At 36.1% G+C, this 132540-nt stretch overlaps 14 protein-coding genes and 2 long non-coding RNA genes across 30 annotated transcripts; 7 read left to right on the top strand and 9 right to left on the bottom strand.

Moving 5' to 3' along the window:
• The first annotated feature begins 20291 nt into the window (after nt 1–20291).
• On the top strand, nt 20292–25566 carry LOC113742974 (uncharacterized). Of its 2 annotated transcripts, none has more exons than XM_027271014.2 (4): nt 20292–23855; nt 24444–24515; nt 24851–24939; nt 25070–25566. In XM_027271014.2, the coding sequence occupies exon 1, from the start codon at nt 20566–20568 to the stop codon at nt 23671–23673; it is 3108 nt and encodes a 1035-aa protein (XP_027126815.2). In that variant the 5' UTR covers nt 20292–20565; the 3' UTR covers nt 23674–23855; nt 24444–24515; nt 24851–24939; nt 25070–25566. The 2 variants fall into 2 exon arrangements, with proteins under 2 accessions (XP_027126815.2, XP_027126816.2); XM_027271015.2 differs by having other exon boundaries at nt 25067–25566.
• A 478-nt stretch (nt 25567–26044) lies between these two features.
• Nucleotides 26045–35966, bottom strand: LOC113739686 (ADP-ribosylation factor GTPase-activating protein AGD3-like). Of its 4 annotated transcripts, XM_072047285.1 has the most exons (19): nt 35306–35953; nt 34613–34689; nt 33558–33658; nt 32976–33046; nt 32692–32754; nt 32168–32212; nt 31304–31369; nt 31137–31184; nt 30934–31029; nt 30808–30849; nt 29794–30009; nt 29538–29669; nt 29223–29456; nt 28994–29080; nt 28601–28915; nt 28198–28343; nt 28029–28119; nt 26981–27459; nt 26045–26609 (listed from the first exon to the last, which is right to left on the bottom strand). In XM_072047285.1, the coding sequence occupies exons 1-19, from the start codon at nt 35363–35365 to the stop codon at nt 26495–26497; spliced, it is 2484 nt and encodes an 827-aa protein (XP_071903386.1). In that variant the 5' UTR covers nt 35366–35953; the 3' UTR covers nt 26045–26494. The 4 variants fall into 4 exon arrangements, with proteins under 4 accessions (XP_071903386.1, XP_071903387.1, XP_071903388.1 ...); XM_072047286.1 differs by lacking the exon at nt 34613–34689 and having other exon boundaries at nt 35306–35954; XM_072047287.1 differs by lacking the exon at nt 35306–35953 and having other exon boundaries at nt 32976–33084; nt 34613–34628.
• Nucleotides 35967–36976: 1010 nt separating this feature from the next.
• LOC113739684 (uncharacterized) lies at nt 36977–40945 on the top strand. 3 transcript variants are annotated; one of them, XM_027266979.2, is made up of 2 exons: nt 36977–37267; nt 38514–40945. In XM_027266979.2, exon 2 carries the CDS (start codon nt 38557–38559, stop codon nt 40681–40683), a length of 2127 nt encoding a protein of 708 aa, XP_027122780.1. In that variant the 5' UTR covers nt 36977–37267; nt 38514–38556; the 3' UTR covers nt 40684–40945. The 3 variants fall into 3 exon arrangements, with proteins under 3 accessions (XP_027122780.1, XP_027122778.1, XP_027122779.1); XM_027266977.2 differs by having other exon boundaries at nt 36977–37385; XM_027266978.2 differs by lacking the exon at nt 36977–37267 and adding an exon at nt 37395–38166.
• A 107-nt stretch (nt 40946–41052) lies between these two features.
• LOC113740108 (uncharacterized) lies at nt 41053–48274 on the bottom strand. Of its 3 annotated transcripts, XM_072047281.1 has the most exons (13): nt 47988–48274; nt 47841–47907; nt 47462–47572; nt 47089–47284; nt 45662–45747; nt 45353–45548; nt 45076–45187; nt 44030–44157; nt 43680–43886; nt 43456–43565; nt 43039–43168; nt 42713–42862; nt 41053–41541 (listed from the first exon to the last, which is right to left on the bottom strand). In XM_072047281.1, exons 1-13 carry the CDS (start codon nt 48076–48078, stop codon nt 41323–41325), a joined length of 1803 nt encoding a protein of 600 aa, XP_071903382.1. In that variant the 5' UTR covers nt 48079–48274; the 3' UTR covers nt 41053–41322. The 3 variants fall into 3 exon arrangements, with proteins under 3 accessions (XP_071903382.1, XP_071903384.1, XP_071903383.1); XM_072047283.1 differs by lacking the exons at nt 47841–47907; nt 47988–48274 and having other exon boundaries at nt 47089–47258; nt 47462–47479; XM_072047282.1 differs by lacking the exons at nt 47462–47572; nt 47841–47907; nt 47988–48274 and adding an exon at nt 47413–47429.
• A 355-nt stretch (nt 48275–48629) lies between these two features.
• LOC140003781 (uncharacterized) lies at nt 48630–53113 on the bottom strand. Of its 4 annotated transcripts, none has more exons than XM_072047278.1 (4): nt 50476–53113; nt 49866–50020; nt 49637–49740; nt 48630–49461 (listed from the first exon to the last, which is right to left on the bottom strand). In XM_072047278.1, exon 1 carries the CDS (start codon nt 53024–53026, stop codon nt 50591–50593), a length of 2436 nt encoding a protein of 811 aa, XP_071903379.1. In that variant the 5' UTR covers nt 53027–53113; the 3' UTR covers nt 48630–49461; nt 49637–49740; nt 49866–50020; nt 50476–50590. The 4 variants fall into 4 exon arrangements, with proteins under 4 accessions (XP_071903379.1, XP_071903380.1, XP_071903381.1 ...); XM_072047279.1 differs by having other exon boundaries at nt 48630–49504; nt 49907–50020; XM_072047280.1 differs by having other exon boundaries at nt 48630–49474; nt 49907–50020.
• Nucleotides 53114–53632: 519 nt separating this feature from the next.
• Nucleotides 53633–64373, bottom strand: LOC113739679 (probable alpha-mannosidase At5g13980). Its single transcript, XM_027266969.2, has 31 exons — nt 64027–64373; nt 63667–63930; nt 63460–63543; nt 63259–63347; nt 62875–63049; nt 62503–62622; nt 62324–62407; nt 62170–62241; nt 61670–61783; nt 61402–61502; nt 61208–61301; nt 60940–61107; nt 60768–60842; nt 59967–60032; nt 59798–59854; nt 58727–58946; nt 58472–58611; nt 58122–58202; nt 57869–57928; nt 57699–57770; nt 57362–57409; nt 57136–57255; nt 56902–56967; nt 55580–55692; nt 55343–55427; nt 54927–55037; nt 54752–54847; nt 54599–54646; nt 54403–54471; nt 54086–54312; nt 53633–53996 (listed from the first exon to the last, which is right to left on the bottom strand). The coding sequence occupies exons 2-30, from the start codon at nt 63862–63864 to the stop codon at nt 54097–54099; spliced, it is 3042 nt and encodes a 1013-aa protein (XP_027122770.2). The 5' UTR covers nt 63865–63930; nt 64027–64373; the 3' UTR covers nt 53633–53996; nt 54086–54096.
• Nucleotides 64374–68362: 3989 nt separating this feature from the next.
• Nucleotides 68363–70581, top strand: LOC113742755 (magnesium protoporphyrin IX methyltransferase, chloroplastic-like). Its single transcript, XM_072047276.1, has 3 exons — nt 68363–69031; nt 69694–70114; nt 70439–70581. Exons 1-2 carry the CDS (start codon nt 68474–68476, stop codon nt 70099–70101), a joined length of 966 nt encoding a protein of 321 aa, XP_071903377.1. The 5' UTR covers nt 68363–68473; the 3' UTR covers nt 70102–70114; nt 70439–70581.
• A 187-nt stretch (nt 70582–70768) lies between these two features.
• On the bottom strand, nt 70769–71978 carry LOC140005827 (trihelix transcription factor ASR3-like). Its single transcript, XM_072046789.1, has 2 exons — nt 71636–71978; nt 70769–71055 (listed from the first exon to the last, which is right to left on the bottom strand). The coding sequence occupies exons 1-2, from the start codon at nt 71976–71978 to the stop codon at nt 70769–70771; spliced, it is 630 nt and encodes a 209-aa protein (XP_071902890.1).
• A 2093-nt stretch (nt 71979–74071) lies between these two features.
• On the top strand, nt 74072–76823 carry LOC113741260 (protein MHF1 homolog). The gene is made up of 4 exons (XM_072046717.1): nt 74072–74300; nt 74378–74449; nt 75852–75932; nt 76506–76823. Exons 1-4 carry the CDS (start codon nt 74183–74185, stop codon nt 76652–76654), a joined length of 420 nt encoding a protein of 139 aa, XP_071902818.1. The 5' UTR covers nt 74072–74182; the 3' UTR covers nt 76655–76823.
• A 1668-nt stretch (nt 76824–78491) lies between these two features.
• On the top strand, nt 78492–85273 carry LOC113742482 (uncharacterized). The gene is made up of 7 exons (XM_072047275.1): nt 78492–78741; nt 79624–80152; nt 80307–80463; nt 81794–81838; nt 82009–82174; nt 83882–84252; nt 84772–85273. The coding sequence occupies exons 1-7, from the start codon at nt 78517–78519 to the stop codon at nt 85088–85090; spliced, it is 1812 nt and encodes a 603-aa protein (XP_071903376.1). The 5' UTR covers nt 78492–78516; the 3' UTR covers nt 85091–85273.
• A 6587-nt stretch (nt 85274–91860) lies between these two features.
• On the top strand, nt 91861–101497 carry LOC113742481 (protein BONZAI 1-like). 2 transcript variants are annotated; one of them, XM_072047272.1, is made up of 16 exons: nt 91866–92174; nt 93450–93497; nt 95081–95229; nt 95317–95365; nt 96774–96830; nt 97242–97430; nt 97518–97652; nt 98371–98432; nt 98521–98623; nt 98699–98813; nt 99837–99913; nt 100003–100140; nt 100255–100419; nt 100742–100855; nt 101025–101118; nt 101328–101497. In XM_072047272.1, the coding sequence occupies exons 1-16, from the start codon at nt 92025–92027 to the stop codon at nt 101420–101422; spliced, it is 1740 nt and encodes a 579-aa protein (XP_071903373.1). In that variant the 5' UTR covers nt 91866–92024; the 3' UTR covers nt 101423–101497. The 2 variants fall into 2 exon arrangements, with proteins under 2 accessions (XP_071903374.1, XP_071903373.1); XM_072047273.1 differs by lacking the exon at nt 98699–98813 and having other exon boundaries at nt 91861–92174; nt 98544–98623.
• A 110-nt stretch (nt 101498–101607) lies between these two features.
• Nucleotides 101608–102975, bottom strand: LOC140005934 (uncharacterized). Its single transcript, XR_011813469.1, has 2 exons — nt 102357–102975; nt 101608–102115 (listed from the first exon to the last, which is right to left on the bottom strand). It is a non-coding gene; the product is annotated as an uncharacterized lncRNA (long non-coding RNA).
• A 2002-nt stretch (nt 102976–104977) lies between these two features.
• Nucleotides 104978–106833, top strand: LOC140005932 (ethylene-responsive transcription factor ERF114-like). The gene is made up of 2 exons (XM_072047271.1): nt 104978–105517; nt 106076–106833. Exons 1-2 carry the CDS (start codon nt 105376–105378, stop codon nt 106657–106659), a joined length of 726 nt encoding a protein of 241 aa, XP_071903372.1. The 5' UTR covers nt 104978–105375; the 3' UTR covers nt 106660–106833.
• Nucleotides 106834–107656: 823 nt separating this feature from the next.
• On the bottom strand, nt 107657–110280 carry LOC140005933 (uncharacterized). The gene is made up of 2 exons (XR_011813468.1): nt 109770–110280; nt 107657–107972 (listed from the first exon to the last, which is right to left on the bottom strand). It is a non-coding gene; the product is annotated as an uncharacterized lncRNA (long non-coding RNA).
• A 549-nt stretch (nt 110281–110829) lies between these two features.
• LOC140005931 (uncharacterized) lies at nt 110830–123435 on the bottom strand. Its single transcript, XM_072047268.1, has 5 exons — nt 121755–123435; nt 115954–117155; nt 114267–115650; nt 111624–111679; nt 110830–111052 (listed from the first exon to the last, which is right to left on the bottom strand). The coding sequence occupies exons 2-3, from the start codon at nt 117140–117142 to the stop codon at nt 115601–115603; spliced, it is 1239 nt and encodes a 412-aa protein (XP_071903369.1). The 5' UTR covers nt 117143–117155; nt 121755–123435; the 3' UTR covers nt 110830–111052; nt 111624–111679; nt 114267–115600.
• On the bottom strand, nt 118318–130468 carry LOC113742647 (uncharacterized). Of its 3 annotated transcripts, XM_072047269.1 has the most exons (5): nt 129240–130468; nt 126597–126652; nt 123442–124643; nt 119112–119167; nt 118318–118540 (listed from the first exon to the last, which is right to left on the bottom strand). In XM_072047269.1, exons 3-4 carry the CDS (start codon nt 124628–124630, stop codon nt 119124–119126), a joined length of 1233 nt encoding a protein of 410 aa, XP_071903370.1. In that variant the 5' UTR covers nt 124631–124643; nt 126597–126652; nt 129240–130468; the 3' UTR covers nt 118318–118540; nt 119112–119123. The 3 variants fall into 3 exon arrangements, 2 of the variants coding, with proteins under 2 accessions (XP_071903370.1, XP_071903371.1); XM_072047270.1 differs by lacking the exon at nt 119112–119167; XR_011813467.1 differs by lacking the exons at nt 118318–118540; nt 119112–119167; nt 123442–124643 and adding an exon at nt 125803–126025 and having other exon boundaries at nt 129240–130020.
• Nucleotides 130469–132540: the final 2072 nt, after the last annotated feature.

Raw genomic sequence — 132540 nt, 5'->3', positions numbered from 1 at the left:
TTAGAAATTTAGCAACTTCCATGAAAGTTCGTAGCCAAGAAATATCAACAAACCTTCAGACTCATGGTATATATATACTAAAAAATGTACATTTCTAAATAAAATGTTATTTTTCTTACTTCAGAAATGGAATGGGCATTTTACATTACTATCGCGCGAAGCGCGTTATTGCCTCCTAGTATGGGGGAAGTGGGGTTGTCGTGGTAGTAACGGGCAGGGTATAATGGGGGTGTGAAGGTTAAGTTAGGCGCCCCCATGTTAACCATGGTTACTTTTGTAGTTTTTAATTTGTTTGATTTTTGGAGGTCCTTTGAATCCTTTTGCTTTCGTGCGCCCGGATGGCGTGACACCATACGGTCCGTGCCACTGCCTCATTAATTTACCACCACCAGAATTCTAGCTAGCAAGGATTCATCTCGCCCGATTTCGTCGTCTCGTTTTCCATTTTCTCGTTTCACTTGAGATTCATCTCGCCCGGATGGGCTGGTACTGGTAGTAGGTAAATTGTGTGATTGCAGATTTGAATAGGACCCAGGGATAATACAGCGGGTCACAGTAATTAGTCCTTTTACTGGGCCACAAGAAATTCCTTTTTGATTGGATGATAGAGATTATTTCTCAAAATTCATTTACTTGTATTGTTAACATAATTTTTAATTATTTTTTATCTCACATATATCGTATCAAATAAAATATTACAATATTTTTTTTCAAAAATTATTCCAAATAAATATTATACTTTTACCATGTCTGTGTATTGTGCTCAAGTAATTTTTGAAAACTTTCATTGTACATGTTTTATTTCAAGGTTTTTTTCGTCATCTTTAGTTGCCTAGCTTTATCCTCACAATCAATTAATTATACCTCCACATTGCCAACCAACATAACCATAATTAACTTTCACCCCAAATATCTAAATGCATATTATCTGCTTAATTACCGACAAATATTATTATTGTTAATTACAATTCTATTCCAAAAAACTATTCCATATAAAAGAATGTTCCTCAATTACACACACATCAGGTGTGCCCTTACCACTAGCATTGATTATTGATTAAGAAACAAAAAAAAAAAAAAGTTATACTACCACAGTAGAATTTGATTTTCTGCTAAAGAATGTAAGAGCTTACCAGACAAATGTTCTGTTCTTGTGGTAAACTCAGAAACATTTATTCGATGCAAATTATTTTCCATGTCCCAAATTTTTTTATTTGTCTAAGTTATGGTTGGAAATAAATCTTGAGAACACATTTTTGTTGGACTGAGTTTCGGGGGAAAAGGAATTATAGAACGCGTGTAACTTTAAAGGATGAAGTAGTGTAATTTTCTTGAAAAGAAAAGCAAACGGATTGATTTTTTTACCAGAATTAGGCGTACAGGATGTAGCGTGTGGCATGTATTGGTTATTTTTTATGGCAAGTTGAGAAAGATAAATTTCCTGTAGACAAATTTAAGTGACTGAAAGTAATTTGTCACCTTACCATGATACAAAGCATAAAATTAATTGAATCTTTACGAGCAAATGCTTCAAAAACAGCAAGTCAAGCTTTTCAAGGAAATCAATAACCGGTGAAATCAGGAAAGATTTGTGGCTCAACGCGTAGTTTTAATAAATGGTCCAACTTATCAAATCTGTGACATGTCACTCGAATTTCGACCATATTTATATAAACGCATATTGAGATGGAAACACTCCAAAAAACGACCTTATGAAACGTAACAAAGAAATGGTCATCACTTCCGTGCATAATTTCCTATAAAATCAAAGAAAATACGATCTTGTTTAGATGAGAATGAAGCACCAACAAACGTGTCAGCTAAAAACAAGAATACAAGAAAACGATGCTCGAGAAAACAATTGTGACTCATCATATCGTTATGAGTTCAATATCACTCTATGGAGCCAAGACTCGAGAGTTGGGGGGTTTAATTTTCGACGCTGCATCAAATGTGATCATAGTAATTTACAATTAAAAGTCACTTACACGTTAAATATACTTTTTCTGTTATGTCCGTTATATTTTGACATCTAAGTTATATGATAATGTAGTGGTAGTTCAGAAACGTCAAAAGAGTTTTTTTTTTAATTTATTAAGGGAGGCAAATGGAAATAAGAAAGAGACATTAAAAGAGTTTAGAGGGACCAATATAGATAAGAAAAGAAATTTCAAAATTCTATCGAAGATGTTTAAAAATTCTATGCCCAAAATAAAATTTTATCGAAGATGGGGGTCAATTGCCCACGCTCATCTTCATTTGGCTCCGCCGCTGACTCCGTCCTCTGAAAAACAAAAGCAACAGAATTAGGAATCTAATGCAATTTCTAAAAGAATATACCATCATTGACCTAGGGTACACAATGTGGCGCACGTGACAAAATTGAGGCAATGGAAAGAGGGCATACGCTTAATTTGTAGTATGAATTGGCATATAAATTACCTACTTAAACTCGTGCTTCGACAAATTCTAACCAACCAAGGTACCGACTTTTTTTTTTTTGTTTGTTTTTTGTTTAGGGGTATCTCAATTTTTCGACCAGACTAATCTCTTAAAATTGTGTAGAGTCTTATCGAAGAATATATAACGAGACAGTACATGAAAATCGATCAAGCAATCTGCTAGTAAAGACCAGATTACTGACCAGTCAAACTACCTGCGAGCTAACATATAACCAACTTTAATGATGGAATTATTGATCCATTTCACACTGCCCAGATGCTTGCAAACCTAAAATCTTTCAGAAGCAAGTGTTCATGTGAGTTGAAAAAAAAAAAATAGAGTAGTAGTAAGTACTTTCTTTCTTCTTCTTTTTTGCAATAAACTTGTGGTTAAAACTATTTTATACTTTCAAAATATGTTAAGAAGACATTGGACCAAAATAAAGTTACCTTTTTATTTATGACAGTTATAAATACGATTAAATACTAGCAGTCCTACTATTATGAGCCACAAGATACAGCCGCCTATGCTATATAAGTCTATACCTCCCAAGAAGAAAATAAGAACAACAAAAAATAAAAAGGGCGAATCTGTCATTCCATTCCTTGTGCGGTTTACTGATATTTGATACCTCAAGCTAATCTTTTTTCACAGTACGTGCCTATTGTGTAACAGATCTTATCATCAGTTATCATAAATCTGCATAAACAGGTGACCGGCTCTTCGGATGGATCAGTTTTCATGTACTCGCGAGAGGATCAAAACAAGAAGTGACGTCTCATCCACTTTCTGTTTTTTTCACCAAGATGTTAAAATTTTCCTCCATGTATGCTTGTCCATTTTAGGCTCTGCTTTTCTTTCCACTGTGATCTTGTTTGTATTGCTATTTTTGTCTTCTAAACTTTTTGTATTTTTTGTGAACATCATTTTTAATTATCCTTTTATTTTGCATGTACCAAATCGTTACGATACGGAGGAAGCTGACTCCCCTTAACCACTTTACATGTCATATATGCCATCGGCCTTGAAGCACATTTAGACCCTCAAAAATAAAAGGGCAGGGTTTTTCCATAATTTCAATTATATTATAAACATATTTTTTAATTAATTTTTATCATTTAAATTATATTTTTTTTAAAATTTTACATACGTCACATTTTCGAAACTATTGTAGTTTATTTCAAAAAAATTTCCAAATAATTTGATTTGCTTGCAAAGTACATTCATTTGATTTGTCATTTCCATTTAAGGTTTTGCAAATTGAGAAAGAAAGGTGTTGGTTAAGTAAAACTGTAGTCTGACCCCAAAAAAAAAAAAAGGAAGGGGGCGGGGGGTTGTAAAACTGTAAAAGAATGAGCGGTAAATATCACGAGATAATTTGAATTGGCAATCACGTGGTGGAAATTGGGAAGGGATAGGGTGTAGGAGAGTGTAGAGACGGAGATAAGGTCCATCGTCTTCCAAGGGACCCAACTGAGTTGTGTGTGGTGTAAAAGCAGGAAATGTGAGGAATCTTTGTGCGGAAAAAAGCTTTAATCGGAGGGGCGATTTGCGTCTCTATCCCTCCATCGTCTTTAGTGCAAAACTGTAGTTTCGGTCCGAACACAAGCAAAGCACCAAATCAATTGAAAAAGCCAATGGACTCTTTTTGGTGCTACAAAAAATTTAGGGACTGAAAAAGGCAACGGACTCTTTTGGTGCCACACATTCAGTTTCTCTCCAAGGTTAAAAAGGTAAAGAGGCACTAAATTCACAGCCCTCTTATATATTAATTCACACTCCACCTTTGATGTATAAGGCCCGTTTGAATTGCTATTTTTAGAAATTTTTTATTTTTAAAATAAAAAATATTGTAACGATTTGACGTATGTGAAACAAAAATATATTCATAGAAAATGTAAAAATTTTTCAATATCCAGAGGTGTGAAGTTGGTACTCGAAAATGGTGGTAGTTTTAGTTGTATTTGAGTATTTGCGTGACAAATGGTGATGAATTTTCTGCATTGCATTGCTAAATTGGACAAGGACTATTTAATTTTTGATAAAAAAAAAAGTTGTGAATTTTTAGCACTTCTTTTGCGCAAATAGTCCAGAAGTTTTTGGCAAACATGGATTTCCGGACTCTAATTTGAAAATCCGGGACTTTCTTTTTCCAATAATAATCTTATAATTACAAAGCGACCTATTAAACATTAATAGGAACTCATATAAGCCACTTTTAGATAAAGGAAAAAAAAAATAAACTAAATATTAAAGAATCAGAAAGAGACCCCTACGTGGGATTTTGCATTTGGAAGATAGGCTAGTAGTCTTCTCATTTGGAAAGAAAAATAAAAAATAGGAAAAAAAGTGGGAAATGGGATTTTTGTTTCACTCGTTTTTTTTTTTTTTTTCATTTGCTTTTGTATTCTCTCAACTTTTTTGCTATGGAAAAAGCAAAAAGGCCCTACACCAAGGTACATAAATACTGTCACTTTCTCATTTTCCAGAACCAAAGGACACGTATATGACCTGTTCAACAGCCAGGCAAAGTTTGTTCCAACCCGAATTCTTCACAATCAATTCGTCAATGGCTCGGGAGTCTGGCAGAAGGGCATGTGCCCTCATAAGGAAAGGAAGGAATCGTGACAATGGCCTACGTACAATAATACTGCAACTCCTTCACCACAATGGACATTATTTCATTATTTGCAAGTGAATTACCAAGAAAAAGAGAAAATCGCGAAAAAAAAAAAAAAAAAACCAAAACCATACACCGACTTGGGATAAAGTAGGGGTGTCAATGCTTGTGAGCATGTGACGATAAAAGGAGGAATCCATGGAAGGACAAAATTTTCAATCTTGAAAATCAAGTAAGATTAACTAACTTCAATCAATCAAAGAGAAAGCTAAGGGCGCTGGGAATTTCACGTAAAGATCAAGTAGACCTGCCCATGGATGGTCAAGTTATGCCCACCTAAAACGAAAATGTTGGTACACAACATGTGATGAACCTACATCATGGCGAGAGAAAACTTGCAAGGGTTTGTGTAAACTGCCAACCATCATCAACTTGCTTGGTGGGGAGAATGATCCAGAATGCTAAAAACATTCTGCAAAAAAAGTGAGTAAAATGTGCGTTATTCAGCTGTCACTGATCAAATCCCATGTTACCCATGATAGTACTGCATAAGAGAGGTAATCTGCCCCTGCGTAGGACGAAGATGTTAAAGTTTAGAGTGCACAAATTTGGTCATTGATGTGCCCCACTAAACCAGGACCGTAATGTTTGAGATCTTGAATCCTACTCACCACCACCCAATCCATCCCTCCCTCCCTCCCTCCCTCTGCAAATAATTCCAAAGAATTGATTCAATGACATTGGCCGGCGGAAAATCTATTAAAGTTTCATGCTTATTGTGTAACAAGAAAAAGTTGCTAAGCAGGAATTAAGTGCTGGATTGGATGGAATTATATCATGCATTATAGGACGAGGGTCTAAATGCGCAAAGGATCTTCTGTCCTGTACCATTTTTTATATTATTTTTTTATTATATTACTGTTTCTCATTCGTCAACAACAATACGAATGTTGATTGAGTTTCAAGAACTGGATAGATCTACTAAAAAACTCTGCAAATTAAACTAGCCTTAATAATTTAATAAATTATTTGAAGCACAAATTAAAGGGCATGAGAATCTTGAAGGAAACTTTGGAGAGTGAGTGGAGACCAGATAGAATGGTGGGCTGCTGAGGTGGTAAAGGTGGTTAGTTCATTTCTGTTTTGATAAATTTAAAGTTGGTTAGCTCATGCTCCCATGGTGTTGGTTTCCATGTGAATGGTAATGGCCATGCACGCAATACTCATGGTTCTCTAAAATTAGTAAAACTGCATGCATCCTAACCAACCCCTTTATCTTCCAGTAGCGGAGCCCCGTTCTTTGTCTTTATTCATCTTTGATTGATTTTTTTTTTTTTTTTTTTTTTGGATTGATACACAAAGTCTTCTTTGAGATCAAATTATATAGCATTGTAAAATGTTCGTCATAAAAAAAAGGGAGCCAAGCAAATTGGTGCGAAGGAGAAAGAGAGAAACAAGAAGACATGTGAAAAGACAACTCCAGAAAAAAAAAAAACACTATTATGATGAAAGATCAAAAAGTAAATATGTGAGGAAAACGCATAGATACCAAAATTAATCTAAGATATCTCAAGTAGAGAGAGGAATCAATTTAGACGGTGTGGATTGCTTATTTTGTTGTGTGAGACAATAAATTTGCAGAAAGTTTGACTAAAATTGAATGCAGCATTTGAATTTGAACTAAGTTTTTGTAGAAAAATATATTGAAACGATTTGATGTGTGTAAAATAAAATTATAAAAAAAATAAAAAAAAATTTGCTTTTCAATCAAGGCTAAATAACTAAAAATATCTTATTCAAGTCCTAGTATCACTCAGTTGAAGGTGTCAACACTTTTGAGGATAGAGATTGGCTATTACCAATACTCAGTAGTGTCATCTTATAGTCCTTATACTTGAACATTTTAATAGAAGCTTCTTTCTGGTCAATTATTTCAGAATTTTCTAAAATCCATATTATGTTCTCTCATCATCGTGTCAATTTATTCACATGTGTCAACTCGATACACGTTTTCTACAAGAATATTTGGAACCAAAATTGACAGAAGTTGAAATGAATAAAAAGCTAAAACTTTATTAATTATTACTATGTTTACGTGGCAAAATGTTGTGGACTTGAAAAAGACGAAATTGACACACATGATGAAACGTCAAATATGTAAATTCTTGGTTTAAAATTTTGTTTAAAAAAAAAGAAAAAGAAAAAGAACCCAAATACTTAAATAAATGGTGCAGTGGCGGCTGGGCAGCGGCCAATGAGCGATTCGGCATCAACGTCGGTGGGTGGTTGAGGTGTTGCAGTGGAAAAAAGAAAATGAAGAAAAAGGAGAAAGGAGAAGGAATTGGTTGGGTTGAGTTTGACCGCGAAAATACCCGTAAACGCTATTTTTTTTCTACAGCCTACAGGAGGGGTATGGACCCCACAAAATGTCTGCATTAGAGCGGACAAGAGACGAAGGTTGTGGGGTCACGCTTCCTCTGCCCCCTCTGCCCTAAGCAAATTCGACAATCTCTTAATATCTTTCCTTGACCCCTAACCTACAGACCAAAAGCATGTTTCTCTCTCTCTCTCTCTCTATCTGCCTCTAATTAATCCCACCATCTTCTTACATTTATTTCTTAATCCCCCCCCCCCTCCCCGGAACATAGCTTTTCTAATACCAACTCTATCTTTTTACCCTGTGAACTATAGATTCTACCATGGAATTAAAACCGTTTGAATTGCTATTTTTTATAAAAATATATATTATAATAATTTGATGTATAAAGCGTGTTATAAAAAAGTTATTGAAAAAATATATTTACAAAACGTGTAATTTTTTTTTTGGAGAAAAGTTACAATCCAAACAAGGCTGTTCCATTATATTGATGCGTGAAATGTTTATGGTAGTAATTATTAGTGAGAAGAAGATGAAAAGAAAAACAAGGGGAAAATGATTATTTTAACACCAGCAATTAATTCAAATCTTCTGTAAAATTAAAGAAGGACACCTTATGAGCCATGGCCTTAGTTCTTTCGAAACTAATTACTGAAGCTCTAATACTCACCTTTGATCACTTTTATACAGGAAAATGACCCATTGCTCATATATTGCTTCGCTGTTACTCAAGCTTTCCGTCACTTGCCTTGTCATGTTTCTGGTGAAGAAAGTAACTGATTCTTTTTACCTTAGTTCTTGTTTAGAGAATAAGTAACTGTTTTAACTTTATATGTTATCCAACCATCTTTTTTTTTTGTTTGTTTGTTCAGATTGCACATTATTTACACTTTACTTTATACATACCGACTTACTTGCACATTATTTACACCTTACTTTTTTTGTGTTACATATAAAAAAAATATTATTATATTTTTTCAAATAATTTCTTATCCGCTTGTTTCCAATTTCCTTTTGATGTATTGGTAAAAATTGTTTAGCTTGAGAATGAAGATATTTAGTTACCGGAAACAAAAAAAGTCAAAAATGTTGCCCACTGATATTAAAACACGAATAAAATGACATTAGGCATGAGTGTCACCAAAATGTTGCCCACTGATATTAAAACACGAATAAAATGACATTAGGCATGAGCGTCACCAAATGGAGAGCTTATTCCCAATTCTTATTGAATAAATTGAATTAACTGATCGACGCGCTATTGGATATTTGTTTTGAATTCGATAATTTATTTTCGCAAAAAATTTGACATATTTTCTTTATTAATTATTATGAAAATAAATCCTACTACTTCTGTTTCTGGGGTTTCCACACTTTAAAAAAAAAAACATGGGACGTATTGTCCAAATCATCGGCCCGGTACTAGATGTAGCCTTTCCGGCGGGCAAGATGCCGAATATTCGTTCGAAGCTAGGAAAATAAAACAAACACTTGAGAAGTTAAAAAGAATAGGAAATAGAAATGGATAATTGTGATTTTGATGGACATTTTGCAACCTCAAATCCTATGATGATCAGCTTGAATCGAGTTCAGATTTGCACAGCATACTTTTAAATTAATTTTATAAACTTGTAAATTGATTCGAGCTTATCTGAATTAGTATAAAAGTAAGATTTACATGCAAAAAAAAATTAAATTATTCGAATTCAATAAACTCGCTTAGTAAATAAATAAATCAAGTTTAAACACAATATTTAAATTAGGATGCCGTTTATCCCTATTCGGACATCCCCTTAAGCTTTTACCATGGCTATGACGTCATCATCCTGTTTAGTTCCGTCACCTTCACCGGAGCCCACAGCCTTAACTTTTCCATTCACTGTTTTAACTATTCGCACGATATCCAATAAGAGCTAACCACCTCCAATCTTGTCGTCACTGTTCCATGGCCCTGTGGACCAACAGTTACGGACTTGAAACGGGGTTTCATTCCGGCATAATCCGGACTCCACTCAACCACTCAATTTCATTTCATTTTATTCAGGAAACCAAAAAAATATATAAAATGTTAAACCCCAAAAAAAAAAAGAAAAAAGAAAACACGGGTAATGAAATCCCTTTACAGCCGGCAATCGATACTTGCCACGTGTCCAGCCCTACTTTGCTGACACGTGGAAAAATCTGATGGCGATGAGACATTAGCGTACGGCTTGTAACATTTTCTGATTAGATTACGTCTCGTCCCGGGCCTGCGTGACCACGATTAGGTGGGAGGTCGGGTGACGTCAGGCACGGCGGTGATGACGCATTCTTGTTAGCGTTATTTACTTGTTGCAAGAAAATTTAACGCTGGTAGGGGTTAATTAATGGTGATTAATGATAAAAGTTTTTAAATTAATTAATGACTAATGAATGATAATTAAGGTGGTGACAGCTTGTTTTTAAGGTAAAGTGGGCAGAATAATTGGTTGGGTTCTAGGGGGTGTTGGGCGTGATGGGGACTGGGGCGCACAGAGAATGATGGCGGATAATATTACTAATTGTTTAAATTTTAGTTTCAACATCTTTTTATATTGAATTTTTTTGGGTTGTCGTAAAGAGGACAAAGGACAAGCGGGTGTGCAGTGCCCCCTATGCCATCTCCTGTCTACATTAGTATCATAATTAATCATAACATATAGTCTTTTTTATCAGCTCAGGATGAGGATAAACTCATGATTTCTGGACAAGGCTCACACGTTTGGTGATAAAAGCATACTAGGATCATAATTAGAGAAGTCCCACTAAAAGTGAGCAAATACAAAAGATAAGGTTTGAATTAGGATTGTGAACGGGTCGAATCGAGTGGACATTTTATCTAATCAAGTTGAGGCTCTATTTAATTTTATCAAACTTAAACTTGAGTTCAATCTTAACGACCTAAAGCAAACTAGTCGAATCAAGTCGATTTTTTATTTAATCGAGTTAAAAATCGACCTAATTTTACTTAACTTGAACTTAAATTTAAGTTGATTGAGTTTTGATTCGAATTGCTTACTGCTCACGATCAACTCGACTCGTATGCAACCTTAATTTGAATTGCTATTTTTTTGAAATTTTTATAAAAAATACTCCCTCCGTCCCGAAATGAATGTCGCACTTCGGGTCTTGAGCTTCTTTTCAACAGTGTCGCATTTTGGTCTAAATTCCAGCGCTACCCCTTCCGTGCATTACTCCATTGAGTGGCAGAAAGAAAAAGCAAGGATGACAAGATGTGTGGGACCCATACTTTACAAATGTGTCCAGCCATTTTTTTTAGAAAGTAGCTTGCACGGCCATTGTTTGCATTTGCGGTGAGACTCACGCATATTAGAGCAACTCTTGTAGTTTTATGGGACCCATCAAAAACTTAAAAAAAATCTGGTATATTTAAGGGCATGAGATGGAAATGAGGGAAAGTTTTATTGCCAATTATAGTAAGTGACATTAATTTTGGGACAGACCAAAAAGGAAAGCATGACACTTTCAATGGGACGGAGGGAGTATACTATAGCAACGATTTGATATATGTAAAATAAAAGATAATTTAAAAATATATTCATCAAAAATATTTTAAAAAAATTTTGAAAAAATTGCTATCCAAACAAGGACCAATTGTTTTGCTAACTTAACATTTTCTACTTGGTGGTTTTTAGATAGTTTATTTTCGTATTCGTATTGCCTTTGCAGCCTAGAGGCAAACGAACAAATAATTGGTGCCAAGATTTTTTTTTTCGTGGGTTGTCCACCTATTTTTCTTTAAGCTTTTCAAAAATTAAGATTAATATTCCAATAGAGGAGAGAATGAAGCGCACGACTAATTAGTGATTACACGGGGAGAGCCCAGTCGTACCCTCAAGTTGATGGCGAATGGTCACGCAACCAGGTTGCTAAGGAGGTAACTATTATTCAAGAGGTTTGGCTAACGACGCTCATTAAGAGCGTTAAATTTTATAAAAAGTGAAGTCAATTTAGAAAAGTATTTAATGAAGAGAGTACCAATAAAGTCATTATGTACATTTACACAATCAGTGAGACATAATTTACTTGTGCTGAGGAGAGAGATCCACTAGAAAATCCCTATTAAATTAAAGTTGTCTCCTTTTTCTTTTAAATAAAAAGTTTAGATGGATTCAATTTCGTTTGTTATCATGAATTAGAGCATGTCTTCAAGATCATAAATCATTTACATGAATTCTTATAGATCCTTCATCAATACAATAATATTCACATCGACAGCAAGATTTAAACATACAATAATCTTTTGTGAAAAAAAATGATCCGTTCTTATGAATCGAACAAACTTGTACCGGTGGTATAAAAGTTTAGCCCAAGATTGTGGAGCTTATGTTTACGGGAAAAAAAAATATTAATTTGGAAACTTCAGATTGCTTCTACTGTGAGGAAAGACTGCTGTTCCCAATCAGATTGACAGACAAGAACCAATTAAAATAAGGGTTCCAGCAGCCATGTGGAAGCAGGTGGCTGTCTGACTTGGTTGATATTATGATGTTTGTGAGCAGCCGCTACTAAGTTCCCGTGTTTTAGGGGCTAATCTGAATGATAAGGCGTGATACTCGTGCGATACTATAACTTGTCTTGCTAATAGCGACTTCTTAACTCGAATGTTTACATGGTCATGTCCAGATTGTTGACTCTTTGTTTCTCCAACAATTAAAGTCGTGATCTGGGAAAGGTCGGCTTTGATCATCTGCATTCTTTTAGAAAGAACATTTTGACCACTCAATACATTGCATGTCATTGGAGGATGACTGTTTGATTAGAAACTATAATGAGATCCGCTAATTAATTAAATAAACCGAGATAACTTGAGTTAAATTCTTCCCTTCTCTTCTATTGATTTTTTCCCCCCATACATACTTTTTTTGGGTCAAAGATGGATGAATAAGGTCGAACACCAAACATATCCCATGACGAAATATTGCTCTCAAATGGCTTGATTCATTGCATTGAAAATTTTGGAAAACAAGTTGTGCAAATGTACACTTTTTTTAAAAATAAAAAAAAAAATTTGGTTTCACATGGACGTGCATATCAAAATTGACTTTGTATCATTAATCTTGCTAGGATGAAATTTGGACAAGCTGATGAGGGATTTAATCATTTATTGTACGAATAATTTTAGAAAGTGATAGAGTGTAAAATATGGAGGAAAGAAGAAAACACAGAGAAGTGGCGATGCTATTTGCATTATATAAACTACCACAACGCTGTTGGATTAAGGAATTTTGCAGCACTTTTCACTAAACTATTGAAAAGAAAGCTGATCACCTAAGAATAAGAATCTCTGGTGAAACTTTTCATCTAGCCCAGCACAAATAATTTGCTGAAGTTTTTCTTTTTCTTATATTCTTGTAAAGAGCATAATACTATGAAGGTAAGAATCACAGAATATTCCTCATCTCCACCTCCACCTCTTAATTAAACAAATACTACTCCTATTAGTGAAGACCTAAAACAACTCGAATGCCATCATGCATGATCATCAAAAAAAAAAAAAAAAATGAAGTGATATGGTTCGTTCCCTTTTTTTTTGTTGGTTTCTTTTAATTTCTCATACACGACCAAGATGTATGTATATACATTGAACATGTGCAGTTTGAATGGACAATCAACCTCGCAATTCTTGTCTTCTTTTTCAAACTCCAACATTTACTTTGTTGTACAGCAAGAAACTTGCAAATTTTTTTTTTAATAGATTAAGCACTTATTTAATTACTTCTGATTGAGCTATTCCTGTTAGTTTAGTTGGCTCTGTTTAAATCAAAGTCGTAATCATATCCTTGACTGCGAATTATTTCATACTTAATTACCGCCCTCCAGAGTTGGTGTTATCCTCTTCACTAGCCCGCCCTTTGTTCAAGAAAATTAATGGAAACCAACTTAGTTAAGCTAATTACGCAAGGCCACATGCCAATCCTTGGCACCGCATGTTTCTCCATCTCTAGTGATGCAATATCTCTCAAGTTATAGGAACTTTCCCAGTTTGACATTATACTAATTAGCTAGGCTTATCATTCTTGATACCATTAACGTTTGACATACATTTTCATATGATGATGCTGAGATGCTTTTGGTGAGAGACATACAAAACTTTGCTTTGTCGGAACATAATTAATTAATGAACCAAGAAGCATTGAATATTTTTCATTTGGTAATTTGCCGGTAAATTTGCGTTACTCTTTAACAAAAATAATTAGCAAACGCGATTTGTGTAACCTCATTTGGATGCTTGCTTGTTTCATATTAGGGCTTATGATATATGCGCAGAAAAATGGAGCATAGATATCAATCTTCTTCTGGATAAATATAAACTGAAAAAGGAAAACAAAAAAGAAGCATATAAATTGTGAATGAGGAGAGGAGAGTTATAATTAGCTAGGGTTTCTGGCCGTGTATAATAGGTTGGACGTAAAATCACGTTACTTGTAAAAGAAGACCATCTGATCATGCTATATTAAATAAACTAAAGTAAAAGAAGATGATGAGTGATAAAAAGGTTGGCATCAGGTAATGGAACTTCCTATTTTCTGATTTGAGGAACACAAGTGTCGATTGTCAAGCGGAAATGAGATTTGTTCAAAGGAGTTGACTTGCCATTTAGGAATACCCGAAATCATCAGCAAGGACTTAGATTTATTCGGCCATGGGTTTGGAGACAGGCAGGCAAGTATGCGAATGAGGAATGGTCAACCACTTTATCATCGTGTCAAAACTCGTTTTAGTGAGATTCGAAACAGTCTTGAAGAAAAGTTGCACATATGCTTGTGCTTGAGGTTGAGAATCAGTACGTACACTTTTTTTTTTTTTTTTTCATCATTAAACAAATAAAAAAAAAGGAATAGAAACCACTACTAAGGTTGACGGTGAATATATATATATATATATATATATAATCGAAGGATTTCTCAATACTAAATCCAAGTATATATAGGAAAGCCCAAGACAGAAGTAGAATTTAAGCTACCTAAAACAACAAAAAGTGAAATTCAATCGTTTGAACCCGGCTGGAAACTTGAAGAATTTTCCCTTGTTTTTCCTCCATATAATGAATGGTCAAAACCCAGAATTTTCCCCCATCCTCTTGGCCATCAAAGTCAGAAGTCGACCATCAAATCCAATGCATCATCCAACAAGTGTCACATTTTGCATATGTTTTTATTATGCACGTAATTTTTTTAAAAAAAATTTAATTGCGATAAGGTGGTTTACCTGTTCGGAGATAATATGTCAATCCATCGTAATAATTGCTTATAAAACCAGAAAATCAGGCAACTCAATCGATCATGGACCCAATGACCACTAGCTCCTGGCAAGATAACCTTAAATATGACGGAAAAATATGCATAGGTCAATTTTTTGTAGTTTTAATAGATTAAAGCCCATGTTTACGTGTCTAAACTTTTGTGTTCATCTGATTTATTATGGCCAACCATTACTTGTTCATATGGCCCTGTTTCACCGACTATGAACATTTTAAACAATTTTTTAGGCTGATGATTAAACAGGTTGATATTAGTTTGCCATCCTGAAAAGATGACCCTAGAAATTTTCTCCTGGACCGTGAAATGAGGCTGACAGAAATACTGCTGTGCTGGTGATAAGATTGCTTCATTCGACCGGTGTCCATTCCAATATTCCATCCGGTTACTGGTTCAACGGTCAATTCGCGCTGTACGATAGCTTTGATCAGCTGTGCATGGCATATAGTGATATGGATAGAAGAAAATATCAACAGTAAAAGATTTAAATAAAAAAGAAAAGAAATTTATCACTAGAAGAACATAAAATTTTTTTTATTGCTTTTCTTTTTTCAGGATTGCTCTGGGACATGATTTTTGAGAGGTAGGAGCGTTAATTCAAGTAGCGACGTGGGCATGAATAATGAAGCAATAAACGTCTGCTTTCATAGATAATTCATTTCCACCGCCTCAGCTCATCTGGCTTTATATTACACGATAGAAGTTCTGTTCCAGGGAGGGAATGATCAATGATGAGGATTTTCCTTTTAATTTGTTGATGATGAGGTGCAAATGTGTGATCTTATGTTTTAGGTCGAGGCTTCAGGATTTAATTTAAGGGTCTAGATTTAAATTTTCCTCTATTTCTTAAATCCCGCTCTTCTTCTGCTGAAAAAGTTTTTGTAATAAACAAAATGAGATCTTTTATTTTTCCTATATATAGCTATTGGTAAGTATTATAGTTTATGTGGATTAATGGAGGAAAACAGATAGAAATGAAAGCTCAGTTCTTTCTTGGAGTCATCTTCTTGTAATCATTTGTAGAAATTACAGTACGTAAGAGAAGGAAATTATCTCTTGATGCAAGAACAATTTATTCATGCCCCATGGTACGTACACCTGGGTGGGGAAGTACATATACTCCTAATATAATCTAGAGCGGAAAATGTACTCTTAGGGTTTTCTTCATCATGTGGGGTTTATCAGTCGTGCATCAAATTGTAGAAGAAAAATTTTCAAAATATGATCAAACCAACTAGTAGTATTATGCTTTTGATGCCCAAGGATTAACAAGATATTAAATAAGTTTTATGAACGTAGTATCATGCATGTTGGTTTTGACGTATTAAAACTAATTAGAAAAATCAGCAACGTCGGGATAAAAATTAAAGTAATCAGTCGGATTCCAACATTTTTTTTTCTTTTCCTTTTTAAAGTAATCAGTCGGATTCCAACATTTTTGGTGCATCACTTACTCCTCAAGGTAAGCAAGATTTGGTAAAAAGAAAAATATGAAAAAGGAAACAGTAGTTTGAGAAATAAAACCCCGCTATAAATCCATCATGTCATTGGCCATAGTGCAATTCTGATAATCTCATTTTTTTTTTTCCATTCTTTTTGCCTCTTTACATTTTTTTTTTTCTAGTAAAAGGATAGTAGAATTTAAAAAGTGAAAAGCTAGAAAAGAGATTTAAACTCAAAATCTTCAAGTCCCAGAATCAGAATCACGGGATATTTCAATTATCAAAAAGTAACATGAAAAAAGAAAAAATAAAAATTACTGCAGCAGGTTTCTGTTGAGTTCGAGGTGTACAGCCGACCTAGGCTTCCACAATAGTCGGTCCAAAGTGGCGCATAGCATTCAGAGTTGAGACATGTTTACTCTGAGCAAAACATCCTTGTCCGTGTAGGATTGGCCTTTTCGTTACACATTAATGAAGGTTTGTCCTTGTGGAAACGGCCCAGCAAAGCTTGGCCTAATCAAACCGCCTCCTGCCAAGCACAAAATGTTAGGCCAATGAAAGCACAGATACATCGTACGTTTATGCCATTTCTTTCTTTCCTTCTTTTTGATAGGACAGAGGATTGAAATTTAATAATTCAAAATTTCTAATCCGTAATACCTTAACTTTAACTACTAAATCAACTCTTACTCGACTCGCGCGCGTGTGTATATATATATATATATAATTTTCTCAATTTAGTAAACTAGGGCCATCGATTCAGCAACCTGCAAAAGGTTAAATTGGAGTCGTTTTTGAAGATTTTTGAGGTCTACAATCCCAAAAAATAAAAAGAAGAAGAAAAGGAAGAAGAAAAGAGAGAAGAAGAGGAAAGGAGAAAGTGACTAATAGGGGAGTGCGAATCTCCCCCGGATCAAGTGAATTTCTCTTCTTTTCCTCGAATGCACAAGAACAAAATTGTTCATTAATTATATAGGTACTTCTATTTTCTGTAATTTTTGCTTAAAAATGTTACAAAGGGACAGAAAAAGAGAAGATGGAGACGACGATGATGATCCACATCTCTTCCCAAAAATAATAATGTTCTAATTGGCGTGGTCCATACTCCACAGACAAGACCCCATGCAATTCCATCACGCAACAAGCCTGGATATCAAACATGGAATCCAACACACATATTCGTGTTTCCCACGATTTTTGGAATTTCTCGTTTTCCAGTTATTACTATTAACTTTTTTTTTTTTTTACCTAGTGCCTCAAGGCATTTGTACAAATATCTCAATCCTATTTAATTTATCAAATGAAGAATACATACGCTTATATTTAAATATATTTTTTAAAAATTTTGAAATATATTTTTATCGTAAAATTACCAATTGAAATTATCTTAGCTAAAGTCTCGAGAGCGTCCATTATTATTATTATTATTGTTGTTCCTTTCCCAAGAGTGCTGATAGGGATACAGAAGCTCATGCATTGAACTTCGCCCCGGCTGCGCTCATGAATCATGCATGATCCATCCCTCTCAAGAGTCCTCGCTCTGCCCCTTGTACGACTTCTGCGGAAAACGTGTGACCATCAGTCCATCGTACATTTTATCAAAACATTTCATGGACTCCATATCATAGACCAGTCAAAACGAGACAAAACTCTCTCTCTCTCTGTTTTTTTTTTGGGTAAAACGAGACAAAACTCTCTAATAGTACTACGTGTCTCTAACCGCGAAGAAAATGTATATTATCATTTGGTAATTTTACAATTAAATTCATATAGTTTAATGTACTGTTTTTGATGATCTTATCATCAATTTTCTTTAACTTAGGAATAAAATAAGTAGTTTCGTGGCATCGCAGCTTTTGGCTTTGATTCCGTGGTAAATGATTCGACCATGTTTATCGATTAATTAGTAAACAGACAATTGACCGGTGACAGAAAACCATGGAACGAAACGAATTTGGCAACATTGACTTTAATTAACTTCCACGTATAGACTAAAATTGGCAATATTGACTTAATTAACTTCCACGTTTGGACCGGACCATCTATGCATCACCACGTATAATAGTGGGAGTACTTGAAATAAAATGACCAGCTCAAATTAAATTAAACCACACAGAGAGTGGGAGAAAAAACTCACATTTAGCGAGACTCGACCCCAAATTTTTTTTGTGGGATATCATCAATATTGATTACTAGATTAAGGTCTCGTCAACTTGTATCGCTACTGTTAATATGGATTATGATGCTAATTAGAGTTATTAGAATGTCATTCAAAAACAAAATCAATTTCCACGAGAAATTGTCACCGTTGATTAAACACACGTAGCACAATATGTGGGGTAACAAGAAGGAAGAATCCAATTTGTACTCAAAAGCGTGTTTTTTTCATAGTAAAATACCATCACGTCATGAGATTGATATTGATATCCTGTCTCTTTACGTACCTTAAAGGAGTCATCAAGAACTGAGAGTGAGTTTTAAAGTGGGATTAACTTTAAGAGGTCCACAACACAACATGGGATAAAAAGCCTATTAGGACGGCACTAGATGCCAGTGGATTTACTTCAAGCCATTAGATGAGCTTATAATCTTAGTTTGATTATTCAAGAAAGTAATCAATGGATGCGATTACTTTCTTGATGCGATTAATTGAGGACAGATGTCGGGTTTATAAACAGATGATTAGCCATTCTAATGGGAAGCTTCAAAGTCCAGTTTTTATCATGCCAACCAAGTTTGGAACCATCATCATGTTCGGATGATGGAATTTGATGCTTTTGCTCTGTGCAAATTTTACTGGTTTCATCCTCAAGCAAAGGTGACCAAAGTTTGAATTTCTTTTTTGAAATGGCCCACTATTATGGGGCCTATAGTAGTCTTTTCCGTCATCAGTAGTTTAAGGAGCACTTGATGGGCAACCGGGCTTGGGTAATCATCATATTTGTTGGGCCAGAATTTGTGTCATGAGCTAAACCAGCATGACAGAGAAGGCCCTCAATGTAAGTGCAAATATTCCATGGGCCCATGCAACCTTCGTAATATGGGCTCAGTCTTCCTAGAACGACTAGTTTGTAATTAGTACACATCGTCGGTTGTGTTTTTCAGTTGACAGTTGCCGAAGTTGCCTATTTGCTTAATAAGCTTTAATCCATATGCTCCTTTTTTTTTTGACATACATTATTAGGATTAATCTTTCCTACGCACTGTCAGCGTTGGATGAATGACAACTATATAAAATTTGAATTTAAAATTCAATTTTTTGCACACATGTCACGAATCCAACGATGATAGTGTATACACTGTCAATGTATATAAGATTTACTCTATTATTAACGATAATAGTTTTTTGTGTTCTAAGGATGTTAATCACTTGTTTTAGTAGTACTAAGGACGATTAATCTAATATTTTGTGCTTTAACTTTGCGCTCCAACGATAGTGTGAGTCTAAAAAAGTTACTAATAAGGTTCCATCGTTATTATTTCCATTCATGTCTTTTATAACTGTATGTACGTGATGAGTTGTTATAATTTATGTATTGATCTTTTTTTGATTTCCTCTCAATAGCGAATCTGACATCCGTAGTATATGCTTTGGAACTGTATAATTGAACAACACAAAACGAAAATTCCCTTGAAGTTGAGTTGTTGATTTCCTTTATAAGACAAAAAAAAATAAAATCAATGCTTGAATGTCAATGGTAAAGCCACACGCCCCTGTTAAGCATAGTCCATAAACAAGGATGGAAATCTCAACGTAATTCGCTTCAATCCGAGATCACGACAATAAAAGATGAGTACATTGGCAAGTAAAGGGACTAGAGAAGGATTTTTATTTTTTTTTTGTTGGATAAGAAAAAAGTTTGGATGGGTTCAGTTTCGATCACCATTACAGATCAGAACATACATTTAGAACTATAGGTCGTTTACGGAAGTTCTTACAAATCATCCATTAATACAACTCTAATATCGACAGTAGAATTTGAATACACGTCCTGCAGAAGATCTTTTGTAAAAAAATTATTCGATTTTGCTAATTGAGTCAACTTATATTCTTGATATGAGTTTATTCTAAACTGATCCAGGGCCAATGGGCCTGTTACAAATTCATTAGTACAACAAACTGGGCTTAACTCTCCACCTTTAACCAAGTGAAAAAGAAAAGGGTTTACAGGTGAATTCCAACCGATTTTCCATACCCACCCGATGTCCCAAACTTGAATGGTTGAATGTCTCGAAAACTAGTAGACCAGAACAGAGCATAGCTTCAGAAAGGAGATTTTAGAAGAAATTAAAATGAAGAAGCTCCAGGGTAGGAGGTAATATCATATTTGTAAAAGAAATTTAGAGCCATTTTGTATTGGCAAAAAGAAAAAAAAAGAAAGAATGATGTTATCAGCTTCTCGCAAAGCCTATGCATTTCGGTACCAAAAGCACCTGGTTTTGAAGAAAGCAATAAAGTTTAATGTTCTCCGGACATCGGTGTATTTCTTCCACACCTCCAGAGGAAATGAATCCACGGCTGAAGAAATCAGCAAGATTTTGATGCACAACAACTGGCAATTCCTCTTAGAATCCTCCACTGTCCCTCAAGAAAAGCTGAACCCAGATGTGGTTCAATCAGTTCTTCAAAGAAACCAACTGGATATTCATCCCAAACGCCTTTTGGACTTCTTCAACTGGTCAAACCAGCAAATGGGTACTCCTCAAAATCTCGATTCTTTTTCAATTCTCAATTTGATTCTATGTAACTCCAATTTATTCTCACTTGCCAATGGGTTATTGAGTAAAATGATCGAGACCCGGATTCCGGTTTTAGATATTTTGAGCTCATTGCTGGAATGTTGTAAGGAATGTGATAGGTTGAAATCAAGGTCTGTTGTGTTTGAGTTGTTAATTGATGCTTATAGGACAAAGGGTTTTTTGAACGAGGCTTTTTCTGTGTTTTTGGGAGCTAAAGATGGTAAATTTATGCCGAATTTGTTGTGTTGTAATTCATTGTTGAAGGATTTGATGAAGAGTAATAGAATGGAGTTGTTTTGGAAGGTGTATGAGGGCGTGGTAGAGAGCGGGGTTCCTCTTGATGTTTATACGTACACAAGTGTGATCCATGCTTACTGTAAGCTTGGGAATGTTGGGGAGGCGAAAAGGATCCTACGCGTGATGGAAGAAAATGGGTGTACTCCGAATTTGGTTACCTATAACGTTGTTATAAGAGGGTTGTGTGGAAAGGGGGCTGTGGATGAAGCTCTTCAACTGAAGAGGTCAATGGATGATAAGGGGTTGATTCCAGATAGTTACACGTGTTCGATACTTATAGATGGGTTCTGCAAGCAGAAGAGGTCAGTGGAAGCTAAATCAATTTTGGAAGAGATGAATGACATGGGTCTCAGGCCTGACCAAATTGCCTATACTGCATTGATTGATGGCTTCATGAAAGAGGGTAACATGGAAGGTGCATTTAGAATTAAGGATGCAATGGTTGCAAAGGGAATCAAGTTAAACATTGTGGCTTACAATACTATAATAAATGGGCTGTGTAAAGTTGGTCAGATGGAAAAGGCAGTGGAATTCATGAATGAGATGACTACAATGGGCATAGCACCTGAAACTCAGACTTTTAATTATCTAATTGAAGCGTATATTCAAAAGGGAAGTCTGGATAAGGCTTCTGAGGTTCTTGCTGAGATGAAGGAGAGAAACATGGAACTTTCTGTATATACTTTTGGTGTCATAATAAATGGGTTATGTCGTTCTGGGGATTACTACCGTGCAAAACTTGTCCTAGACAAAATGGTCAGTTGTGGTGTCAAACCAAATGCCATCATCTATTCAAACATGATAAAAAGCTATGTACAGAATGGTAAGTTTGAAGATGCAACCAATGTCTTGAAGGAAATGTTGCAGAAAGGTGTTTTGCCTGATCTATATTGCTATAATTCTGTTATAATTGGCCTTTGCAAAGCCAGAAGAATGGAAGAAGCAAAAACATGTCTAATTGAAATGGGAAAGTGTGGACTAAAGCCAAATGCATATACATATGGGGCTTTCGTCTCAGGATATAGTGAGGCAGGGCAAATGGAAGTAGCAGAAAGGTATTTTAAAGAGATGCTTGATCATGGTATTGCACCAAATCTTGTTGTTTATACATGCATGATAAATGGCTTCTGCAAAGAGGAAATTAAGCAAGCCTTTTCAACATTCAACTCTATGCTAGGACAGGGATTACTCCCAGATTTGCAACTGTATAGTGTTCTTATCAATGGCCTCTCGAAAAATGGAAAATTAACAGAAGCCATGCAAGTTTTGTCTGACCTGTATGATGCAGGTTTACATCCTGATGTTTACACTTACACCTCCCTCATCTCAGGCTTTTGTAAGCAAGGAAATATGGAAAAAGCCTTTTTGCTTCATGATGAAATGTTCCAGAAGGGTATTTTTCCAAATATTGTCACTTACAATGCATTAATAGGTGGCCTATGCAAGTCAGGTGACATTGAGAAATCTAGGGAACTGTTTGATGGGATCTCTGGCAAGGGTTTGATGCCCAATTGTGTAACTTATGCTACAATAATTGACGGATACTGCAAATCAGGAAACCTATGCGAGGCATTTAACTTATTCAATGAAATGCCAGCAAGGGGGCTCCAACCAGATTCTTTTGTCTACAATGCCCTTGCCAATGGGTGCTGCAAGGAAGGGGAAACAGAGAAAGCATTGTTACTGTTCCATGAAATGATACAGAAAGGCATTGCATCTATTGTGACTTTTAATACTTTGATTGATGGGCTTTGCAAGTGGGGAAAATTGACTAAAGCAATTGACTTGGTGAATGAAATGACTGATAAGAAGATCACACCAAATCATATAACCTTCACAATTTTGATTGACTACCATTGCAAGGCTGGGATGATCAAAGAAGCAGAGGAACTTTTCATAGACATGCAGAACAGGAATCTGAAGCCAACAAATTTCACTTACATGTCTCTCTTACATGGTTACAACAAAGTTGGGAATCGGTCAAAAATGTTTTCAGCTTTTGAAAATTTGGTTGAGAGGGGCATTGAGCCTGATGAACTGATTTACAGCATGATGATAGGTGCGTATTTCAAAGAAGGACATTTGGAAAAAGGTTTTAAACTTTGGGATCTAGCATTGGACAAGGGATTGCTGGATGGATTGACAAATGAAACGCTAGTTGAGACCTTGTCTGGAAATGGTGAAATTTCTAGAGTAATGGAATTACTTGATAGGATTGGAAACCAAGGATATAATCCTTGTCTTGCAATGTGCAGTACTTTGATCCATGGATTGAATAAGGCAGGATATTCCGGAAGACTAGATAAAATATTAGAAATTATGAAAGGGTATGGCTGGATTCCTAAATCCACAGCTTTAAACGAGTTCATCGATCTATACCAAATAAGTGCAAATTCTGAGAGTGTTAGCAATCTCTCAAAGCAAGCAGCCCTAGAAGTTGCTTGTCAGGTTTAAGCAGAGTTTGAGGCGATGGTAGTTATGACTTTTGCGTTCTTCGTTATGCTGGCTCTTCGACTGATTTTTGGGATACTGTATAAGGAGACGGATCTATTAAGTGTGGTGAGCAGCCTCAGTTTTTGCTGCAATTAAGTTGCGTGAAAGTTTTCAGCTGCAATCAAAAGATACATCTGTGAAAGGTGAAAATACAAAATTCTACACTTCATCATTCATCTCAGTTGTTATCACATTCCTCCTTTCCCTTTTTACTGTTATATATACATACACATATACATACATATATATATGGCTTTGTTTTCCTCTTTTTTTAATGGGTGGGTGGGACTTTTACTTTCAATTAAGATGCACAGATGGTCCGCTTGTTCTTTTATTTACAATGTGATTATGTTTCGTTTTTTGTAGAACTTGAAAGGGTTGCATGTTTTTGTTGAAACCAGTTTCATGATTGTAGTTGGGATCTTTACTTCCATGGCAGGGAAATTGCCTCCTGTTTTCTTATTTCCTTCTTTTCGGCTATTGGGGACAGAAAAATGGGTTTTTGGGGGGGGGGGGGGGGGGGAGGGGGTGTTGGGGTTGGTGCGGTTCTTTATGAGATGCTGTCACACAGAGGCATGTATGTGCACACACCTGAACACATAACCCTAAGTATGCTAGGGGACTCTTGGCCCTCAGCAAAAGCATAGATGCTACTTTAGGTCATGGCTTCAGTTACTTAATGGAGGAGTAAAATCCCATGCTTAACAAACTGATTTGAGTTCATTTTGCAGGTGATGTGCTCCATGGTACTACCTTTAGCAATAGCAGGTGGTAAAAGAAGCAAAGGGTTTTGAGCTTAAAAGGTAATAATTATGCCTTCTATGTTTTTAATATAATAGGATTTGTTGGCTCTAGTATGTCCCTAGATATTCAGCCTAAGTTATTCATCTATCCTTGCGTTGTTTCATTTTATCTGTGTTTTTTCCTGATGTTTCTAATGCAAATAGCTTTTGATGTGCACATGGCATCTTATGTTGACAATACTAATTATCAATGATTATCTGATCAGAATAATTTCTAATCTTCTGAAGTATTGCGGGGTATTGAGCTGCACGTTATATGTATATATATGTTTATGTACTACTTTTTTTGAGCTATTTATTCCTGGATTGTTTACTTCTGTCCACCTCTTGAGCAGGGTTTTCGATCCTTGCTAGCTTAAGGACATCTGATGGACAAGGTTGCACATCTTACAACGATTTTAGGGGAATCATGAACTGCAATTTGGTATGCCAGATTGGAGCGCTGTGTTTTACTGTTGATGATTCTTTTGTTTCTTGTATTGTATTTTAGCATGAGTGAGTTATTATATTGCTTTGCAAATTGCTGCTTTACGTTTTGTCTCTCCACTGAGCAGGCACTGGTAAAAACACGAGGCAGACCAGCAAAAGTTTGAAGAAACACTTTGCTCATAGCGCAGAGTGATTAGGGAAACTTCGGACTCCATGCTCCCTGGAGCATTTTGAGCTACACACTCCCACTTTTCTCCCAAGTGAATTGTACCAAAAATCAAGCTGTATCAACATGCAGTTCATTCTTATAAATTGGCAATCCTCTGCTGTCTTTTTCTGTTTCAATGAGGACCACTGTTAATGTTTAGTCACCAAAAAGCTTCTGGTGATCACTGGCTCGAGTCACACTGATGAAGATGTTATGCGATAAATTTGTGGAATTGGTTTTCGTGCCTGATACCAAATTTAGGTGGACAAACAAATGGGACTTGGTGGATCAATGTGTCTGATTTTCTGCATTCGCTGATGACTTGTTTTGTTCTACACTGATAATTAGTGTATTTGACGAAACAAAATTATGAAAATCGGGAAAGAGTAAAAGATTTCCACTTTGATTACTGAATGTTATGTATTGTTGTTTAGTCTAATTAGTAGCTGGATGGATGATTGAGAAGTGGGAATCCAAGTAAAAAGGGAATTGGCAGTTCGAGTTGGAAAATATAAGGCTTGGGCAGATACCATATAGTTTTACTTCTTCATTTTATGCTCATAATGATTTTTGTTTAACGTTATTATTTGTTGCCACAAAATCCTTCTAATTATTCCATGAGGCTAAAACCTCATAATTTTTTAACGTGATAAAATCCCAATTACACTCGGAAACTGAGTATAAAATAAAAATTAATTTTGCTTTCTGCCGAAGGATACAAGCAGATTTGGCGTTACCATGGATTGAATTGAATGAGGAGGACCAAGGTACAATGAAGGGACTACTTTTATCGCTCTTTGATTGTAAATCAAAACAGGAAAAACAACTATTATCCATCCTAAGCGTGGAAGCAAATTCAAAAGGAAAAATGACAAAGAAACGGTGGAAGCAATTTCAAAAGGAAAGAAATCAAAATTTTTCAAGATTCAATGCAAATCATACAACTATTATCCATCCTAAGCGTCCTAACAGCACATTTCTGGGGACTAGCTCAAGTACAATAGGAGTCCCATGGTCACAGAGTCATCCTGAAATTACTTAAAAAAGTTATATACAGCCACAGCATATTCATCCTAGCCAATCTCAAAAGAAAAGAAACCAGAAAAGATGGCACACAAACACGAGTATCGTGCATCTTTACACTGTTTTTGGTACCACATTGTGTCTTTCAGAAAAAGGCATGCACCCAGTGGGAGACGAAAGTGAGGTAACTCCCTTGCATGGTTTAACTGGTAAGAACCTGACTAGCCATATTCAAATTACCTCAGATCCCAGGGTAGAAGAGCACCGATTTAGTACATTCGAAAGTTTTCATTTCTACCTCTGATTCATGGATCCAAGGCTATCTGCTAGCATTTTTCAAGACAGCAATTATCTCAACATCATCGAGGTCAGATTCTTTAACAAGCTGTAAAGGTGTTTTACCTTCCTTATCTGGAGCTTGCGGGTCAGCTCCCCTGCCATCCAAGGGGTCACATAAGCAGCAGTTAAAAACTTTCGAACGCACACTCCCTACTAGATGTTTAGATTTGGAAATAAAAGTCTTCTAGTATATGAATTAATTACTAAGAGCTGACTTAGTCATGCATTGTATCAATGAAGGACTTGAACTAGGTGTTTAGACAATGCACAACTTCAGGAAGTTGAAGTTCCTTCTTATACTGATAAACAAAAATCACACTTGGAAACTGAGGATAAACTGAACATGGACCCCGAAAAAAAAAAAAAAAAGATGAGGATTCTCCACAATGAAAACAAAGAAGCATAGGATCTGTTGATTGGAAAAAGAAAAGAACATAATAGAAATCTAGTCAGATGCAAGAATTACCTAGTAAGCAGAAGCTTGACAATTGCAATTCTTCCTCTTATTATAGCATGATGCAATGGTGCCTGACCCCTTGAATCACAAGAATTTATATTTGCACCATGTTGTAGGAGCAACTCTACCATACTGACATCAGCAATTTGGCAGGCCAGGTGAAGCAAGGAACAGCCATCAAGAAGATAATTAATGAACTGACTATGACTAATGCTTTCTGCATTTGCAGATAGTACAGAACCACCATCCATATTGTCAAAGTTCTGATGAGCATTTGCATGATCCTGCAATCTCATTGGCTTGGCTAGACTTAATGGTGTAGTAAGTGAGGCTTGCCTAAGGATTGCGTTTACATCCACTTCACATATGACAATGAGGCGGTATGCTGATTTCTTATCATTCATGCGAACACTTTCCCACAATTGTTCGGCAACTGAAAGAAGATGCTTACTGTCGTTAACTTTCTGAACAAAACGTTTTTCTGCATACTGCAAAAGGAAAACACGCTGTTAATTTTTTCTTTTTCCCAGATAAAAAAAAAAAAAGCAAACATCGTATTAGTAAAACAGTATTCCCCTGTACAGAAAGTGCAGATAACAATTCAAAATCAGACAAAAACTCATCTGAGTGTCCATGCATGTTTATAGCTCTTATTTTTTTATTTTTTGAACTGTCACATTGGCGCAGCAGTCATCTCCATGCATGTTTATAGCTACTCCAAGAAAACAAGTATACAAAACCTAGCGATTATAGTCTACCGAGGTTTCTGAATGCCTTGAAAAGATCTGTGATTCGTCTGATTCCATGATAGCCAAAACTTTGCCCTTAAATTGCACATCAAACTAAAAAAAAAAAAGAGTCCATTTTAACAAATCACCGTAAAGTCAATATCTAAGAGATTGTCTTTAATGTGACTTTTTAAAGTAAAATTGACTTCCTTAGTTTGCGAACAACAATAAATTCAACAATACTTGTATAGTTTCCAATTAAGATATGAACATTTGAGTAAATAATCCAACTGAACTGATAGAGATAAAAAAAGAAGAAGAGTTAGTACCTTTGCATGAATGAACTTCTCCTTAACTGAGATATGATCATCATGACTGGGTTTACTGAAAAACTGTTTGTGTTTATCAGACTCAAAGAACCTGCATCAAAGATATATATATTTAACATTAAGCCTTTAAAACAAGATAATCAACTGCAGAAAACTCTGCAACACTTACCGCCTTGGTATTTCATCAGCCTGAAAAGTTTTTCTTGCATTCAACAGCCCCTCCCATATTGAATTCACAAAGACGTTCCCCAAGGCCTGGAACAACGCTATCACAGAAGGTTCCCAGACCTTCACATCGAGAGCTAAGGATCTCACCTGCACTTGAAGTACACAACAATGTAGGATTAGCAACCAAGAAAATCATTTGCTACTAGCGCTAAAAGTAATCAGCTACAATGAGCAACCAGCACTTTTCTTCTCATGAGCTATTTATTGTCAAAATTCCTTTCATATACAACCAGGACTAGGTCTTGATAGAACCTTTACACTAGAAATGTGTTTGTAAGATATTGAAAATTAACAGCAAATGTGAGAAGGTTAAAACGCAAACTTGAGATAAAAAAAAAACTTGCCTTTGATATATGTACCCCAAGGTTTCGGTGAACACCAGAACACTCTATACAGATTAGGACACCAAGATTCAGGGAAGCCCAGTCTGGTTCAAGCGCACCACAATCAGCGCACACATCGTTCCCAGGTAATCTTTTTAATGTATCAACTGGCTTATCAATTTTCATACTATGATGTAGCTGCAGTGCACTTTTTGATGAACGTATCAAGTTCCTAGAAGCAAATTCCTTATCAGAGGAATGTTCTTCAATTGTCCCGTGATCATAATCTGGACTTCCGATGGAACTACTTTCACTACTGGGGCTTGCAGCAAAATGCTGGCACATGATTGAATTAGTATAATTCATGAGAACCAAACACTACGTTTAGAATGCACTGATGCAGTTCGATTTTACCTTCTCGGGTTCCTGGGAACTCAGTAAAGATGCAATAACTCCAGTTATTTTATCAATCCAATCCATTTGCTCTGTTGCACTCTCTGCCTACATGACCAAACAACTACTAAGCTACCGCCCAAGATAACGAGTCTTTAAGTAATTGGGTTACAAAAGACATTCAGCCTCACCAACTAAAAAGTTTCTCACTACTCAAACTATTAAACATGTCAGGCTAATAAGTATTTACCTGCAAGGTGTAATTCTTCGCTGGTGAAATTATCCTGAAGCAAAATCTCAGATCTGATTGATCTGCATCAACTTTTATTGTTGATGTGAGTAAGTTCACCGTGTGACGTGCAACAGACTTTTCATCGTGTACACCACCATGATAATGAGAAGACAACCAACGACTTAGAAGTCCAGAACTGGGTTCTGAGGGAGAACTTCTATGTACATGAAAGTGACTTCCAGATCCTGGGAACTAGTAGAGAATAACATATTAAGTGGAGAGGAACCAAAAGGAAGGAGCCTTTGACATGAAATTTTTGTTTAAATTACTTACAGATGACCTGCTCCATTGTTTGCGATAGTAATACAACATTCCTCTGCTATCCAAGACAAAAAATCTTCTCTTCCAGTCACCTCTTAAATTAGAAGAACGTTTTGAGAGATATCCTTGTTTAATGGTTTGCACCTAAACTATTGAAAACTTAGCTATAAACATAGAGATCAGGAACATATATTGAAAAGAGTAAATGCTAAAAGAAACCAAGGAAAGCTCTCTTTGGTTACAAGGAAATCAATATCAATTTGAGTACCTTCCCTTCCAGTGCAGACTGCATAACTGCCTCTATGACTTTGTGGGAACCTCTAGGGAATTGTTGTACTATATCATGACTTGGAGAACCAATGGACCCATTGAATGATCTTCTACTCTCTTGATCAACCTGCCTTTTGTACTCCTGCATCCTTTCATTTAGAGCTGCCTGCTCATAATTGGAACTTTCTCTTGCATGCTGTGCATAAGCCAAGACCTGTAACAGAATAGCTTCCCTAAACTCCACAAGATATGTATAGTTTATCATATAGACATTAAACATCAAAACTGTAGCTTAAACCATTCAGAAACCACTTCAACCACAAGGAAAACAGCTGATAGATATATTCAACAGTTCGTGCGGTTGGCTTAAATATCTGATAGAATGAGGATGTCCAGAATGTATTTTGCATACTATTTTCATGATTGAACAAATAAAGTTTTCATGTGCAAGAAGTACGTAGTAGTGGCTGCTTGACTCCATTCTCCATTACTTCATGTTTGCTATTAATAGTTGCAATCAGTTCGACAAGTCGCTAAATCATGAAGCAGCCATGAACAAAACCAATTCCTTAGAGAATATCAGCTATTGAAGGATCAAGGATAGAATTTAACAACTGAATAAAAACTTTTTAAGTTTGAGCTTCTTAAAGTAAAACATTAATACATAGATGGGAAACATTGGGCAACATCTGTGGTAAATTATGGAAATGTAAGGAAATTTAAGTAAGATTGAGGCGACATCTTGCATGTATGCCAGTCCTATTCTAGGAGGATCCCATTGATGCATCTAAGGAATGCTGTTACGGCAATGTAGCTTGTCCAATGCTTTGGCAGGGTAAGCTTCTATATAAGTCTCTGTAATTGCTTTCTTCAACCTCCTCTTAAGCATCTTACTATTACTCCTATATGCTCTTGTATGTTCCTTCCAGGGATATGAACTACTGGACAAATAAAAGAGGTGCTAAAACACGTTATCAGAAATCAGTCCATAATAAAAAAAGAAAAACTGGACCTGGTTTATGTAAGGCTCCATCTGATGCAATAGCTCGTATCCCTGTACATGACATCACTTTTTGGATTCAGCATGTGCATTATAAGCGTATCTCCATTTACTAAGAGCTTCTAATCATAAAAGGACCTGTTTGAAATAACGAAGATGAGCATCCATTGCACTACCTACAGCATCCAAAAACTCGAATCGTTTCTTTGCCTCAACAGTAGAAAGAGCACCAACCTGACCTTTCATCAAAAAGTTCTATAGTAAGACAATTTCGAAATTAGAGAATTCCATATCTTGATAGTTCTATAGAAAAAAGAAATGACTAGAAACTTAAAACAAACCAGATTGAACCGTGATTGCTCAAACACAGATCTTGAATTATGAAGTTCCTGGAACGTCCCTCTACCAAATTAGAATTTAACAGATAATGGTTACCCATAACCAATTATCTGATCAACGAAAGCAATTGGTAATAAATCATTTAATGTAAAAAACTAATGCTCAATACCTCCTCTAACGCAGCAGCTACATCATTTTTAGTGCTTTTCCTCAATGACAAATACTTCTCGCGGACCTGAGGCAGGAATAGGGTGTTAACAATAAAAGAAGAAAGTACCAACTATATCAGCATGTGATTCATCACTGTACATCCTTTATTGGTATGTTAAGATATTCCAATTGTATATTTTGTTATATTTAGTAGCTTGTAATCAAAACAAGGGGGGTTCCTGTATAGTGTACAGCAGCAAGAGATTAGGAGTAACAAGCCAGTGCTCTATCTTCTCAACTAATGATTGGGTATGTTGATGGGTTAAGTTGGTAAAATTCTGCCTATACTTAGTTCAATGGAGCTTAAAAAACCCCACAGCAACCACTAAATATAAGCTTTAGATCTACAGTGCGGTGCAAAATAGGCTCCCTCACCATTTTGTGCGTGACTAGGAGAAAGAGAGATACTCTTAAGAGAGATATGGCTCTAAATATAGAAGTGTATATATTTGAAAGGAAAAGTACCAAAGTAAGGATGATTTCTTTGACTTTTAATGGATCTCATAGTTCTCTGCAGCTTCCTACTCACTTAAGAAGATTGATGCTTAGTTTCCTAAGTACCCCAAATTATAAAACTGCTAATTATCTCTAATCCTCAAGCTGCCTGGCATGTCAGTGGACTAAAGGATTGACATGGAAATGCTAAAGGATCTATTAAGCAACTGAAGTCATAATCTAAACATAACATGAGAGTAGGTTTCTCAGCACTGCCAATAATGACAGTAAATGAAATAGGAATTTTTATAGATCAACTGAGCTTCTCATAAAAAATTGATTTGAGAAAATAAAATCAGCAAACTGCTGAGGTGTAATCATGTAATACCTGGTCATAAGTAACATTAGCCTTATCAAAACGCTTACGAGCTTCCTGCAATTTACATGATTGTGTTGATTAGAATGGAAAAGATCCTTCAATATATAATAGTAGGAGGGAAGTCATGCAGAGTTATAATGATATATACATATAAACAGTATTACAAGTAACAGAGTAACAACAACAGGTGACCCTATTATTAAGCATCATCTAATGTGCAATCTCAGAATATAAAATAAGTCATAACTGAGGTGAAATTCTAATCTCCCACTTATTTCATTTGCTTTATTCCAGTTCAATATGCATTTATTTATTGAGAACACATGCAAGCACATTAACCTACCTATAACACCAGAAAAAGTGTTTAAGACCGTGGAGACCAGGGTGACTTGCGAACAAGGACACAACAAGAAACTATGGGGGAGACATCAAAGAGAGAAATATGCATTCCTTGAAGACCAAACAGGATTATATTCTGAGCACCTCCTTCATTTTATAGAGCAAAAGCCTAAACTCAAAGTGATGGCTAGTACCTTGACATCTTGAAGATCAACATTAGCAAAGTGCAGTAGCCTATCATTTAGTATGTGCTCCACCTGAAAAATTGGAAAGTAAGGAGAGGAATTAAAACAGATATAAGACTAGGTTAAATGCCATGGTGCCGAAGAAGTTAATGTATCTATATATTAATTGCATATTAGATCAAAGGAAGCCAAGGAAACTGAAAGTACTTTTAGTAGATTCTTATGAAACTACTTTTAGTAAATAGCAAAAAGAACAAAATGAGCTCTTTCAAAATTGAAAGAAGATTTATCACCTGCGATCGAAGAACTTCCTTGTACATTCCAATTTCTCTCAGAGCAATTGCAAACTTAGCCATATCAGGGCCTAACATATTCAATATTAAACTCCATCAGCATTAAAACCTGCAAAAGATGAATGATTGACCCAAAAAAAAAAAAGGAGACCGAAAGATGAACAAACAAATACGCTGGCAAAACAAATACATCCTGCTTGCTTGGAAGAAAGCAGTATGTTAATCTTCACTTCATTTTGAACAATTATGACTAGATTTACTTGACTGAAATCCCATGACTTGATATTCAGGACATGTATATCAAGTTCTGCTGAGAAGGGTGCTGCCTTTTTCAAGTTTTACTTTCTTTTGTCAATTTTATACCACTAGATAAAGTTCTCAACATAATCTGTCAGAAAATGACATGCAGAGATTCAGCAGGTATAGCGACAGATTTCATGCACATGGGGCCCAAGTGTTTTTGAACTCCTAGCTACATTTTGATAATCACAAGTTTTGGAGCATTAAGAGGAAACCAATTCATACAAGTCTGAAAATTTCCAAGCTGGAAAACAACTCATACAGAAAATAAACAAAAAGTACCTCCAAATGCAACAGAAATGGGATCATTGTGACCGCCTCCAAATGTTTCAAGAGCACTTGCAAAAGCAATGTCCCTATCGTATGCTTCTCCAAGACCTTCTCTGGAAAATTTGAACAAACAAATATCAAGTGTATACTTCATGATGAGCAAGTTTAACAATAAAGAGTTATCCAAGTATATTTGCAACAGAAATTAATAGACAGTTTCATGGCCCAAAAAGAAATTAGTGAATCCTCTCAGTATCTAGTTTACCAATATTTCAGAGGCTGATATCTGCTGCAATGAGCAATTAACAATTCAATCATATCAAACAATCTGAGAAGGGATTCTTTAACAACGCAAAACAACATTACTGTATTAGAAGAAGAAGGCAAGAGAAGTCAAAGAGCTTCATTAGGTAGAAATTTCATTTCCAATCAGCTCAATTTCATCGACCAAGATTCTCTTTAAACTTAGATGGTTTTCTAAAAGGAAATTAGTTAAGCACAAAATCCGTGCATTGCAGTTGTGATTACCCATCCACAACATCATCTTGGAGGTATTTCTCCTCGTTAATACACCCAAACAAGCTTGAAAGACAGTTGTATCCCTCTCCACACCCCCATTTTTACAGCTACATTTGAAATTTAAGTCAGCATAAATAGCTCTTGTTCCTATCCTGTCTTATGCCAAAAGGCCCTTGATTCAAAAAGTATATCAATGTCAACAAATTTCATCTAATGATGTGAATTTAGACATGGAAGAAACAGAACCTAGTTTCCTATTTCTTGTGATTTTATCTTTCTAGCAAAATCAGAAGACTACCGTTTAAAGTATGTTATAAAACTAAAATAGAAGAACTTGGAATACGAAGTTATGTATCAAAAAAGACCTGATTAGATGAATGCAGAGTGCAGAATTTAACTAATACATAAACAAATGTTCAGTAGCTATAGCGGAGTAATGATCATACTTAACTGCACTTAATTGCAACCATTCTATACATGATAAGAAGTGGAATCATAGAAGGAACATGTATGCAGGATACTGAAAGAAAATGGAGGTTTAGACTTACGTGTACTTCCGGCATCCTTTAAAGAACTTTACACTTCTTTCCCTTAAATTCTCAGCACTCTCTTCCAAACATTGGATCTGATTGACAAGTAAAGTTTTAAGAATATAGTTGTAGTAGTACAGTTTTAGAATGAACAAGCAAAGTGATGCTATTTTGTCAAGGTTGTGCATCTCAGTTTGGCAAATGAAAAATCCGACAAGTAATTGAGATTCTGTCTGTAAAACACTAGCAGACTAGACAGTAAAGGAAACAAGCTGTAACAAATATATTAGCTAGTAAGTAACATGACTCCTAATTCCTGGCGTAATACTTCTCATTAGTAGGTTGTTTTTACTTCTTGAAAGTGTGCTACTTGTAGTCTAAAATTAGCATTTTCCACACTGGTTTCGAGCTCTTGTCAAGCCACATGGTGCACTCAAAAGAGCATTGGACCTTGAGGGTCCAATGCATCTGACTATGATCCAACACATATAAATCTTGCTCAGGTGAATAACCAAAGTCTCTGTTGCAACACAAGTCAATGTTGCCATTGACCCAAAAAATGCAATGATCAGCAGAAACATAAACTAACACCGTGCCTAATGAAAGCAAATTAATATTTCCACGGTATTATCATTATGTGAGAATTGATTCACGGAAAAAAAAAAAAAGAGTCAGAAGTACATAAATGGGGACAAAGAATTGAACTAAAACCTGTTGCCGGAACATCGGTGAATCATCAAGCCTTGCGAACTGCATCTTTTCCTCTTGCATCTGATCCTCTGCAATATAGCATCAACTAGCAATCCAACCCAACTTCATATGACCATGATCACTATCCCCACCGACAAATCTAACCATTAATATTCTTTTATAAAAAGAATCCTCAAAATTTTCTTTTAAAAAAAACCCATTAAAAATATCATGCTACACAATCTTGAATTGGAAAATTCTTGTCTTCAAGTTAAAAGAAGGCCAAGAAAAGTAAAGGGCAGAAAGAAGAGAGACTAAAAATGAAAAGGGAGTCGGAAATTGTTGATAGAGGTCAGAACAGAGCGAAAATAGAGGAGACAATATGGGAAAGGGGGACCAATTTATGCGATATTTCATGGCTGTCACTAAAAAATGGAAAAATACCGTTGTGGGGATGCTCATGTTTCAATTCTCATTTCTATCTTGGTGCTTTTTAAATTGAATTTTCCTTAATAATTTCCACAGTGGGGTTTAATTACTTGTTAAATGAATCCAATCCAATCCAGTCCAGAGTAGCAGATTTCCAATATTAGTACTATTTGATTATTGTAGCAGCTATAGCACTAGAGGTGAGGTGCCTGGGGCAGTGACTAAACAGTTAGTACCAGTGGTTGATGTATTTAATTTTGAGATGCAATGATTAACTGTCTAACATGACACATTAGTGCGCGCCAAATGCCTCCCCTATCCTTTGCCAACTCCAAAGTTTAAATGGCCACCCACTTTGGCATAGCCACTTTTCTTTCCTCTTTTCTTGAAAATCGTAACAGGGAAAAGAAAAAAATGAAAAGACAGAAAGAGAGAATACGCTTTTGCAAAGGCAGCAGTGGACATGGACAAGGGATGAAGGGAACCCCTTTTTTTTTTTTTTCTGTAAAATTCATAAGAAGCTTCCAATTTTATCTCTTGGCAAGATCCTTTTATCAATGACAACAATAATTGAATTAGATCTTATGAAACGACCTGTGAAGTTGTTGTTTGCATGTCATAGCATGATATGAATAATAATACAATTCTTTAAAGAATATATGATATTTGGAGAAATTCATGCTGTTCTTTTTAAAGAATTTGCTTTTGCTTTGATGTCCAAGATCGAAGTTAACCTTAAATTTGGATTAGATACCAACAATAAATGTATTTGCGAGATTTCCATCGTTTTCAATTTAATCTGGTCAGACAAGGCATTCAATGGCAGCCATCCATCAATTCGTTCAATGATTGTCAACTTGCAAGTGGTATCAAAATAGACTAGAAAATGAAATCAATCATGACATTTTTTTTTTTAATTTTGCAAAATGCAAATCATCCAATCCGTCAACAATTCACAATTTCATAGTACCATACATGGGATAGGATGGGAAGCCCTGCATGCAAGTTGTATTGAGATTAGTGAAAAAACATGTGGAAATCTTTTAAAATTTGTTAAATAAATTGGTGTGAAAAATGAACCAAAAATGAATAATCTATACTAACAGACTTTACCCTATAAAAGAAGTACCCACATACCCACTAATTGCTATACACTAATTAAAAAAGGCACTGATATTAATCTTAAATTCCAAAGCTGCAAATTGGAGAATTACTGGTAATCTACTACGCCAGTAGTCAAAACTATTTTCACTAAACTTTGCTTTAATTGTCTATGACTATTCTCGTATATAAAATTTCCAAAGATGCAACCTAGTACATAAGTACACAGCACCATTCATAACGCACTATTTATAAGCTAATGTACTATTTGATGTTGGATAAACGATGGAAAACTTTTTAGATTATTCTGGGAAGCAAATCTCCTTCTTCTGTTTTTCATTGATTTTTTGTTTTGGTACCATGAAAAAAATTTTTTTTTTAAAAAAGCTGGCATGGGTAAGTGGTAGCTGTAGTAATGGGAATGCTGTAATGGTATACTGGTTCATGAGAAAGGTACAAGAAGCTAATCGACGTTCTTTCTTTCCGACCCCAGAAAACAAAAATCTCTGCTTTTTCACATCTTCATTTCATCTCAAATATCAATCCAGTAACCTTTAGCTTCTTCTGATAGGTTAGTCTTTTCAGACATAAATTTCATTTCCTCATCTTTACTTTTTAACACAGTCGCATATATGCATACAAATGCTCATTCTTGCATTTTGCTGTATGAAAAACTTAAAGCTGCAAGCTTTTAGTCGTAATACTAACGGGATTTTTGCGTCGAACTTTTATTTTGGAAGAACCAGAAGATTTACGTGAGGGCAATGCTTGTTTTTGTATTTTCTGGTGGTTCTAACGTTCTGCTTCGGTTTAAAAATTTGAACTTTTGCTGTTTCTTGATCATAAAAAGGTACTTGCTTTATTTTACTGATTGAAGATGAATACTGACGTTATTACTCCATGTTCTTTAACGGGGTTGATTTATTGTAAAAAAGGAAATTTTGCAGAAAAAAAAATGCATGCTTGCCCAGTTAAAAGAATTTGAGTTTTATTATGTACTAGTAATTGTTATTATTATGAGACGGCCTTTAGTCAGGAAATTTGATGGATTTTACCATGCTGGGGACTTGTCAAATTGGATGGTTTTATCACCTTGGCCTTTGGTTCTTTGGCGGAATTCATTGGTTGCTTTACATTTTTTATAAATTCATTACTTTTCTATTTAGATCCTTCTTTTCGTGTTGTTAAAACTTAAAACCTCATGGGATTTCCATTTCATTCTCAGAGGCTATGGAGCTTATGTAGGGAATGCAAAACTTCAGAAAGTTGGTTCATAAATTTAACTGGTAACATATTGTGAAAGGCTTACTAGTGAGGGATTGTGATCTGCTGAATTTGGATGTGATATTTAGGTACTTTAGTCCTTATTTTACCATAGAAAGACTTTCAAATCTCGAATTTCTGTAAATTTTTGTCTGAGTTCCATGCAATATGTATCTCATTTGTTAGACTTTACATGTGAGTTTGGTTGAAAAGCCACTCTTATCCTTCCAAGCATCAAATAACTTTCAAAGAAATTGCTGCCTAACTACAGTGCATTTGTCACTGCTAATGTCATTGTGGAGTTCATCTCTTTGAACATTTATGGTGTTAAACTGTGAATCCTTCCTTAGTTCCGTCATTCCTTGCCTCCTTTTGAATTAGCTTCACTTAATCTGCATCGCTAAGTGATAATGAATTTTGCTTCTTGGCCCATTAGGAGCATCAATTCGAGAAATTTCATGACTCTGGGAACATGAAACATGGTGAGCAGGATAGAGGAGTATAACAGAGAATTGGAGGCTCTTCGTGTAAAGGAGAAAGTGGAGAACATGATTCATAATGAAGACTATGCTGGTGCAAGGGATACTTTGCAAAGAGCCCGTAATCTTTTTCCACTTGATGAAATTGTTCCTAAGCAGACTGTATGTGAAATCCTATCAGCTGCCAATATCAACTTTCCAGGTTGTGAGATTGACTACTACTGGGTCCTTCAACTTGTGCCATCAGCCAAGATATTTGACATAAAGCATCAGTATCAGAAACTTAGAAACATGCTGCAACCTTTGAAGCATAAGTTCCCAGGTACAGATGTGGCTCTTAAACTCATAGAGGATGCTTTCTTTGTGCTTTCTGACAATCAAAAGCGTTCTGAATTCAATTTGCAACGTAGCACCGCCTGGGAAAATTATGAATCACCTCCTCTAGAAGCAACAATTTCCTCTGAATTGTCTGAAATGAAGGGAGGAATGTCTGCTCTAGCCTCTGGTTATTGTCAAAATGTCTCTTTAGAAAACCTGGGGACAAGGAGTCAGGATTGTTTGACAACGGGCATGCATCTAATGAGAAATGGAGGAGCTTGGTCAAATTCTACCAGTAATACTTCCGAAGGAGATGTGGCAGAAGTTAGGCTTGACGTGAACTCTCTATCAGAACAGAACCATGCTGTTTCAAGGGATCATCCATCCTCTTCCAGAAATATGGCCCATGAAGTGCTTTATCAGGATATTTACAACTTCGATGATGACAGCGAAGTAGATAATATGGAAATAGGCCAAATATGGGCAACACATTATCAATCAAATGAACATCAAAATTGCCGATATGCTCAAATTATCGCCAGGTCTATGTCTACAGTTACTGTGATGTGGCTGAAACCAATTCCAGTTACTGATGCAGAGAGAAGATGGTGCGAGGCCGGGCTACCTGTTGGATGTGGATCTTTTCGACTGGACTTGGAGTCGGGAGAACACGTAATTGCACCTTTGCAGTTCTCCTACAAATGCGCTTTGAATACTGAAGTGGCAGCACAACAGTTTGACATGTATCCACAGAAAGGTGAGGTTTGGGCGGTTTATGAGGATTGGAACCTCGAAGAATGGTCCTACAATCCTGAAGTTACACATAGTTGCAACTATAGATTAGTTGAAATTCTCTCAGATTTTTCAACATATACTGGATTTGATTGCACGTATTTGGTGAAGGTTCCAGGTTTCAGGAGCATTTTTCAGAGGGAAACGGGAGGAGGCTTTTCCATCACTATTCGTGTCCTTCCGCGCATGTTATACGCCCTATCCCACAAGGTTCCAGCATATAGGTTAACTGGAGAAGAGATTGATGGAGTAGTCAGTGGGATGTTGGAGGTTGACCAGTTAGCATTGCCAAATAATATGAGAGGAAAACCAGACGAGGCAGGGATGTGGAAGATGGAAAAGCCAGGAGGTAAACCAGATGATGCAATAATGTCGGAGAGAAAAAGCCCAAATCTTTCTAGTTCTACAGGTCAGGTTTGGGCTGTCTACTGTGGAAGAGATAAAATGCCTCGGCAGTATGTGGTTATACACAACGTGTTCTCAAGAACCCAAGTACTTGTTAATTTTTTGGAACCTGAACCAGACTTGGATAATAATTGGTGGCAGAAGAGTTTACCTATCGCATGTGGAGCATTTAGCGTTGGAGAAGTAATCATGGATATGAAAATATCGCAGTTGTCACATCCAGTCAAGGTTGGGAAAACTATGCCTGGCTACGTGATTTATCCTGCAAAAGGCGAGATTTGGGCTATGTACCAAAGGTGGAACGGTGAGTGGAAGCTTTCTGATCTAGAAAGTTGTGAATATTGGATTGTTGAAGTTCTATCAGACTTCTCAGAAAGAGAGAAGATTGTGGTAGCTAGGCTGGGTGAAGTGAAGGGCTGCTGCACTTTTTTTCAGCGGCTGCAGCTGGACGGCTTTGAAATGATTTGTGAAATTTCAAGAGCTGAGATCCATAGTTTTTCCCACAGGATTCCTTTTTGTAAAGTCCCTGGTATTGGAGATTATGGCATTTCAGAGAGTTCTTTACATTTAGAACCCAACTGTTTGCCTCCAAAACGGAGAAAGCTGGCATGAGCATTAATTTACTGGATGGAGAGGTGAAGTGTGAAAGGGCCAGGTTGTTATAGACTGAATAGTTTGAAGGCTTCTGAAAACGAAGTTGAATTACTTATGGCACAATTGCCATTTTGCGGTGCAAACTTGGTGTTAAGATTCAACAGAACTCAACAACTGAATAATCTTTGCATTCGTTGTTCCTGATGGAGAAAACGCTTTCCCTTTTTTCAAGCTTTGTTTGTCAAACCGCTATTTAAATTCTTGATTTGTGTGTTTTTTCTCCAAGGTTTCAGGTGACGGCATAATCTTGTTTCAATACTGTTCTAGAATGCAGAAAACCAAAAAAACGTGCAATTTGAGATAGCTTTGGCAAGACACATTTGCAAATTAAAATCTCCAAATCTCACTCAGTCATTTTCCTTGATTTGCCACATAGCCAATTAAATTACAAAATTCGCAAATTATTGTAATTCAATTCGAAGTACCAACTGTTGTTTTACAGAATCTAGAGAGCCAAAATTTTGATGGCGATTTGAATCTTTTCCGAGTACCACAAAAGTTGCCACAACTCATCGTCGCTGAATGGTCAATCTTTCACGAGTATCACTGGATGGATATAAAAACTCGCAAAACAAAAATACTCCGCAATAAACCTACTCATCTCCAAAGTCTACCTAAAAAGCTTTTCTTGTCCTTCTTTGTCCTGTTCTCCAGTGATGGGCATTCTATTAGATTATATGCCAGGTCAAGAACTATTGGACTCCGAGCAGCTGCCTGGAATGAAGGTGGGAAGCGCTCAATACGTGACATTGACTTGACACTGGCATCCACTGCTGATTCATACACATCCAGGTTGTCCATAAGAAATTTCTCCAACTGAAACAACAGAATCAGCATCCAGTAAAAGGTTAAGCCATAATACTACAGAAGCGTGATTGAGACGTGCTTAAAGAAGTGCGCTTCAGCTATGCATTTAAAAAGTTAAACTAGACTAATTTGCAACCATTTTAAACATTAAAAACAGAGACAAATCCCAGCTCAAAATGCGTTAAAATATTACCAACTTGTGCCTAAAACAGAAGCAACTTTGGAAAGGAAAAGAAGTAAACAAAGGGAAAACAAAAAATTATGCACACAAGATGAGGAGCAAAATAGCCTGTGTTCTTCAAATAATCACAAAGGAAGGATAAACTGTGTTGAATACATGGCTACATAAAGAAAATCCAAAAGAAGGACCGGCTTTGAGAAAAAAGTAAAAGATAACAATGCACATGTATTCATGGTCCAACAAAGTATGTTCCACCAACTAAGCATTGTAGATAAGGAGTTGACCTAAAAGAAGTTCCATCACAGATGGCACATATAGGCAAAGCATCACAGTGGTGTCGTTTATCATATTCTAATGGAAGCAAGAAAATTTCAGTACTAGGAAATATTCCAGCAGAAGAAATTAATGCATGGTTTTTGATCCACAAATTCTATGGCCAGTTTATTCAGAGAATCCTCGTGGTTCAGCACTATAAGATGACTTTCAAAGTGTGAATGGTGAACATGCATAAAGCTGATCTCTAGGACCAGGCAAAGTACTATGACTACAGAGGGTCCATGCAACAGTTTATCCACAAATCTCAAAATAAAACCATGCTTTTAGTTGCATGAATTAATTATATACAAAAAAACTTGAGGAATAGAGTGTAAGTAACATGTAAGCAAATCTGAATGCCTTCACATATTATGTAGCTAAGATACATATACGTAAAGTGTATAAAGCGATGCAAACAAATGTGCAAATTTTTAACATCAATATCTAGAAGAAAACGACAACATCAATATTGAAGGGCTAACAAAATGCATAATCATAATTTGAGATATTCAAAAACCATTAACACATGGCCAGCTTAAAAGAAAGTGAAATCTAATGAAGCCACATCAGCATAATGGGGAAATTAATAGTAGCATCATACTTTACATGCTCCAACTATGATTGATGCATTTAATTTTCTTCTAGATGAACAAGTCCAGGACCTAAATTAAATGTGCCACAAACCTTCTTATCTTTTCCAGTCAATGATATAGTTGAAATCTTTTGTGATAGCTTTTCTGGAGCCTGCTCTTCCTCCATGATGGCTATTGCATGCTCTATACAGCTGTTTGATCTACTTTCTTTTTGCAGTGTCTGCAACTCCTTTATCACAGCCTGATAAAAAGATAATGGACAAAAATAAAGAGACAAACAAAGCAGTCAACACGTGAGTAGACATGGAAGAACAAGCTGCCATAAACATGATATTTCATAAAAGAAAAATAAAAGATGGCCCTTTGGTTATGACTTTTTAAATTAACCAAGTCAGCCACAGAGGAAAGTATGCACACCTGATCAGCTGTCTTCGAATTTTGAAGCTCTTTAAGGGCTGTATCAGCTAGAAAGCGAACTTTGCAGTACAAAGCATAGGCTTCTGTTCTCTTTCCAGCCAAACTGTAGGATTTGGCTAAATAGAAACACCTGCCAACAAATTGACAGCAAGGTCATATGTTGCACAATGAAAACATTCTCAATCCTAACACCTCTTACCAATTTTCATGGTAACAATAGAAAAGTAGAATAAAAAAAGCAAACTTAAGAATATACAGTTATTTGACAGGATAAGTTAAGAGAAGACAAGACTTTTAGACAATAAGATAAACCTACAGCCAACTTATACATTCACAAGAAAAGAGTGAAGTGACAGCCTGTAAGAGACAAAAGAAACAAACAGCCAAAAAAAGAAAAAGTAGTGACATAAACCGAACCTTTCAGCTCTGAAAACCAAACTTTTGAGCTCACACTCTTCAGCAAAAGCCAACTCTTCTGGCTTTCTATCTCTTCCAGAGCTAACTAAATCAGAAAGATCAGCAGCATTCTGCCAGTTGGAAGAGCAGTTACTAAATTTCGACACTTACAAATATGCCTACTACTATTGCTACATGCACAAAAAGATTGCAAAAAGCTAGCTATATGAATTATGGGTAATCACCTGTAACAAAAGGTCATATAGTCGGACAAGCTCTTCAGGCTTGGTAACTTTTTCATTCTTATCATCACGGACCTTATTGAGTTTGCTTATAGCAATGCTAACCAATAACTGGTTCCTTTCGATGGTTCGCTGTCCTAAAACAGCACCAATTGCTTTATCAAGGCCACTAAGATCATCTTTCATGCTTTCAGAATTTCCTGCACTAGCCTAAAAGAGAGCATAACGTGAAAACCAGTAAATCCGGAAGGAAGGAAAAAAACATATCATCGTTCCTAATAGCAAAAAGTGCACTAAGATGACAAGTACTTGATTACACAAAGAAAAAAAAAAAGGGAACTCATGCTCCTCACCAAATCATTGCGAATGCAGCTTCTGGCTTCATTATATGCAGCAAATATTTTGTCAAATGTGGCAAGTCTTTTATCTGCTGGAAGAGAGTCTGCTTTTGGGCCATGAATGTCCTTCTCCAGTTCCTGAGCTGATCAAGTTCGCATCATAAGAAAGGAAAAACCTTCAGACTGGATGATAAAGCTATAGAAAGTACTAATCAACTCAATGAACACAAAATGGCTAAGAAAGCGGATGCATAAGGTGATATCAGATTACATAGGAAATCAAGATCCCGTTGGTTTTTATCAATCTGTTTAATGTTGGCAATACAAAAGGAAAGGAGCAGAAGAGCTTTCAGAAACATTGAGAATCCAATTTAGAATTGAGATTCACTTAAGAATCACTTATTTCGGAGCAATCAAGCCACAAAGTACATGGAAGGGACTCACAGAATTTATTTTGATTTCTAGGCAACATCCTCTATGTTGGCGTTCTGATTGAAATCAAGGTACTTAACCCAGAAAGAAATCAGTCAATAGCAGAAAATTCTGTGAATGAGTTTATGATGTAGCATTAGAGATAGAAACATGTCTATCTAATTACACCAATGCAGTGAGGGCATTACACAATTCATTTCAAAGTTCAACCTAGAAAGGCCAAATGCCAGTCTTTAACACGTTCCTCTGTATGACCTGATGAACTTACTTCAGAAGCACAACTTATATAAGCAGCAAACCTTAAATAAGCAACTTCTGCAAAGCTAATATTCTAATTACACATTAAAACCATTAAACTTTTTAAATGTTATTTAAATGGTGATTTCCAAATAAAAATAACTGTTCCAAAACTATTATTGGAAAAATACAACAGAGAACATGCTGCCTAAATTTGAATTTCCAGCTAAACTAAAAAAGCTGTCAAGCAAACAATTCCAGCTTCTAGAGTCAACCCAAAAAGAGGCAATGCAGTTGCAACAAGCAGATAGAACTTAGAAGGAAGAAAAACTTAAGTATCCATTTTGCTCAGAAACCACTATGACTTAATTATGTCATGATTCATTACTAACCTTTCAGTATGGACACCCTTGTTTTTGCATTTGATATTGGAAATCGGTGCCCAAGCCAATGGAATTCTGTCATTGATGCAGCCTGCTGGGACCTAGCCTCAGACATAACAGCCTTTTGATCCAAGAAAATGCAGTTATAATAAATTAGATACTAAGCTGAGAAATTCATGTTTCCAAGTTGTCATGACAAAAGTTGTGGAATATGATTCTATCAATAGTATAGCCACACACACCTCGTTAATCACCTAACTCCTGAATTCTATTATTTAAGACTCACCTCCAACTTTGCTCTAAACAGGTCCAAAGCAGGTCCTTCCATTTCACCTATGCGTAACAATTCAGAAGTTTGTAAATTTGACTCGCCAATTTTGTGTAAGCAGTATCTTATGCTAGGTTCTAATTCCTCAACCCGCTCACGGCACAAAACTTGGTTCTCAAGGTCTCCATATTTCCCAAGTTCCTCATAAACAGCCCTAAAGAAAGTAACTAAGTTAGCGAACAAGGAAAATTAAAACAAGGGAACTGTACACTTCAAGCAACATCTTGGATATTTAAAGAAGAAACAACCATACTAAACATTTAGTACCTGGCACCTTTGAAACTCTTCAGTGCAACTTCCCAATTCTGATCTTGTTCAAATAACAAATTTCCCCTCATATAAGCTGCATAGGCCTGCAGTTTAAGAATTGATAGTTTCTTAGTACAGAGAATATTACTTGCATGCAAAAGTTACAAGCAACAGTGAGAAAAAATTGCCAAGTCAACAACATTGACAGGCTGAAACTCCACCACTAAGTCAAATGGAAACACAAAATGGCAACAACATCTTCAAAATGTCCATCTGAGAAAAGAGTTGAAGAGCACATCGATTGCTAAGTGAGAATTGTTTTTACAGCTTGCATGTACGTCAAGAACTAGTTAATAGTCCATCTGATACTTTTAATGAAAAAGACTGAAAAAGGGAAGGAAAGACAGTAAGAAACAACTGAAAGTCGGCATTGATTGCATAAACCAACTTCCACTAAGTATGACTGTATTGTAAACTATATTGTTGGTTTTAATTGCAGTGATTGCAGATGAATCCAAACCATCCATAGAAATTAACTTTATCTTAACTTAAATAGTTCCTTAGAGATTATAAAGTGATAGATTCTCCACCATATCATCTAAACTAATCCAAGCACTAAACCTGAATTATTCGTAAATACCTAGTTTGATATGTGCTGGCTACAGTTATAGAATGTAAACTTCTACCTAAACCACTTGTAACAAGAAAAGAACGGTCAAAGGAAGAAAATTAGTAGCAGACTATGAGGTTTACTTATTAAAAGCATCTAAGCAGGTTATCTCTCATGATTCTAGCAACACCACGACTAGGGATGGCAACAGGGGCGGGTTCCCGAGGGGGGTGAGGCAGGGGTGGAGGGGATTTTTCTCCCCCCTTTTTAAATGGGGCAGGTGATGGGGGGGGACCTCCACCACTAAAATAAATTTTAAAAAAATGTAAATATTTATAGCTAGTTTTATACATATATAAATATACACATTACAAACACACATCAATAATATATGCAAATATATTATAATTTGAGAACTAAAAATATCATGATGTCAATAAAATAAATTTTAAAATATCAATAATATCTAAAAGAATGATTTATGAGGTTGTTATTGATGTTATATATGTGGACAAATAATGTCCAAATAAAAATTATAATTAGCCAACCACTATGGAGCGGGGTGGGGCAGCGCAGGGCAGGGGTAAGGGAAGCAGGGGACGGGGCAGGAGTGGGGGGAGATTTAGAACATGGGGCTGGGGACGAGGGAGGGATCCCCCGCCTCCCCCCCTTCCTCCAAAAACCAGGGGCCCTATTGCCATCCTTACCCACAAGTGAAAGGAAATGCAGTGAACCCAATAAAACAAAAAATTCCTGAAAGAGTCTGTTAGAAATAATTAGATTATTTGTATACAGGGCACAGCAGCAGTGCAAAATGATGAATTAATCAGCACACCTCTGCTTCCAAAGATGTCCTAGAATCTCCCTTAATGGAACACAAGTCTTGAAACAAAGTAGCCCATTTGACTGCTTTTCGCAGCCTACCAATCAGATAGCCACGCTGACGTGCATTTGGACCATCTGGCAGCGTTTTCTTTTCCATAGCATGGCTCCAAGCTCTTTCTGCTGTATAAAGAACCACATGAAGATACCTACAGTGTCCCCAACCACCATGCAGAAAGCAATCAAGATAGATTAACGACCACTTAAGAAATTATTAACGAGAGACAAAGCAGCAAATTTGTTCTTCAAATAGCAAAAGCGAAATTAAAACATTTACCAACTGTAATGTCAATCAAATTCAACCATTGGTCTTGGCAATCTATTACCTCACTTCAGTGACCATAGAAGCTGTAATCGCCCTCTTACTATATTTACCACGGCCATGCGTGAATTTCAATGACTTGTACAATCTCCTGAGCCGAGCAGTACAGTACCTCCTAAAAATTTGCAAAAACTGGTCAATTTCACATTCCCTCAATAGTACAACTCTATCAAACCACATTTTTCACAAATTTAACCCTGCCACCTCTAATGATCAATGTCATAAATTCCCTCATAAACCTATATAGAGCACACTTACGCTTATATACTGGTAAAAACAATATCATACGGCATTTCTTACAAAAATTAAACCTACTTCCCGGAACTTCATCGTACCAAATTACTCATAAACATATACCATAAGTGTACAAGCGTAGGTTATACCGGTAACGAGCGTAATCGCCAAACCGCAATCCATGCTGCATCTGAGCCGATTTCAAGAGCTGCAAAACTGTAAATTCACCAAAAAAAAAAAACATAAATTATCTCCTCAAAATTAGCTGTCTAGAGCTTTATGGGAGAGAAAATTACCATTGATAGAGAACCTAGGGCTATTAATCTGATCAACGGATTCCGAATTCTGGTTGTCCACATCCATAGCGGAGTTGTTCTCTTTCGCCATATCGTTAATGTGAAATCTCCGTCAGATCTTAAATTTGGCGTCGTCTTTATCGGAATTAGCCCGACGGCTTGAATGTAGGTGGCTTGAAAGATTCTGAAGATGTTCAAAATGCCCCTGGCTTGTGGCACACTGCCGGCGGCGGGGTTTTCTGGTTTAGTCGCTGAGTGAACGTAAATGAAGCCTGTTTGGTCTCGACATAAAAATCCTAGTCTCCTCTGCGTTGCCTTAATGGATTATGACAAGTACTGGAGTCTAATGTGTAATTCAAATTGTTTATGGGTACGTGGACAACAGACTTAAAGCCTAGGGGTCATTGTTCAATTTATCATAACTTACTCATTTCGTCCATCATTTATATGAATTTAGTATCCACAACTAGTTTCTTCATTTTATTTATTTATTTATCTTGTTGGGTTTTAAGGGATTTTTTCTACATTACTACTTTCCATTGCTCTGTGGAGTTATTTTTTTTTTCTTAACTTTGTAGTTTCTGTCATAACCTATGAGTTTCAAAATGTTTGAGGCTGGTGATGACATAAAAATTAGGACCATTAGCAAACCTTAACACTTTATTAGCAAAATGGCATGAGTTGTACTGTTAAAATGAACAAGAGTATCCTGAGCTTCACAATATAATGGGTACTACCCACTTCCAAGTTCCACACTGTGCTACTTTACAAAGACACGGTAATATTTTCTATCCCTCCAATGGCAAATTTTGCCAATTTGCTACCAGTATCATTTCCTTGCAAGTTAATATGAGAAAAGGACCACATACAAAACAGAGGACTCAAGACCAATATATCTTCGGCTATGTTTGCAGCTTTAGCATCAGATTAGTAATTGTAAATTAATGGCTTTGGTTAATCATATTTGCTAGCTTCAGCTTCTGCAGGATCCTTGCTGCCTTCACTTGCTTCTGATGTTGCCCAGCTTGCTACAATCTCCCCAGGCCAGTTACTTGCAATTATCCCATATCCTAACTTGTTCTTAATTGGACAGATTGTTGCAGCAGAGTTCATCTTGATGCAAACCTCAATATGTTCCATTTCCACTACGCTCAACTCCTCGTGTTGTATTCACACTGTTCCTGAGTGGCTTTATGTGCAACCTTGTCAATGTCTAATCTGGATTCACTGAACTCTGCTTTGTTCTATCCTTCCATATTAGTCATCGTCAATTGCAAGGAAGCTGAATGTGCTCCTTCCCAGCAATTAAAAAAGTCCCTTCAAGCTTTTGCATATTACAGAAGGCAAATATGCCTTCATCCAATTGGGAAAAAAAAAACCATCCTGAAAAGCTCCAAATCCTCACAGTGAACTGTTTCTCACTCGCATCTAGCACTCCAGCATATTTTGGGGATGCCTTGCTCTAGCGTATCACCTACATATGAGGTCTGTCAAACATGTAGTAATAGAGCATGACCCTGCTAGTAAATGGGAAAGTGACTTTTAAAGTCATGCAGAGCCAATAATTCGAGTCAGTTGTTTGTTTACAGTGTGTGCACATGTGACTTTCGCATAGAAAGTAATCAAAAATTTTCTAGTATTTACCATACCTATGACTGTAGGATCCACCCACTATAGATTGCACCCGTGCCTTCTTCACAATTACAGTTCCCAGAAGATGGCAAAGTTCCTGTGTTGAGTAGGACTTCTCTGGCTGCATAGAAATTCACAGGTTTAAGCATCATCAATGACAACCTAAAAAGCCATGGCTAGTCAGCAATTTGCTGACACTGTGTTCATTTTCAATGGACTATAACATGTCTAGTATGTAAAGGAAACCTGTGTATATGTGATTGTCAACAAAAATCTCACAAGATAACCTGGATATCAAGTAGTAAGCCAACCAAGTACAATGTCCATTTGCTATGTTACCACAAATTGATTAGTCTAGTATATTCTCCAGCTCAGCCTCCAAGGAGTGAGTTCAGCATCCTCTGAAAAATTAAGAATGATGGAAACCAAAATTAGTCAACCATTCTTAAAGAATAATGCAAACACAACATCGAGGATGTGACACTTTAGATTTATCTGAAGAAGTAATTAATTGACTATTCTCAGTCTTTTAACAGCTATTTTCATGATAGTGTACCTATAATCTTTCACCTCGATCCTGTAACTGCATCTAATTTATTTGGGAGAACATTTTAAACTGCAGTATGTAAATATCTTGAAACATCCAATGGGGCATGTCAACCCTAAAAGGGCCCATGCACTCTGCAAGCAATGGAGTGAATACTTATTTGTATAAAAGTCAGGTACAATAACAGGACGTATCATGCTAATTGTAAAGATACATGGCAGGTACTCAAGCTATCCAACTTAATGCAATCTGATCTCGATTGGACAAATTTGATAGCAGATAACTAATCTAAAAAATGTAGTTAATTACCCTTGAGAACTTATACTCTTATGGATGAGAGCATCACAATCATGACGATCTGCATAATTGGTTCCTTCTCTAATACTTGATTCAAAAAGATGGAGCGGCGCAGAGCATTCCTATATTACACTTCAGTAGCAGCAGGAAAGTCCTCACTCATGCTCCACTCATTCAATCCTTTAACACTCATCTCAGAGCAAATTATCCGGATCTCTTCCAATCTTCCTTCCTCTCTGAGACCTGCGAGAAGCTCATTACAAACAGTGATAGTTGGGTAAAGACCACATTCAAGCATCGCCCTGTACCAGATATATGCTCCAACAAAATCCTTTAGCTTGCAGTGTCCTGCAATGAGTGTGTTATATGTATCAGCGTTAGGAATCAATCCTCCAGCCCTCATGCCATCAAAAAGATCCTTGGCCTTCTCAACCTTGCACTCCTTGAAACAACCCAAGATCAAGACATTGAAGGTCATCCTATCAGGAGGAATCCCTCTTTCTACCATTTCACTCTGCAGAGAAAATGCTTTTTGGACTTTTCCATGCTTTACATAACAATGAAGAAGCTCATTGTATAGGACTCGATCAGGAATCAGGTTTATGTCAGACATTTCTTGAACAATTTTCTCCAGTAGCATCTGTCCCTGTTTTTCTGCTTTACATTGTGCAATTAGAGGATGGTATGTGCTCAAGGTCGGTTTAACACCTGATGCTTTCATCTTCTCATATAACTCAAAACACTTCCAGGTGTTCCCTGCCTTGGAATACCCTGATATTAAGGAATTGTATGTGATGACATCAGGATGCAGACCGATGCTTATGATTTTCAAAGCCAACTCTTCAGCTTCTGTAACCCTCCCTCTTTTGCAGAGCCCGCTAATGAGTGTGTTGTATGTCACTAGAGTGGGAGGTAGTTCCCTTTTCAACATTTCATCAAGTAAACTAAATGCATCTTTTATGTTTCCTCTTCTACAATGCTCATCTATGAGTACATTGTAAATTTGAGCATTTGGCAGAACCCCTCTACATATCATATCCCTGAGTATCACTTCAGCTTCCAGATGCCTACCATCCTTGCATAAGGAGTTTACTAAAGAACCACAAGTAACAACGTTGGGATTTATTTGATTGTCTTTCATTTCCTCAAGAATCTGAAAACACCTCTCAAACTGACAATTTCGTCCATAGCCCTGAATCAGGGTGTTATATGTCTCTAGATTGGGACTAATTCCCTTCTCAATCATCTTCTTAATCCATTCATTTGCATGATCCATCTCGGATGCTCTGCAGAACATGTTGATCACTGTATTAAATGTGATCCAATCAGGCCTCAACCCAAATTTCTCCATTTCTCCAATTGTTAAAAGCACCTTTTCTTTGTTGCCTTCTCTGCAGTGCCCATCAACCATAGCATTAAACATTACCTTCGTAGGAACAACCCCATTTTCCATCAAATGCTTCATTAATTCCTCGGCCTTATCCATTTTCCCTTCCTTACACAATCCATTAACTAAAACGCCGTAGGTATACTCATTCAACTGCACCCCTCTACAACCAGCATCTTCATACAAAGCCAACGAAGCATCTGTATTTCCAGACCTCAAATGCCCATCAAACAGTATGCTATACGTGAATGCATCTGGAACAAACCCATGAACCTTCATTTCCTCTAACACTCTTCCTGCCTCCTCCATCCTTGCCGCCCTACAAAGCCCACCAAGCAACGTATTATATGTGACAACATTAGCCTCCACATTATCATTTTTCATCCTCTCCCTCATATTAAACGCCTCCTCCAAGTCCCCTGCTTTACAATATCCATCAATGAGAGTATTATAAGTCACCCTATTCGGCAACACTCTTCTATCAACCATTTCATCAAACAGTTTCCGCGCATCCGCCACTCTCCCTTCTTTACTCAAACCCCCGATCACAACATTATAAACAAACCCATTAGGCTTTATTCCACATTTTCTCATGCGCCGCATTTGCTCCACTGCTCCCTCCAAATCCCCCAACTTCACAGCCGACTGTATAGCCTTACCATAGCTAAACTTATCAACTCGAATACCCGAATTTACAGCATCTAAAAACACTTCCAGGGTCTTGTTATACTTCCAAGAACTAACCAATGATTCAAGAAACAGGTTAAAAGCGTAAAGAGAAGGAAAGTTGCCGTCTCTTTTGATTAAATCATAGACCTCAGTGGCCTCATGGGGGAGCTTTAACTCGGCATAAAACGATAAAAGAAAGCTAGAAAAGATGGGTTTTGTAGGAGGAGGCGAGGATAGGGAGTAGAGGGTGTAGAGTTGAGAAGCTGAATTGGAGTGAATGAGAGTGTTGAGGAGTCTCTTTGCAGTTTCGGTGCGGTTCTGTTGCAGTAATATTCGAAGCTTTCGAAGGTGTTGCTGGAGATTTTCGTCGGTTGCGTGGGCAGCTTCATTCGCGGCAGTTTCATTGTGGAGGGGCGGGGCGGAAGGGAGGGAACAGAGGAATTTGCATTGCCGGATAGAACGGAATTTGGAGGGAAGAAGAAGAAGACGGACCCGACGTTTTGCCATTTTCCTCCGGACAACGGTTTGCCATTCCTCGTAACGTTGTTCCCTTTTCTTTTGTATTTGATTCAAGTGAAATCGATTTCTTGAAAATCCAGTTCAACTTTTTGTTTATTTATTTTTTTGGAGTTCTCTTTTTGTTTTTGAGATTTTCAAGTGAAATAGAGTTCAACATTTTTTTTTTTTAATCTTTAAGTGAACTTGATTTTTTTATATGAAAAAGAAAAAAAAAATCTAATTGACTCGATTTTTTGGGAAATCTCACCCCTTTTTTTTTTGGTTCTTGGGATTTTGTGATAGAGCGGTTTCCCCTCAACAAAACCCATTAACAATATGTATTACTATTTTCTATTTTATCAAAAAAAAAAAAAAGTGTTGCCATTTTAATGCCCTGCTTAGTTTAATCATTTCCTTTTTCACTTTTAAGATTGAACAAAATTTGGTGCAAGAGTTAAAAATGATATTAAAGAAACCTTTAGAGGATACATCATCATTTCAATCAGTACATGTACACATTAAACCTAGGACAATTTTTTTTCTCTATATTTAAAAACACAATTTCAAATATTTTTTCCGGATCCATGTTGCTTTTTACCTAATTTTATTCCAAGGTTGATGAAAACTTTGCCTTACTGATTATAATTAGCCAAACGGTTCAGACAATTATCGCATAATAATTCATAAATTAAAACATGGTGCAAATCTATATCAGCTGATTTCTACATTTAGTACATCTTAAACATAGGACCTAAATCATTCCTAATGCGCTATTATTCTGATGACAACTTCACAAAAGAAGGAACAAAAGACCCAAAAAGAAAGCAGCACAATTTGCCTCTTCGCTTCATTGCTGACTGATTCCAGCAAAACTTTAAAAAGAGTCTTGTGGTTTGCCGCTTATTCCCATACATTTTCCCAACATTCTTTATTGAAGCAAAACACTAGAATACACTCTGATCATCATGCTTTTTTGCACCTACATAAAATGCCAACCAATTCAAAGATCAATGCGAAGGAAAAACAATTCAGCGTTGTTAAAATGGGACATTACCAAAGTTTCTTTACCTTGCTGCAGTTCACAGAGTTGACAACTTTTTGCTGAAGTTGATCAAGAAGGTGCGGATTTCCATTGGAGCTAGCTCGACCACCAACTTAATGGGATCAACAGGTCCCCCTCTTGAAACCCTTTGGGATTTATGAGTTGAACCTTCTGCTGACCAAACTAGTCTTTTCTTTTCCATGTCTTCCCTCTTCTGGTTAGCAGATAAGCTTGTTTCTGTAATTTGAATAATCTGGAGGAAGTTCATGAGGAGCGATTAGTGATTAACCAATGCAATGTGTTACTTATATAAGTGATGAGAATCCAAAGCAGCGTGCTCAACCTGTTTATTGGGAAATAACTTTTTCAACTCCACCCTTGCTGGTACTGATAGGTCCTTGTCTTCTCCAACCTAGTAGAGACAAAGTATGTGGAGTATTAAATTTCCACCACTGTAGTATGGTTGGTGGCTTAAGATATAACATGGCCACAACAGAAAAATGAAACAATATCTATATAAATGTAAAAGAAAAAAGAACCTCGTATAAATGAGCCAAGCGAATTAAAACTTCTCCATTTGCAAGCTCCTATAAACCACAAGGACAAAAATATGATGAACTCATTAATTTGGACAAGAAGATGGTAAAATTCGAAGGAGCTTGAAGGGTACCGTGTTAGATTCCAAAACATACCTGGAGAGTTATCAATGCCACATTATCAGGTAAACTATAGGAAGGATCAATTCCTGTAAAGGTTGGAACTTTAAAATTGGTCATCTCATCTCCGTCCTGTGTTATATGAAAATCATGTTAGAATATAGTAATATTCACACAATGGCAATAAGATCGCTTGAGGTCTTTCCCATACCTGCTCGCTGAAGGCTAGAAGAAGTGGAGAGTATATCTCCTGTCCAAATGATCGACGCCACTTAGCTCCCTCCCCAAGTGGATCAATCCTAAAATAGAACTTGCCTTGAACCTGAGAGACATGTTATTAGCACTAACAGAATTATATGAACTTATGAAATGAGAAGAATTTCATTATCGCTTCCTTACATTATATAAAACCTTTACCATAAATCACCAGTTGTTTTACAACTCACACATTCTGGAAACTAGAAAACACATACTAGAAGCGAAGAATTAAGATAAACTAGGATTTTTTGGACGCCAAATTCTGATTACAACCACACTAGCTCCATTTGTTAAAGTAGCAATAGCAAGCAGAAACAATTATATAAAACAACTAGAGAATAAGGAATTGGATAGTGTTTGCTATCTTACAGTTAACCCTTTGCATGCACTAGGAATACAGACTGTTTCATTTAATGCCTCTCCAACGCCTCTACTATCATCAACAAGCAGTCTCCTGTAACCCACAAATAAATAAAAGTGCACAAGTCACCCTAACATTAACTTTATTAAATTAACCCCATAATCAGAACACCAGGAGGAAAAGAAAAGGAAAAGAAATGGCAAGACTTAGAGCAGGGGAAGAGGATGCAAAAACATGGAGTAAACCTGTGAAGCATCAGTTCCAATTGCCCATCAAAAATGCTAGATCCTCCAACAGATCTATCAACCAAGATTGAGAACTCGGTGTCCTTATCTTTCATATAAATTCCAAGATTGATCTGAAAGATGAAAAAGCCACTGTTTGAATCCATTTACTAGTGCATAACCAATATCCTATATATAACCTTAAACCTTCCTTCTCTAATTGACCTGAAAACTGCAATAAATGGTGCAGCTACATATACAAGTTACAAGGTCATGGCATATATAAGGTAAGAGAAGAAAAAAGTTACTTAGCGTAGGAAAAAATCATTAAAGTGGATACTCTTTTCGTCACCAATCTTTAAAAGTCACACTTAAAATGGATTATCACCCTGTCCCAAACAGGAAATATAGATACTAGTCGGGTTGCACTTAAAATGGATTATCTGCCTGTAAGTACTAGTCGGGTTACTATATCAATTTTTATTTTTTTTAACCCTCGCACCTCTCCCCACACCCTTCCCACTCTCGGTTTTCAGTTAATCCTTCTTAATTATTTTAATTGAGAAGTACAAAATTTCCAATCCCAAGTTTTCATGTAACTGGCTTGACTGTTGGGTAAAACACGGAAATTAGTACTGAAAAATCGAAATGATAGAATAGAAATAAGTAAAAGAAAATCTCCAAGATACCCACATACTCATGCAGTATTTGTTTTATTTTTATCAAAGACATACTCAAGCAATATTTTCTGTATCTAAAGTTCAATTCCAGACAACAATCGCTAACAGAATTCCACAGGTATTCATTCAAGTCACGCTAGGATGCCGGGCGATGGGCAAACCTAGCAACCCAGAATCAAAAAGCAAGAAACTCTGATAATTAGGGACAAATCAGGTGACTTAACCGTAAAATGAAGAAGATAAGCTAAGCCCTGAAGAAAAGGAACTGCAAAGTTCAGGTCTTGTAAATTAACATCTTTGTGCATAAGTTTCTCCAACCCGCTAGGTATGTCAAAAGCAACACAGACGTGACTAAGAAGAGGTAATCATGATGAAAATTTTGCTTTAGTAATTCGTCATTAACCAACTGATTAGCTCATATGTTACCAACAACTCCGAAATTTAAAAGCAGCTTTTGTCAAACCTTTGAAACTGCAGGGTGATTGAAATTAAGAATACAAAACTTTCCTGTGGGATATTAGCTCTATTTCCACAACAGACACCATATTTCTGTTAAGAGCGGTTCTATAGTTTGTTTTAAGATAGGAATTTTTGGATACAGTGAAACACTTCTCATGCAACCCAAGGTTTAAGAGTCATATATTAAGTATAACACAAACATACTGGGTAATAGTTTCCCGCCACAGGCTGGTTCACTTGAAGGTTCCAGTCAGATCTGTAGTCCCGAATCTGCAAACAAAGTTAATATAACAATATAAATGTACCTTTTAACATCCAAAAGTTTTGAACATCTAATAAGCTTTACCAAAAAAAAAAAAAAAACGAATTAAACGTCAGAAAAGTGCTATACTTGGGGGAAATAAAACTTGATGCACCAGAAAAGGATTATGTAACAACCCGTTCAAGGAAATCTCGACCGTTAGAATCCGTATAGAATGTTTTATTGTTCTTGATGGTGGTGGTAAGTTGTGTTACAACCTCTTTGCCGAGTCCATCATTAATGGGTATGGGGCCAACCTGGAATAAATAAATCTTGATTAGGAGCCACAGCTGAAATTGAAACTTCATCTACTGAAATACCCCAAAGATTTCTATCCATAAATGCACTAAATTGACAACTTACAATGAACTCAACCTCAGCATGCTGCTTTTCCTTGTAGACTCGTGTAATCTGACAAATGACATGTTGCATACACTAGTGACGAAATAAAAACTCTGAAAAACAATAGTGCTTTATTGTGTCCACTGTAGAGACGGTACTAAGGAGCAGGGAGATGAGTGTCAGTGAGCGCAAGAATTGATGAATAAGACAATCTGTCATAACGCTCCTCATGGTATTCTTCTAGAGCTCTTGACATTACATGATACAAGAAATCTGATGGAGGAAGAGGGGGGGGGGGGGGAGTGGACATAAGGGAACATGAATAAGAGGCTTAAATATCAATTAGTTGCACAATAACCTGATATATCCACGAATTTACATTCTGATGAACTTCATCAAAGAGCGGTCCCCTAAGAACTGTAATTGGTATCTGTTACATCAAAAAAATAAATAAAATAAAATAAAACTTTATTTTATTAGTGGCAATGAGGGATCATATTGGTTAAACTTTTGACATGATTTTTGTACCTTTTCTTGAGACTGGATGGGAAATGTGGAGTTAGGCCGGAAAACATATGCTCCAGAAGCCTTCAAGATTCAAGAGTAACAGTTAGGCACTGTTGGCATAATCTTGAGCTGAAGACAACACACAAACAGAAATAGGGGAGAAAGAGAATAACAGATCTTTAAGATAAAACTAGTTTTCATGTGGAAAGAAACATTAAAGTTTAAGACAAGTATAACAAGTTAAGGAAACTACACAAGTTAAAAGGTATAATACCTGAGGCACCACAGGTGCAACATCCTTAGTACCATCATCTCCAACATAATAACTATAAGATTGCTCTAGAGAGGACTTGACCTTGTTAGAAAGAAATCAGTTAGTAAAATCGATGTTAATTTAACTCAATTTTAAAGTTTGAAGAAGATGATTAAAGGAAAAAAATGTCGTAAAAATCACAACATCCTTTGCATACAGCTGTTCTTACAAATTTATGATGGTTTGTAGAAAGGAGAGAGGGGAAAATAGAGGGATGCTAGCAAAGCAAAAGCTTGCCCTCTATTTAGGTGTGCCTTCATAGTGTAGTCTGCATAAGGGGCAGATATATTACATAAAAGAAAAATATTTACCATGTTTTTGCCATTAATATATCCAGTCAGTTTTCCATCACTTCCAGAGTATACAAGCTTCAAATTCCCAGGCCCTACTTCAATAGCATCATTTTGATTCCCATCAGATCTGTAGAACTTCTCCCTTACTGAAGTAGTAGCTGCGCTTACAACAGGTGACAAAAAATGGAATATTGAACAAGAAGAAATTTGGAGATTAATATGCTGAATAACAAGTCACAAAAAACTTTCAAGAGACGCAATCAGATGGTTAACCTGCTCTTTTACCACTACTGACAGTGTATGTGCTAAAACCTAGAGGAGGAACCTCCACTTTAAAAGCAAGCCAATATAGGGGGCCTCCTACAGGGGATTTTCCAACATTTGCAGTTGCATAAAATTCCCGTAGGGCCATTGCAGCATCAACTACAGGAAGGATCTGTGATTCGATTTGTTTTCCAGTGGAATCTTGAACAATGACATTCGCGCTGACAACCTGTGGCAAGTTTATGACAAAAGATTGGGAATTCAAAAACAGCAGAAAACTTAGTTGCCTAATGTTTTGCAACATCAGAAGTTACTCACAGCTAACCTGACAACCATGTAGGACTAAAAGCAAAAAGAAACAGAAAAGATGTCCATATACAATAATGCATGTAGATACCAGGCAAAGTTGCAGATTCTTTTGAAAAGGAAGTCTTGCTTGAATATACAATGAGAGAGACAGTTAGCAGAGCGATGTTAAAAACATGGACCAACTGTAATAGCGTATAACATGACAAGAAAAAAATATCGTAGGATAATCGCTGTCCAGGATAAAGTAAGAGAAACTTGATGTTCATGCCTCAGTTGACCTTCTGTGAATTGCTTCAAGATAGTCTCATGTGCCACTGAGTATTTCTTATACAAGAGATATTCAAATAAATGTATTAAGGGTCAGCACAAGGAGACAAAGATCTGTAACAAGCAAACTACAATCTTCTCGACAATTCAGTTAGCATAATGAAAAAGAAATGGCTATATTCCCTGCAAATCCAAAGCTCGCACTGCAGGTTAGATAGATTAGCTTCTTTACCTTTTTCCTTGACTTCATGTACCCACATATTTTTAGATATCCAGTTTTCAAAATGATTTATTTACTTATACTTTGTGCATACTTGTCTTCAAGCTCATCGAAGTCAAAATTCAAAATGCAATAGAAGCAAACTTGTTCAATGGAAAAGCTATGTCAGTTGAAAGATAACACTAAAATGATATTTGTTTCCAGTTAAGAGAAATAGTTACCAGTAATAAATGGGGCAAAAAGCTAGGTAAGGATGGTAAATAAAATATCTAATGCATACTCACAGGAATTTTCACAATCTCAGATCTTTTCCACCCCAAGGAGTTATAGATCACGACCACCTACAAATAGACAGTATCTTAGATAGCTAGCCTATTTCATGCCAGTTACTAATAAGGGAAATAGAGAAACTCATACAAAAAGATAGAAAGCATTCTAGAGAGATTCACTTACTAATTTTTTCCCAGGAGATAAATTAACTTCAGATGGAGGACAATAACTTATGTTCAGAAGTGGACACTGGTAAAAGAGGGAATATGACATGTTACAATCAAATTAATACAAAACCAGTCAGCTTGATACTCAAGAATAAAAAGGGAGAAGGTATAGTTTATCTTAGATTTGATCTAACAGAGATAGTCCATGGTAAATAGATATTCTTGCATGAAGTCATCACCACAAATAGAAAGCGCACATGATGAACAAACAACAACAATGTCTAACCAACCTCGGAAACAAAAAGGAAACAAGTATTACTTGTAGGAGAGAGGAAAAGGAAAAAAGAAATCATTCCCTGGTTTAGTAATAAGGATTAATGAACTTCAAACTTCAAAAATGAAGATCCTTCCATAAACACCATGCATATTGTAAAGCAATCAGAAAATATTGATTTCAGTTAGACATTTTATTTTTTAAGTGATCTTTCAAGAAAAAAAATGTACCCTTGTAAAAAAAACCAAATAAATAAATTCCAAAGGCAGAAGCTAAACAATTCAATACAATTGTTGAGATATGTCTTATATCTGTCCAAGGCATTCCCATACCAGACAAAAACCAAAGGCCACTATTTAGATTAGTATCTGCAATGATTTTTTCGAACAAAGGTAAAAAATTAGGTAGATTCTTATATGTTAGAATTAGAGCAAAAAGCATTCGCAGCTTAGTTTTAATGGACAAGGTGCTGATGAAAATTATATCTTGGGAAGAAATAAAGTTAATAATCAGCAAAGTTGATAGAGCTCTTCCAATAGATACCTGTTGTAATTTAAGTCCAGACTCTGATGATGATTGTGCTATATAAGCGAGTGAAGTCGAAATTACATCTTCAGCCTGAAAGTTCTTAAGTTAGTACCAATCATCTGGAAAATGAGTTCATCCAAACCATCAAAGAAACATCAAAGTTTCAATCATCTGGAGTATAATTTACCTCCTTGTAACCTATTGATAGACGTTTGGCATAGTCATTTGCCACATGTTGCTGTTCTGTTCCAGTGACAGCATCATGATGTTGAGCAATCCCTAATGCATCACCCAATGAGTCAGTGCTTGGTCCAGCTTCATTTCTTCCTTTGAAAAATTCGAGTTGCCTAGCTGCCTGATTATGTGTAGGAGTCTAATTAGGAACAAAGAACTGAAATACTGCATATGCAGCAGCACCATAGTTATCAATTAAGATAAAACGGCAGATGACCTACCAAATAGTACCCACTCAAGATTCTAACATAGCGTTTAATTGCAGGTCTGCTGGTAAAATATCCAGTCCAATAAGCATTAATGCGGTCTGCATATCTGATGAGCACCAGCATTAATTCCCAGATTAATGACAGGCAGCAAACCAAGAAAGTTGTTAGCCAGCAATAAAAAGTTAACTTCCAAATCTTGGACTCACGGGAAATAATCATCAGTTTTAAGAGGCCAGGACTCCTTAGAAGCATATTTTGCCTCAGTATAAATTGATGGTGTTGAATATAATGCATTGACGCGGCCATCCTACATACAAGTGCATTGAAAGATCAACGCATTGAACAATCTGAAAAATCATGAAAATGGGAAACGACTAATAGATGATTTGCTGGTGCAATTTATAAAGAAAGCAGACATTCAGCACAAGGACTTTGAGTTATAGACCAATCCGATTTACTAAAAGTGAGACTGACTTCATTGACATAATGAATGAGCTTGTCCATGTTCCGAAACCATGTCCGAGCATACTGATACTTGAAATCTGTTCCCATGGTCCACATGACATGATTTGTTCGAGTAATATTAGCCTGTCAAAGAAACAAAGAATTAAAATTGCTTCTTTCTGATAAAACATCACCTAAACAATTAAGCAACAAATTATGAGCTATTGTAGCAAATGCCTTTGAGAAAATGACAAATCAACTGTTACCATCGTATCTCTATACAGATTTTCCTTTCCCTTAATCAGGATAGATAGCTGACTTATCATGTCAAGTCAAAATTTACATGCATTTCTTCTTCTTTATATCAGAAAAAAAAATACCCAACTGAATATGCAAGTAAATTTTTACAACAGAAAATTATATCTGGATTCGTAGGAAGACAACAAAGATGAAATTGTTCACAATGAGCATCAAAAGTTCAGAACAAGTGGAGTTCGTAGCATAAAAGCTAAAACTAAAATATGACTTGCCTGTGAAAAAGCAGCAGCAACAAAATCATTCACACGATCTTGAACATTGTAATCAAACAAATTCATATCATCCTGCAGTTTATTTAAGAAAATTATCATCTGCTTGTACTCACCATATATTGAATAACCAGTTATCTTATTTCTCTATAGATACCTGCACGATATCAGAATCATCATTTACTTCAAAGTAAAAACCACTTGGAGGTTCATAATTCTCTGGGAATGCACCAGCAAATATCTGTGAGAGAAAGAGAGAGACTGCCATTTAAATCCCTAGTAATAAAATAGGCAGTCATAAAAATGCTTGAGAACTAAAAAAGTACTGCAACTAACCTGTGCTGAAGAACCCAAACTCTTAGAACCCTGCCAGACAACTTCAAGAGCCTTCTCAGCTTTCCGTTTTGCTCTGTCTTGATAGTCAATGCGTCCAAAGAAAAAAGAGTCAAATCCAAGCTAAGCCAACAAAAAAGCATGAGTCAGTCCATTTGCAACAGATGCTTTGTATCAGTTGTCCCAAATTGGGACATGTAGCCATACAAAGACCGGCCATTTCTCTTCAAATTTTCACCTCAATCATACACATTGAGCTTTGAAAACAAAATGGTCGACAAAGGATCCACATTTTTTTTGGCAAATAATCAACCATTGAATATAATTTATACACCGACTACTACACATATTCAGCAATCCATTAGAAAATAATACCTCTGCCCCCAAAAGGTAGGCCTGAACAGCAGAATGTCCAAATGGATCAATCTGCCAACCAATTCTTGGAGTCACATTGAACTGCTCCTTGATGTATCTGTGACCTAATGTTGTCTGATCTATCATGTCAATGTAATGAGTTGCTGCCTCATCATGCATACACCAGCCCCCATTTCTACATCAAAGGACAAGATAATATACATCCTTTAGAACCATAATCCCAATAAAAATCACATGTTTGTTACAGTTTCCTAAACAACAACATTACTGAACTCAACGAAACAGAAATTTGACACCATTAGTCAGTAGTCAATTTCCTTTCTTATCTATATCTTGACTCTTAGAATGCTCAGAATGTACTGTCTGGATCTATTAACTCCATACATGAACTCTAGTTGGCCGGCATCAACTAGTTGCCTGACTATCTTCTGCATTGCAGGACTCTGATCCCTCCACCATCTCTGGAAGAAGGCCTGTCCAATCAACCCCACTTCATCAATTTTCCTTGTTTGAGATCCCTCTAAATAACCACAAAGTATAAAGCACAAAACTTTCCATATGAATTGCCAATATCAACTACTAAACCTGTTCAACATAAATGAATTTTCGATTCTCATCCGCCAGTAATGCCGGAATGAGAGAATCCAGCACATTTTGCACGCAAGCACCCTGCATAATAAGTCATACATTGTGGTCACCAATAAGAGAGAGAGAGAGAGAGAAGAAGAAGAAGCAGCAGCAGCAGAGTACTGAATTACAATAAATCAAGTTAAAAAATGCAAAGAGGGGAACCTGTATTGAATTATTGGAACCAACATAGTACTGATCAACAGTTTTGAGCCATCCAACATCATCATGAGAATGAGGAACTAAATGAACATTAAGCTTGTCAGGCACAATTTTGGCACCGGTATTGTAGACCATATACTTTGATTCCACGCACAAAGCAAAAGCCACAACAAAAATCAGCAGCATCAACTTGTTAGCCATTCTTGGCTTGTGTTCAGTCACCTATGAGGCCAATGATCGTACACGCGATCCTCGCTTAAAAAGGGCCTACGGAGACAGACAAGACAGAATCAGTACACTCAAATAAACTACTGAATGCAGACATTTGTGCAACTTGCAATGGAATTCAGCTGAAAGCAGTACCAGTTATAGCCGGAAATTTTGTCAGTTTCAGGAGGCCTTTCTTTTCGGTTACACGAATGGATTCGATGATTAATGGTTTTATCATGCGGGGCTGGCAGTGATGAGTCTTGCTTAGACTTTTGAGCAAGTAAAACGAGAAATACTAGTAAAAGCAGAAATGGTGCGGAGTGCGAGTGGAAAGAGGCACAGCGGAGGTAGCTGTGTTGACTTGACTGCTGGAGCGAGTGGCCGGAGATTCTGCTTGTTTTTAGCTTATCCTCATACAGCTATTTTCCCGGGTATGTTTACGCCCAGCTGGTAAATCTGGTGAGCAGGTGTCGTATTATTGTTTTGAAATCAATGTAAACATAAATCACGAAAAATATCAATCTAACCTCTTAATCTAGTGCCTAGAAAGTAGGATTATACGGTATATCTAATTTAAATTTATCCTAACCCTATTTTCAGCCACATGTACGAATACTTCTGCGATCATATTATAAGTTCCTTGAAAATATACATAGATTTGTATCTTGTTGGAATAACTTGCTGTAAACTTTCACTTCGTTTTATCGATTGAATGAATGGATTATATTTCTCTCAAAACTAGATTAAACATATTCAGAAATCCTGCATAAACATACAACAGCCCAGCCTCCTTCCCAGTTATTTGATCATTTTTTGGCTCTAATTTTTGTAGTTGCTCAAAAAGCTTTTTTCCAGGACATGTTGTTACTTCTCAACATACTGGACTTCCTCAACGACCATTCTCAAGTTTAAGCGTCCATTTCTCTTTTACTTACAATTCAGACCCTTAAGTTAAGGGTCAGTCAAGACTCAAGGCCAGTGGTTGGAGAAGTGCTATCAGATCCTAGTCATCCAGTAGAAAAATAATCGCAGAAGTGGTCACAACTCACGTGACTTTAAGGGCTTAAAAGTGACAATGCCTTGCTTGAATTTTCCAAGAAGATTAAAAGATAAGGCTTAGGATACGATGTGACTACAGGCCAATAATTGAACGATCATCGGATATTAATTTCTATCTTTTGTTTTGTTTCAATAATGAAGCCTATGTGTACATAAAGCCATATCCTCGTTCCTTTGGACTTGGTTTTGCGTTCAGATAAACCTATTTAAATGCCTCATTAAAGTGTCTAATATTTTTTCTGGAAAAAAAGCCTAACAAAATGGCAAACAAAACTCAATGATTTCTTGTTTTACAATATATACTAGTACTGCTATTTAACGAAAAAGACTAATATATAACTTTTTGCAACATTAGGCAATAGTGATTATGAGAACAAACAATAAACACCCATTTTAGTCTGTTCTAATAGTGTAGGAAATCATCGTATAGACCCAGATCTGGTTCGAGTCTTTAAGCATTTTAAGCATCTGGTTGCTTAACCAAGCAAAAGACAAACTTTGCATCATAAATTCTGTTGGGTTGCTAGCGGCCTTGGGAAATGCCCTGGACGTACTTTCTCAAACTCATTGGGCTCTCCCATTGAATGCATGATAACTCTGTATAATACATATGGGCCCTGCTTTGGGGCAACAATCGTCTAGTGAATATCAAGGGCAGTCCACTATGGAGTTGCTTGAGTACAGTTTTCCCATCCCGTTTTACCCTCTGAGACCTGTCCAAAATCAGAATTGACTTGTGTAATCGAATTCATAATGAATAGTGGAGATTTGTGGTACAATGGCTGGAGGGTTTTCTTCTCGTTGTTGTTCTGTAGCACTCAGAACAATTTGATTACACTTTTCTTTAAAATCATAAACATGCATATATTGACATTGGACGTTTTTAACGGGTTCAGTGAGTCGTCAATTTTTCTTAAAACAAATTTCTTTTCCAGTAGATGAGATATGAGATTTAAAAAGTAAGGAGGGAGCAGAGGATTAGAATCCAAGACATTTAATTTTTAGGATTTTAATTTTAACCATTAGACTGAAACCTCTTCAACCAGTAAGTAGTCAGTTTATCTAGATTAGGACTACAGATGAGTTAAATCGAGCTTTCGGCTTAATTGAGTTGGGCTCAGCTCAATTTCATCAAGTTCAAACTCGACAATTTTTTAACGTAATACTCGAGTTCAAACTCGATCTCAAATTGAGTTCGAGTTCGAGTCTATTCGAGTTATATATATATATATATATATATATATATATATATATATATATATATACAAGTTAGCTCGCAAGTTAATAAGTTAAATTTTTCTATAGTTGGTTGGAGCTTGACAACTCAATTTGGTTAACTTGAACTCGATTCGAGTTTGATATTAACCAAACTCAAGTTGAGTTTTGACTAAATCAACTCGTAAAGGGGTTTAATTTGTTTGCAACCATAATCTAGATGATACGCTTATTATCTGAAACTTATTTGCATTATTGTTTCTCTTGTATTTAGGCTTATCAAGGTTAATTCCACTCTTTAAAAAAAAATTAACACTTGACATTTAATCACCACCCAATACTTAACTTATAGTGTCCACTGATCACAAAAAATCCATAATTTTAAGTTGGTAAGTAAATTAGAAAGTTCTAAATTTAATTCTCTTATCGAGAGTTGTAGCTTAATTTAGATTACTATTATTATCCTTACCTATGGGTTGTTTTCTTACTTTGTATTAGTTGTTGTATTTATTGTTCTATCTTTTTTTTGTTTGAGAAAAAATAATCATAGGAGTTTTTTTTTTTGCACATATATGAGCATTTGTTAGAGTGAAAAAAATTATCAAAATTATATCCTAGCAATTCTCGTCATTCATTAGAGGAAAGATCGTTCAAAATATCCCTCGCATTTGATAAAATAACTTTTTTCAACCCTCACTTTTAGAAGTGTAATTTTACATCCCTTAAAAATTTATATTCGTCAAATTTAGTCCCTATTTAGGTTTCCGATTAGTTTCTGATCGAAATTCATCACATGACTTGCACGTGATCATTGTTGAAGGGTAAAATTTTCAAATCAAATTTTACATAATCCGATTCATAGTTTTTCATATTTAAAAAATGAAATTTTTTTGTCTCTCATATTTCACAAAATGAATTTTTTCATCCCTCACATTTTATAAAATGAATTTTTTTATCCCTCATTAATCATGTGTATGAATAGTTTTTTTAAGTCATGTACGTATCTATTTAATTTTACTTAAACAATACGAATAACATGTGTACAATTACAATTAGCTTATTTAGGCGAAACTAAATAGAAATATATTACATGTTATTCATACTGTTAAGGTAAAATTAAATAAATATATACATTAATTTTAAAAAATTGTTAGTTTTTCACTCATGTTCATTTTTTTTTACTCAAAAATTGAAAACAAATAAGAGATTTAATTTTAAATATTGTCGAGTATTTATATGGAATTAATTTGGACATAAAAAATAAATAAAGGAAAAGTATGATAAAAAGAAGTAAGTGATTGGCACTTACAAATTTTAAAACAATCACAAGATAATTAATTCAACTGTTAGTCCTAAAAATGGCGAGTAGAAATTTCAGATATAAATTACAATTTGTTAGCATGACTATAAAATTTGAATTATGACCTATTAATTAGATTACCTGATTATACAACTCAATGAATGAAGTATTATCAAAAGAGAAAAGGTCACAAATATTAAACAAATTCACATGATGAAATCAAATAAATATATACATGAGTTTAAAAAAAATTGTTAGTTTTAAACCCACACACACACATATATATATATATATTAATTGAATAACATGTGTATAATTACAATTAGTCTGTTTAGGTGAAATCAAATAAAGATATATTACATGCTATTCGTAGTATTCAGGTGAAATTAAATAGATATATACATAGATTTTTTTTTAAAAAAAAACTATTCACACACAAGGTTAACGAGGGATAAAAAATTTATTTTGAGAAACATGAGGAACAGAATAATTTATTTTGTGACATATGAGAGACTATGGATGAGATTATGTAAAATTTGATTTAACAATTTTACCCTTAAAAAATAATCACGTACAGGCATGTGATGGATTCCAATAAAAAATTAGTTAGAAATCTAGATAGGGATTAAATTTGACATTTATAAATTTATAAGAGACGTAAAATTATATTTTTAAAAATAAGAAATGAAAAAGTTAGGCCTTGTTGGATTGCATTTTTTGAATATTTTTAAAAAAATTACTATAACGATTTGATATACATGAAATAAAAATATATTCATGAAAAACGTAACCATATTTGAAAAAAGTAAAACGATTTTCCATTCATTAAATCGAGAAAGTGGCAAAAAGAGCCATCCGCCTCCGATACAAAAGAAGGGGACCCACCAGAACGACTGGCGCCAAATCATATCCGTTTCAGATTACATTATCGTCATCGTCATCATCACCAACGAGACAGCTTCACCTTTTAACTAGCACACTGGACTCTATCTCCGGCCGGCGGCCACCTTAATACTGACCCCTAAAATGGCTTTCTCCTCAGCCCTTTTCTCCCCTGTCTCTTTCACCCCGAACCCCACCCTAAACCCCACCAAACCTCACCGAAAATCCTTCACATTTGCTGCCATTCCGCCACTATCCACGGCAACCGACGTTGTCTCGATGGCTCCTACCTTAGACGGAACCACAGTCGCCGTCATTGGTGGCGGGTCAGTGGCAGCACTTGCTGCGGTGCTCTCTCTGGCTGACCCGGAACGGCGGCGGAAAATGCAGGCGGAGGAGGTTGGCGGTGGGGATAAGGAGGTTGTTAAGGAGTACTTTAACAATAATGGGTTTCAGAGGTGGAAGAAGATTTATGGGGACACGGACGATGTGAATAAGGTTCAATTGGATATTCGAGTTGGGCATTCCAAAACAGTGGAAAATGCTTTGAAAATGTTGATGGATGAAGGGTCTTTGCGGGGAGTTACTGTTTGTGATGCCGGGTGTGGGACCGGGTCGTTGGCTATTCCCTTGGCGAAGGAAGGGGCCGTTGTTTTGGCTAGCGATATTTCGGCTGCTATGGTTGCTGAAGCTCAGAAGCAGGTGAGCCTTACTACTAATCATCTTGCTAATTGGTTAATTGCATTGATCAGCTAAAGCAACTATTTTTTTCCCCTATTTCTTGGGGGCATGCTTTACAATTTCTTTTTCTAGTTTTTTCGTAAAAATTCAGTAAAAATGCGTTCTTTGGCGATAATTAGCTGCTTAAAATGCTAACAATGAGTAGTCATCTTGATGAAAAGCTGAAATTTTTATAACCAATTAAAAAGAGTGGAAAAGAATGAAGGTCCGGAATAGGGTAAATTCACATCCCTAAGTCCTAATATTGTGCCTTGTACTAATCATGATTCTTTTTTATATAATTATAGAAAATGTCCGTTTTCCCCTCTAGTCTCTTCTCTCTATCTGATGTTCCCTGTTACTGGCTACAATAACTTAAATCAACAATGCCACCTGTCTATAGTTTACTCATGTAGTCCTTTGGTTTAGTTATAGACCCCAAAAGATTTCACTATAAACTATCCAATCGATAAGACGCTGTACAGATAAAATGCCCTTTTTTTTAAAAAAAAAAAAAAAGGGCAGTCCTATTTGCTAGCACTTAGAAGAATAATCTTCAATTGTCTAATTAAGTAAAACTCTTACCTCCATACTAGTGTGTGGGATCTATAAGATTTTAGCTTTGATAGCCATGGTTGGTACAGGCGGAAGCAGAGCTGTTGAAAGGTAAAGATGAGGTATCACCGGCACCAGTTATGCCAAAATTTGAAGTGAAGGACTTAGAAAGCTTAGATGGCAAGTATGACACGGTAGTCTGCTTAGATGTTTTGATACATTATCCACAAAGTAAGGCAGACGCCATGATTGCTCATCTTGCTTCATTAGCCAAGAATCGGTTGATTCTTAGTTTTGCTCCCAAGACATTTTACTATGATCTGTTGAAGAGAATTGGAGAATTGTTCCCTGGACCTTCAAAGGCTACAAGGGCATATCTTCATGCAGAGGCTGATGTCGAGAGGGCTTTGCAGAAAGTTGGCTGGAAAATAAGGAAGAGAGCTTTAGTTACAACACAATTTTATTTTGCAAAGCTTGTGGAGGCTGTTCCTGCCTAGTGCATAACAAGAGGTTAGAGCTGAATTTTTGCCTTCTTCCTCTTCTGAACGGCTAGATATTAGGAGACTCCCAGAAGTTTTTTAGAGCTCTAATTTCCATATGTTGTTTGTCTCTTTTTGTTTCCTCCTAGACCATGTATATTAGATTTGATGATCAGGTATCAACTGTAACTTCAACAATTTTTGTTTGTTAAAGCATTGGACTATAATTGAATGTAGATGTCATCACTTGGTGATTTGAAGCTGTATATACGTTTGCATTTTCTTTAGTATGGTTTTTGACATCAAAATAATGCTTGATTCTGGTTCCCCTTTCGTGGTTCGTTATTTTCTGCAGGAAGATGAAGACGAAGTGACAATGACCTACTATGGAATTCATACTTTGATGTGTGCTCTTTGTATGAGCTTTCCGATTAAGACCCAGAATGCTACCATAAGGCTGTTTAATGGAAAAAAAAAAATCAAATCATTACTGGGAAATGACCTGGGTAGTCAAGGATTTTACATCAGAGAATTAAATACCATTAAAATGCTAGAGCAACTTTTGATATGTTAGGGAAGTAAAGGAATCTAATTGCTACTACACAAGGATAATAAATTCTCTATCCATAGGTTGAATGCTGGGGTAAAAACTGGTGCTGCAAAGAACATGTATTATCTTCCTTTGTCAAAACTTATCTGCAATTCTTGAAAAAGCATCGCAAATCTTACTGAGAGCAGAACTTAGTATATCAGTGTGGGCCTTCTGCTGCTCTCTGTCTAACTGTGAGTTCATTCTTTGGGTTTCCAGTTGTGCATTTAGTACACGATTGTTTCTTTCCAAAACCTTGATCAAGTGCTGACTGAGGTTGAAATCTTCACATTTATCCAAGGATAGTCTTCTTCTCTTCACATCCTCCTGAGAGACTCTTCTTGTCCAGAAATGTGGGCCTGGCTGTTTTCCTTTTGCTGGACCTAAGGGTCACAAGCTAGTTAAACAAATGCTAGGCAACTGAAAAATTTTCATCATTGATTAACTAGACTAGATATACAAATTCTGACTAATATTACGAGTTCATAGTGACAGCATGAATTTTTTGAATATGGAGAAATAATAGCATGTCATCCCTCTTCTGTGTGGTTAATAATAAATGACATAATGGGATGAAGATATCTAGGTTTACCTTGGTTGGAGTATGGCTGATGAAAGTGTTGACAATGCTTCTCTGCTTTAAGAGGCAATTGTTAGCATAACAGTTTCAAGGGAAAAGAACTATTTTCGTGTAAGACTCACTCAGTGATTGAAAGCAAAACAGAAGATTTACTCGGAGAGATTCAATTTGCAGATCAGATTTTAACTTTATAAGCATCCTCTAGAGAAAGATAAGTCTAACAGTGACATATATAGTTGAATGAGCTAACCAAACCTATACTGTATATCTTTTGAAGGTGTAGAATAATAAATAAAAGGAAGTGGGCGGCAGTTTTGAACAATCAACCAAGTTGGTTGCTTGCTGAAGTCTTGGATGAAAGGATACTTGAGCATGTATCAAACCTGATAGAGGCATTGGAGCAGGGGAATTGCTTCTTGGACTTTCTCTTGCAACTTGTACGTTTGGACCCCTGAAAATTTTCCCCTGAGCGCACTTCTCAAGATGTGAAATTAGAGTTTCTGGTCTGGCATGAGTACCACTATCAAAGACTACCCCCGTTTCTATCCCCCTGTTAACATCCTCCTCATCCTCATCCTCAGTATCTGCTACACATGTCCCAACAGCCTCTCTTCCATCTACACTCATTCCCATTACAGCTTGATAGGAGTTTCCATTGAGGACAGCATGGACTTCTCTATCAAAGTGACCTGGAAGTTTTTTCTCCCGCCTCAAATCATTTCTCATCATCCAAAACGATTCACCTTCTTCTTTTACCTGTGACTCCCATGTTCTTATTTTCTTGAAGTCGCTAACAAGATTACTCCATCGCTTTCGGCACTGGACCGGCCCTCTGTTCACCCCATGCAATCTGCAGTACGATGAGACAGAGTCCCATTTGGGTTCATGCTGACCCGTAACAAAGATGGAGCTGGATCTGCGGCCCTTCCTTCCTTGACTCTCTCTGCAATATTTTTCCCTTCAATGAGGATTAGTGTTTCTTGCTTGGTCCACCGAGGGTGTCTTGTTGATTTATTTTCGCTATTGGTCCTTTCAACAGCTTGGTGCTCTTCATCAAGTACACTAGCTGAGGAAGTGGCTTTTTCAAGCCTGTCATTTGGTCCAGGAGCCATGTACTTTTAACAGCTAGACTCAGGAAATACTGGACTGGTGCACAAGTTTTGGAGCCTAATTTCCCACGTTCTTCTTATATGTGTTTTTCCCATCTCTCAGCTATTGACTACAAAAACATGGGCTAATACTTCTTTAGAATGCATTCAATTCAAAAGTTCTTTGATTTTTTCCTTGTTTGAGCACCAAGATGTTCACTGGAGGCACAATTTCCTCAAACAACTAGTCAATATCTTCTTAAGCTCCTAAATGGCATAACCATGTTGGGATGTATATTTTGTCCTTTCAATTGCTTAGTACCATATAATTTTGTCGTTGAGAAGTAAAGTGGCATGTCCTTTCTTTAACTATATAATTTTCCAGATAGTTTAGCTTTAGCATATTAAGATTCTTATATTGCAACAGAAGCAATAATATCAGCTTCCCATTTAATGAAACATTACCTGTTGCAGGAGTTGAGGACTAAATAAATAGTAGTAAATGGTATAAATTCTCTCTCTCTCTTTTTTAAGAAGTATTAGGGTGTATATAATATTAGTGTTTATCTTGAATGACGTTCTTTATTGTGATTCTCTTTGCTTTCCGCACTTGATGAGCTAACAATTGTATCTGACGATCTCTATCATGAAATTTGCAGGAAATAGGTTGGATGTGCTGAATTTCCTATGTCTATCTTGTTCCTAAATTCAGAAATAAGCACTGTAGAATCAAAGAATTGATTATCTAACAGCACAAGTAAACAATCTCCACAGACTGGCGAATCTTCAATATTATGGGATCTTCAATGAAGCATGTCAAAATATAGCTGTCAAGCTCTATATTAATGATTCAATACCCAAAATTCTGTAAACGTTTCTGTTTTCTTGGCCAAGGCTTCTTCAGTTACATGATCTTCCACTGATACAGATCAGTAATCGCGAAAAGATTTTACCATTGAGTCAACGTCAGATTTTTCTAGGATATGTGATCTATTCTCATCAATGCAATGCGTTCACTGAACACAATATGCTAAATCCACCCACCTCATGATAAGTTCTTGATTTTGTGTAGCATCAGTTGTGATTTTTTGAAGTTGCCAGTTTCAATCTCAATTTCTCTGTTGTTTACCTACCATGAGATGAGAGGCCTTGAAAAAATTAATGAGTAGGAAAAAAGAGACGTGAATAATGTCCAAGATGATTTACAAAAGAGTTGATCTTATATGGGCTGACATTATTTTGACGTTAGTATACATAGAGAGTATCATTACTTAGAATCACTATTAACAATAATTAGGACCTGTTTGGGGTTGCGGTGCTTTCAGTTAAAAAGCACTTTTGGATGTTAAAAGTATTTTTGAAACGCTTTGATAAACATCATTCCATAAAATTAGAAATGGAGCTTTTGGTGTAAAAAACACTTTTAACTAAAGCTCAATTTTGATGCTTTAACTTTTATGTTTTTTAAAAAAATTTTAAATTTAATCACTTTATCCTATAGAGAAATGTTATTTGGACTCAATTTTTTGTTATTTACAGTTCTACCATTTGTTTTATTAACCATTATTTTTTTAAAAAAAATCTTGTCCAAAAATTTAAGAGTAGATTGACTAAGCATGCTGCTTACGGGCCATTGAAAAGTTTGTTCACTGTTGGGAACTGAAGCCCAGAAGGCCTAGGCCCATCACAAACAAACCAAGCTGCTTCAAACGTGGCGCTCCCTTCATTTTTCCCGCGCATTTTGTGCTGATTCCGGCCAATTTGGCCCCAAAAAAAATTCCCACCCCAAACCAAAAAAAAAAAAAAGCAACCCTAGATAACAAATTTCTGAATTGGTCGAAAATGGAAAGAGGAACCGGAGAAAATGAAAGCGAAATGGATAGAGATGAAGAAGAAGCAGTCAATGAGATCTTAAGAGATCGATTTCGACTCTGCACTATCTCCATTGCTGAAGCCGAAGGTATTTTAATTAGCTTTTGGATACTTGATTGCATAATATTATGTAAAATCATCTCATATTCGAAATTTTTTGAGCAGCAAAAAAGAATGGGATGGAAGTTTCGCAACCGATCATGGCTTGTATTTCCGATCTAGCCTTCAAATATGCCGGTAATATTTTTCTCCCTAAGGTTCTCTGTGTATTAAGCTTGTATTAGAGTTTTAAATAAAATTATATATGGTTACCTGTTATTTGGAGGCCCAAAAAAAAAGGAATAATGGAAATGAGCAACTTTGATAAATTCGTCGTCCAAAATGCGTGCTTGATTTTTTTCCCTTTTTCTGGTGGGCTTGAAAGATACTATTTTCATTGGGTTTTGTTAGGCTGTTTGATTCTAGTCATCTTACTGCAATTCTGTGTATTTTCTCTCTGCATTTGGTTACCATTTGGAATTTGGATTATAGTCAAATAACTGATAGTAGAGGATTTCCAGTCTATGATTGCACAGAATGGGCTATTGAGCTGTGGAACTGTCTCAGCAGGAAGTGGTTTATTGTATAGAGCTCCTAAAATCACATTATTTCATCTTGACTTATCTTCTTTTGAGATTATCTTGATTAAGTCAACTTGATTATTTCAACTTAATCAAGATAATCTCAAATGTGAAGTCGTCTTGACTGAAAGTTTGGTCCATAACCAATTTAGTTCAGCATGTATCCAGTATGGGAATGTGCTCATCTTTGGGGTGTGGAGATGATGAAAGGCAAGAGCAAGGAGGCTCAATGTATTAGGACACAAAAAGTAGCAGCTCCCAAAGACCGATTCTCGATAATTTTGCATCATGGTCAATTGGTCTGTCTGGAAGATTAGGTTTAGGATAATTCTGTTCATTTCAGATGGATGACAAGGATCACCAACTTATAATCTGTATAATATTCTTAACATCTAATTTTCTGCAACAATTGCATCTGAAGCTGCTTATTAACTGATAGAGGTAGACTTGAACTCTATCTAATTGTTGGCCATCTTGGTTTGATTTTTATGTGTTTCTAAGTTCTTCAGCTTTTCCATGAAACATGAAATCTGTATTTCATGTCTAGCTATTCCAGCTTTCAGCTTTGCTCTTGGCATGAATTTTTGATGGAAAACAATATGATGACCATGAGAGTGGATGAGATCTGGTGTTGTAGCTTGTTCCTTAATCAACCCCATTTTCTTCTCCCCTAATTCATCTTCTACAATGTTTTTTGACACTGCGAAATGTATTAAAATGATGCGACACCAGCGAATTTGCATCCCTGTATTCAGCCAATTTAAACTAGGATATTAAGTGGATCAAAATATTTACAAATTTCAAGTTTCCATAACAAAACTAGTTTTACTCGCTGCTCGCATTTTGTTCCTGCAGAGAGGGTAAGATGTATGCTAGTTAGTCTGACATTCCTGAATTGAAAGCACCAATATTGATTAAAGATCACATCTTGCATATGCAACCCTTAGCCTTTGCTGACAAAAAGGTTTCTTGCAGTTGTTGAAGTTTGAACTAAAAATGGAGTATTTCCTGAAATGCAGAACAGTTGGCAAAGGACCTTGAGCTATTCTCACAGCATGCTGGTCGTAAATCTGTAAACATGGAAGATGTCATACTTTGTGGTGAGTTGACTGGCATAATTTTGGAAGTGAGTTTTCTGTCTCTGGATTATTCAAAATAATGATATGCCTAATTGTACTTCAGTGCACCTGCAGTTTTAGAATGTTTAGCTGCATACTGCATGCTTTAGCAAGTCTCCTAAAAAAGGAAGACTAGAAAGAGTCTGAATTGTTTTAAACGGTAAAAGCATTCTTCTTCTCAATTAACAGGCTCATGTCTTGTCATTGATCATCGTTACAAGTCCAGGTTATTTATATTGGAGCATATTATACGTTGATATTCTCAGTTTACCCCAATTTTGTCATCCTCTTACATGTGATACTTGCATTGACAAAACAAGTGTCATTAGTGCTGCTGATAAGGATTCCGAAGCACATTGTTTAAGCTCTGATATGGCATATGTCTGCACGTTTGGAATTTCTGGTTTAGGGAAATAAAGTCGAGTGCATCTTGATTCAATTTGTTAAGTATATATATATATATCTCTCTCTCTCTCTCTCGTTTTTGTTTTTGTTTTCGTTTGTTTGTTTATTTTCGATGTTCATATACCATAAGCTGACTTGGACTTGTTTCAGCTCATCGGAACAGTCAACTGGCTGCGTCATTAAGATCTTTCTGCAATGATCTAAAAGCAAAAGAACCTCCATCGGAAAGGAAGAGGAGAAGAAATGCAAAAAAGGAAGATAAAGGTGCTGCTGACGCACTCTATATCCCAGATCAGTAATCGAGACTTGAATTTTCGTCCGCAGATTATTGTATAGTTTTTCTCACATATTCCATCTTGGTCCTCTATGATTTTAGATGTATTACCTTCAGTGACTAGGAACAACAAAAAAAACTATAACTGATTAAGAAATACGTATGTCCGGAATCGTCTAAACTGATTCTTCTCACTTCAACATCTTCCCTTAAATGATTCTAAGATGACCTCTGGAACTACATGATAAGCAAAATTCTTCTCACTTCAACATCTTCCATTAAAAGTGATTGGATTATGTATGTTATGGTTGCTGATGAACTTCAAAATCGAGATCGAGGCAAATGTAAAAAAAATGCAACTCGAACGGATTCTAACGAAAAATTGCGGTATACCCAAAACTATGCATGCACAACACTTGTTTTAATGCAACAAATGTATAAACAATTATAACATGTGTAAAGTAAAAAACGAAAAACTTCTGTAATTGCATGTGCAACACTTGTATGCAATTATAACACTAGTAGCGGAGAAGGATGGGTTGGGTAATATGAGAAAGGGGAGTGTAAGTGAGAGATTTTGGATTCGAAACTTTCTACTTGCATATAAAAAAAAAATTTACAACACTGTAAAACAAAAAACAAATATTTATATATTATATGCAACTATCAATAATAACCTAGGGTGCATTCAAACCGAATTGAATTTGAGGAATGTCATGCTCGAACTCAAACTCGATTATTGATAGTGCTACTCGAGTTTGATTGAGTAAAGATTTTTAAACTCGAATTTGACTTGAATAAGTAGTATATGAGTTTGAACTCAATTCAAATGAGCTCGAGGGCCTTTGTGAGCCACGTCGAGCTCGAGTTTGATTTTTCAGTGATAAATTTCACAACTTTCATACTTGTAAGTGTAATTTCACATATATATTATTTTTAATTTAAAAACCTAATTACTCGAATAAGTTCGTTAAGCACTCAAGCCTCCTTCTTTAAGGCTCATGCTTGACACGAATTCACAAATGAGCTGCTCAAGGTCAAGTCGAATCTTAGACTAGTTCGCGGGCAATTTGAATCTCTACTAGCCCTATTATAATCTCTAAATTCAGAGAATACACCATCCACACCTTAAATATATATAGTATCCTACTCCCTCTGTGTAGCACAAAGGAGTCTAACAAAAAACAGCACTATACCAAAAACTATGTGTGATTACATGTGCAACACTTGCATTAAAGTAACAAATGTGTAAACAATTACAACACGTGTAAAAAAAACAACAAATGTTAACATTTTATGCGTCAATATCAATTGTAACCTCTAAATTCAGCAATACACCATCCACACCTCAAATATATGTAGTATTCTACTACGTTTGTGTAGCCCTTCCAACTAAAAAAGCAAAGTTAGACAGGATAAGGAACAATGTTTAGATAAGTTTGGCCTCAATAATGTTTAGATACATTTGGTCTACGAGTCTATAGACTATGTAAGTATATTCAAGATTATGTAAAGGATGATTTCATAATTTTTTTTCTACGTCTTAAAAGTTAATCCAACAAGTAATAAATGCAACAAATTGTGGAAGCACCATAGAGATTAATGATTAGTTTATCTAAGCACAAAAAAAAAAAAGAGTTTTAAGTAACTAATCATAATTAAAAAGAAAAGAGTTTTAAGTAACTAATCATGTTGAAGGTTGATTAGGGAAAACTCTCTAGTCCCTCCTCACTGTCAATTAATTATCAGGATTTAAAAGTTAAAAAAAAAGGGAAAAAAGAATCACATCTACGATCACCAATAGCATAGGTGGGTTTAAGGACGGGTGCACGTCAAACACTATAAAATGCCCAAGCCAACCACAGAAGAAAGAAACAGGACTAATAAATGAGCATGAACGACCCTCCCCGTCCGGTTCTCAAAAAGCCTAAAATCGAAAAAACAAGCGAAGCAGGAGAAGAAAAGAGAAGCAACAATGGCGGCAATCACGAACAAGAAGACGAAGAGGAAACGACGAGGAAAGAGCAAGAGGAAGCTCTCGTTGCTCTTATCGAACACCGTACTAAAGAAGTAGAACATCTCCGCCACCGCATCAGCTATTATACAACTCAGGTCTCCAAGTTTTTCTCGCTATTTCTTCCCTTCTTTGGGTCAGTTTTTCTTAGGTATTGGAATTTTTTGAATCTCTTTGTCTTAAGTATGAGTTTTGATTTTTTTTTTGTTGGAAATTTGGATTGTTTTGTGCTGTATCACTCAAAAAGAAGGAAAATGGCAGTGGTCGGAAGCTACAGAAATGGTGGAGTAGGAAGCTTGTTTAGGTTTAACTTTTTTTTCCTTTTTCGTTTATCATCAGTTGTTTGTATTCAAATGATCGTTTAACGCTTATTAATTTAGGTTGGAAATGTGTTGAATGTGGTTTTTGTTCAAGTGAAAAGTCTGACTCTGGCGAAGCTGTAAGTATGATAAAAGATCCATTTTATGTGAGTGGAGTGTAGAAATGTAAGGTAGTATGATAAAAGGTCCATTTTTATGTGAGTGGAGTGTAGAAATGCAAGGTAGGACCTTTTTTTTGGGGATGTTTTTCTATTATATGTTTAAGGTGGCATTGAGCGTCGATGAAGGGAGTGATTCGAAGGCATCAATTAATGGAGTGATTGAGTTTCGAGATGGAGTTTACTTGTATTTTTAGGTGATGCAGAGAGGGAGAGTAAATCGAGGACACATGATATGCAGTAATGTTTGACTTCATCCTGTGATTTTATGAAAAATTGCATAGATAATGCGTCTTTGCATGAACTTGTTTGTTAATTCAAGCTGAGGGAAAGCTTTCTTGGTAACAGTTGTTGTTAAAGTTGACTTGTATCTTTTGCTGTTGCTGGGCTCATATTTTGTTGGACGTGATTCAAGATGATGTTTTCGTGTTGCTTTTATATTGCACAATTTCATACTTTGCTGGAAGTAATGCTTTGCTGTTCCTTTGGGTGAGAACTGCAGCTTGGTCAAGCAGAGAACAGATTAGAAGAATCAAAGATTCAATTGGCTCGCATTCGTGGTCGCCACAGTTCATTGACAACCAAAGCTTTTCTTGGGAGTGGTACAAAGGAAGCAAATGTAGAAGAAAGATCCAGCACTCCTTTGCAGAATAGTCAAGGTTTGCAAAATCTATCCGAAAGTAAACCACAATTGGGTCAGGAAGCTGTTAAGACATCTAGAAACTATGAGGGACGTGAGCGGGGAGCAGCAAGTCCTTCTGGTCACTCTGAATACTCTTCTAAAAATCAACCTCAGTCTAAACCAAAGGTTGCAATTCCTAGCATTGCTGCAAGCAGCCCTAGAGCTTCTCAACTTGTGAAGACAAAAGAATCTGGATCAAAAGTCGCAAGCAGTTCTGGTTCACAGCAGAACGCAATTACCCCAACTAGTGATAATATAAGTGTCAAGGTAAGAGAGGACAGATCTTACAAGGTATCTCCCGAACCAGAAGTTAGTGCAAGCCAAACTAAAGCGGCAAAAAGAATAATAGGTAAAGTAAATTATTTCCTAATTGCTTATACTGCCTATTTATATGCTTTATGGTTCAAAATGAATTGGATGACATGCAGTATTTGGTTACCATACATTTGATGAGTTGATGATAAAAGGGGTAGAATTGATGCTTGTTTTGCTTTTAATTACAGAGCTGAAAGAACATAAAGAATTGATTCCACTTGTACGAAGCAGCTCTTCACCAATCACGATTCGTTGCCACACTGGCTCAGTTATATCTAGTCAACACAAAAGAAAGTTGAGAAGTCTTATCTTATGTCCTACAAATGATCAGCTATTTGCGACCAGGTAGTTACCACTCCTCTATCTATAGATAGATGCTGATATGGTTCTTGTAGAAGTCATAACCTCCTAAGACTTTAGTTTGATGTTATTTAAAAGTAATAATGCTCTGGCATCTTTCAACTGTTGCCTTTGTAGGAAAAGGCATACGAGTTCTAACTTTTGGAATTTCAGCTATGAATCATTTAGAAGAAAACTAGCATGTGTTTCATGTGATTTTCTCTCAACAAATGATTGTACAAGTATTATTCAGTTGTAGGCCATAATAATTTAAAATTAAATTCTATCTTTTTCCTCTCTCTTTCCCTCACACTGACATGCACTTCGCTGTTCTGTAAACACATGCAAGATTTTAACTACCATGGACATTGCACTTTGTAAAGAGGCGAATATAAATACCATTGTTTCACATGGGATTCGCAGTAATAAAAGGTCTGTGTCTCTGTGTGATGCTTTTGTTGTTTTTTGCAGTCAAACTGGTTCTGGAGTCAAGATATCGTGTCATTCCTTTTAAAGAGTCTGATAAAACTCGCAGATCTATATTCTTCAAGAAGACCTATATTCAGTTTTGTTTGCTTTTATTCTAAACAGCTCTTTCAAAAGATACTTTTAACAAGTTTCCTGCTTTTCATGCTTACCTTTTTATTACAATTCCTTTCTGTAAACTTTATAGTAATACTTTTCTAAAACTCTTTGAAAGAATGCAATCTAAATAGATCTCTAATCTTTTGATAATTTTTTTCCAATTATGTGGGACTATCAGTGCCACATGGATGTAGGTTCTTACATATTTTAGGGCTTTAAAATGCCATATTTCCCTTAACACCATAGTTTTTTTGTATTATGAGGATTTGGAATCTGAAACTTTTTCTTGATCTATAGCATATACTTGCTTAGATAGTAATAGAGTAATTGTATGGTACAAATGTTGCTATCCACTTTATTTTAGATTTCTGATATGAGGCAAGCATTTCAATCAAGTTATTTTAAGATTTCTACTATGAGTTAAAATGTAAAATATGAGGCAAACATTTGTAACTCAATGTTAAAGCTTTCTAGAGATGAAAGAAGAGTGGTGAACTTGCACGGTGGCAATCTAACAATAGATTTATATAGGGTCATGTTTCCCCGTATGATGCAGCTAACGACATATCATAAAGGATAGGATCTTTTCAGATTTAGAAATCATAAGATGCATGGAACTTTAATTTGTGTTAAAAATTTTGTTTTAGTTTTCCAGTCCTTTAGTACTCTCTCTCTCTCTCTCTCTCATCTTATTATGTTCCATTATTGCTTCAAAACCTAATACTTCTCCCTGTACGTTAATGTTTTGCAGTGCTTTGGATGGCATCATCAACTTGTGGCAGGTTCAGGGTAAAGGGTATATGGTCCATTAATATTATATCTTTCCCTCAGGATCTTGTTTTAAAATTGCACGTGTGGTTCTCTAGATCAATCATGTTAATATTATTGTTTTTAAATCTTTTGCTTCTTGTTATCATGATATATGTTCTAAGTTTGGGTTGTTTGCTTTCTTTATGGGAAATGAAGATCGAGTGCCAATCTTTTAAGTACAACTGATTGTTCATCCGCCAAGCAGAGGAGATGGCCAGAAGATATAGCTTGGCATCCTCAGGGAGATAGCCTCTTTTCAGTTTACAGTGCTGATAATGGGGATTCTCAAATATCAATCTTGAATTTGAACAAAACAAAAGAGGTGAGTATCATGGTTCATTGACAGGTTTGAGGAACATTTTAGGCTGAACATTGCTTCACATTAGTTTGTGTAGGCCCTGCTGGAGATGCAGAATACATGTCTTTAAAGCTTGCATGTTTTCTATGCATACCAAGATTTATAATTATGATGTTTAAAACATGAATACAAAATCACCTGCAATCTCTCCTTTTTTTTTGCCCTTCTTCCTCTTTCTTTCTTTCGTTTGCCTGTAGACTTATAATGGACTAAAGTTGGAAACCCTATTGGATTTAAGTTTCATCGTTTTCGAGCTAAGTTTTGGAGCTCTTCATCAACACTTTCCAGAAATTAAGTTGATTGAATCTCATTGACCACTATATTAAATGGTAAACTCCATAATGACAGAACTTCAGATGTAATCCTCTATACCGCAGCCTTGTTAAATTTGGGTTTAGATATCATTTTGGGTGCACCCGGATAAGGCATAATTTGGGTTGGATATTGGTAAAGTAAAAGTTGCCTGGGAGATTCTTATTCATGGCACATGACAAACAACTACGTAAAACTATGTTCAAGGATCCCATGTAGTCTGATGTATTGGTTTTATTCTGTGTCAATGTGTTTGTCATCATTCAGGCCTATGCTCTGGATTTCTATTTCTCAGGGATCCAGAGTTGCTCAATTACATATTAACATGCCTGTGTACTGTATTTTCATGTTATAGGGAAAGCGGTTGTGTCCCTGAAGTAAGAATGTTTTGTGTTTCACTACATGGCTTGCCTACACTTACACTGATTTATGCTACAGTTAATTTTTCATTTGATAAGTATTTGAGGAAAATTGATCATGGCAACAAGCCTTTAGCATTGTAGAACATATTTTCTCTTAGGCCCTGTTTGATAATCCATTTCAGCACTTAAAACTTAATAGATTCAGATCTTAATATATTCAGACCATTTGATAACAAAAAATTGAACATCTGAATTAATTAAGTGGCACTGAAGTTCCTAGGCAAAAGTTGCTCTCAAAATTAAGTGATAAGCTATTCACTTATCACTAAATGTGATATGCACTCAAATGTATTAGATTTAATACTTAACAATTCAATAACTTAATGGATTCAGACTTCAGATTTCAGATTTCAGACTTCAGTTTTATCAAATGCACCCTTAATCTATACTACACGGTAGCTGCTTTTACAGCACATCATCGGTGTAGTAATGGGTGATCTTGCCATCCTAATCCTAAGGAAAATTATTTGAAGATGCTTGAGTTTAAATGGTAAGGCATCCTGCCTAACACTGTAGGATCAAAGTCATACTTATCGAAATGGCACATTCTTTAATCCTCCTTTTGCTTAACCATCAAAATCCAGTAGTTAGGGTGGACAATGGTGTCTACTAGTTTTAGCATTTTAGTCCATTGATCTTGATTCATAATGTCAAGAAAATGTAGAGTGCCTTTTATTTGCCTTTAGTAGGTTGGGAAATAAAAAAAAATGGCAGTTAATCAATTCAAAGGAATTTTTATGGTACATCAACCTCTAACTTACACCCTGGACCATCGTCTTTTGCTTGATTTTTGAATTATCTTCTTTTTTGTTTATGAAATTAGAAACTTGTGGAAGTTTAAAAGTGATATACATTAGAGTGATATGATTTGGTAATTTCTAATAGAATCTACATGTTTCAGCTTTGTCCTAATCCTTGACTGATGATATGTTAACAGGGAACTCGTGTAAGTTTTCTAGAACAGAAGCCTCATCTTAAAGGCATCATCAACAGCATAACATTCATGCCCTGGAAGGATACCCGTTTTGTTACTGGTGGCAGTGATCATGCTGTTTTCCTCTGGTCTGAAAAGGATGGGGAGAATCCATGGAAGCATAAAGTGTTGCACCGAAGTATGCATTCTTCTGCTGTAATGGGAGTTGCTGGGCTGCAGCAGAAGACAACAGTTTTGTCTGTAGGTGCTGACAAGAGAATTGTTGGGTTTGATGTAGCTTCTGAGAGAGCAGGTTACAAGCATCAAATTGAAAGCAAATGCATGAGTGTAGTGCCAAATCCTTGCGACTTCAATCTCTTTATGGTCCAGACTGGGTATGTTATTAACATCTTTGTACAGCCTCAAGTATTCTCTGGTACTTTTTTTTTTTTTTCATTATCAGCTCAGGGAATAAAGTTCATGGTCATAGTACTTGCTTGAATAACACATGTTTACTGCATTCATATGGTCATTTGTGAATATTTTTCTCTATATGACATAGTCAGTTGTTGCAACTTACAAGATCAATTTAGAATTCCTTTTCTGTTTGCTTGCGTTCCTATTCTGGTAGTATGGACGAAGTATGAATAAAGTGGGTAAATAATACTCAAGCTTGTGTAGGAGGAATGGAAATATGAGTTGCCATTTGTGATATTAAACTAGTGACATTTAGTTGAATTTATGGCCAAAAGTTGAAACTTATATTACGCAGAACATGTCAAAGCCTCTTTCTCATGCAGACCTTCTTGTTGCTTGTGGCTGTGACCAACTATGCTCATCCTTGATATCACAAGTCGATGATTTTATTTGATTTTTGATTTGATGGTGGCTTATATATAACATCTTTTTTTCAGGACCCCAGAGCGACAGCTTCGGTTGTTTGATATTAGATTGAGGAATACAGAGCTCCATGCCTTTGGGTGGAAGCAGGAAAGCAGCGATTCACAATCAGCTCTTATAAATCAGGCCTGGTCTCCTGATGGCTTGTACATTTCATCTGGATCAGCAGACCCTGTTATCCACGTTTTTGATATCCGGTTTAACGGTCGCAGACCTTCCCAGTCTATAAAAGCTCATCAAAAACGGGTTTTCAAAGCCGTGTGGCACCATGCTCTTCCGCTCCTGATATCCATTTCTTCTGACTTGAACATTGAGCTGCACAAGACATATTGAATAATTTCTCTTGACTGCGGCGTCTACTGCCTTCCATTTTTGCTCTTCTTCCCAATGTTTAGGAATTTGCATTTGTAAATTGTTGTTGTAAGATACCTTCTGTCTTTTTGGGAACTTTTTGAATATTTTTAGGGATTAAATGCATTAAAACATTTGTATTATATGCATTTTGTTTTGGTTAAATTTACCGTGTCATTGTTTTGTTTCTCTTACCTTTCATTCTTTGCTAGCATCACCACCTCAGCAGCGGCCCCAATCATCCTCCAACACGGTTTGGGTCTGCCCAGTAACTACAATCCTCAAAAATGCCCGATTTTGTACAAATTGGCTTGCCTCTCGAACCTTGCTGCTTTCCTTTCAAAGTTGAACAACAACCTGGAACTTAGCTGCGGTAAGGGCCATCACCATGTTAGCCCATTAGTATTAGCTCACCAAAAATTTCTTGTTGCATGTGATCGTTGTACGGAATCTGTTGTATGTTTCGGCACCTTCTGTACTTTAGTTTTGTCAATTACTACTGCAATCGTAGGTAAAAGGTATTGCAGATGAGTGTTTTCATCTACTTTTCTCCATGGCATTTGCTTTAATCGATCATATTTGATATATTTTTTACCTTAGCTTATGTTTGTCTTGCGAACTTTTTCCAATTTGGGTTGGGTCCTCAATTTCTCCAGCATCAGTTTTGTTATTTTGCTTCTTTGTGATTTTGCATTTTAAGATTAGAAAAAACAAAATTTGCAATTTTAATCTGGAATACTATGAATGCTGTCAACTTTGCCTCTATTATCGTAATTTCCCTCGTGCGTCTCTATAGCGCCATGCACCCCTGAAAAGCTGCAAATGATTAGTGAATTTGCATCCCTACCGCCTAGAAAATAAAGACATATATTCATTAGAATCATAAAGATCCCAATTAGACGCCTCTTAGCACAAAATATAACTTCCAAATAAGCATGCAACACCATCCAACGCACCCCAACGGAGTCAATTACCTTAACTGATGAAATTCACTAACTATTGCACACCTTGTTTTGCCTACTGTAGTAGTCAAGGTAATCTTCCGAGATGATCTCTTTTTCTGGACCATTTCCGATTCAAGGAATGATCTTGTAGCTGAGGTCTTGTCAATCGAGTACCTTACCACAAGAAATAATTGATATGACACTTTGTAGGCTGTTGCAGGCCTATGCTCTTGCAACAGCAGACCTAAAATCGGCCTATCACCGTATCTTGTCCCATAGATGCAGCTTGGACCCCAAGGACACCTCCCAAATTCTACTATAAATAACCCATTTTTTTCAACCTTAGAGGTAACTGGTTCTTAACTCTCCTATTCGACAACCCATTCTCGAATTGTCAACTCTTGCTAACTTAAACATCGAAATCAAACCGGGGGTTTAGCCTCGCTTTTGTTTTTGATATCGTACAGGAAATCTGGACTAGAGTTTACCGATCTTTAGTTATCTCGGGAACCTAGCAATCCTTTTGGAGTTTACCGATCTCCAGTTATCGTGACTCTACACCTACCAATGCTAGCATTATTTGAATAATCTCCAATCTTTTTTGTCAACTTGGAAGGTGGACGTGAAATGCAAGCCATATCATGCAACACTATTCCTGCATAAAATCTGTTTTAAGCGTGTGCGCGTTTAACCCTTCTTCTACGTCCATTATTTGCTCCCCCCATTTATCATGTTGATTCTTTAAGTGGTTGACCTTGACCCCCTGACCTTTGTGGTCAATTGACCACAACCTTTCACCAAGTGGAAACTGGTTACCTCAATCCAAGAAACAGCAGGCCATCAATTTAAAAAAGGGATAATTTCAGAAACCTCCCCTGAGGTTTCTGACACTTTCACTGACATCCCCTGAGGTTCTCAAAATTTCACTTACCTCCCTTGCTTTTGATTTTGTGGTAACAATCCAGTCCAAATCAGATTAAAATATTATTTTCATGTGTGAGAAGGTATTTTTATTCCATAGCTACCCTTTGCAGAAGTTGTATTAGTAGAAGATTCAAAGAAGAATAAATGATTTGGACTAATTAGTAAAGTTGAGGGGGGTAAGTGCAATACAAAAAAATGCATGCACCAGATGTGCCATGCAACAGTTATTTGGCAGATTTTGCAACGGCTAGCTGCAAATTGCAACGGCCAGAAGGTTTGCTGTTTCAGTAGCAATAGCATATAAAGCAAAGCAACTTAACTACCTCTGAGGTTTCAAGCTATTAACATTCTTTGCTACTAATTTGGAGTGATAACAAGTGCATTTGCTGTGCTACAATTAGAGCTCCGAGTAAAAAGTTTTAGCTGCAACCATGGCCTCTTCAAGCCATAGGGGAGAATCATGGAATTCACCTACATCTTTCTCCATTAAAAACAGGTTTTGCCGCTGTAATCGCAAAGCAACCGTAATGATATCAGAGAGTGAAAGGAATCCAGACAAGTTGTATTTCTATTGAGAAATTTCCAACTTTGTGATGAATTTTAAAAAAATTCTACAAAAGGGGTGATTTTGGGTTTAATTTCCGTCAGGGGGGTCTTCGCATTTGTGAATTTCACAAATGCGAGCTTACAAGAGCTCGCATTCGTGGAATGCGAGCTCTGGTTATTGAGCTCGCATTCGCAATTTTTTTTTTCCTTTTTTAAGAGCTAGGGAATTATTTCTAGGAAGCAAATGCGAGCTCTTATCTTTTTTATTTTGGTATTTTTTGAGAGGTAGGGAATTATTTGCAGAAAGCTTCTAATTTTTGTTTTAAAAAATGTTGCAAATATTTAAAATTTTGCAAATAGCTCGCATTTGTTAAATTTGACCTGCAAAAATTGTATTTAACTTTTTTGTTAGATTTCGCATTTATAAGTATGACTTGTAGAAAATTAGATTCAAATTTAGATGTATTAGGGTTTTAAAAATATTATATAAGTGATAAAAATTTTATAAATTGTAAAAATAAAATCAAACTGCTTGGATAATTAAATGTTATATTTGCATAAGAAATAATACAATAATCATAATAATGATAATACAATAATATTGGTGTAATAAAACTACCATTAATTTAAATATTTACTTATAATGCTCAAAGAGCCTAATTACCAATTTTTTCTTCTCGCGCTCAAATATAACATTAACCCGCATGCGAGCTAACCTTGAAATAGAAAAAACACAGAATCCCGCTTGCGGGTTTCAACGTTATTCTGCGCTTCGTGTGTTTGCTTTTGTTTTGCTTTTGTCTTTTTTTTTTCGAAATGGAGGGTTGGCGGTGGAGCTTAGTAACAATTAATTCTTCACTTTGTTGCCGCTACTCCAGTGCATATTAGGACCACTGGTTTGATCACAATTTCCTTTCCATTTTTGTTCTTGTTATTTCCTCTGTTTCTTTTCCTATATCCAGAATGTCGTATAAGACCACATATAAGTGATCTTATATGTGATCTTGTTATTTCCTCTTGTCAAATCACACCAGGCACAAAAAATGGCGCCAATATTGCAGCTCAATTGGCGCCTTACTCCCAAAATGACTGGATTAATTCATGTATCAGGAATCAAGTTTCTATTATTGTTGTTAAGCTTAATTAATCATATCAGATGCCATTATGTAACTAAACGGTAGTAATTAACCCCAACTACTTGGGATATATCTGTAATTTTGGCCCTGATGACGTCAGAAAAGGGGCCCAATTTTTTATCAAGGGAGGTAAGTGAAATTTTGAGAACCTCAGGGGATGTCAGTGAAAGTGTCAGAAACCTCAGGGGAGGTTTCTGAAATTATCCCTTTAAAAAAAAAATCCATCTTCAGTTGTCACTGATGTGATCTACTACGTATCATTCGGCTGGGCAAGATGTCAACAGAAAAGATTTTCCAGCACTAAAGTCAGAAGATGGATTGCATTAGGCATTGGAGCATCAAACCTAGGTATGGTTGGCACCACCAAAACTGTTTACTGTTACTTTTGGGTAATGACATGGCTAATTATTAGGAGATGCAAGGAGGGGGAATACTTTCTGGTTTTGTGCTTGTAATTGAGAGATGAGATTACCATCCTAATGGGATTAGCACTACGCATGAAGACGTGTTGATTGATATGGTCAAAGTATCATGCTTCACTTGCAAGCATTTATTGGTTGCTTCGCATGGAAAAAGTTGTGTAGATCTTTGGTTGTGCTCAATTATGACATAAAAACAAAAATCCAAAAAGTTAACAAGTCAGCCAATTGCTAATTTGTGCTTGGTGATGCCAATTGCCACGAAGCTAAGGAAAAAAAAAAAAAAAGCCCAAATTGGATCAATTAGAGAATTATTGTAGGCTATATGGATGAGACGACAATCACAAAATTGTAAAGGTTAACAGGACAAAAACATTTTGACAAAAGTCAAAAAGGACAAAACATTAAATTTTATGTACAAATACTGTCGTAAAGTTTCATATACACGCTGCAACTAGTTTGAAGAGAGGGAGTGCAATGACACAAATGTTTTTGGAGCTATAATGTTCTAATTGATGTTCTTTATATATATATATATATGTGTGTGAGCGGGCGTGTATTTCTGCCATTAATGTAATACTATTAATAAAATTTTGCTGTGTTTTATCAAAAAAAAAAAAAAAAAGTTTGAACGGATGGAGTAAACAATTTTCCTCCAAATTTTGCTTGGAAGTTTATGTTATACATTTTATTCGCATTAACAATCAGTATATGAAAATTACCAATGTTCTGTGGTCAGCCAATGTCAACATTAGGTTGATTTTCTCAAAGGGCCAAAATAGCCTGAGAAAAGACTAGGCAAAGAGACGGAGGCTATCTAATTTTGTGTTTCCCAAAAGCAGGCAACACTCATGGCTGACCCAAAAAAAAAAAAAAGAAAGAAAGATACGTGTGCTTTTGCAAGTTTTCAGAGTGGTGAAAAATTATTTTATCTTTGTGCAACTAACATATTATCGTTTTCTTTTGAAAAGTCCAGCAAAGATTAGTTGTGGACAATATATTTTTGTATATATTCTATTCATTATTATGTCACATTTGTGTATATTTTATAATTAATATGCTGCAAATATGATCAGACTTTATTTTACCGATGCTTTTAACTTTTATTGGCGTATAACTTATTACTTGAGATAATATTTTACCCAAGTTTCTTTAAACTGTCTTTGGATAATATTTGGAAAGAATGTCCTGAAACTATTGTTACAATAACATTTAAAATCGATCCATGGATTAATATCAAGGGTTTAAGTTTGACTGATTGTTTGCATCGGACCTCAGATTCTTTGTATTTGTATTCTTATAGACAAGCTATATATTCATTCTTTGTTTCCTTTGGAAAAAGACAATTGGTTAGTAGTAAAATAAAATTTGAAGGGAAAATTTGGAAGAAGACAATTGGAAAAATTAGAATTCTAAGTTGGGTGTAAATTAAATTTTGAGATAATTGTAAGTGGAGTATAGGTTGTTGATCGTAAACTATAAATTTATTTTGAAAAATATGTGAGAATTATCCTGATTGCACGTATTAGGATTTGTATGTGTGGCATACATGCACATGTGAATATACATATCTCGATTTAAATGTGGACATTCAGACATGTATATATATATATTTACAAAAATGCACATCCTTAGTTATTAAGGTGGACGTTACAATTCAATAAAGTGCGCTTTGTTACAAAGATAATTTAGTCATTTAACAATAAATTTATTATCTATATTAATCGGTGAATAGTAACTCACACCTTTTCGAAAATTTATTGAAAGTTACACTCATCTTATGAATTTTTAATTTTTCTATTCTCATTTTCTTAATTTCCCCAATTTTGAAATGCGATTAGGATAGTCTGTTCGTTTTTCTCGTGACGTTCATTGGTTAGGTCACGTAAACGAAAAGAACACAATTAAGTGCAATCTTTACCTTGAAGGAGGTTCAGTTGTAATAGGATCTGCAGTAGAAAACAAAACAATTTTGTCAGTCGACTTTAGAAAACATGCTGACCACTCCACTGGACACTTTTGTAGTGGTCCGAGATTCAGCTGACCTAAACCAAGTTTGATGGCCAAAACTTCCACCACCAAGAACCAGGGGTACAAATTAATTAGCCTATTTGACTCGAGTTCATGAGTTGTCCAGTCAAACACTCCACTCGAGTTTGAATGGAAAAAATCAAAATTCGATTTTTATTCTAGTTGTGTGTTTATAATATAATTTTTAATTATTTATTATAAAATTTATTAAAAATCAAATTTGAAAATTCGATTGAATTTATTTGGTCGGCTTTGAACTCGAGTTCAAGTAAGATAAAATAAATTCAAGTTTGAGATTGAACTAAACTTTAAAGAACTGGACGAGTTCGAATTCAAGCATTTTTATTCGAGTAGCGTTCAAGTAATGCACAAGTCGACTCCATAACAGTTTACCAAGAACTCAAGAAATTGGACAGAAGGGTATTTTAGTCCAAACACAATATTCATTAGCCAATTGAAAAGAAAGAACCAAACTTGAACACCCCAACCAAAAATGTCCCCACGGGAACTTAATCCAGGTAATTATTCAACAAAATTAAATTGCCCCAATATTAATTTTTAAACACTGAAATGCAACGTTCCTTTCTTGTTTTTTTAACGCGGAATTAGCTTTAGTCGGACAACAATACAACATTTGTGGGCCACCCTATCCATCTTTTGTTTCTGTAACGCCCACAGCCTTTTTTTTATTTTACTTGAAAGAAAATCTTCATGCATTAATCATTTTATTTTATTTTACATGTATTTTTTTCCATCTAATTTCCCCTCCCCATGTATATGTACCTGAGTCCTGGCTACTTTTTCAATGACTATTTCCAGTATTCTTCCTGGATAGCTGAGTAGAGCTGACTAAGCAGACAACCGTTGAAAAATATTATTGGACTGAAAAAAAGAGGCGGCTGCTGCGGGGACGGAGATGGGGAATTGCTGCTCCGACGTTGCCGGCGGACAGTCGGCGGTCGGCGGCACTGCTTCATTTCAAGCTAATTCTTCCAACGCTCCCAACGATGCCGTTGATGCTTTTCTTAACTCTCGCGGCTACAAAGGACTTTACTCTCAGATCGAGGTTTCCTTTTAACTTAATCCAGAGTAAAATCAATATAAATGCATGCGATTTTTTTTCCCCTCGCCTCTCTTTTATGTATCTGCATGTGAAATGAGCTGAGATAAGAGGAATGAGCAATGGAGATGCTTCGAAGTACAGTTCAATTGATAGTTATAATCTGTGTAATTTATTTTAATATTTTTTGGTTGAAGAGTTAAGATGAGAATATGTGATATTTTAGTAAATTTTTGGAGTTTAGGCGTTCCTTACTTGCTTAAGCATTGAGAGAGATGTTGCTTGACATGAAATGTCATCAAATTAAGGTGAAAGATTGCTATATTTGGATCATAGGCGAAAATGAAGCTTCTTTCAAAAAGTGTCAGTTTTGAATTGTTTTTTGCTATGTATATTCTGCTGTATTTGGAATATCTAATAGTGACGGGAAACAAATTAATGGTAGTCTGTATGGGAATGGTTTACCGTATTGACAACAATATTATGATTCATGTATCGAAAACTAAATGCAAATGCCACAGATTAGAATACAATGCACTAAATGGAAAGCCTTGTTAGTTGCAATCTTATTGAACTTCACTTCTTAATTTGAAATGGTGGCCTCAACTGATGATAACTGATATGGCCTGAAGCATGATTTGTCTGCTATAGCCCTTCCCTTTTGTGAGTCCATCATGTGAGATGACTGATTCTCCAGTCATTAACAAGGTAATTCCTAAGTTGTGTTGTGCATATACATTACATAAAGGTATGCCCAAGCAGAATGAATGGGTATCTAATTCTCCTCTAATTCTCTGCGGTTTAGCTTTTTGTGATAATTTGCAAGTTGGTCAAATTAGGTCAGGTAGAGTGTTGGCTTCATGCTCTATCTATTGCGTAAAGCAGGTTTCCCCCTTTTTGGAGAGCAGTAAACTTGTACGAGCTTATGTGTATGAGTTCGTTTCAGTCTAAATGCGGTTGATGGCAAAAATCTCTTGCTGCTAAAAAGACTAACTTTTTGTTCGATGTGAACCATGTTGCTGCTATATTACCGAGTAGAGTAGTGGTTCCACTAGTTGAGTCCAAATTAAACTTTTTACATGGAAGTTAAATATGATGAATTTTTTGTCAGTCTTACTAATTCTGCTTATTATTAATCTTTTCATTTAACAAACTTACTGGTAAATTAAAGCTCAGCAATCTTTGTAAACATCAACAATCAATTTTCTATCCTAGTCGTACTTTTAGCTGTAATATGTTAAAGGTATCTCACACTGAGTTCTTGTTTCCAAATTTGTGTAGTTGTCTCTCTCTGCTGCAAAGTTGCGTGATCGGGATATTCTATCCAAGGTTTGTTGATCATTTCCTGACGTTTCATGATTATCAACGAATTTATGTTGGGTCTACCATACAAAAAAAATGCTGATATGCATTTGCTTAATATTTCTCAATGTCTCACAGGTTTAGGAGCTCCATTTTGTACCTTTACAATTTTTGAAATCATTTGTTAATGTTTCTTCACAATGAAGCGCAAAAATGAATGTTTATAGCACTAAAAATTATTTAAAAATTGTCTATGATATCCAATGTATTGCGTATCTTAGGATGTGGTTATAGGATGAGTAAAGGGAGGTTGGCCATGCAATATGACATAAAATATTCCTTTTAATTGATCACTTTTCATGATGAGCTTTGTGTAGCCTCTACTGCAGTATCTGCTAGCAGAAGTGGATCTATGTAAATTTAATATGCAACATTGATGCTTCCTGGCCTAGAAATTTTGTAGATATAATGTTATATGACACTTTAAGATACTTGAGGACGCTCAACTATTTAATCAGAGTAGAGAGGAACTTTCCAGCTTCTATTTGGATGCTGTATTTTCTTTGTGGTGTGTTAGGATAAGGGAACAATTGTCTGTCTTATAATGACTTGATAAATAATATTGCGATTGAGTTTGACTAAACTGAAAACCGAGGCATATCAATAAGCATAAGGGAAGTGGATATAATGTGGCCTGTGTTGACATCTAGATGTTGGAGAAACTGAACTAAGGCAAACACAGACTCTCTCTCTCTCTCTCTCTCTCTCTCTCAGGATTAGATTTTTGATGAGCACTGTTTTCGAGAAGACTGTCAAATATCTGAAGCTACCTGTATCCTTGCATTTTGTAATTCTTGTTCTGCCATGCAGTTGATATCAGGAAACTATATAAATCCCTAGATCAGGCAATTTGCCATCTATGGTTGTTGACATCAAACGATAATGGCGTTCCTGTACACTTTATCAAATTAAATGTGCCACATGTAATGTTTACCTTCCTTGTAATTACTGAGGTTGATGCATTTGCTAGCTTTCTGTCCTTGTTTAAGTTGTCAGTAGCAGAATTGGAGACTGAAAGATGCAAGATTGCACTTAAATCCCTTGCAATTGCACCTTGCACCCTTTTCCACCCATCTACTAATATGATCTCAATTCGCAATGAGAAGTTTAGTCTGCATGTATTTATGGTATGTTTGTTTCTATAATGGATATAATAAGGAAACATCTGATGCTTTTCCACTTGGTTTGGTCTTGTTTTGCTTAGCCAGCTTGGATGATTGACAAGCATAGCCAACTCTCATTTGTAAATAGTCGGTTAAGTTGCATATTAACTTAAATTATTCTTCTTTTGTTTGTGCTATCTAATATGAAGAAGTACTACTTCTCAATGATTCTTATGAATTGCACTCAACAATAGTGTCAAATTACGTTTTATACCAATTTGAGAGAGAGTCTGAAACCCCACACTCTTGTGCTGTCAACTTATTCTCTCAGATCTGCTGTTCTCCATATACCACTGAAATAAATCCTTTATTCACAAGCACAGTTGCTGGATTCAGGATTACCATTATTTATCTTAGGTTAGCACTTACAGACCTTGTTTTTTCCAGAGTGATCCTATGGCAGTTATTTATACCAAAAAGAAAGATGGTTCGCTTCAAGAATTCGGTCGTACTGAAGTTCTTTTGAACTCTTTGAGTCCCAAGTGGATTAAAAAGTTCAATATTACCTACCAGTTTGAGATAGTGCAGCATTTAGTGTGAGTATGACTCTTTGATCATGGATTTATGTCATGCAAGTACTATTTTCACTACTACGTGTACATTGATTGTAATCTTCATCACAGGTTTCATGTGTATGATGTCGATACACAGTTTCACAATATAGATGTAAAGGTATGTCATGCTGCTCCTGTAAAATTTTCTTCCAACAATTGAATCCTTAGAGGTTTATCTGTTCTATAGCATGGCATGCGACTTGTTGAACAGTTGTTGATTTCATGTTTGCATACCCATTATGAACAGTTGTTTTGTAAATATAACAAAGAAAAATAATTTAAGTTGAGGTACAGCAACCAATTAATTTGCTTCTCAATTTGGGAAATTTACCTGAAGCATCTAGATTGTTGAGGAAATGCTAGATTGTTGAATCTTGTAGACCGCGACTATAAAGCTTGTGTTATGAATCATCTGAGTTGCATAGCACGTTTCATAAATCTTTTACTGGCAAAACACAAATATGATTTAGATCATATGTTGTGCTCTAGCCCACTAAAAAGGTGAACGGAAAGAAATAGGTATTCTAGGTAAGGTGTAAAATCATTAAAGTTTACATTTATTAATTTGCCATCAATTAGTAATAGTTTTTGAAGCTTGAACAAGGCCTGATCCCATACAGATGTATGGAAATGTGAATTTGAAAGCTTTTAGCAAGTGTGGAATATGAAACATCATATCCATTGCTCCTGGAGATTTTGCTCGATAAGGCTCAGGTCAAGTTGTGGCTTCTTTTTTTTAGCATTCCATCACTTCATGCTTGAAGAAAAGGAACTTACCGGCTTGCTTTGCTGAATGTTTTTCTTCTTTGTTGCTATTTTTTTTCCTTTGTTGCTATAAGTTGTTAAACTGTATCAAAAATAATTTTCTCTTGTTCTGATGTTGAATTTATGCTTTGAAACTTGTAAAGAAATATGCTAATGTATCAGATAACTAAAGCTACTGCTTGACTTTGATACAGAATGTTTACATGAGTCATTTGGATTGGGAGGATAAATTCTGAAACGCCTAAATCTCAACTGCAACCTATAGGAATGTTGAAATCCTTAGGTTAAGTAAAACTCTTATGCTACAACTTTTTTTTTTCTTTTTTCGGTGTAAGTGGGAGATCTCAAACCTGGGACCTCTCACTTACACTCTCTCCCACCATACCACCAACCCATCCTTCTCCCCTGAAGCTACAACTTTGGGAATGTATTTTTCTGAGATGAATCTCTTATAACCTCATTTAATTACAGCTGGGGTATTCAGGTCTTATTATGAATTGTCTACTTCATCACTGGCTTTTGAAGAGATTCTTATATTATCAGATAAATAATGAGTAGCTTCGCTTCTTTCTTGTCTGTTGTTCAACCAATTTTGAGCCTCACCCTGTGTTGGTTTTAGGACAATATCTTTGATTGTTGCTGTTGAACTGCTTCCAGAGAATATGAGTGCTGGGGATATATGTTGCTCATTTAAGTCAATGTCGTCTATAACGACAATGATACTATGAACACTACCTGTAAGTACTATTTGTCCTGTGCAGATGCTTAGGTTGGAGGAGCAGCAGTTCCTGGGCGAGGCTAATTGCACCTTATCTGAGGTGTAGATTGCTCACCCTTCTTAACAATCACTTTTTTACTTTAATATGCTAATTTGTAAATACAGTATTAAGTGTGAATCAGGTTCATGTGCATTGTAACTAGGGGTGCCATCTGTTAGTCATGTGATCTGTAGATTTCATGTCTGAATTGAAACTTGTTTAATCATTTGTTCAGTCTTTCAACTATCTATTCTACTGGTAACTAGAAAACCATGAATGTTTCCTGTAGATTTCTTGCAATCTGATCTTTTATGAAGTCGAAGTCGAAATTGCCTTCTTTATTTTCCATGAGCCAAGTGTAGCTCTAGATGGCTCATCATGGCCAATTAAGTACAATGACCTTTATTTAACCTTCTTTCTGATATTTGCAATGGAAGATTTTTGACACAATATCTTTTTGTGTTATTGTAGATTATCACAAGATCAAACAAGTCATTGACCTTAGACCTTGTAAATAAACCAGGATCTTCTGGTTCTGCTATTCCCAAAAAGCTTGGTCAAATCACTCTTTTTGCTGAAGAGAGTTTTGCATCAAAGACTACAACTGAATTGGTTCTGAGATGTTCAGACTTGGAATCTAAGGATTTATTTTCAAAAAGTGTATGAAGTCTGAGAACCTTTCTCTCTGTTCCCTTTTGGAGTATATCATGGTGACATGGTGAATCTGTTTAATGTGATGACTTGCAGGATCCTTTCCTTATCATATCAAAAGTTACAGAGAGTGGAGTAGCTGTTCCGATCTGCAAAACTGAAGTTTTGAAAAATGATCATAGTCCGAGATGGAAGCCAGTTTTTCTAAGTATTCAGCAAGCTGGAAGCAAGGTACAACATATTGTTTCATCAAGGGGCTGGAATCTGTGGTGGCTAGAGGAGATTTTCTTTTCACCACTCATTTAATCTTCTTCAAATGGAACAAAATGATAAGAAAAATTCAATGAAACATTTTATCCAACCTCATGGATAGCAGGCTTTGGTCATATTCTCTGTGGAGATGTCTACTGTATGAGAAAGCATGACTAGACTTTTGCTGTAATCTCACTTTTGTATTTCCTTATTTTGTCCTGGTTTTGCTGTGCTTAATATCTTCCTTAAGATTAAAAGTAGAAAAACATTACTGTCGTTACCCTATTATTCTTATAAGCTGACTTCGAATTTCTAATTAACTTCACATTTTCCCCTTGCTTCTAGTCTATGTATATCAGGGATATAAAACATCTTTAATTTGCACAAATATATGATATATCATCTATTTTTTAGGGGACACTTATATGCTTTAACTTTTAAATTAGTTAAAAAAATTCTATGAAGTGAGTTATAGTATATTTTTAAACGTGATTGTTTACATTTAATACCAAAACTTTGATAGACAGCATATACACCTCTCTAGCCTATCAAACAATTACAGCCAGTGAGTTTGTCCTTTCTAGTCTATTGATGATTGAGACTCAGTGGACTAGCTGAGGTGTGCCATTAATCTAGTATTGGTGAAATTTTACTTTCTTCTGCATGCATCTATTCGCTGAATTTTCATCTAATGCAGGACAGCCCATTGATTATAGAGTGCTTCAACTTCAATGGTAACGGGAAACATGATTTACTGGGGTAAGTGGGCGCTTTCTTCTGTTGGAATCTTTTATGTGGTCTTTATAGAATATCAATTGATTTTGCTTGATTAATCCTTGTCATTCAGTAAAGTTCAGAAATCTTTAGCAGAATTGGAGAATTTGCATTCTGCCGGGACAGGATCAAATTTGTTCATGCCTGCTGCATTCGGCCAAAGTCATCCCAACAAGGTTAGAATTATTGATCCATGAGTTTTGTCCCCAAGTTACAGTAGTTGTTTTAATCACCGTGATAATCATAACCAGGTCCTAAAGAGCCAACTGTTTGTTGACAAGTTTTCTGAGAAAATCCAGCATACATTCCTTGATTACTTAGCTGGTGGTTATGAACTGAACTTCATGGTTGCGATTGATTTCACTGGTACAGTTATTTGCCTTCCTCTCATGCAACTTTCTCATTTGCCTCCTGGCATTACTTTTATTGGTCTTAGCTACAATGTAAATCATCAGCTATCTTGCAAATAATGGAAGAGTGAATATTCAAGAAAGTGAAAATTAATGATGCCTAAGCAACAAAAATTAGATAACTGAGGGTCTGTTGAAGAAAGTTGATTTTAGCATTTCTTATTATGCATTAAGTATGAGGAAGCCAGGTGCCCTTTGATATAGCTAGTCCCAAGGCTGTAGGCCAATTAGGCTTTTCTTTAGTTTGGATGCAAACCCGATTTTTGTCTTCTTTTCTATTTTCTTTTGCGGAGGGTTCAGAGTGTGCTGTCAAACTCCCACGTGTTGAGCAGCACAAATTATAACTTGAATGTGTTGAAGTAAAGTTTTTCTAAGCATTCTTATAGTGTATTAAAGAAGAAGAAGCTAGGTGCCTTATATGGAACTTGGCCCCAGGCTGGAGAAATTGTGCTTGTCTTCAGTTTGGATGCACCCAATATTGGTCTCTGTTTCATTTCCATGGGAGCTGTTGTGAATGTGTTAATTGTTGAAGGATGTTTTGCTTATTCAGTTGACTTTGTCAAATCATGTTTTTAAAATTTCTTTTTGTTGTTGCTAGTTGTCAATATTATCTTTACATTTCTATTGTAAAACCAATCAGGATGTCGAGGCACTTCAATGATATGGGTATTCAGTCTGTTCCACCTAATTATACTTTATCCAGATGGGACTAGGTTGTGTGCTGAATGCCTAAATGCTAATTTATGTCATTTCCATCCAAAATCTATTATCATATAGTAAGTTATAAAGGGAAAAGAAAGATAGCAAGGTTGCTTAAATCAATTACTGTTAACACCAGTAGTTTTGGATGACTAAAATTCACATACTTCACTTACCAAATTTTGCTTTTAATCTTGTGATCTGTTTGGCTTGGTTGGCATATATGGATGGACATTCAGATGTTTAAATACATACCTAATTCCTAGTTTTCATGTTTCAGCTTCAAATGGAAATCCTCGCCTGCCTGATTCTCTGCATTATATTGACCCTTCTGGACGGCCAAATGCGTACCAGAAAGTGAGAAACTTGTTAGTGTTTACAGAACTCTGGTAAAAATCATGGAATCTGAATGTATAACATACCTGGCTAGTGATAATCAATTTCAGGCAATCTTAGAGGTAGGAGAAGTATTGCAATTCTATGATTCAGACAAGCGCTTTCCTGCTTGGGGTTTTGGAGCCCGACCAATTGATGGCCCAGTCTCTCATTGCTTTAACTTAAATGGAAGCAGTAACTATTGTGAGGTAATTCTGCTGCAGCGACAATTGCTGCAGTGTACAGAAGTTTTCAGCTTCTTAAATGTCTTATATACATTTACCTTATCCGTTTGGATTTAGCATTGATTTTCCTTGATATAGGTTGAAGGAATTCAAGGAATTCTGGCGGCATACATAAGTGCCCTTTATAATGTTTCGCTTGCTGGACCAACTTTATTTGGACCAGTCATTACCGCTGCTGCACATATTGCTAGCCAAGCCGTGACAAGCGATCGAAGGAAGTACTTTGTTTTGTTAATTATCACGGTAAGTGACAGATGATGCTCATATTCCTAGCCAAGTAAAAATAAATATCAGGAAAAAGGTAATTCAATTTAGCTAATAATCATTTATATATCACAATGTGGTGTCTATCATTCCCGTATATATGGATATATGGTTGGGTTTTCTGTGGGCTAAACTTTCCTAATGTTACATCCCTCATTTAGTACCCTTTCTGGACTTTACTCTTTGAAGGATTTTATTTCCGGACCTATATATGACTTCGGTTTGTTTATGCCAACTCGTGTAATTTTATGTTAGACCGCTTCTGTAGATTTCTTAATTTGCAATGGTATACCCTTTTCAGGATGGAGTAATTACAGATCTCCAAGAAACTATAGATGCTTTTGTTAAGGCATCAGATCTACCTTTATCCGTCCTTATTGTTGGGGTTGGAGGAGCAGACTTTAAGGAAATGGAGGTGTGCCAATTTATTTATTTACTAATTTATTTTTGGGTTAGGTGTCTGTTATCCAAAGTAGTTCCATGAGCATTTTTCAAAAAAAAAAAAAAAAAAAAAGGTTCCATGAGCAGCAGCAGCTTATTGAATCATCACCTTTCAGTTCCTTTAATGGCCTGGTTTTTGTTAGATTTTGGATGCAGATAAGGAAAGACTTGAAAGTTCAACAGGCCGAGTTGCATCGCGAGATATTGTTCAGTTTGTTCCATTTCGTGATGTACAGAGTAAGTCATTGTAGCAGCTTCCGCTCTCTCTCCTAGCTCCCATACGGAGAGCATGAATTGAATCTTGAAAAAGGAGAAAGGAAAATATTTTTTTCCCTTTTTTTTTTTTTTGTCATAGTTACCCATATTTCTACCTGATTGATTACCTTTTTCTGGAATTTCTTTTTCCAGTTTCATGTGATTTTTGATAATGTCGCATTGACTTGCAGGTGGAGAGATCTCTGTTGTTCAATCACTTTTAGCAGAATTACCTTCCCAATTTTTGACGTACGTGAGATCTAGAAATTTATACCCCATTAGCTGAATATACCAACAATTGTACATACAAATGGATTCTCTTCAATTACCGTGTCAATTAAATTTTCCTTTTTGAACCCTAGTTTCATCTTCCAATGCAAATGTGCTTTTGTATTCTGTTTATAACAATTTTTTTTTTTTTTTTTTGGGTTTAACCAATGGTTGTTTCATAAGCAAAGCAAGGGACATTCATTTCATATAAGGGCTTCTACAATTTCAGTCTTGTCGGGATATGCGCAACCAACTGTGTGCTGCAGATAATTTGTGTTCATGATCAGATGTGTCTAAGACATTGCACAACCACGAGGTCGTACAGGTTTAGATAGATTTTCCAGGCTTTGAATGGGTCGACGAGAAAATTGGTGCTAGGGTGTATTGTATTTTATTGGCTCGTTAGGTACCTTCACCTTGTAATTGGAGACCAAGAGGAGATCTTCCTGGCTGTGGGTGGAATAAGACTACACCAGCAACATCAACGCACCAAAGATTGTATAGGAAAGCAGATTATGCTGAAGCAAAATGGAATGCGACGGGGGAGATCTACGACTTCAAGCATTGGAGCGTCTGCCTTGCATTTGCCGCTCCTCCGTCACATCAGATGAACCAAAAAAGTCTTTCTGGCGGTGCTGCCGCATTATTGACTGTCTGAGTTCTGTTTGTTGGTTGACCAGACACCAGAGTCACCTTCCCTCCCATAATGCTGGAAGCCAAGAAGCACAGAAAACGTCAATAATTTCTATGCAATCAGTAGATTAGATTTTTTTTTCCTGCCTTGAAGCTAGGATTTAGACTATGGGGTGGACGTAAGAGAAGGGAAAACTGTTCCAGCTATTCTATTTTCGGCTTTGTGAGAGGTAATTATGCTCTGTCATTTTGTTCGGTTCTCTTTGTGATCTTATGGGAGGTTTAGGCTTTGCTTGTTGAGAAATCGAAATACATACATATATCGAAGTGATGGTCCTGATGGGGAAGCCTCCTGTCCCTCTCAACGGACACTTGGGGTGCCATTAAGAACTCCAAAGTCCACACAATCTGGTCAAGGGCTTAGAGGATTGGGCAAATTGAATTCCAAAAGCTTGAAAGTCTATATGCCTCCGAATAATTTTTCACCAGGAGTCCAGTCCGTCCCTAATCATACCAGTACGACTTTTTCTTCTCACGAATTTGAAGCCACAGATTTTTCAATACTTAATTCGAGCCCCGTCCCCACCCCAAAAACCTCCAGAGGTAAACATCTTTTTTGTCGGCTCTCTGGCTCGTCCAGAACTCCTAATAGTCTGACTTAAGCAATGGAATCGTGTTGAGAGATTTAACTCTGCACCTCTTTCCTTGTATTATGTGTGTTCGCAGGTAGGAAATTCAATTCGCTAGGTTCGTAGCCATTTGCTACGCTTTGAGTCCGTAATTAGTACGTACTATCTCTTTAATTCAACCAAATACTGGAGTTCTGTACTCTGGTGTTCGTAGTGATCAGGTAATGCATTTATCTTGAGTTTGGGGGCTCTACCTATCCGGTATTTGCTTTTGCTATGAAGAAAGCAACTGGAAGATGTGCACGAGTTCTGGACCCTCTCGAGCAAAATTTCAGACATATGAAGCGAGTATTATTATAACAATAAGACGGTAAACGCCAACAAAACAGAATCAGAAATCTCGAAGTTTCTTGCTCAAACCAGTTTGCGGAAAAATTACCCCGTTCACGTGTGCCTTTTTCAGTTTTCAACTTTTACGTCGTACACCCATTGTTGCAACTTGCAAGCAGCTGTCTGCCGTCACTAGCCCATTTCATTTTTGTCAGCTAGGATTATTTGCTCATTAAAAAAAAAAAAAAAAAAAAGGCCAAGATGAAAATTAAAATGAACATCGATACCAAAAGATTGCCTCATAGATTAGGCACTTCTGAACTTTTAGCCGCTTCAAGTTCTGGACGATTCTTTCTAGTACTATTTTGTACATGGTTACGACAGTGGAATTTCTTTTGCTTTTGCTTAAATGAAAATGGTCTATGCTTATTACACGCAACCCTTTTTTTCTTTTTGGCTAGCTAATCTTTTATTACCATTTCTTTTCTTTGTTTTTGTTTTTGCCCCCTTGAAGATTGGCTGTCCTTGAGCAAGTGGTCAAAGTAATCAATAGGGTAAATTGACATTCTTGTTTAAGAGAGTTGTTTATTTATATATAAATTACAAGACGATATGGGTATTTTTCTCATCCTCATAATAATACGACAATCTCATGTGTCTATATACTGGAAAGCACTCTGATATATCAATAAATCTGACCCATCCACATGAAATTGATGACTTTTGCAACTCATCAATCAATCTGTCGCATGTGCTGAGATCGTTTACTTCGCTTGTTGCCACAATTCAAATAGGCAGTATGTAATTGAGCACATTTATTTATTTATTTATCGAATAATTAATTCTATAGATGAATGAAGCCTGCAAGTAATTCAGACCGCTTAGACACCACTTAATCAATCAGGTGGTACAACAAAATGTCCTTTTGTATATATATATATATATATGTGTGTGTGTGTGTGTTGAACCTGCTTTTTAATGTAAGCGAAGAAACAATAAGAAAATCACAACAAATGTCATCTATTTATTTGTCGCAATAAAATACAAACTTATAGATATGCTGATATATATTAATAGCTTGTCTAAGACGGATGCCACCTAACAGATTATTCGTCTTAAATAAATAAAAAATAATATTGAACCAATATTAAATTTGGATTTACTTGAGGCGCATTTCTTTATTTTCTTGTTCCTTCTTCTCGGTCAATTATGCTTACTTCCCGCTTTTGACAAATCTTTTGGTCAGTGCCGGAAGAAACAGTTAATTAACACACACAAACTGAGAAATGCTTAAATCTGTTCAAAACGTTGAAAATTCACATTGGACTTGCTGTTATATTTTGAAAGAGAGACGCCTTAATCGGACAAAGCAAGAGATGTAACGGAAGAACGATTCAATGAATTTTTTTATGTGCGAAATACTAACTAAATGTTGTGCAATGTCCTTTGTTTAATTTGCATTCCTTCCTCAAAATTTTTGGGTCAATTTTTCATGTAATAAGTACAAAAAAAATAAAAAAATAAAAAAATCCCACCCCTCCAAGCTTTCATTGCTTGAGAGGCTATATTCGTTAATTAAAGCATTGATGCAAAAGCTTAACTTTCCTTATCTCTCTTTTTTTTTTTTTTGGCTGAATTTGCATATATCGAAGTATATAAAATGATGCTGGCACACCTCCTTTGTTTTATCTTCTTGCACACCGTTTGAATGTTTTATTAAGGCCAAATGACAAGTGTACACGCGGTCCGCAGGGCGCTAAAGGGAGTACGTACGTGAATACGATCACCTTGAATAAAAATGATTAATAGTAAATCTTTTAGGAAAATAGAGAGTATACAATTCTTTGAGGGAGATTACTAGTCAAATAAAATTTTAAAATGTTTGAATAGAACAATTAATTTATACATATAAAAACCAAAGCTTTTTTTTTTTTTTTTTTTCAAATATTGAATTTGAGGCAAATCTATATTCTTTTCACACTTCAGTGTTCATTCAAAACTCTAGCTTCCTCTAGTAAACCCTAGGAGATGTTACTTTTTTCCATTTTAAAGTATTCCACAATTTCCACTCCTTTTCTCTCAAGCTTCTTGTCGGACCCTTTCTCCTTTATCCTTCTTCATTTGCGCATATAGCACCAATTCATTAGCAACCTTTCAACTATTGACTTCAGTCTCGAGAAGCCTTGTATCTCAATCTGCTTATGGTCTGACTCAATTAAGGCACAACTGAAAGAAGGGTTCACAAAGGTCTAAAACGGTGGATCGAAGACATGGGAAGAGGCCTCTTTCATCCCGTGAATCGGAGGAGAAAGAGGAGCAACAACAGCAACAGCAACATCAATTATTTCCTTTCTATTCAGCTCGATCCCAACATGACATGACTGCCATGGTGTCTGCTCTTTCTCAGGTTATCGGGAGTACTGATAACAATAATTCTGTGGCTGTTGTTGGAAATTATCCAGCTCTAGCTGATCCTCAGTCAGCTCCAGCTATAGAAAACCGAGCTCAACAAGAACAAGGTATGAGAAGATTTTTCTTTGAATATGTTATTTGATTAAGAGCTAGGAGATAATGCTGTGCCTGTTACCTATGTCCCCGACCACGTTTTTGTCGTTGAATGTTACGGGCAATTGGGGATATGATAATAGGCCATCTTCGAAGAAATATGGAAAGTTTTTTGAGGAAAATGATAGAGATGGGGGACGCACTATTCTGATGTTGCACAGTTGCACTAGTTCATGTTGTTCACCACAATCTATTTTCTAGTATTTTCAAACACAAATCATTTTTAGCTGAAACCCTTGCTCTTGAGGAATTCATTTTACTTCTTTCAGCATAAGATATCAGATTTTAAGTTCCCTTACATTCATACTCATATTTCTGATTATATCTCTTGCGGATGTTTAATTTGATTTTGCTTCTTTGTATTCCTCTTCTCGCTTATGAATCATTCAAGTTTTAGTGCAACTATCTAAAAAACCAAAAGAAGTTCTAGTGCAAGAAGATGTTAAAGCTAATATATATATGGATGCAACACTTACTTTGTGGTCACATATGTTGTTGTATTACTATCGAAGGGAACCAGAGAAGAAGACACTATAGAGGAGTGAGGCAAAGACCATGGGGCAAATGGGCCGCTGAAATTCGTGATCCCAAGAAGGCGGCAAGGGTCTGGCTAGGCACATTCGAAACTGCCGAAGCTGCAGCTCTTGCTTATGATGAAGCAGCTCTAAGATTCAAAGGAAACAAAGCAAAGCTCAATTTTCCTGAAAGAGTTCAAGGGAAAACTGAGTATGGTTATCTTACAACTCGCCAAGACGCCCGAGTTGTAGCCGATCAGCAAGTTTCTTATTCTCATTCTAATCGATCATTTCCTCCTCCTCACGAGTATCCTCATATTCTTCAGTATGCTGAGCTGCTTAGGAGTGGAGATCAAAATAACTTGCATGATGAGGTGATCTCAAGTAGTACTAGTAGCTTTCCTGGAGGGCCACTTGCTTCACAGTCTTCATCAGGTTCATCATCAAACATATCATCTCAGGAACAAGGGCAACAGCAGTTTCTTCAGTTCCAATCTCCATACAACGTTGGAAGGACTTCAAGTTCCGGTAATTCGGAAATGTGGGAAGAGTTTCATAATAATACTTATGCAAGAAGGTAGTTTCAATTCTTCAATGAATGTTCTCTAAGTTCACTTGGAGAATTGAAGTTGGGAGAATTATAAATTAACTCATGGCTTCTTGTAAGTTTTCTTTTCGAACTTAAACTTGAGTTTTCGTGTTGTTTCCCGTTTATTTTCGATAAAGGTTCCCAACAATGTGTGTTTTGGTTTTTACTTCAATCTTCCGAAGTGTATTAATAATTCTTGTTAAAGACTTCTGTCCAGAGATTAAAAAAAATCTTGTTGAAGACTAGAGCATTTTATAGACTCAGAAATCTCTACTATCAAACCACGTTTAGGTGAAATAATGGCCAATATTTTAGCATAATAAGTTTAAGTATCTGTCATTCATATTATCTTCTAGAGCTTTTCTTAATACAAACATCTAAATATTGAGATAAGGGTTTGTATTGTTGGTAATTAATATGCTTCTGGTTTGTCTAATCAAGGCAATGTTTGATCTGAATTTCATCTCCACTAATAAAATACATTACCCAAAAAAAAGAGGTATGATGTCAATTCTTCATGATGAACGTCATAGGCTGTTTCAGAAACCATGGAACGGTTTAAAAGCTTGATCATAAAGCCGGCCGATAGAGGGACACCAGAATTAATTAAATACCTAATATTTTGGAGGACTAAACATGGAGCTTTGAAATTCATGGACTCTAAGCCAAGGGTTCAGTCAAATGGGATCTTCTATATTTCTAATTCTTAAACCCTATATCTTTGAACCATGTGATGTAGCCGGCTAGCTCACTTCTGATTTTCTCATTGCATGTAATTCTGGATTCATTTTAAACCATCATATAATGTTGGCATTGGCATCCTAGGTTGGTCCGGCTTTTCTAATTAGTCATAAATATTTTTTTCCTCTCTATCTATTCATTGCTATTGCTACTCTAATCTAGTTGCCTTAATCATATATTTAAACCTAGCTAATAGCATTTCTGAAGGACTAGATTAGGTGATAAATTAAAATAGGCCATACATACAATTATTCAATTGAACTTTATTGACTGTCAAAATTTCAACTGTTAATGCTGATAAACGAACAGCGCAAAAAAAATCAGTTTTGCTGAAGTTGCCCTTCCAGTCATAGAAACTGGTATGGTGTGTATTCGTTTGCTTTTTGAATGGCAACAACTTGAAGTATCTTGGACTGCAGATAAAGTAATAGTTTTCTTCCCCAAATAAGCACTTTGATTTATAAAAAAGCGCCTTGATTTTAAATTTAAGGGTAATAAGTATCATCTGAATCAAATCCAGTTATGGTGGTTGATACCTCGTCTTGAAAAAAGAGAGACATATACCTAAAGGGGACAAAAGATTAATTAGCTTATGTGATAAAGAAGTATATAAATATCCCAGTATTAGTTTAGAGCCTTAATTTTACATAGTTTTATTGAGCAAAAATACACGACCATAGCTTTTCCATAGTGTTTTTGGAGTACCACTTCACATTTTGACCTTGTAATCGTATTTGTAACTCCATTTATATTCCATTTTATAACTCCTAATCGTTATATAGGAAGAAAAGGCAAAAAGAAAGAAACTAAGTGCAACTCAAACAAATTTTACCCATAACACAAGCTCACATTTTACATAGGAATATTAATTATGCAAAATGTAGACAAGGCCAACAGTTTTGAATGCTAGTTAGGCAGCCTTTGACTCTGATCAATCTTAAAAGAGCTTGCACCTCAATAATAGTCATAGTATTGGCCTACCATCAAGTTGTATCTATACCATGCAGAAGTTAACTAGTTTCCACGAGCAATTCAAAATTTCGAAACTTTACAAGAGCAAATTATTTTTCTGTGCCTTTTTCCATCATGTTGAGAAGGTTTCTCAGCCTAGCCTACGGTTTAGCATCCTCATAATCGATTATCCCTCCAAACACCCATATGCACATATCTACTGCATATTATTCCTGTTGCTTGAACTATTTGAAAAAGGGAAAATTGCATAAACCTCTCCTGAGGTTTTTGACACTAGCACTCACCTCTCTTGTGGTTTAGAAAATAGCACCGATCACTTTTGATCTTAAAGATTTTGTTGCAGATTCAGTCCATGCAAGAAAAGTTACCATTAAAAATTTGTTTTAAGGAGTAAGATGAGAAATTTATACCAAATTTGCCCTTCATGCCGCTTGTCAAGTTGTATTAACAAAAGAATGACAATATATGAAAAGCTATTAAGAATTAGTAAAATTCAAGGGGTGTAAGTGCAATTGAATGAAGTTTAACAACAATACATGAAACAGCGGTGGATACTAATGGCTAGTTAAACGGCCATATATCCAGATTCTTGCAGCAAAGCTTATAAAAATACACATCACTCTTAAAACTCTCTATTAGCAATGTGAATAGTTATTTGTGAGAGTAACACAACTGCTTATGTTGTCAGCATTAATCATATATAATTAATAGCATACTTAAACATTACTAAAAGTTACTGAAAATGAGATAAGCCTAGTTACAAGTAATTAGAAGTGCACACTAATAAGATAAAATTGTCTTTAGTAAGTGAAAATTTGTTCATTAAGTTTCTGCAATTAATTAGGCTATAAAAGTAAATTCATATAATTTATTGTCAGCAATAGGTCTAATTTCCTCACAGGGGAGGTCAGTGCTATTTTAGAAGTTACAGGGGAGGTGAGTGCTAGTGTTAAAAACCTCAGGGGAGGTTTATGCAATTATCCCTTTGAAAAATGACCCTTTGTTCTAGAGTTTATTTCGTCTAATTTGTCCAAGATGCAAAAGTCTTCATGCTATAATGCCTTCCTTCGAATAGCCTGCATGACTGTGTGAATATATAGACACTCAAGATTCCATGCAAACTAAGCATGCATTAGAGAGGCTAAGAGGAAGGAAGTCGAAAAAGGTCGGCCCTCTTCCACTAGTCCCATAAATTATACTAACCAAAACGCATTAATGTCTCTATATATAATGTCAGTTGGCACAAACATTACATTCTTGGTACTAATATAAAAGTATAAAACAACACTCGAAGAGTCAACTGTAGATAAATAATACTCACTACTCTATATATGAACTTTGTTTATGGAGAACAAGATACAAGGATAGATAGATATAAAGAAACTTCACCTGGAAGGCTACTTTCGGATGCCCTTTTGTCATTTCCGAAGTTTGAAAAACGAGATCCGTAGATAATATATATTTGGCTTTGCCAGGCTGAAAGCTGAGTTCTGCGGAAAAGATTTCCGCACGATATCCTGACTACTTTAATCAGTGCTAGTACTTAGATGCTAAGAGTAAGCTTGCAGCAAAGCATTTCATCTCCAGTAATCTTTATATACACTCTGGAACAAACGAACAAATGTGAAAATCTACCAGGTCTAGTCAAGTGTTTGAAATTCCTTGAGGTCATGGAATTCGGCTTTGGTTGACGGACAAAATGAACTCAAAGCTAGAAGCCAAATGTCGTCGCGATCGAAGCAGCCAAATATTCTCGGTGGTTAATTAGCCCACGCATGCATTTTTTGGTAATTAACTTTTTTCGGCGAAAGAATACAACCAAGTACGCGTTGCTGAACTGCACGACTAATATGAAAACAAACTCAAACTACCACTTATGAATGCTGGGGGAGAAGAACCTGCGCAAAGAGCCAAAAAAGTTCAATTATTCATCCTATCATCTAAAAACGATTAACAACGGAGATGAATTGAAGAGAGTTATTGATAAGGTCAGCAACCTGGAATGATGATTTTCTTTTTTTAGGTTATTGATAAGTTTCTCAACTCTCTCACTATTCATTTTGTTTGTTAAAATTCGATATAATAGTGGATCATTAATTAGTTCTCCCTCATCGAGATAAATTTACTGTAACATTTGTCTGAACAAGAGATTATTTGTGATAATTTTACTGTAACACTTCTTCTTTAGATGCTATATATGTGTGAGCCATCAGGCTTTTTCGATTTGCAATATTCACGTTTGTTTGTGTGTAGCATGCGGTCGGGACGCTACAGAGCAAAGTGCTACCAGGCTACAGGTTATATTTCGAGGAAAAGCTAAGCTATTCATAAGATTCTGAAGGACAAAGAAATAGTTTCAATTATTCAACATTCACAAAACGTTTTAGGGGGTCTGTTAAAATTAGCCAGTCGAGGCTCTTAAACATCCCACGTGCTACGTACCAAAATATAAAGTCGTACCAATCCGGGTAGATAAATACATAAATCTCTATTACAAATTTACAGGCCAAGTAATCGAATTAGGGTTTACCCATTTTCCCGTTTCAAGTGGCAACCCAAAAGAAAAGTGCATTATCTCAATAACACATTACAGCCCACAGAATAAGTTATAGCATTCAAATACAATCCAAAAGGAAAACTTAAGTAAGCATCCAGCTTTCAGTTTCCAGAACCTGTTAAGGAAAACAATAAACGTGGGGTGAGCTAAAGCTCAGTGGTGCCCCAAAAACATGCAATCAATTAAAACAATTAACACGTATTGATTCGATTGAAGTAAACAAATAGGAAGGCGATAATACCCAAGTGTACCTTAGACTGGTCGAGGGATTCACCCAACGACGTTACGTCCTGAACTTACATTATTATTATAGACTCGTCGAGGGATTCACCCAACGACTTTACGTCTAGCACTTGATTGATTATTATTGACTCGTCGAGGGATTCACCCAACGACTTTACGTCTAGCACTTGATTTATTATTATTGACTCGTCGAGGGATTCACCCAACGACTTTACGTCTAGCACTTGATTGATTATTATTGACTCGTCGAGGGATTCACCCAACGACTTTACGTCTAGCACTTGATTCACAAAAAAAATGTTTTACGCAAGTCACCACTCGAAAGGCTAGTGTGATAAAGTACACATTGCTCACTTCGATGGGTCAAAACCACTTCATAGTTATAATATAGCAAGTTAATAAAGCGCTTAACCACATAACATAAAACAAGCAGGGACACTCACCAAGAGTGAAGTTCAGATGTCAAGTTGGGAATCGAATTCCGCTTCCTCGCAATATCCTAGAATATCAAATATTGAAATTATAAGCTTTTATTCAGTCTTTAGACTCGAACACATTGAGGTTTATCTAATATATTGCTAGTTTACTTTCCCATAGTAATTTCAAAAATCTACTTAGATTGAAACTTGACACAAATAGTAGAAATGTTTCTTATAATTTTCCTTGAGGTACTTTTCCTTATAAAAAGGGTAACTAGTATAAATTTTCTGGAAATAAGTCGACAAACCTCTTAATATCAATGTTAGAAAGTTACTTTGAACATTTCTTTAAAGCTATGGTTCCTGCAAAAATTATTACTAAAACTATTTTACCCTAAAATAAGGTTTCTTGCCGAGCAAGTTTCCCATGCTTTTCCCCAGAATTATTACAACTCGTATTTTGGAACTTTTCCTATAGTTAACTATAGCTTAAGGAAAGAAAATGAATTAAAATAAGACTTAGAATTTTCAAAAGCTATATAACTTATTTACTAATCGAGGCTAGTTTGAGCTAAAGGAAATTATCGAGTTGGAAAGTTTTATAATATAATACTAGCTGGAAAAATATTTCTGATTAATTTGATCACAGCTACTCGAGTTCGCAAGGTCGATACAACTTCCACAGCTCCGATTCCGTTTCGAAATTATAATATGGATCAAAATATGACAAAAATCACATAGCAAATTACTAGGGCTTCGTCAATCATTAGCCCTAGATTTCAACAAGTGCATTTCTGAATAAAATAAAATGATCAACCAAGGCTTCATCAATCATTAGCACTTGGTTTCAGCAAGCCCATCATAAGCAACTAAAAATAAAATAAAAGTAAAGCCTCCAAGACATTCCAGCAATTAACTTTCGTCACCCTGTAGTACTTAGAAAATCATTCAAATGGCCAAGAGCTTCATCAATCATTAGCTCTTGATAGCAACCAATCACTTTCAAACCAAAATTTCAACTAGAAACAAGGAGTAAAGTCACGGCTAATTTAACGCTTAAATAACTCGAGAAATTCAGATTACCACCATAGCATTTTACTAGGCTCAATGCCATTCACATACCAGAAAATTTTAGCATGTAAGCTTCACTTGAAATTCAGAAATTCAAATCACAGATAGGCCCAACATTCGATTCAAGTCAAAATTCATTTTCCTGAAGAAACAGGACATTAAGTCAAGACAGCCTACTTTGAGGAGTCACGTACAGCCGTACACATGGAGGAAAAATATAAAATTTCTACAGAACCAAGGCCCATGTTTCTAGTTTCAAATGCCACTGACGGCACCTTAAACGGATTTTTCTACACCAAGATATAAGCATTTTACTGAAATTGGTCAGGGACATCCAAAAATCTGAAATGTCATTTTTCACATGTGAAAAACTCCTTTTTCTCTTTTTGCACCAAAATGTTTTTATTCAAACCATCCATACATTTCTTATATAATTCCAAAACAACATATTCCAGGCATTTCCATCCCTCATGATTTGAAGGAAATTTTCGAAACTAAGTTGAGCTTCCAACTCAACCTTCGGCCATCACAAAGGAAATTCCAGCATTTGTATACTAACCTCTTTAATTCAATCCTTCAATATATTAAATATTTCCTCGCCAAACCACTTAAATTTTGCATCTCTTATGTAGCTCAAGACCATCATAGTCCAAGGAAACAATAAAATAAATGTTCAGAAACCATTTAAACTTTCTAAAGGCAAACTGAAATTTCTGGTTCAACCTTGCTTGCGGCTTCAAAGATTTCCAGCAAACAATTCAACTTTAGTTCAAATTTCCTTGGTTTAAACATGGTGTTAGTTACTCAATTCAACATTTTAAACACCTAGTTAGTTACTAAAATTTTCCACTTTCAAAATTGAGTTCAAACTATCATTATTAACATCAAAATTTCCAGAAATTTTCCTGCTTGGGCTCGGGTGATCATGCCTTGAAGCAGAATGTACTCTTAACCTTTATTTCTCTGATTTAAAACTTACTAATCAACTACATGCAGGGCCTAATTAACTTGTTATTAGTCATCTAATCATGGTTATAAGTTTAAACAACAACACTAAACCAAATCAGGTTGCAAAGCTTTAAGCTAAGCTCTCGGCCAAACCAGAAATTCTTCCAGCATTTGTTTAGTCACAAACCATTTTTTTTCTATGGTTAATTCCTGTATTTTGCACTTAATTTCACATGCACAACTGCTGAATTTAACTAGCTATCATATCCAGACCAGAAATCAGTTTGATAGCAACCAAATTGAACCAAGTTAAGCTGTAATAATTAAGCTAGGCTCTCGGCAGAATTTTCTTACCCCAAACTAACCCAGAAATTTATCTCTGCTTTAACACTTCATTCGAATGCCCAATTCATCATACATGGTCTTAATCTTCCAGTTCTTACTCAGCTAAAGACATTTGGGTGTTCAGATTATCACACAAAACAAAATTGGAGCTGCAATAACACCTCAAGTCTCGGTAGCAACAATTTCTCAAAACAGAAATTTTCCTAAGGTTTTGATTTCAGCATCCGATTGTATAATCTAAACATGTAATCTCTGATATAGCTTGATCAACTAATAATCAACCTATTTTAGACCAGAAATTACCTCAGCTAGCAACCAATCTTTCACACGAAATTCCAGAAATTTCCTTCCTAGCTCTCGGCCAAGTGCAGATGGTGATTCTGGTTTGGAGTTGCGGCTGAAAAGGGTTGTGGATGAAGGTAGAATTGGTGAAGCTTCCGGCAGATTCCCTTCCCTGGCTTTGCTCCAACTCACGGCTGAATCCAAGAAGTTTCCGGCAGCTCTCTCCCTCTCTCGGTGCTCTCGGTCAAGGCAGGGAAGAAATGAGGTTTTGTTGTGAATCAAGAATGAAAGAGTAGAGTGGTATTTGGAGTGAAGTTGATTTCGACTTTGGTTTGTGCAGAGAAAGAGTCGGCTGAAATGGTTGTGAGATGTAGTGTGAATTTGATCAAGTGGTTTTGTGGTGCCGCGGTTTACGAAAGGTTGCGTATCGAATTGGTTAAAATGCAATTGGTCGAAGTTGCGGTGATGGGAATTTGTCATAAGGGTCGTTTGGTTTCGCATGGAATTGTAAGGTCTTTTGGTCTTTTCACTTGGTTTCCTAATCTCAACTTAATTTCTCAAATTTATCCTCAAGGGTGATTTGAACGCCTAATAACCCCTCCCAATATACTTAACCATTTTTATCGAATAAATATCGATTAAACTTAAATATTAAGGTTCCTAACATTATATAGCGATTAACTTAATTATCCGCATCTCCAATTGTTTATTCTCAAGAATTAAAGTTATCCTACACAAAATTTATCGAATTTTCATGCCTTAAGTATGTTTAGTATAGGAATATCATATTTATCTAAAATTCATTGATTTTTATCTTAACGCGGAAATTCCTATAAACATTTAACATTATTAACGATTAAAACTAGCTATCGGAAATCAAAGAATTTATTTTAAAGTAATAGAATTAATCCAACTCAAGAAATATTAATTTAGTATAGCAAAACCGAATAATTCAATATTGGCACAATTATATTATTTATTACATAGAAATTATCTTTACCCTTTTATTTCAAAACAATTAATTACAATACTAGAATTCAAAAAAATTAATTATTAGATCAATGAAATAGTTTACCATTGAAATATGAAGTTAATGTAACAAAACTAAGAAGTTTAGTAGTTTAGCACAATTCTTTTATTTTGCACATAACGTTTATTTCTACGTACTTACTTAAAAACAATTGGACTTAGTGCTAAAATTTATTAAAGAATTAAAATGCAAATAAAATATGCACTGATATTTATATGTCTATTTTCAGGGTTCTCACATCCTCCCCTCCTTAAAATGAATTTTGTCCTCAAAATTCTTACTTTCTTGAGAAACAAATCGGAATACTTTTTCTGCATTTCTTCTTCTAACTCCCAAGTTGCTTCTTCGGAAATCCAAAGTTCCAATACTTTTGTTCTGCAATCAAGCTTAGCATGGTGATGAGCTAGAAAATTCTTTCATATAATAACATCATAACCTCGTATGTCCAATTTGATTAGATCCACTAGTATTTTATGCCCTTCAATCCAGAATTCACAGTTATTATAAGTTAAGCTACTGATTAAAATCTTATTACCCATTGATGTTTTAACTTCAAGGTCAAGGGTAATCTAACAGGTTTGACGTTAACTCCGGATGGAAAAGTTTGGTTCACAAATGAATGAGTTGCGCTATGATCAATTAACACTCTAGCTAATTGATGAGAAATGGGAAGAGTACCTTCCACGGCTTCCGAAGAATCAGGTACAGGTTGGTCATTTATAGCGTAAACCCTGGTAGGAACTTTCGGCCTATTCTCTCTAATGTTGGCTGGTTCATCATTCAGGGTATTATCCTCTTGTATTTTCGGGCAACCGGCAATTTGGTGCTCGCTGCTTCCACACTTCAAGCACTTTCCTGCTTTCCTCCAGCAACCGGCCTCGGTATGTCCAGGTTTCTTGCAATACCCACAAGTTCCCAGGAAAGTTATCGCACGACTTCCTTGTGGAGCGTTCCTAGGTTGACCTCTTCCATTTGGTCCCCCGTTAGTTCCATTATTTCTTCCTCCGGCACCTCTGGCACCAGTTCCTCGACCCACTTTGGCCAGTGGAGCATTTGTATAAGTCGGCTCCCGACTGCTGCTAGGTGCAAATCTTTTCTTGGCCTGGTAAGTTTTTACTTGAGTTCTAGCAACTTCAACCCTTTGAGCTCTTTCTACAGCATCAGCAAATGTGTCTATCCGAACAGCAGCTAATCCCTCCTGAATTTCCACGTTTAGTCCCTGCACAAACCTCCGGACACGCCTTTGTTCCGTGGCTATCAGTTCAGGAGCAAATCGGGACAATTTTGTGAACTGGACTTCATATTCGGCGACACTCATCGCCCCTTGTTTACATTTTATGAAGTCGTCCTCTCTCTTTTCTTGAATGAGAGGTGGAAGAAATTTGGCGTTGAACTCCCTTGTGAAGTTCGCCCAGGTCCTGGGAATATGATTCCTGTCCCAATTGACCCTAATTAGGTTCCACCAGGAACGAGCAGCTCCTTCAAACTGGAATGCTGCAAAAGTCACTTGCCTCTCTTCCGTATAATTTAGAGCGGCAAAAATATCAGAGATCCTTTCCCACCAACCTTCGGCTACCTCAGGTTCTGGGCCTCCGTAGAACTTAGGAGGTCCAAACTTCAGGAATCTCTCTAATGCCCGATCCTCGTAATCGATTGGGCCTCCTTGCTGATGCACCGCTCCATGGGCTTGATGCTCAGTCATGCGCTCTAACACATCAGTTATTCTATTGATTGCGGTGGCCACTGGATCTCCGGCCACGTTTCCCTGACCATGGCCTGGGTTGGCCTCAGGTTCCCTATCACTACCACCCTCGGGGTGTTGCCTAGTTGGTCTCCCACGTCCTCTATTTCTAACTTGTAGATCCATAGCCTAGTTATGCCTATTGATAAAAATAAAGTGATCAAGCGAAGATGTTGCTATTTATTTACTTGTTATTATTAAGTGAAGTCAACATGAATACCAAGAGAAAGAAAATTTAAAACACTTAAAGCATATATTCACATACCAAAGTTCATACAACTTTAAAAGCCAAACAATTCACGGTACATTTAATATTTTCACACATAACTCATATTTCGATCTTTATAAACATGAAGGAAAGCAAGTCAATAATACACCGATTATTATAACCACATAACTAATAGCTCAACCCTTAGTTTAGATTCAACTTAACCTTCATTAGTTTAGTCTTTGACAATCCCACTAGGCCCCACTCATTCTTCCGATTTCGCTTCCATAAATTCCTCTTAAATACGTAATTGGCACTAATCTTCAAGATCACACCATTGGCTCTTTACCTTTAACTTTCAAAAGTTAGACTTGATTCCTTCAATCCTACTTTTCCAAACTTAGTCATGATTTCTAGTCACATCATAATGCGATATACTGAATTCTTTTCAATTGCAAATACACCATTTAATGAAATATCTGGTATTCGGGTACAAGAATCTGACTATAGGATAATTCACACCTCAGGCTGGCCAGTCCCAAGAGTAACTTACCTATATTTGAGATTCCTACCCAACATACATGTCTAATATCCCAACTATAAACTTTTGTTCCACACTTAACGAGTCAATCCCCACAGTCCGAGAGTCCTCTCCCGGCACGAGCTCGATAAGAGCTCTGATACCACCTGTGACAGTTCTCAGGGTCACATCACGGGGTACCTATCACTTGCCACCCGCACGCGGGCATCCCCTACGGAGAGTTTCGCTTCGTGACTCTTCACGAACGAGAGGCTCGGGGCTTTTCCAGACGAAGGACTTAAAGTCCCAACTGTCGGCATATGGCTCTGATACCACCTGTGGCGACCCCACTTTCCCCTAAGGCGAACCAAAGGGTTGGCGGGCCGTCTGCCCAACTCTCGCCAGGACTCATGCAAGCATTCTAACCTAAAACCTTGGAGTAATAAACTACTCTGTTACAAAACAAATTTTCCCGAATAAGATCATCCTTACATCCAACTTAACTTCAGAGATAGCAGAGATAAATTAGCCAGTCGAGGCTCTTAAACATCCCACGTGCTACGTACCAAAATATAAAGTCGTACCAATCCGGGTAGATAAATACATAAATCTCTATTACAAATTTACAGGCCAAGTAATCGAATTAGGGTTTACCCATTTTCCCGTTTCAAGTGGCAACCCAAAAGAAAAGTGCATTATCTCAATAACACATTACAGCCCACAGAATAAGTTATAGCATTCAAATACAATCCAAAAGGAAAACTTAAGTAAGCATCCAGCTTTCAGTTTCCAGAACCTGTTAAGGAAAACAATAAACGTGGGGTGAGCTAAAGCTCAGTGGTGCCCCAAAAACATGCAATCAATTAAAACAATTAACACGTATTGATTCGATTGAAGTAAACAAATAGGAAGGCGATAATACCCAAGTGTACCTTAGACTGGTCGAGGGATTCACCCAACGACGTTACGTCCTGAACTTACATTATTATTATAGACTCGTCGAGGGATTCACCCAACGACTTTACGTCTAGCACTTGATTGATTATTATTGACTCGTCGAGGGATTCACCCAACGACTTTACGTCTAGCACTTGATTTATTATTATTGACTCGTCGAGGGATTCACCCAACGACTTTACGTCTAGCACTTGATTGATTATTATTGACTCGTCGAGGGATTCACCCAACGACTTTACGTCTAGCACTTGATTCACAAAAAAAATGTTTTACGCAAGTCACCACTCGAAAGGCTAGTGTGATAAAGTACACATTGCTCACTTCGATGGGTCAAAACCACTTCATAGTTATAATATAGCAAGTTAATAAAGCGCTTAACCACATAACATAAAACAAGCAGGGACACTCACCAAGAGTGAAGTTCAGATGTCAAGTTGGGAATCGAATTCCGCTTCCTCGCAATATCCTAGAATATCAAATATTGAAATTATAAGCTTTTATTCAGTCTTTAGACTCGAACACATTGAGGTTTATCTAATATATTGCTAGTTTACTTTCCCATAGTAATTTCAAAAATCTACTTAGATTGAAACTTGACACAAATAGTAGAAATGTTTCTTATAATTTTCCTTGAGGTACTTTTCCTTATAAAAAGGGTAACTAGTATAAATTTTCTGGAAATAAGTCGACAAACCTCTTAATATCAATGTTAGAAAGTTACTTTGAACATTTCTTTAAAGCTATGGTTCCTGCAAAAATTATTACTAAAACTATTTTACCCTAAAATAAGGTTTCTTGCCGAGCAAGTTTCCCATGCTTTTCCCCAGAATTATTACAACTCGTATTTTGGAACTTTTCCTATAGTTAACTATAGCTTAAGGAAAGAAAATGAATTAAAATAAGACTTAGAATTTTCAAAAGCTATATAACTTATTTACTAATCGAGGCTAGTTTGAGCTAAAGGAAATTATCGAGTTGGAAAGTTTTATAATATAATACTAGCTGGAAAAATATTTCTGATTAATTTGATCACAGCTACTCGAGTTCGCAAGGTCGATACAACTTCCACAGCTCCGATTCCGTTTCGAAATTATAATATGGATCAAAATATGACAAAAATCACATAGCAAATTACTAGGGCTTCGTCAATCATTAGCCCTAGATTTCAACAAGTGCATTTCTGAATAAAATAAAATGATCAACCAAGGCTTCATCAATCATTAGCACTTGGTTTCAGCAAGCCCATCATAAGCAACTAAAAATAAAATAAAAGTAAAGCCTCCAAGACATTCCAGCAATTAACTTTCGTCACCCTGTAGTACTTAGAAAATCATTCAAATGGCCAAGAGCTTCATCAATCATTAGCTCTTGATAGCAACCAATCACTTTCAAACCAAAATTTCAACTAGAAACAAGGAGTAAAGTCACGGCTAATTTAACGCTTAAATAACTCGAGAAATTCAGATTACCACCATAGCATTTTACTAGGCTCAATGCCATTCACATACCAGAAAATTTTAGCATGTAAGCTTCACTTGAAATTCAGAAATTCAAATCACAGATAGGCCCAACATTCGATTCAAGTCAAAATTCATTTTCCTGAAGAAACAGGACATTAAGTCAAGACAGCCTACTTTGAGGAGTCACGTACAGCCGTACACATGGAGGAAAAATATAAAATTTCTACAGAACCAAGGCCCATGTTTCTAGTTTCAAATGCCACTGACGGCACCTTAAACGGATTTTTCTACACCAAGATATAAGCATTTTACTGAAATTGGTCAGGGACATCCAAAAATCTGAAATGTCATTTTTCACATGTGAAAAACTCCTTTTTCTCTTTTTGCACCAAAATGTTTTTATTCAAACCATCCATACATTTCTTATATAATTCCAAAACAACATATTCCAGGCATTTCCATCCCTCATGATTTGAAGGAAATTTTCGAAACTAAGTTGAGCTTCCAACTCAACCTTCGGCCATCACAAAGGAAATTCCAGCATTTGTATACTAACCTCTTTAATTCAATCCTTCAATATATTAAATATTTCCTCGCCAAACCACTTAAATTTTGCATCTCTTATGTAGCTCAAGACCATCATAGTCCAAGGAAACAATAAAATAAATGTTCAGAAACCATTTAAACTTTCTAAAGGCAAACTGAAATTTCTGGTTCAACCTTGCTTGCGGCTTCAAAGATTTCCAGCAAACAATTCAACTTTAGTTCAAATTTCCTTGGTTTAAACATGGTGTTAGTTACTCAATTCAACATTTTAAACACCTAGTTAGTTACTAAAATTTTCCACTTTCAAAATTGAGTTCAAACTATCATTATTAACATCAAAATTTCCAGAAATTTTCCTGCTTGGGCTCGGGTGATCATGCCTTGAAGCAGAATGTACTCTTAACCTTTATTTCTCTGATTTAAAACTTACTAATCAACTACATGCAGGGCCTAATTAACTTGTTATTAGTCATCTAATCATGGTTATAAGTTTAAACAACAACACTAAACCAAATCAGGTTGCAAAGCTTTAAGCTAAGCTCTCGGCCAAACCAGAAATTCTTCCAGCATTTGTTTAGTCACAAACCATTTTTTTTCTATGGTTAATTCCTGTATTTTGCACTTAATTTCACATGCACAACTGCTGAATTTAACTAGCTATCATATCCAGACCAGAAATCAGTTTGATAGCAACCAAATTGAACCAAGTTAAGCTGTAATAATTAAGCTAGGCTCTCGGCAGAATTTTCTTACCCCAAACTAACCCAGAAATTTATCTCTGCTTTAACACTTCATTCGAATGCCCAATTCATCATACATGGTCTTAATCTTCCAGTTCTTACTCAGCTAAAGACATTTGGGTGTTCAGATTATCACACAAAACAAAATTGGAGCTGCAATAACACCTCAAGTCTCGGTAGCAACAATTTCTCAAAACAGAAATTTTCCTAAGGTTTTGATTTCAGCATCCGATTGTATAATCTAAACATGTAATCTCTGATATAGCTTGATCAACTAATAATCAACCTATTTTAGACCAGAAATTACCTCAGCTAGCAACCAATCTTTCACACGAAATTCCAGAAATTTCCTTCCTAGCTCTCGGCCAAGTGCAGATGGTGATTCTGGTTTGGAGTTGCGGCTGAAAAGGGTTGTGGATGAAGGTAGAATTGGTGAAGCTTCCGGCAGATTCCCTTCCCTGGCTTTGCTCCAACTCACGGCTGAATCCAAGAAGTTTCCGGCAGCTCTCTCCCTCTCTCGGTGCTCTCGGTCAAGGCAGGGAAGAAATGAGGTTTTGTTGTGAATCAAGAATGAAAGAGTAGAGTGGTATTTGGAGTGAAGTTGATTTCGACTTTGGTTTGTGCAGAGAAAGAGTCGGCTGAAATGGTTGTGAGATGTAGTGTGAATTTGATCAAGTGGTTTTGTGGTGCCGCGGTTTACGAAAGGTTGCGTATCGAATTGGTTAAAATGCAATTGGTCGAAGTTGCGGTGATGGGAATTTGTCATAAGGGTCGTTTGGTTTCGCATGGAATTGTAAGGTCTTTTGGTCTTTTCACTTGGTTTCCTAATCTCAACTTAATTTCTCAAATTTATCCTCAAGGGTGATTTGAACGCCTAATAACCCCTCCCAATATACTTAACCATTTTTATCGAATAAATATCGATTAAACTTAAATATTAAGGTTCCTAACATTATATAGCGATTAACTTAATTATCCGCATCTCCAATTGTTTATTCTCAAGAATTAAAGTTATCCTACACAAAATTTATCGAATTTTCATGCCTTAAGTATGTTTAGTATAGGAATATCATATTTATCTAAAATTCATTGATTTTTATCTTAACGCGGAAATTCCTATAAACATTTAACATTATTAACGATTAAAACTAGCTATCGGAAATCAAAGAATTTATTTTAAAGTAATAGAATTAATCCAACTCAAGAAATATTAATTTAGTATAGCAAAACCGAATAATTCAATATTGGCACAATTATATTATTTATTACATAGAAATTATCTTTACCCTTTTATTTCAAAACAATTAATTACAATACTAGAATTCAAAAAAATTAATTATTAGATCAATGAAATAGTTTACCATTGAAATATGAAGTTAATGTAACAAAACTAAGAAGTTTAGTAGTTTAGCACAATTCTTTTATTTTGCACATAACGTTTATTTCTACGTACTTACTTAAAAACAATTGGACTTAGTGCTAAAATTTATTAAAGAATTAAAATGCAAATAAAATATGCACTGATATTTATATGTCTATTTTCAGGGTTCTCACATCCTCCCCTCCTTAAAATGAATTTTGTCCTCAAAATTCTTACTTTCTTGAGAAACAAATCGGAATACTTTTTCTGCATTTCTTCTTCTAACTCCCAAGTTGCTTCTTCGGAAATCCAAAGTTCCAATACTTTTGTTCTGCAATCAAGCTTAGCATGGTGATGAGCTAGAAAATTCTTTCATATAATAACATCATAACCTCGTATGTCCAATTTGATTAGATCCACTAGTATTTTATGCCCTTCAATCCAGAATTCACAGTTATTATAAGTTAAGCTACTGATTAAAATCTTATTACCCATTGATGTTTTAACTTCAAGGTCAAGGGTAATCTAACAGGTTTGACGTTAACTCCGGATGGAAAAGTTTGGTTCACAAATGAATGAGTTGCGCTATGATCAATTAACACTCTAGCTAATTGATGAGAAATGGGAAGAGTACCTTCCACGGCTTCCGAAGAATCAGGTACAGGTTGGTCATTTATAGCGTAAACCCTGGTAGGAACTTTCGGCCTATTCTCTCTAATGTTGGCTGGTTCATCATTCAGGGTATTATCCTCTTGTATTTTCGGGCAACCGGCAATTTGGTGCTCGCTGCTTCCACACTTCAAGCACTTTCCTGCTTTCCTCCAGCAACCGGCCTCGGTATGTCCAGGTTTCTTGCAATACCCACAAGTTCCCAGGAAAGTTATCGCACGACTTCCTTGTGGAGCGTTCCTAGGTTGACCTCTTCCATTTGGTCCCCCGTTAGTTCCATTATTTCTTCCTCCGGCACCTCTGGCACCAGTTCCTCGACCCACTTTGGCCAGTGGAGCATTTGTATAAGTCGGCTCCCGACTGCTGCTAGGTGCAAATCTTTTCTTGGCCTGGTAAGTTTTTACTTGAGTTCTAGCAACTTCAACCCTTTGAGCTCTTTCTACAGCATCAGCAAATGTGTCTATCCGAACAGCAGCTAATCCCTCCTGAATTTCCACGTTTAGTCCCTGCACAAACCTCCGGACACGCCTTTGTTCCGTGGCTATCAGTTCAGGAGCAAATCGGGACAATTTTGTGAACTGGACTTCATATTCGGCGACACTCATCGCCCCTTGTTTACATTTTATGAAGTCGTCCTCTCTCTTTTCTTGAATGAGAGGTGGAAGAAATTTGGCGTTGAACTCCCTTGTGAAGTTCGCCCAGGTCCTGGGAATATGATTCCTGTCCCAATTGACCCTAATTAGGTTCCACCAGGAACGAGCAGCTCCTTCAAACTGGAATGCTGCAAAAGTCACTTGCCTCTCTTCCGTATAATTTAGAGCGGCAAAAATATCAGAGATCCTTTCCCACCAACCTTCGGCTACCTCAGGTTCTGGGCCTCCGTAGAACTTAGGAGGTCCAAACTTCAGGAATCTCTCTAATGCCCGATCCTCGTAATCGATTGGGCCTCCTTGCTGATGCACCGCTCCATGGGCTTGATGCTCAGTCATGCGCTCTAACACATCAGTTATTCTATTGATTGCGGTGGCCACTGGATCTCCGGCCACGTTTCCCTGACCATGGCCTGGGTTGGCCTCAGGTTCCCTATCACTACCACCCTCGGGGTGTTGCCTAGTTGGTCTCCCACGTCCTCTATTTCTAACTTGTAGATCCATAGCCTAGTTATGCCTATTGATAAAAATAAAGTGATCAAGCGAAGATGTTGCTATTTATTTACTTGTTATTATTAAGTGAAGTCAACATGAATACCAAGAGAAAGAAAATTTAAAACACTTAAAGCATATATTCACATACCAAAGTTCATACAACTTTAAAAGCCAAACAATTCACGGTACATTTAATATTTTCACACATAACTCATATTTCGATCTTTATAAACATGAAGGAAAGCAAGTCAATAATACACCGATTATTATAACCACATAACTAATAGCTCAACCCTTAGTTTAGATTCAACTTAACCTTCATTAGTTTAGTCTTTGACAATCCCACTAGGCCCCACTCATTCTTCCGATTTCGCTTCCATAAATTCCTCTTAAATACGTAATTGGCACTAATCTTCAAGATCACACCATTGGCTCTTTACCTTTAACTTTCAAAAGTTAGACTTGATTCCTTCAATCCTACTTTTCCAAACTTAGTCATGATTTCTAGTCACATCATAATGCGATATACTGAATTCTTTTCAATTGCAAATACACCATTTAATGAAATATCTGGTATTCGGGTACAAGAATCTGACTATAGGATAATTCACACCTCAGGCTGGCCAGTCCCAAGAGTAACTTACCTATATTTGAGATTCCTACCCAACATACATGTCTAATATCCCAACTATAAACTTTTGTTCCACACTTAACGAGTCAATCCCCACAGTCCGAGAGTCCTCTCCCGGCACGAGCTCGATAAGAGCTCTGATACCACCACAGTTCTCAGGGTCACATCACGGGGTACCTATCAGGTTGCCACCCGCACGCGGGCATCCCCTACGGAGAGTTTCGCTTCGTGACTCTTCACGAACGAGAGGCTCGGGGCTTTTCCAGACGAAGGACTTAAAGTCCCAACTGTCGGCATATGGCTCTGATACCACCTGTGGCGACCCCACTTTCCCCTAAGGCGAACCAAAGGGTTGGCGGGCCGTCTGCCCAACTCTCGCCAGGACTCATGCAAGCATTCTAACCTAAAACCTTGGAGTAATAAACTACTCTGTTACAAAACAAATTTTCCCGAATAAGATCATCCTTACATCCAACTTAACTTCAGAGATAGCAGAGATAAATTAGCCAGTCGAGGCTCTTAAACATCCCACGTGCTACGTACCAAAATATAAAGTCGTACCAATCCGGGTAGATAAATACATAAATCTCTATTACAAATTTACAGGCCAAGTAATCGAATTAGGGTTTACCCATTTTCCCGTTTCAAGTGGCAACCCAAAAGAAAAGTGCATTATCTCAATAACACATTACAGCCCACAGAATAAGTTATAGCATTCAAATACAATCCAAAAGGAAAACTTAAGTAAGCATCCAGCTTTCAGTTTCCAGAACCTGTTAAGGAAAACAATAAACGTGGGGTGAGCTAAAGCTCAGTGGTGCCCCAAAAACATGCAATCAATTAAAACAATTAACACGTATTGATTCGATTGAAGTAAACAAATAGGAAGGCGATAATACCCAAGTGTACCTTAGACTGGTCGAGGGATTCACCCAACGACGTTACGTCCTGAACTTACATTATTATTATAGACTCGTCGAGGGATTCACCCAACGACTTTACGTCTAGCACTTGATTGATTATTATTGACTCGTCGAGGGATTCACCCAACGACTTTACGTCTAGCACTTGATTTATTATTATTGACTCGTCGAGGGATTCACCCAACGACTTTACGTCTAGCACTTGATTGATTATTATTGACTCGTCGAGGGATTCACCCAACGACTTTACGTCTAGCACTTGATTCACAAAAAAAATGTTTTACGCAAGTCACCACTCGAAAGGCTAGTGTGATAAAGTACACATTGCTCACTTCGATGGGTCAAAACCACTTCATAGTTATAATATAGCAAGTTAATAAAGCGCTTAACCACATAACATAAAACAAGCAGGGACACTCACCAAGAGTGAAGTTCAGATGTCAAGTTGGGAATCGAATTCCGCTTCCTCGCAATATCCTAGAATATCAAATATTGAAATTATAAGCTTTTATTCAGTCTTTAGACTCGAACACATTGAGGTTTATCTAATATATTGCTAGTTTACTTTCCCATAGTAATTTCAAAAATCTACTTAGATTGAAACTTGACACAAATAGTAGAAATGTTTCTTATAATTTTCCTTGAGGTACTTTTCCTTATAAAAAGGGTAACTAGTATAAATTTTCTGGAAATAAGTCGACAAACCTCTTAATATCAATGTTAGAAAGTTACTTTGAACATTTCTTTAAAGCTATGGTTCCTGCAAAAATTATTACTAAAACTATTTTACCCTAAAATAAGGTTTCTTGCCGAGCAAGTTTCCCATGCTTTTCCCCAGAATTATTACAACTCGTATTTTGGAACTTTTCCTATAGTTAACTATAGCTTAAGGAAAGAAAATGAATTAAAATAAGACTTAGAATTTTCAAAAGCTATATAACTTATTTACTAATCGAGGCTAGTTTGAGCTAAAGGAAATTATCGAGTTGGAAAGTTTTATAATATAATACTAGCTGGAAAAATATTTCTGATTAATTTGATCACAGCTACTCGAGTTCGCAAGGTCGATACAACTTCCACAGCTCCGATTCCGTTTCGAAATTATAATATGGATCAAAATATGACAAAAATCACATAGCAAATTACTAGGGCTTCGTCAATCATTAGCCCTAGATTTCAACAAGTGCATTTCTGAATAAAATAAAATGATCAACCAAGGCTTCATCAATCATTAGCACTTGGTTTCAGCAAGCCCATCATAAGCAACTAAAAATAAAATAAAAGTAAAGCCTCCAAGACATTCCAGCAATTAACTTTCGTCACCCTGTAGTACTTAGAAAATCATTCAAATGGCCAAGAGCTTCATCAATCATTAGCTCTTGATAGCAACCAATCACTTTCAAACCAAAATTTCAACTAGAAACAAGGAGTAAAGTCACGGCTAATTTAACGCTTAAATAACTCGAGAAATTCAGATTACCACCATAGCATTTTACTAGGCTCAATGCCATTCACATACCAGAAAATTTTAGCATGTAAGCTTCACTTGAAATTCAGAAATTCAAATCACAGATAGGCCCAACATTCGATTCAAGTCAAAATTCATTTTCCTGAAGAAACAGGACATTAAGTCAAGACAGCCTACTTTGAGGAGTCACGTACAGCCGTACACATGGAGGAAAAATATAAAATTTCTACAGAACCAAGGCCCATGTTTCTAGTTTCAAATGCCACTGACGGCACCTTAAACGGATTTTTCTACACCAAGATATAAGCATTTTACTGAAATTGGTCAGGGACATCCAAAAATCTGAAATGTCATTTTTCACATGTGAAAAACTCCTTTTTCTCTTTTTGCACCAAAATGTTTTTATTCAAACCATCCATACATTTCTTATATAATTCCAAAACAACATATTCCAGGCATTTCCATCCCTCATGATTTGAAGGAAATTTTCGAAACTAAGTTGAGCTTCCAACTCAACCTTCGGCCATCACAAAGGAAATTCCAGCATTTGTATACTAACCTCTTTAATTCAATCCTTCAATATATTAAATATTTCCTCGCCAAACCACTTAAATTTTGCATCTCTTATGTAGCTCAAGACCATCATAGTCCAAGGAAACAATAAAATAAATGTTCAGAAACCATTTAAACTTTCTAAAGGCAAACTGAAATTTCTGGTTCAACCTTGCTTGCGGCTTCAAAGATTTCCAGCAAACAATTCAACTTTAGTTCAAATTTCCTTGGTTTAAACATGGTGTTAGTTACTCAATTCAACATTTTAAACACCTAGTTAGTTACTAAAATTTTCCACTTTCAAAATTGAGTTCAAACTATCATTATTAACATCAAAATTTCCAGAAATTTTCCTGCTTGGGCTCGGGTGATCATGCCTTGAAGCAGAATGTACTCTTAACCTTTATTTCTCTGATTTAAAACTTACTAATCAACTACATGCAGGGCCTAATTAACTTGTTATTAGTCATCTAATCATGGTTATAAGTTTAAACAACAACACTAAACCAAATCAGGTTGCAAAGCTTTAAGCTAAGCTCTCGGCCAAACCAGAAATTCTTCCAGCATTTGTTTAGTCACAAACCATTTTTTTTCTATGGTTAATTCCTGTATTTTGCACTTAATTTCACATGCACAACTGCTGAATTTAACTAGCTATCATATCCAGACCAGAAATCAGTTTGATAGCAACCAAATTGAACCAAGTTAAGCTGTAATAATTAAGCTAGGCTCTCGGCAGAATTTTCTTACCCCAAACTAACCCAGAAATTTATCTCTGCTTTAACACTTCATTCGAATGCCCAATTCATCATACATGGTCTTAATCTTCCAGTTCTTACTCAGCTAAAGACATTTGGGTGTTCAGATTATCACACAAAACAAAATTGGAGCTGCAATAACACCTCAAGTCTCGGTAGCAACAATTTCTCAAAACAGAAATTTTCCTAAGGTTTTGATTTCAGCATCCGATTGTATAATCTAAACATGTAATCTCTGATATAGCTTGATCAACTAATAATCAACCTATTTTAGACCAGAAATTACCTCAGCTAGCAACCAATCTTTCACACGAAATTCCAGAAATTTCCTTCCTAGCTCTCGGCCAAGTGCAGATGGTGATTCTGGTTTGGAGTTGCGGCTGAAAAGGGTTGTGGATGAAGGTAGAATTGGTGAAGCTTCCGGCAGATTCCCTTCCCTGGCTTTGCTCCAACTCACGGCTGAATCCAAGAAGTTTCCGGCAGCTCTCTCCCTCTCTCGGTGCTCTCGGTCAAGGCAGGGAAGAAATGAGGTTTTGTTGTGAATCAAGAATGAAAGAGTAGAGTGGTATTTGGAGTGAAGTTGATTTCGACTTTGGTTTGTGCAGAGAAAGAGTCGGCTGAAATGGTTGTGAGATGTAGTGTGAATTTGATCAAGTGGTTTTGTGGTGCCGCGGTTTACGAAAGGTTGCGTATCGAATTGGTTAAAATGCAATTGGTCGAAGTTGCGGTGATGGGAATTTGTCATAAGGGTCGTTTGGTTTCGCATGGAATTGTAAGGTCTTTTGGTCTTTTCACTTGGTTTCCTAATCTCAACTTAATTTCTCAAATTTATCCTCAAGGGTGATTTGAACGCCTAATAACCCCTCCCAATATACTTAACCATTTTTATCGAATAAATATCGATTAAACTTAAATATTAAGGTTCCTAACATTATATAGCGATTAACTTAATTATCCGCATCTCCAATTGTTTATTCTCAAGAATTAAAGTTATCCTACACAAAATTTATCGAATTTTCATGCCTTAAGTATGTTTAGTATAGGAATATCATATTTATCTAAAATTCATTGATTTTTATCTTAACGCGGAAATTCCTATAAACATTTAACATTATTAACGATTAAAACTAGCTATCGGAAATCAAAGAATTTATTTTAAAGTAATAGAATTAATCCAACTCAAGAAATATTAATTTAGTATAGCAAAACCGAATAATTCAATATTGGCACAATTATATTATTTATTACATAGAAATTATCTTTACCCTTTTATTTCAAAACAATTAATTACAATACTAGAATTCAAAAAAATTAATTATTAGATCAATGAAATAGTTTACCATTGAAATATGAAGTTAATGTAACAAAACTAAGAAGTTTAGTAGTTTAGCACAATTCTTTTATTTTGCACATAACGTTTATTTCTACGTACTTACTTAAAAACAATTGGACTTAGTGCTAAAATTTATTAAAGAATTAAAATGCAAATAAAATATGCACTGATATTTATATGTCTATTTTCAGGGTTCTCACAGAGAAAAAGAAGATCAAAATGAAGAGATAGCTGCAATGGTTAACGTCATGATAGCTTACTGTTTCTTCTTGGCCTAAATTGACACGTAAAATTAGCTATCCTCATAATCTCTGTGTATTTTCTTATCCCAATTCCCACCAACCAGATATACAAACAACAAAAAAGGTATTTGATACCTCACATTTTTCACAGACACCAAGGACTCCACGAATATGAACACTGGAAAATGAAAAAGAAGGAAAAACAAGAAAGCTCGCGTGTACTTCATTCATCGTACTACTTTCGCGAATTTATCAGTTTTCTTTCTCTTGCTTTCCTTATACTCTCAAGTGGGAAATATATGATATGAATAAGGACTGCTTTTGGCTGCCGTCTTCCATCATTCTGAACGACCTTTAGATTTTTGGCACCGCCCTAAAAGTATGTACAGCACACGTGGAATAGTTTGAAAGATGCAACTTAGGTAAAACTCCATTATCTTGATCAAAGGTGAAAAAGAAGTGGCAGCAGAAAAGTTTTTAACTGTTCAAGGATGTTATCTCGTGGATAACTACAGATCTAAACGTTCTGAGCAATGATTTATTTCTCTAGGCACCCACAGGAATTGGACCTTTCTGATATTTTGTTCCAATTGGGGATGCTTATTGTTTCACTAAAGTTGATTACGCATTGATCGTCTTCTCCCTTTTCACTTTTTCTCTTTCTCTCTTTTTCCTTGGCACGGGTGGAGGGGTTCTTCGAATCGAATCATTGAGCCGGGGAAGAGAAAGGGTTGTTGGTAAAGAAAGAGACACATCAACGAATTCAAGCAATGAGGCCTATTTTTTTTTTCTAGTTTTGAGTTTGCGAAGCGAGAGAAGGAATTCAATTGATATGAACGATGACACAACGAATTTACCTAAGAATTTTGAACATTAAAAATTAAACGAAGCCTATTGTTGACGTATAATTTTATCCTGATGGCGAGAATATATGCAGATTATGATTCTAAAAATCAGGTAGTAGTATAACCTTTGCCCTTGGCGTCCTTTTAATTATTCTTGTTACCTTTTATCTAATTAATTATAGCTTGACCACATGAACCTATATAACTAGTATAAGGTCCTTTGCCATCAAGTTGATTAATTCACCGTAGAAGGATAATATGATCAACTTACCAAAACGAATCACCGGTGAAACAAGAAGATTTGATACATCTGATAGCAAAGCAAAAGGTTCTACTATTCTAGAATAGTTATTAAACTCGATCCGGCCCGATTCAGCAATTTAATTGCATGATCCAATGAATCGATAATCTAGTCGGATTGAATCAATAGTTAAACAAGAGAACGGAGCATCCTTTAACTTGTCGGTAATTCGCCAGTTTAACCGATAAAATCTCAAAAAATTGATGGCTCAACCACCGGTATAATCGCTAATTTGAATCATTGATTTAAATTTTAATAATTCAAATATATTGTTTTACTATATAATACAATCACCGATTCAACTACTAAACTCGCAATTGAACTACTAATGTATTCGACCGTTGACCTTACCGGATTAATGTCTGCACTGGGTTTAATAATTATATGTTGATCAAGAAGCCATCCAATTTCTCCCTATTTACAAGTTCATTTCAAGCCAAAAATCATTCTACGGTTATTTTTCCCCTACGTTACTTGTTAACGTTAGGCGCAGCAATCTTTGTCCACCCAAATCCCAGAAGAATAGACAACAAAGTGCCCTCGCCAGAAGTACCATTCGATTGCGATTTTTGTGTCCCCACGCTGAAGACTTCTTTGCGGCTAGCGCCTAGCGGGACATATGCAAAATACTTTGAACAAGTCCAAGGAGTGGAAGAAATGAATGTAAAAATGATGGCCATGAGAACAGAGAAACGTGTAACATAAGATAAAACATGATGACCAAGTTCTAACATGTTGTGACAATTATTACTTCGGCTGCTCGGCGCCGACTTCCTATTAATGTTGTCGGGGCTCGGCCTTTTCAAACTTTCCGGCAGTCGGCGATGATGTTAGCTTACCTTAATCCTCAAGTTTTGACTTATTTT

Source organism: Coffea arabica, chromosome 4e (assembly GCF_036785885.1).
Source record: "Coffea arabica cultivar ET-39 chromosome 4e, Coffea Arabica ET-39 HiFi, whole genome shotgun sequence".
NCBI classification, from domain to species: Eukaryota; Viridiplantae; Streptophyta; class Magnoliopsida; order Gentianales; family Rubiaceae; genus Coffea; species Coffea arabica.
Note: the sequence above shows the minus strand (reverse complement) of the source record. Positions and strands in the feature narration are given on the sequence as shown.

Excerpts from the sequence above, each read along its gene's own strand:
- LOC113739679 (XM_027266969.2), bottom strand. The coding sequence starts at position 63,864 with ATGGCTAACAAGTTGATGCTGCTGATTTTTGTTGTGGCTTTTGCTTTG. Across the intron at positions 55,038-55,342 it reads GTGCATGCAAAGGGTTAACT|GTTCAAGGCAAGTTCTATTT; the intron begins GTAAGATAGCAA and ends CATGTCTCTCAG. Across the intron at positions 54,313-54,402 it reads AGTTATTTCCCAATAAACAG|ATTATTCAAATTACAGAAAC; the intron begins GTTGAGCACGCT and ends AACTTCCTCCAG.
- LOC140003781 (XM_072047278.1), bottom strand. The coding sequence starts at position 53,026 with ATGGCAAAACGTCGGGTCCGTCTTCTTCTTCTTCCCTCCAAATTCCGT.
- LOC113742482 (XM_072047275.1), top strand. The coding sequence starts at position 78,517 with ATGAGCATGAACGACCCTCCCCGTCCGGTTCTCAAAAAGCCTAAAATC. Across the intron at positions 80,153-80,306 it reads AGCGGCAAAAAGAATAATAG|AGCTGAAAGAACATAAAGAA; the intron begins GTAAAGTAAATT and ends TTTTAATTACAG. Across the intron at positions 84,253-84,771 it reads CTCTTTATGGTCCAGACTGG|GACCCCAGAGCGACAGCTTC; the intron begins GTATGTTATTAA and ends TCTTTTTTTCAG.
- LOC113740108 (XM_072047281.1), bottom strand. The coding sequence starts at position 48,078 with ATGGCGAAAGAGAACAACTCCGCTATGGATGTGGACAACCAGAATTCG. Across the intron at positions 47,285-47,461 it reads TCTATGGTCACTGAAGTGAG|GTATCTTCATGTGGTTCTTT; the intron begins GTAATAGATTGC and ends GGGACACTGTAG. Across the intron at positions 42,863-43,038 it reads ATTCGAAGACAGCTGATCAG|GCTGTGATAAAGGAGTTGCA; the intron begins GTGTGCATACTT and ends TCTTTTTATCAG.
- LOC113742647 (XM_072047269.1), bottom strand. The coding sequence starts at position 124,630 with ATGGATCTACAAGTTAGAAATAGAGGACGTGGGAGACCAACTAGGCAA. Across the intron at positions 119,168-123,441 it reads TTCTTCGGAAGCCGTGGAAG|GATATTGCGAGGAAGCGGAA; the intron begins GTACTCTTCCCA and ends TTGATATTCTAG.
- LOC113742481 (XM_072047272.1), top strand. The coding sequence starts at position 92,025 with ATGGGGAATTGCTGCTCCGACGTTGCCGGCGGACAGTCGGCGGTCGGC. Across the intron at positions 95,230-95,316 it reads GAGATAGTGCAGCATTTAGT|GTTTCATGTGTATGATGTCG; the intron begins GTGAGTATGACT and ends TCTTCATCACAG. Across the intron at positions 100,141-100,254 it reads GAAGCAGTAACTATTGTGAG|GTTGAAGGAATTCAAGGAAT; the intron begins GTAATTCTGCTG and ends TCCTTGATATAG.
- LOC140005932 (XM_072047271.1), top strand. The coding sequence starts at position 105,376 with ATGACTGCCATGGTGTCTGCTCTTTCTCAGGTTATCGGGAGTACTGAT. Across the intron at positions 105,518-106,075 it reads CCGAGCTCAACAAGAACAAG|GGAACCAGAGAAGAAGACAC; the intron begins GTATGAGAAGAT and ends TTACTATCGAAG.
- LOC113739686 (XM_072047285.1), bottom strand. The coding sequence starts at position 35,365 with ATGCAAGAGGAAAAGATGCAGTTCGCAAGGCTTGATGATTCACCGATG. Across the intron at positions 30,850-30,933 it reads ATCTTCGTTATTTCAAACAG|GGATACGAGCTATTGCATCA; the intron begins GTCCTTTTATGA and ends TGTCATGTACAG. Across the intron at positions 28,916-28,993 it reads GTTCCCAGGAACCCGAGAAG|CATTTTGCTGCAAGCCCCAG; the intron begins GTAAAATCGAAC and ends ATCATGTGCCAG.
- LOC113742755 (XM_072047276.1), top strand. The coding sequence starts at position 68,474 with ATGGCTTTCTCCTCAGCCCTTTTCTCCCCTGTCTCTTTCACCCCGAAC. Across the intron at positions 69,032-69,693 it reads TTGCTGAAGCTCAGAAGCAG|GCGGAAGCAGAGCTGTTGAA; the intron begins GTGAGCCTTACT and ends TGGTTGGTACAG.
- LOC140005931 (XM_072047268.1), bottom strand. The coding sequence starts at position 117,142 with ATGGATCTACAAGTTAGAAATAGAGGACGTGGGAGACCAACTAGGCAA. Across the intron at positions 115,651-115,953 it reads TTCTTCGGAAGCCGTGGAAG|AACAAAAGTATTGGAACTTT; the intron begins GTACTCTTCCCA and ends GCTTGATTGCAG.
- LOC113741260 (XM_072046717.1), top strand. The coding sequence starts at position 74,183 with ATGGAAAGAGGAACCGGAGAAAATGAAAGCGAAATGGATAGAGATGAA. Across the intron at positions 74,301-74,377 it reads CTCCATTGCTGAAGCCGAAG|CAAAAAAGAATGGGATGGAA; the intron begins GTATTTTAATTA and ends TTTTTTGAGCAG. Across the intron at positions 74,450-75,851 it reads TCTAGCCTTCAAATATGCCG|AACAGTTGGCAAAGGACCTT; the intron begins GTAATATTTTTC and ends CCTGAAATGCAG.
- LOC113742974 (XM_027271014.2), top strand. The coding sequence starts at position 20,566 with ATGATGTTATCAGCTTCTCGCAAAGCCTATGCATTTCGGTACCAAAAG.
- LOC140005827 (XM_072046789.1), bottom strand. The coding sequence starts at position 71,978 with ATGAGAAATGATTTGAGGCGGGAGAAAAAACTTCCAGGTCACTTTGAT. Across the intron at positions 71,056-71,635 it reads TGCTCCAATGCCTCTATCAG|GTCCAGCAAAAGGAAAACAG; the intron begins GTTTGATACATG and ends TGTGACCCTTAG.
- LOC113739684 (XM_027266979.2), top strand. The coding sequence starts at position 38,557 with ATGGTGAGCAGGATAGAGGAGTATAACAGAGAATTGGAGGCTCTTCGT.